Genomic DNA, 121,896 nt, shown 5'->3' with positions numbered 1-121,896 from the left:
TACGTACGGTTTTAAGAAAATATTACAGAGGGGGCTGGCCCCGTGGCCAAGTGGTTAAGTTCGTGCGCTCCGCTGCAGCCAGCCCAGTGTTTCGGTGGTTTGAGTCCTGGGCGCGGACATGGCACTGCTCTTCAAACCACGCTGAGGCAGCGTCCCACATGCCACAACTAGAAGGACCCACAACTAAGAAGATACAACTATGTACCGGGGGGCTTTGGGGAGAAAAAGGAAAAAATAAAATCTTTAAAAATAAAATATTACAGAGAAATTTTATTGCCACTTGTAACTTCACATAAAGGGGAAAAAGAGACAGAGCCAACGACATCCCAATACCAATTTCTTTAAAAGTCTGATATGAGAAACCACAGAAAACATTCTTAATTTATAAGCCATGAATTAGATTTTAAATGCATTCTCTTATAAGAGATGGAGAAAAAAGGAACAAAGAAAATTCTCAAGTTTATCATTTGCAAGAGTAGTTTATGCAATTTCAACAATCTCTTATCTAGGCATTCAATAGCATTTTAAGTTCGAAATTCATTTGGGAATTAAGAGAATAAATAATACTCCTTAGAGGGAGTACTAAGTTTACACTAACATTTAAAAAATGATGAGTTACACAGAACATAGTAAAATTAGCCAAAAACAATAAGAAGAAATTTGTTCTTAAAGGGGCAGTGCAATACAGTAAGCAGTAGCTTTCATGATCATATGGGACAATCAAACATAAGCACCTAGAAATATTTCTTGAAGAAACAATACACAAAATTTTCACTTTTTCTTTTTTCCATTTACAATTTCAAAATTTTAGCTTTATCTTATGTCACTTTTTGGTAGGCGCTATTAACATCTGAGGTTGAAGTGACAGTCCTCACAATTAAGAAGCTACTTCTTTGAACATTTCATTTCTTCATTCCTATGAACATAATCACCTTTCAAGTGCATGACTCCTTCAGCCTGATTCTCATTCATATCTCAAAGAAAGTGTTTTCAATAAAGAGACTGCATATTGACTCCACTATTTGTCTTTTCACACCATTGTCAAGTCCGTGAAGGCAATGCTTCCGACTGCTCACACATAATGTACAGACAGCACAGGATCCCCTTACTTTACTTTACTTACAAGGAGTTCATATTTTATGGGTAGCTAGGGTACTAACTTAGTATGTTAGATGACTACTGTGTAGTAAAAACCGGAAACAGCAATGTAACACCTTTATGCCCCTAAAATCTATACATACAACAAAGGCAGAAATATGTTAAAGAAAAAAACATTTTATATAATCTTGGAAACAATAAGATGAAGACACTTCCCTTACCAAAATAAATATAACAAACATACCAGTAACCACAACTAGACAAGCTTCTAACACAAGAACTCCACTAGACATGAGAAACAGACAGTTGAAGCCAGGTTTTGAGACTTACTCTCCACACCCAGCCAGTGAGTTCTACAGAGTTAAGTGCATTTGGGATGGACTGAAATATGGGTCTAGTTTTACAAGAGAACACTGGTTCAGAGGCAGCAATGACCTCTGAACGTGCCCATAGGCTGACAGCAAACAATGGCCTAATTCGGGAACTTTTAAATCTGCTCCATGAAAGACCTTTTTTACCTGCTGGCCTGGGCCTTCTGACAATATTTTCTTTTTCTTTTTCTGGGTCTAATATACCCAATAGGCCCTGGTTTTTGTAATGTGGCTTTCTGTCCTAGCGTACTGACAAGCCCAGGCTGCCAGTGAATGAGAAGCATCAGAGCTACCAGGCAATGAACTTCAGGGAGGGCTGGATGGGGTAGTGTTCTTCCCCACCCCAGCGTGCTTGTGAACCAGATGACTGCCCAGCAGTGAGCTGCACTACATTCTAACCAAGACTAAAGGGAAATTTAGGAAAGCCTGGAAGAGAGGTACCAAACTACATTACAAATGCAAAATAGAATATTTTACCATTCTTCATAAATATTTATAAAAATATATACACATAATGAACAGACCAGTTTATAATGCTGGTTAAAATCAAGAAGAGTTATTAAATCAGTAGGTGTGTAAATATCCTGGCTTCAAATTAACGTACAGAAATATTTTCACCTAAAGTTCAATAAATAAACCAGAGAGGACTGAATAACAGGACAACAGCAGCTTCAATCGTTCTGTTTCGACCAACAATATCTTCTACTGGTACCGATGAACTTGAAGTAATCAGTAAAGAACAGTCTATGAAGGGTTTTTGTAAAAATGCATTCATTTTCTGATAATAAATAAATCCAGATTCTGTACAGTTAGAAAAACCAGGATGGTTCGCAAATGGCAAAATAGAAAGGTAATACATCTTGGGTTTGAAATCAAATGACTAAATCAAAGAAGAGTGTTAAACATAATTTCAGATTGCCCTCATTGAGGAGTGACGTAATCGGCACCATTCCCTCTCAACGCCTCTCGACCGGGCACTGGAACAACATCAGCTCTAAAGCCTTCTCCTCGAATACTTCCTCTGGTTCAGTTCTTGCTTATTATGAAACAAACTCTTTTCGCATGAGATGAAAAAATAAGTTGAGATTTGTTGGGATGGAATGAGTTTCGCTAGGTCTTTTGGTGTCCTAACAATTCAAGCTGTGTTAAGGGCTTCTTACAGCACTCCTACAAGCTGAAAACGCAGCCCGGTGGCACTGGGAAAGAGGAAACATTATTTCTACCTTCGTAAATATCCAAGAAATTGAAAAATCAACACCTAGAAAAATGCAAGGCATAAATTCATCAGCACCAAGTAGAAACGATCTCTGAAAGGAGCAGGTCTCTTCTCTGTCCTGACATCCTTGTGTTGACGAGCAGGTTCTCATCTCCTCTCTAGGAAAGATTCACTGCCTGAGGTTAACACTTTTAGGCAAAAGAAAAGGCAAAACTCGGCAAATGACTCCATTTTATATTTTGATTCATCCACACATTTTTTAAAAAGGGATTTCAAGATTCTGGCACTACTTTAAACATTTTTTGGAGGAGGTATGGTTTCAGCTTAGAAGGTCTTCCTCCCTACTCCATTATTTCTAAAGTGGGAAGCATCAAATTTAACTTTATTACTAATAATTCTTTAGCTACCATTCCAAAAGTTGCAGTTAATCACAATATAACAGTTTCCATTTAAACAAGACTCTAGTAGTAGCTAAAACTGTTCAAAGGTGGTCATACAAAATCCTGATTGTCTTTTTTGCCTATCAGATATGACTAAACTGTTGGAACTCAAATCACATACAGTCAACCACATTATTGGATCCATGACCTACATCTCGAATTTGGCTAGTTAAACAGGCACACACAGCTACACCTGCTCCAGCTCTGCAGTGAGACACGGATCCAACCAGCTCCCACCTGAAAAGACAGAAGATAACGTTATCTTAACACAAAGCACGATTTACCTTACTTACAATACCAACCAAGACAAAAACTCCCTATTATGAGACTGGTTTTGAAAGACAGCAAGCTTCCTGAGGGAGATAAAGATACGCAAAATGTTTTTTATTTACTACACGTAGCAGCATTTTAGCATTCTGGTGTAACTGGTACTGGAAGAGCCCATTAAAGCACAGAGAAAACATAAAAATTACCTATTCAGCACTGGATCAAACGCTTCTACTGTATTTAAGTAGGCATTGCCATTATGACCGCCAACTGCAAAGATCTTGCCCATCACTGTCGCGATGCCCACTCCACCCCTGGGAGTGGTAAGTGCTGCTACATAATCCCACTTGTTGCTTCGAGGGTCGTATCGCTCAACTGAACTCAGAGGAGAATTATCATCAAAACCACCTACACAAAGAAAGATTTGAGAAACGGCATGACGTTTCGTAGAATTAACTAGTAAATCTCAATGCAATATCTTCTACAACTCAATCTTTTTTTTTTTTTTAAAGATTTTATTTTTTTCCTTTTTCTCCCCAAAGCCCCCCGGTACGCAGCTGTATATTCTTCGTTGTGGGCCCTTCTAGCTGTGGCATGTGGGATGCTGCCTCAGCGTGGTTTGATGAGCGGTGCCACGTCCGCGCCCAGGATTCGAACCAACAAAACACTGGGTCGCCTGCAGCAGAGCGCGCGAACTTAACCACTCAGCCACAGCCCCTACAACTCAATCTTTTAAAAACACTTCAGAAAATTGAGAAAATCAGGAAAATTCACCCCAACATCTATCACCACTACCAACTCCTACTAGGCATTTTCTATAATTCAAGATAATTTAAGTTGTATTTTACCTCCATACTAGAATTAAAAATCTCAAAATGGGAAAAACTGGACTCACTGCGTCTAAGCAGATAATTTAGAAGAAAAGAAAAAAACCCAGACAGTCATACAATTTTCCCTCAGCCTCTCAGGGGAAAGCAAGACCACACTGAGACTCCTCTCCGTGTGGACGTGTGTGTTTTATATTGTTAAACAGTAAGCGGGCCTGAGAAGAGAGTAAGTTACACTAAATCTTTTGGCTTATTTAGATACATTAGTTTTCCAACTGTTTCCCTTAATACTATAAATGCCATCATAATTACAGAGATGGTTGGTGGACTATGATTGAATTCTTAATCAATTTTTGCCAAAACTACATCTTTGTGTTACATATTACAGATGATGACACTCTTCTCTACAGATCATTTGAATAATGTTACTTATTATATTCCTGAAGGTTAAAAATAGAGACTGTTATTTTAACAGTGCTCTTTGCTTTAAAAATAAATGTCTCTTTTTAGGTTCCATCTCAGTCTACGTGAGTAATAGCTCTTTCTGGTGACGAAGTCTATTTTCCTGAGGACAGGAAGTGTTGATATTACGATCAGCCTATTTAGAAACAAGGTCGGTAAAAAAAATATCAAGGGTCAACTTCTCTAATGGGTTTAATTTTGTTAAATCAACTTAATTGAGGTAAAATTCACCAATTGTATGTGCATAATTTGATGAATTTTAACAAATGTCTACAGTAGTGTCATCACCACAACCAGGATATAAAACATTTTTTCAGTATAATGAAGGGTTTAGTTTTAATTATTCTTCATGTTAATGGAGAAGATTAAGTTTTTAGTAGTTACATTTTTCATAGCCTTCTTTTTCACTGGCTCCCTATCATTTCCCCAGATAACGCATATAAATTTATAATAAAGAATTCCAAGCAGAGGAACAGAAAAGGCAAGATGCAATTAGCTTGCGAGACTTGTGCATACAGTTACCTTCAAAGTTTTCTTATTCAAATCAATTGTGTCTGTTTTAAATAGGACTTGAACGACCAAGAGGGTTTTTTTTTTAATATTCAACCTGCGTCAGTCTTCTTTTTACTATGTCCGTTCTAACCATAAGAGTCCAGAAGATTTAACAAGTAACAGCAACAATGCCACTCCTATTGACACACAACACACGTAAATCAATGCCTATGCTAGGCAAGGCGCTGTGAGAGGTGGCAGTGGTGTACTGTCAAATTCCAGCTCTGTCACTTGTGTAGGCATGTGATTATGAGTAAACTATTCACTCTCTGGGTCTCTGACTACCTCAGAGAGCCGCTGTGATGATCAGGCAAGATCTAAAGGTAAATTATGTTATTTCTCTTCTTTAACACACAGGAGCACTGGAAGACGCAGCATTACCTCTATTACTTGCAGATAATTAAATGCTAACAATATCTCACTCTCTTCTCAAGAACTGTAAGTTATGTAACAACAAACAATTTACATCAACAAAAGTGTCACATATGCTAGTGACAACCTCTCCGACCTCATTTCCTCCTCTGTACAGGACGAGATTACTAATCACAACACAGCTGCCCATTTACTGGGTAACTACAAAGTACCAGACACAGTTTGAGATGCTCAACATGTATTATCTCTAATTCTTAAAACAATTCTGAAAGACAGGGATTATTCCCATTTCATAGTACTCAGGTGCGCTGAGTGGACCAGGACAGCATCCATGATCACTTGGAAGCTGCTGTAAATACAAAATGTAGATCCCCTCCCTGGCAGTCTAACAATATCTCCATACTATCCATATGCATATAAGAGTGTGAGAAAGCACTGCCCTATTGTCCCTTCCAACTCTGCAATTCAGTAACGCAAAAAGCAATATAAAGATGCTAAGAGCCATTATGCATATGAAATATCTATTGGTTTGCTTAAAGTAGTTAGTATAATTCCCTTGAAATGAAGATGAGAAAAACGTCTTAGATCTTTAAAGATTTACTTTAGCAAAGTACATTCAATTTGTGTCCTTACATTAAAAAAAAATCTTATTTAAATGTAATCCCCTACTACTCCTAGTAAAAATATGGAGGTAAAAGTTTGACACATGAAAGACAAAGATATAAACAAAAAATGCATGAATCTAAACCTTAAGAATTCAAAAGAAAATTTCAGAACCTATTCCACTTGAGCCTAAATGCAATACAATTTGTTATTGTGTTGTTTTATGACACTGTCGTCGTATATACTGTAATAAGATACACTAGAGAAATATCCACTCACCAACAACGTACAAGCAACCATGCAGCTCACTAACTCCATTGCCTGCTCTTCGCTGACCCATTTCTTTAACTTCTATCCACTTATCCAGATGTGGATCATACCTCTCCACACTAGATAAAGAAGCTACTCCATCATTGCCACCTACTGCGTAAACATGGTTCTAAATAAAGAAAAGAGAAAAACACATGACATGAGATTTTGAATTTATTTATATGTTGTCCTAATGGTAGACCAGAATGTGCAAGAAAGCACTATTTATGAAATAATATGGTGTATAATCAATATCTGCATCCTGGACATATGAATATACCAGGTCTTTAAGGATGTGATGCAAGGCAATCCAATGAGCACGATGCCATCTAACTTACTACTAGAGCCACAGAGCCAACTCCTCCCCGGGGAGTGTTCATTGGTGCCACGGTACTCCACTGATCAGATTCTATGTCATATCTCTCCACATCGTTGAAGCAAGTATTGTCATCTAACCCTCCAATTGCATAAATTGGACCTCCTAAGGAGGCCAAAGCAATTCCTCGCCTGCAAAGACAATAAAAACACTTTAGCATCTGGGTTTGTTTCCAGAAAAAAGGCAGCAAAAAAACTGTGCTAACGCAAGTCATTTATCATGTTAAACTTCAAGGTGTTTTTTTCTCATTATTTTTTTTTAAAGCACTTCCTCTTTTTTCCCCCTCCCCAAAGCCCCAGAGCATAGTTGTATACCCTAGTAGTAAGGCCTTCTAGTTCTATGTGGGACGCCACCACGGCATGGCTTGATGAGTGATGTGTAGGTCTGCGCCCAGGATCTGAACCAGCAAACTCCGAGCTGCCCAAGTCTTAACTACTCAGTCACAGGGTTGGCCCCCTCCCATTATTTTTAGATTTATCAAAGCTTCTGAATAAATGGCTACAGGTGTGCCAAACTGTGCAATCCTATGTGAAAAGTACCCTCTGGAGTTTTATATTGCAGAGCCTACACAGGTTGCTTTAAACTCAAATGAAATAATAAAGTAAAACCCAAGAAAATACTATAAATAGAGCCCAAAACATTCAATCAGGAAAACACACAGTTGCATAATTGAGAAGTTGATGAACTGACAGACATAGTTTGCTATGGAAGTCAGAAGTCAGTCTCATTTCTAAATTCACATAACTGCAGAGCACATTTTATTGCAGTTTCACTATGCCACACAAAAGAACATTAACTTTTATATCACAAGCTTTATTATCACCTTGCTTTACTTCTGAAGGGCATGTATTTCTCTTCTGGGAAAGGAAGAGACTTAGCCCATGTTAAAAGCTAATTCACTGTAATGGTGATTGGAAAAAATTATATCAATTTCTTAAAAAACACGTTGCAGCAATCAAAAGTTGAACTACTCTAAACCTATTATCTGTCACTGACTTGGTATGTACTTTCGATAAAGTAGCAGGGTTTTTTTTTTTTTCCTTGTGGTGAGGAAGATTGGCCCTGAGCTAACATCTGTGCCAATCTTCCTCTATTTTGTATGTGGGATGCTGCCATAGCATGGCTTGATGAGTGGTGTGTAGGTCCATGCCTGGGATCTGAATCCATGAACCCCGGGCCACTGAAGTGGAGCATGCAAGCTTAAGCACTATGCAACCGGGGTGGCCCCGAAAGTAGGGTATTTTATAAACCTCCACTGTTGCTTCTTCATCTGCAGTCCAGTTGAGAAAGGAGGAGACACAGCTGATACTAATGAGTTAATACAGGTGAGGCACCAAGAACAGGGACTGGCCCACAGTGCTGTGTATTACCTATTATTACAGGAGGGAGCAGCTGCTCTAGTGAGATTTAATTTAAGTTTACCAAAAGAGTACGCTAGGAAAGAATTCTTAAGGATAATGCTTTTCACTTCCAGTCTCCTTACCCTCTTTTCTCTTGAACATAAAGCAACAACTTACAAAATACTGTGGTTATAAAAGTTTTCAGGCACCTGTGAACACATGTGTGCACTCTAGAACATAAGGGTGTTGTATCACAGCAGAAATGTGTGGCTAATAATTCTGCCTTGTCCTCCACACCCCAAACCACAAGAGCTTCTGATATTATTGGCTATTTCCTAATCCTCAAAACTCTCTTCTCTTGATTTTCATGACATCACATTTGAATTCCACTCCACATCTCTGCCTGGTGCTTTTCAGCTTTCTTCATCAGTGCCTTCTCTACTCCATCATTAAATTAGGAAGTTTTCTAAGGCCTCTATCACCCTATACTGTCTCTCTGTAGGCAATCTCATTCTTTCCGTGGACTTCCGATAATTCTAATATATATTTCCCAGATATATCCAACTTCTACCTCAAATCTGTCCTGCTGGCTCCTCAACCTTAACTGTAATCTGAAATGACGAAACTCACTGTCTACCTCCCTGTTGTAGGCACAATTTTAAGATCCGCCCCCCCACCCCAAGTTATTCACTCTGTAGTTTTACTCCTATGCTTATTCTACATTATATGGCAAAAGAGAGATTACCTGAGCGGGCCTAATCACATCACACAAGCCCTATAAAAAACAGAGGTTTCTCCAGCTGGCAGCAGAAGACAAGTCAGAAACTCAGAGAATGAGGTGCGCTCTGCAGAGCACTGCTCACTCGATGACCGAGGGAACACTTGGAAAGGACCTGAGAGCAGCTGCTAGGAGCTGAGAGTGCCCTCTGATCAACAGCCAGTACAAGTGAGAAACTCAGTGCTACAGGCGCAAGGAGCTGAATTCTACCAATAACCCAGATGACGGTGGAAGCCGTTTCTACCTCAGGGGCTGCAGGTAAGAGCCTAGCCCAGACTAGACCTTGATCTTGGCTTTGTGAGACCCTAACTGGAAAACCCAGTAAACCTGCTGGACTTCTGACCTATGGAACTGTGAGCTAACAAGTGGATTTTGTTTTAAGAGGTTAGGTTTATGGTAACTGGTTACACAGCAAGGGAAAACTAATACATCCATCACAAGACAGACAAAAATTTCAGCCTGTTCACTGTCTTGTCTTCCCTAATGCAGAGAATTGAACCACTATCCATATTCAGTTGCTTAAGCCAGAAACTGAAGGATTATCCTTGCCTCTACCTCATTGTTCTTTCTAACCCCACGTCTAATTATTATAAAACCTTGTTGATTGTACACTTCCGAACTGTCTCTCAAATATGTCCTCTTTTCTCTATCCCAACGTCTACCACTGCAGTCTAATCCACCATTATTTCTTGACTGAAATAGTACAATAACCCTGTTGATCTCCCAGACTGTTTTCACTCTGGTCCTCTGAAAACCCCTTCTCCATTTCATATGCAGAGGATCTTTGAAAAGAGAATCTGATTCTATCATTCCCCTGCTATTAAATATATGTATGTGTGCCTGTGTGTGTGTGTGTGTATATATATATATATACACAGGCACACATACATATTTCAAAGTCTACTAGATAAAATTTAAAAATCTTGGCAAACCTGAAAGGCCCTTTCTTTGCCTACTGTTTCAGCCTTATTTCTGGACAATATTCCCTCTGATCTCTCGGCCATAGTGGACTTCTTTCATCCTCTCTGCTCTCATTCACCTCCAGATTTTCAAAGACTCATCATCTCTTTCCACCCACCACTCTTCCACCCACCACTACTTCGCCACGCTAAATTCTTCCATCCTTTCAGATCTTAGGTGAAATGCGACTTCATTAAGATCTTCTCCACTCTCAAGCACCCTCCCCTTACCCTGTGCTAACATTACTGCCCTTGTAATTATGTCTTTATTTGCATCTTCCCTTCTAGAATGTGAGCTCTGCCGAGGTAGGGACTTTGACTGTCTCACTCATTGCTGCATCTTCAGCACTTTGTATGTCTTGCAATGGGCACTTAACCAGTATTTGTGGAATAAATAAATCAACCCCTAGAGAAGCTCTGTTAGTATGACAGGTTTCAATAAAACCACTGCTTGAATAAATACCAGCATCTGTTTCAGTGCAAAGATGAAAAAGAAGGGGAAAAAATTTTAAAACCAGACATTTTACTTGTGAAAATGATCCTGGAATGTGCACTGAAAAAATGATTTGGGAGAATACAAACTATAAGCAAATAATATAACAAAATAATTGCAGTTCTGCTATTTTTTAAACAGTTGGATAGCTATTTTAAGTGCTCAAAGAATATTCTGAAAGACTAAAAGAAATCAACTGCTATTCTGCTAGGGAAGTTTCACTTAATTCTTGGCTAAAAACCAGCTTAGCATGATAGAGTTAGGCAAGGGCACAAAGATTAAAAATGTACTTTAGGATTTCCTTCCCTGTTTTCATGCATGCATTAGAATTTAAACTATTTATTTGTAGTTACCATGCAGCCTAAATCAAGCTCTGTTGAAGCATTAAAATGTCATCTGTAGATAGGAGGAAGGTAATAGCATATTTTAAGACCAGCTTTCTTTTCCCTAAGGTTCTTTTTCCTCATAAGGGAAAAAAAAGGCTAAAGATGTCTTTTCAGCAGAACTCTCTTCACGTTTCCATCTAATCTTTCATACTTTAGAACACATGAACAAAACCCAGGTAAAAACATTTTGTGTCAAATTAATCAAGAACAGAAAATTTATGGGCCAGCCCTGGTGGCTCAGTGCTTAAGTCTGGCACACTCTGCTTGGGCAGCCCAGGTTCAGCTACCGGGCGCAGACCTACACCACTCGTCTGTCAATGGCCGTGCTGTGGTGGCCACTCACACACAAAAAGAGGAAGATCGGCAATGGATATTGGCTCAGGCGAATCTTCCTCAGTCAAAAACAAACAAAACAAAACACAGAGAAAATTAGATGGCAATGTATCCCCCCCACGTGCAGTTCAATTTAAAATTGTTCATTCTGGTAACAAGAATTTTTAAGTCTTACAGAATGTTGCTACAATTTGCAAACCATGCAAGCCACAATGTGTGAAGTTAGGTTTTATTAGGTTTATTTGTTTTAAATAAAATTCCAATAGAAATGTTGTGATATGTGTTCTCTAGACAAAGCTACTCTGAAGCAGTGTTTTCGCTATTTACTGAGAGAGCCCTCTTTCTCTCTCCTGTTACATTTTCACTCTGAAACAAAGAGGCAGAATTACTCTAGTATCTAGGTTTAGGTAAATTAAGCTCAGTCCTTGAAATCCTCACCCTATTTGCTGAATTTTCAATTTGAAAAAGAAAAAGAATAGGTAATCTAATTTAATCTCCCGTTTGGTGCAAAAATATATGTTATCTTTCTGACATACACATGTATAATTTCAGTCATTGGGAGACATTACAATATGCTCCACTGCTATTATACTGAACTATTAACAAACACATTCCTTCCTTCTAAAGCACTACACATCCCTTAAAATATCTAGACACTCTCTTAAGTCCCCTCATCTCCAAACCAAAACCCTTCAACAATTTTTTATATGGCATGGTTTTCAGATCTCTTTCTAACCTGCTAGTCCTTACTGAGATGCATCCCAGGTTATTACTCTCACATTTTTAACAATTTTTTGTGCACCCTCCCACATACCATGATTATTTTCAAATTATAAACATACTTTACTGTACTAACAGATTATGTTCATTATAAAACACCCACTCAAAACAAATTTAAAAGGATGAAATAAATAGAGAGTCTAATTTTTTATTCCCATACCCCAATCGATGCTGCATTTTCCCCTTTGAGACCACAGCTACAGATAAGGACAGATCAGTATAAAGAACAGTATCACGACTACAATCCCCCTTGATCTAAAAGCTTCACTTCTCTTAATGTACGCAACTACATTATATTTGCTTTTTTCCTTTTCTTTCTTTTTTTTTGTTTTTTGTCTTTTGAGGAAGATTAGCTCTGAGCTAACTGCTGCCAATCTTCCTCTTTTTGCTGAGGAATACTAGCCCTGAGCTAACATCCATGCCCATCTTCCTCTACTTTATATGTGCGACACCTACCACAGCATGGCTTGACAAGCGGTGCCATGTCCACACCCGGGATCCGAACTGGCGGACCCTTGGCCACCAACGCGGAACATGCGAACTTAACCAATGCGCCACCGGACCAGCCCCTCTTTCTTTTTAAGAGCTGTGTTTCATACTGGTTCAGGTACTTTTCCCCACATAATCACAAACCTGACTTCCCACCGTGTTGTACTGGTACAACTGATTTTTTTAAATACCTAAAGCAGGTTTTAGCCTATAACTCTAATTTTAATATTTTTAGGTTTTGCCTATAGAGTCTACTTGGTTTTTAAATCCTGATTTGGTCACATGATGTTAGCTATCCTACTACCTTAGGATATCCGAAAATTTAGTATTCAAGTCCTTAAAAAAATTCTGAACAGGCTAGTCAACATTTACTAAGTTATGTTACTAAAAATCTTCTTCCTCTTTAGATTTATCTATTTATCAACATACATCTCAATTTATCATAGATGAAAATTTTAAACATTAATGCTCATAATGATAAAAAAGAATGAACAGAAATTGAGGGATATTTTCTTAACATATTAAAATACATATGCCTTAGTCCTAAAGCCAGTACCTTATTTAATTGAGAAACACTGGAGACATTTCCATTAAGAACAGGAACAAGACAAAAAGACCTACCATCTCCACTACTATTCACACTGTATTAGATTATTAGCCAATACAATTAGACAAGAAAAACAAATCAGAAGCATAAGAATGTCTGGAAAAACTGGCAAAAGTTGAATAAGGTCTACAGATTAATTAATAGCACTGTATCCATGTAAATTTCCTGGTTTCAATAATTGTACTATGATGGTGTAAGATGTCAATTTTATGGGAGCTGGGTGAAGAGTATACAGCAGGATTTCTCTATCGCAGCACTACTGACATTTAGGGCTGGATAATTCTTTGTTGTGGGGGACTTTCCTGTGCATTATAGGATCTTCAGGAGCATCCTTAGCCTCTCCCAAGTAGACACCAGCAGCAACTCCCACAACCTCCTTGCCCTCAAGTTATAACCACCAAAAATGTCCCCAGTCATTGCCAAGTGTTGCACAGAGGGAGCAAAATCATGTTCAGTTGACAACCACTGGAACTCTACTTTTGCAAAGTTTCTGAATAACTAAAATTATTTCAAAATAAAAAGTTAAAAAAAAATCAATGCTCAGGTGTAAGTGAAAACTATGACAATCATCATCCTCTAAGACACGATTTCTTTCTTTTTTTGGTGAGGAAGACTGGCCCTGAGCTAACATCTACGCTAATCTTACTCTTTTTTCATAAGTGGGACATCACCACAGTATGGCCTGATGAGCAGTGTGCAGATCTGCGCCTGGGATCCAAACCCGTAAACCCTGGGCCACTGAAGCAGAGGTCATGAACTTAACCACTGTGCCACAGGGCCAGCTCCAACATGATTCCATTTTTAATTCTCAAATATATATAACAAAGAATCACACTGGTTACTTTAACAAAGTGTGTTTAACAAAGAATCACACTGGTTACTTTAACAAAGTGTGTTTAAGAAGGTATTCAAATTTTCTAAAAATGTAAAAAGTAAAAGCATTAGCCTTTTCAATTATAGGAAGCTTTCTTTTTTTCCACCAACAAATCAAAATCAATTTCAACACCGACCTACCTCTTTGTGTTCATTGATGCCTTCATCATCCACTTATTGGTGAGAGGATCAAACATCTCCATGCTGCCCAGATGTTCACTCCCATCATGTCCACCCACTGCATACACTTTGCCTGTCGAATGCAGAAGGAGTTACATTTGAGTCCAAATAAACAAACTGACCTTATTTCTATATATAATCAATATATAATGAGAAAAGCATGATAAATTAATTTTCAACAAGTCTTCTTCTGTCCAACACTATGATCAATGCCACTTCAGTAATCAAATGAAAATAAACGTAATCTTCTACTTGACCAAATGCCAGAAGCATGCTGTGCTACATGAAGGTATTTAAATGCTCAGACACCACCATCCCTCCCATAGGCTTCTCAACTTTTTCTTAGATGAAATCACTAATCATGTTTTCAAAAGATGTTAAATAAAATTTAAAAATGCTCATATAAGGAAAATGTAAAACTCTTAATACAGTATGATCAAACTTTTTCTAAATGAAATAAATAAAAATAATACACAGAAAAATTAGAAACATGACATACCAAAATGTTAACTGTGATTATTTCTGGGTATTTGAAGATTTTTATTTTTTATTAAAATATGTTTTCATATTTTCCCAAAAAAAAGCATTTATACTTTTATAATCAGAAAAGTGATTTTTTTAAAAGTCTTCTAACAATTTATCCATGGTTCTGCAATTAATTCATTTTCAGTAACCAGTAAAAAAAAAATCTTGTTTCAATAATCATAATAATTAGAGGGGTATAAAAAAAGGTGATATATATTTATTATTTGGGCTGAAAAAACATTTGTCTTTAGTTGATTCTTTTGCAAATATAACTCAAAATAGCTTACTTTAACCCTTTATTTTAATTCCCTTTTCCCTGATACTCACCTCCTGTCAAGCACCTACATGCAAGAGATTGTACACTGAGCATCTATGGGCACAAAGCAAGTAAATAATCACCACCCAAATATTTTATTGACATACTGAAACATATTTTATAATTCAGCAATTTTCTTACAGAAAGAAATTCTCAAAGTTCAAAAATTGAAAAAGAGCATTATGATCACAGAATGTGATTTAAGACAATAGTGGACCCACCTTCCACAGAGATTACACCCACGTGTCGCCTGCGACTATTCATTTCCGGTCCAAAGAACCAACTGTTTTTGTTGATGGAATAGCATTCAATACTGCGAAACGGGTCACCAGATCCACCTCGACCACCGACACAAAACAGCACACCTAAAGGTAAAGCCACAAATTGGAGGTGAAAAGCACAGTTCCCTAAGTTTTTAAAATTAGTACAGAAAAGCTATTTTGGAAATCAAAATACTAACAGAAAAAAAAGAAGAGTTATTTGCATAGCATTCAATGGCATTATGTTACTAGAAATCTAATTTTCTCTTTTCCCCTCATGTGAATTTCTCAAAGAATAGCACGTATCAGCTATCTGTGCTTGCTGACATCCCCTTACAACACGATTTAGATCCTCACCCACTCTGTAACATCGCTCTTGCTAAGGTCTTAACAAAATCCGATAAACTCTTAAATTAATTTCTTACTGAACACAACTACAACATTTGACATGTTGATCACCCTACTTTTTGGGAAACTCCTTAACTCTCTTGATTTCCGTAATACCAAAGTCTCCTTTTGTCTCTGATCATTTCTCTCTTTCCTATCTCTTCCACATTTCATCCTTAGCCTACTTCTCACATACTTGATGATTACACAGGAAAGACCATTCCTTTATTTTAAATTCCATCTGTATCATAACGCCTTCTAAGCCACATTTCCAAGCCACGTTTCCACGGGCACCTCAAACTCAACGTGTTCAAAAGGACCTCCCCATTCCTCGCCTACCTAAACAAGCTCCTCCTTCCCTAAGGGGTCCTTCCTGCCCCTTGAGATTCCCACTGCACTGCCTTAGTTCAGGCCCTCATCAGCTACTACCCAACTACTGCAAAATCCCATCCTCTCATCACTTAGCAGTCCTTTTGCTTTCACATGGTCAACAGAGTAATCTAATTTATAGGCTTTTTGAACAGCTTTTCATTACCTACATCAGTAGTTCTTAAAAACTTTAATGAATACCACTAACTTGTATACTTAAAAATGGTTAAAATGGCAATTTTTATGTTATAAATATTTTACCACAATTTTTAAAAAAATCAAAACATTACTGCAGTTCAGAATCACCCAGAGGGCATAAACACAGATTGCTGGGCCTGATCCCGAGTTTCCGATTCAGTAGATTTAGGGTAGGTCCAAGAATTTGTATTTCTAACAAGTTCCCAAGTGAGTGCTGCTGCTGCTGGTCCAGGGGCTACCCTTCCTTCACACTACGAGAACCACTGCCCTGCAAAATAAAGGCTCAGCACAGCATGAACGCTTTGCAGTGTCTCACCTCATCTTCTCCCTCTCTTTCTCTTAAATTTCATGCACCTACAACATGCATTGGTGCTTATCCTCAATGTTCCAATAGCAACTTTTGGTAACTATCATTCACTTAATACATAATACTGAAATGATTATGCTGATATCTGTCTTTGGAGCCTAAACTAGGTTAAGACCGTGTGTTAAGCATTTATGCGCTAATAAGGACTAGCACGGTGCCTGGCATGTACTAGGCACTCAATAAATGTACAATGAACTGAATACCCCCTTCCCTAACAGGCACCTAGAAGACCATTCTTTTTTGTTTTAAAGATTGACACCTGAGCTAACATCTGTCACCAATCTTCTTTTTTTTCTTCTTTTTCTCCTCCTCCTCCTCAAAGCCCCCTAGTACACAGTTGTATATTTTTAGTTGTGGGTCCTTCTAGTTGTGCTATGTGGGACGCTGCCTCAGCATGGCCTGATGAGCAGTGCCATGTCCGTGCCCAGGATCTGAAGTGGCGAAACCCCAGGCGGCCAAAGCAGAGCGCGCGAACTTAACCACTTGGCCACAGGCCGGCCCCTAAATATTCATTTTTCACTCAAAACTAAGACTGAGGTTTACTTTCTCTATAAAACCTTTTCTGACCCTTTCAAGGTCAAAATAACCACTCTTTTCGTTGTGCTTCCCACTATACCTTGTGATTATATCAAAGTACCTATAATACATTATTGCATTTATTCACCCACATGTCTATTTTCCCAGATCAGACTGCAAGTTCTCTCAAAATAGGTCTGGCTATATTCTCATTTGCACTTCTAATTCCTAACCCAGAACCTGGCACATGGTAGGCAATTAATAAAGGTTTGCTGAATGATTACACCAATGAATGACCAGAACCGCTTGTGCTATCTTTTCCAACTAATCCAATATTTTAAGTCAGAGAAATCTACAGGTGCAAGAAACTTAAAAGATCACGCAGTCAAAATTGTTTATAAATAAACTGAGGCCTTCGGGGATTAAGAAATTGCCCCCAAACTACAAATGTTTAATGGAACAGCTGGGATTTTAATCCCAGAATGTAATCCCAATCATTGATTAGATTTTCTTTAGATGGAAACTAGTAATTCAGCTATATAGGTCACATAGAAACATGACATGGAAGAGACAAAAACTAAAAATGAAGTAAAAAGATCAGGCTGCAAATCCTTTCTCTGCTATTTCTCCCTGTGGCCTCGGGCACAGTTTCACCCTCTCCAGTTCTTAGTCTCTTCATCCATCAAATGGAATCACACTGTTTATCTCATAACGAGAATCGAATCCTTCACTGAAATCTACTTCATCAAGTTCTTGCAATTGTTTAAGAGACCATGTGTATGAGGGTCTAGACAGTCAAGATGCTGTCTGGTTCCAAATCTGAATCTGAAGAAGAATTTCATTAAATACTTTGACTTCCTGAAACAGAATTCAGAAATGTAAAAAACCGACACTTCAAAAAAATTTAATTCTTGAAATCAACCTATAAAAAAAGGAAAATAAATAAGCAGTCCTTCCCTTGTTACACTAATTATTTATGAGAACTCCTTCTCAACATTCAAACTTTCTTTATATGACCCTAGATTAAAACCCCACTACTGTAATCAAGCATCGTCTTTGCTGCTGTTGGGAGGCTGTTCGGCAGATCCCTTTCTTTGACAACTTTATTAGGTAGCAGCAAACGCAAAGGAAGTCTCTGTCCAGAGAACTGATTGCTGAATTCCTGGACCTCACTTCTTTTCCCTCATTCCTCAAATACATTCTTTATATTTATAAAGAGTAACATAAATAAACATATGTATATTTTCTTGGGAAAATATAAAGTCTGAAAATTCTGGCAAATACTGGCAAAACTGCATGCCTCCTCACATATAAGAGCTTTAGATTCTAAAAGTCCAATATGATCTGTTATACAAATGTTAGATATATTTAGTGCCTTTTTATTTGATAAAATGCAAAAACAAATATTTAAAGAGGTAGTGTGTGTCAAGCTCCATGCTTTGCACTAGAGATACAAACTGAAATAAGATACTTACCTGTCTTTGAAAGGCCCGGAAACATGTCAAATAAACAAATTTCAGTGCAACATAGTAAAATAAAACCAGTACAAACAAAGTGTTCTAAAGGCACAAATGACAGAGAAACTAATTCTGCCTAGGAGAATCAGGAAGACTTCAGAAGAAGAGATATTTCAGCAGGCTCTTCAAAGTATAGAGGATTTGTTATGGCTTTTTAAAGACTTGGCTTGGGGCCAGCCCTGTGGCACAGTGATTAAATTTGGCATGCTCCACTTCAGCAGCCCGGGGTTCATGGGTTCATATCCTGGGCGCATACCTACACCACTCGTCAGCCATGCTGTGATGGCAACCCACATATAAAGTGGAGGAAGAGTGGCAGACATGTTAGCTCAGGGCTAGTCTTCCTCAAGCAAAAAGAGGAAGACTGGCAGAGATGTTAGCTCAGGGCTAATCTTCCTCAGCAAAAAAAAAGAAGCTGACTTATTGGTAAAACTATCTGAATCACGTACAGTAAGATTTCATATATGACCTTATTTGCCAATTATTACTTTAAGACAATCAGATACGAATCATTTTACAATTAAGTTTGAGCATGCATAACCAACTCTCAAATATAACAAAGATCCTTCCGGCAGACTTGATAAAATGAGTAATTTAATTACCAGCAGTATGCTTCCTTGGAGTAGTCCGAATGGAGTATTCAAAGTCAGGTACTACTCTGCTGCTCAAGTGAAGGTGGTAATTTCTTGCTTCATCCAATAAGTCTCTACATTTTAGATTTTGCTTGACAATCTGTTCTTTTGCCACAACACCCATAAGAAAATCAACTGGCAAGAGCGGCAAACGAACCTACGATCATGAATAGTTGGCAGAAAGGAAATTTAAATTGTAATAGGATAGCTCATTCTCTACTTCTACTGCAGTATGTTCCCTGTTTAAAACTCATTTATTTCATAAAGCCTTTCTAACATGTGAATGAAGCTTACTGTGCCAAGTTCTAAAGCGATTTCCAGTACTGGTCTGCACTAATAAAATCAGATTATATGTAAATATATCCTCCTCTTTTAAATATAGATTTAAGTAGACTGGATAAAATAATTTAATTGTCTTTATTCAAGTTACTTATTCACTTCCAAAAGTGGTACTGTCATAATCACAGGCCCCTTACTGCTAAAGAAAAGGCACAATGAAAGCAAAATTGCTGTGTTTTGCTCTTTTCCCTTTTAAAGCTAAGACTGAACATATGGAAATGTGATTTATTTCTTACTTAAACACGCAAACATTCATATCTGAAGCAAACAGGTGCTGTTTTCTTCAAATCAATTATCTTGGAAGGTCATATACTAACTCAGAGATGTAGCCCCTCTTTCTTCTCTTAAAGATGTGTTGATTTTCTAGTGGATTAAAGGGACAATCAAACCAGGTAATATGATTTTGAGCTAAACACACACACATACACAAGTAAGATATAGCTGCAAGATAATGAAACTTTTTGTTCATTTTTGTTCACAAACTTATTTTCAAAGTAATTCTGAGGCTCACTTATTATCTCCGTAACCAAGTAACCCCTATTGACAGTAAAAGTAAACAAATAACTTAAAAAGAGACATATTCCAAAATCCAAACAGGCACTGAAGAAGCGAAACTCTCGCTATTTGCAGATGACAAGATCTTATATATAAAAGAAATCCCAAAGAATCCACTGAGAAACTATTAGAAATAACAGCTACAGCAAAGTTGCAGGGTATAAAATCAACTGACATAAATCAGTAGCATTTCTATACTCTAATAATGAACTAACAGAAAAAGAACTCAAGAACACAATACCATTCACAATTGCAACAAAAAGGATAAAATATCTTGGAATAAACTTAAGCAAGGAAATGACAGACCTATACAACGAAAACTACAAGACTTTCCTGAAAGAAACTGATGACAATATAAAGGATGGAAGAACATTCCATGCACATGGATTGGAAGAATAAACATAGTTAAAATGTCCATACTACCTAAAGCAATCTATAGATTCAACACCATCCCAATCAGAATCCCAATGACATTCTTTACAGAAATAGAACAAAGAATCCTAAAATTCATATGGGGCAACAAAAGACCCCGAATTGCTAAAGCAATCCTGAGAAAAAAGAACAAAACGGGAGGCATCACAATCCCCGACTTCAAAACATACTACAAAGCTACAGTAATCAAAACAGCATGGTACTGGTACAAAAACAGGTGCACAGATCAATGGAACAGAATTGAAAGCCCAGAAATAAAACCACACATCTATGGACGGCTAATCTTCGACAAAGGAGCTGAGGGCATACAATGGAGAAAAGAAAGTCTCTTCAACAAATGGTGCTGGGAAAACTGGAAAGCCACATGTAAAAGAATGAAAATTGACCATTCTTTTTCACCACTCACGAAAATAAACTCAAAATAGGTCAAAGACCTAAAGGTAAGACCTGAAACCGTAAGACTTCTAGAAGAAAATATAGGCAGCACACTCTTTGACATCAGTATCAAAAGGACCTTTTTGGACACCATGTCTTCTCAGACAAGGGAAACAATAGAAAGAATAAACAAATGGGACTTCATCAGACTAAAGAGCTTCTTCAAAGCAAGAGACAACAGGATTGAAACAAAAAAACAACCCACTAACTGGGAAAAAATATTTGCAAGTCATATATCTGACAAAGGGTTAATCTCCATACTATATAAAGAACTCACACAACTGAACAACAGAAAATCGAACAACCCATTCAAAAAATGGGCAGGGGACATGAACAGACATTTTTCCAAAGAAGATATACGGATGGCCAATAGACACATGAAAAGATGCTCATCATCACTGATCATCAGGGAAATGCAAATCAAAACTACACTAAGATATCACCTTACACCTGTTAGAATGGCAAAAATAACCAAAACAGGGGCTGGCCCCGTGGCCGAGTGGTTAAGTTCGCGCGCTCCGCTGCAGGCGGCCCAGTGTTTCGTTGGTTCGAATCCTGGGTGCGGACATGACACTGCTCGTCAGACCACGCTGAGGCAGCGTCCCACATGCCACAACCAGAAGGACCCACAACGAAGAACAGACAACTATGTACTGGGGGGCTTTGGGGAGAAAAAGGAAAAAATAAAATCTTTAAAAAAAAAAAAAAATAACCAAAACAAAAAAGTAACAAATGTTGGAGAGGTTGCGGAGAAAAAGGAACCCTCATCCACTGCTGGTGGGAATGCCAACTGGTGCAGCCACTATGGAAAACAGTATGGAGAGCTCTCAAAAAATTAAAAATAGAAATACCACATGACCCAGCCATCCCACTACTGGGTATCTATCCAAAGAACATGAAATCAGCAATTCCAGAAGTCCCACGCACCCCTATGTTCATTGCAGCATTATTTACAACAGCCAAGATGTGGAAGCAACCTAAGTGCCCATCAACTGATGATTGGATAAAGAAGACATGGTAGATATATACAATGGAATACTAATCAGCCATAAACAAGGATAAAATTGTCCCATTCACAACAACATGGATGGACCTTGAGAATATTATGTTAAGTGAAATAAGCCAAATAGAGAAAGACAATCTCTGTACGACTCCACTCATATGTGGAAGTTAAACATGTAGACAGAGAGAACAGATTAGTGGTTACCAGGGGAAAGGAGGTGGAGGTTGGGGGAGGGCACAAAGGCTGAAGTGGTGCACCTACAACATGACTGACAAACAATAATGTACAACTGAAATTTCACAAGGTTGTAAACTATCATAATCTCAAGTAAAAAAAAAAAATCCAGAAAAAAAAAAAAGAGACATATTTCTGAGGTTATAAAGGTAAAACTGTGGTGAGGGAAGAAAATGGAAAGTGATGTCTTACAGTTCTATCCAGAATAAATCTATATGCGTAATAAATGTACTCTCATTAGCAAACTAATTCAGTAAAGTTTAGAAACGTCATTATAAAACAATAGTTAAAAATTAATTTAGAGTTGTTTCCTCAGAACCATTTTCTATTTGTGTAAATAAAATACTCATTATTACTACCTCAAAGGGATATTTTAAACATTCAGGTTAAAAAGCAGAGAATGATATTTGTAATTCAAATGTTAACAAATTCAGACTTACCCTTAAATAGTATAGTGAGTAAACAGGGAATTAAGAATCAAGCCATTTTCACACGGTATTACATCAATGGATAATCTACACTTCTCATGATAAATGAAGCATGCTGATTTGCTTCCATATCATTTCATTTCTACACACAATCTTATTTCAGTCCCTACCTGTGCAAGTGTTTCATCCAACCATTTGGAATGATGCTGAGGATTGGCAAGAAGCCACTTGATGGCTGCACTATAGACCTGCTTTTCATTCTCAATATTTAGATCACTAGACGACAGAAGCTTATGGAGATGCTGGGGTGACACACTTACAAAGTCTTCACACTCCACTACTTCAGTAAAATGCTCACAGGCATACTGATCCGCCATGTCCATTAAGTCTATTCGATTGTGACTTTCTGCAAAAGCTCTTACTGCCAGGCAATTGGAGGGATGAAAATGTAACTTCATATATTCACAACAAGCTCTGGCCACCAGTTCAACCTGTAGAATACAGGCTGCATACAAGAGAGGCTGGACGTTGTCCACAGTCAAAGTGAGCCGTGAAGAATAGACAAACTTTACCAAGTCTTCTATTGCGTCACCATCAAAATCTCTGATTTCAATGAGTGTTTGCTTGGCTTCAGCCATTTCAGAGAGAAACATAGCTCTGAAGTAGGGAATAACACATGCCAACACCAGTTTGTGACAGGAGATTAGCTTTGAGCCAACCTGTTCAGAACAAAGAAAGAGACACTCAGCTTAATATCAAAATCAGTTTTAGATCAGCATCGAGCATGTATTGGAGCAGGGACAAAAATTCCAGACAAATTTGGTGTATTTGTTTCAACAATGTAATCCTTAGGTCACTTATTTTCAATTTAGGGCAATTTCTTAATGTCAAGCAATTTGCTTCTTCCAAATTAGCCACTTATCCTTGATACATTTTTCTATAATGTATAGACAGTAAATCTATGTTTTTTTCTATATTATCTCATATTTCAGAAGCATTTTGTGAATTAATGAGAATAGCAGCAAATATCATCTAAGCACTTACTATGTGTCTTTTACTATTCTTTTGGGTCCATGAGTCCTTTCTTCTGCCTCTTTTTAAAAAATTTTCTTCCGGTTTTATTGATATAATTGACATATATCATTGTATAAGTTTAATGTATATAACATAATAATTTGATATATGTATATATTGTGAAACAATTACCACAATAAGTTTAGTCAATATCCATCACCTCACATAATTACACATTTTTTTTCTTTCCTTGAGATGAGAACTTTTAAGATCTACTCTCTTAGCAACTTCCAAATATAACTACAGTATTGTTAACCACAGTGACCATGTCAGGAACTATTCTAAGTGTTTTTCACATATTAATTCATTTAATGGTCCCACTGCCCCTATGAGTAGGTACTATTATTATCCACAATTTATCAGTGACAAAATTGAAGCAGAGTAAATAAAATCAGTATTTACTAATATTTACTATGAGCTTAACTGAGGTTTTTTCCATTTCCTATTTAAATTATTTTGAAGTGATATATTCTATATGAAAGTAATGAAAAACACTGAAATCTCAAAACCTTAATGGTTGAAAAATTAGATTGAAAAATTAGTTTGCCATTACAAATGACCCAGTAGTAAACTTTGTCGTAACTGAATCATTGTTCACATTCTCTATCATTTCCTACAGATAAATTCTTAAAAATAGACATGTTGCTTCAAAGGATGGCTACAATTTGGATGCAGGCTGCTAAACTGTCCATTTCTGATCTACCTACAATATTTGCGCCATATTCTGAGTGTTAACTTGTTAAGAAATTTGCCAATTTGACGAATGAAGATATTAGCTCACTGTTTTAGTTTATCTTTCTTTTACTAATATGATTTGAACCATTCATAAATTATGGGCTATTTGTATTTCTCCTATGAACTTTTTTCTATGACTTTTTCTTATTTATTTGTAAGAACTCTTCCATATATTTAGAGTATTAGCCATTTGTCATATATATATTTCAACCTTTTCTCTATTTTATACTGTGCTTTTAAATTTTATTCACCCCTTATGGATTTTTATATAATCAAATCAATCCTTTTTTAATGATTTCTACATTAAGTGCTATGCTTGAAATGGGAATTATTTAATATTCCATAAATATTTACTTCAGGTATTTTTTCTAGTACTTTTATGGTTTTATGTTTCACACTTAAATCTTTATTTCCATCTGGAAGTTTTTGATACTGAGTAGACAGATATCTTCTTTTTAACATAGTAGTTAGCCAGTTTTCCCAGCACTTTACATTAAATAATCAATGAGTACAAGTTAAAGGATAGTAGTGTTTTAGCAATTTTCCTGTAGCATTTTGATTATATAATACATTTATAGTCATGTCTCACTATTTGGGAATTATTTTTAACTTAAGAACTTCTAAAGGAAAATGCCTGAAGAGTGTTACAATGTATAAATGGTTCTGCTTATAAATGCACCTCACCCAACTTTTTTCCACTAATATAAACAATATCATTTATTTCAACAAATACAAGATGGTGATTTCTGGTGGTTATACTATATTTAATTTTTCAAAGAATTCACAAGGCAGGACTTAGATTCTGTTGAGACTCAAGTTGTAACCTAAGACTAAAGCAGGAAGCTTGGCATGTTTTCAAATATACTTCAGCCTTAAAATGGGATCTGAAATCTGATATTGAACTTTTTAAAAACAGCCTAAAAATATCCTTTTTTGACTGTCTGTGCATGCATGTTTGGACATGTCTATGCAAATATTTGTAAATCTTGAAAGAAGACATAAACCTGCTCAATTACTTGCCAATACTATTACATAATAGTAATATAAAATAGGGTTCTACAATTTCCAGATAAACATTATTTTAACACTGTCTTCTCATCTAAGCCATAGAAATCAATGGTTTGCAAGTTATTTTCATGTGGTTTGTAAGAAGGCTCTGTCTCTGTATAACGCTATTTTAATTTCTTGATTCAAATAAACCAAAATGTGGATATTTAATAAATATATACACACAATCATACCTCTATGTAGCCTTTTAGAATAAACACCCAATTAACTTTGAGACACATGTATGAAATAGGAACATCAAAAAATTTAGCTTTTGGGGCTGGCCCTGTGGCCGAGTGGTTAAGTTCGCGCGCTCTGCTGCAGGCAGCCCAGTGTTTCGTTGGTTCGAATCCTGGGCGCGGCATGGCACTGCTCATCGAACCACGCTGAGGCAGCGTCCCACATGCCACAACTAGAAGGACCCACAACGAAGAAGATACAACTATGTACCGGGGGGCTTTGGGAAGAAAAAGGAAAAAATAAAATCTTTAAAAAAAAAAAAAATTTAGCTTTTTACGCATTAATTCTCCTTTGATACTATATAGTCTCATATTTATGAAAGTTTATTTCTACATTTTTATTCTCTGGTACGTAAAAATAATTATTACCAAAAACATTTCATCAGAAATTTAGAAATAAAAGAAATCAAAGTCTAAAGACTAGGTGTTTTAAAATTGGGTGAAAAATATACAAACTACAAAATATTAGATATTACTATACAACTGACTACTACATAAACACTAACTATGTTTTTGATAATAGTGAATCTTCTAATTTACATTCCTTTTTATTAGATCTGTGAATATATGAATAAATAAAAATACTCAGAAAAAAACATGCCAAGCTTAAACTGAAGTAGTAAAAAATGCAGAATATCAACATCAATAAAATGATCCCTTATCAAAATACAAAGATTGAAATACAAACCACTTCTCAAAACCTTGAGTAATTTTCCATAGATTAGCCAATAGGGATCAAAATAAAATGAAAGAAAGGCTTTAGACTGGTAAAGCACTTCACTCTCAACACGGGATGTAGGAACAGGAGGGGCACAGAGGGAAGTCACGCATCTTCAACTTTTACTGCTGATGCCACATTTAGGTCCAGCCAGAAAAACTATATGATGAACTAAGTAGAACTCTGAAAACAATAAATGATCTTCTGCTGAATTATGAGGTAAAATGAACTAAAAATGACATAAAAAAATTAACTAAACAAAGAACATTAAAAATTCCATCAACCATCAGTTCTGACTTACAAAATGAACCCATCTATTTCTTCCATTAAAGACCACTTACTTTCCGAGTTTTCTTTTTTCCTCCTGACTGAAATACATAGTCAGTGTGTAAAACCAAGAAAGCACAGAAAAATAAAAGGGAAAAAACCTTACTCACAATTCAGCAAATGCTGTCAATCTATTGGTATATTTCCTTCTAACTTTTTTTCTGTGCATTTTGAAACATAACTGAGATTGTCCTAAACCTCACCATCTCTTCCTAAGTTTCTGAACGCTTTTGTAACTTTCATGCTTATTGGCTGTATGCTCTTCTGCACAGCGGATGGAACGCACAGTTTATTCAACCACTGTGATATCAGCTTTAGATAACTTTTCCATATTTTAAATACAAACAGTATCTTAGAGCAGAAAGTTTTTCAGCATTCCAGAATATTTCCTTGAGATAAAATATGAAAAGCAGAATTAGTGAAATCAAAAAAAGCATTTTATAGCTCTGGACACACACTGTCAAACTGGCCCTGAAAAACAGTGAGCCCATTTCTATCCACCAGTAGTATTTGAGAACACTCTTCATCAAAATTCCAAAAGCAATAAATACGTTTTAAATATTCAATATGTTAATAAGTGAACAATTTTTTAATTCATTTAATTTTTACTTCTTAGCTATTTTTAATACTTTTTAAAAATCTGGCTAAAAAAATTGGCTACTCTGTGAACTCTTATGAACTAGTTGTTCTTACATAGGTTCACTTCATTTCTAAGTATTAACTGTATAATCCAATAACAGAAATTATTTAAAAATCATTTACAAACACAGCTGAAAAAATTTTTAAATCATTAAAAACTAAAGTATATTAGATTGAAATGTTTATAATTATGCCACTTAGTAACTCAAGCTAAGTGTTTGAGAACTATACTGAAATAAAAGTGCAGAAGACACACAATGGAACAGAAATAAAGACTGGAGGGGAAAAACGCATATACACAAGTTTCCGTTTATGTACATTTATAAACTGTATTCTAATTTCTCAGTTTAATCCCTTGTAATTTTGCCCTTTTAACTCAGTAAGCTACTCTTTTCAATAATCTACCAATTTTAATCAGTTTGTGAGGACAAAAAGTGTTTTACTGCCAAGGTCAAGAAGGGGTTAAATGTATAAGACTCAAGATAATGTCTTGGCTTGTAGTGAATTACCACATCACAATGTCTAGCCAGATTCACTGTTATACAATCTTAACTAATCATACATTTGTTTTAAAAACCCTGCACAATGGAAACAATAACTTAGCATTTTGGGGGGCAAATAAACAAGGATCTAGGGATAAAATATTTAAATACCCCCTCTTCTGAGCAACATTAAAAAAATCAAAATATTGACTTACTAGTTGAATGGAAGAAAATAAAGGTGATCATTTTCTTAGATTTCTTAACATAGAATGCTTAAGTGTTAAATACAGGACCACTTTGTCCTTTATCATTTCTCTTTTATTAGATTATGTCTGCTTTCCAGTGAGGAGTTAACTGTTACATTTTATAAGGATAATAATTTTATCATTTCTACCTCTGGGAAGTATAATATTATAATGTAGTTCACATATTTCGTTCCCCTGCAATCTTTCAGAGCACTTACTTTCACCTGGTCAGCTGGAAGTTTTGACAGCAAATAATTATAACACTTAGAGTCTCGAAAATATTTATTAGATTCCTATAAATATTTGTTTTTAAAAAAAATCACAGGAACATGCACTTCCAAAAAAAAAGAGCCAAATAATATGAATAAACTTATTCAGTGGCGGCATTGACAGGTGATGTAAGGGGTGTGCACCTCTAATAACCTCTATTAACTTCTTCAAGTAAAATTAACTATGATCTTTAATAAAGACAGTGACATCTGCTGAAACTGCATAAAGCATGAATAACAGCATCTTTGTAAACGCTACTCTTGCTGCTCTATAACGTATAATCTAAGCATTATTAGTGGTATGCAACACCCCTTCAAGACAATTCCCCCCTGCCCTTTCCCCAACCAAATTGTTGCCCTTAAGCAGCTTCTCGCACATATAATTTTAGAGCTGCTACTGGATATAGTCTAAAAATATTTTCACTAATGAATAAACATTATAGTACACAGACAAGTTTTACCACTCCCTGAAATGATCTCAACATAATACAGTCATGCGTCACTTAACAACGGGGATACGTTCTGAAAAATGTGTCGTTAGGCAATTTTGTTGTGTGACTATCATAGTGCACTTACACAAACTTAGATGGTACAGCCTACTACACACATAGGATATATGGGACCACCACCGTATATGTGGTCTGTCGTTGACTGAAATGCTGTTGTGCAGCACATGGCTGTACATAATCTGCCATGTGAAACCAATCGCCTTTCCAATAACCTCTCAGACATAATCAACAGATCCTCTCCTTTGCTTCCATAAACATTCACAAAAAAGGCAATCATTAAATTATATTATAGTTAGCTGTGTATGTGCTTATCTCTGGCTAAACTTTAAATTCCCTCAAGGCAAGTACAGTATATTATGCAAATTTATTTATACTCTCCATGTACTAGAGGTAAACCTTAGTAAATATTTGCTAAATGAATTAATTTGCTGTTTCTAATATAGGTGCTCACTTTGGAATTTAAAAATGGGGTCGTGGTCTTATACATGAAAAATGAAACAAATTTTGATAATTACCTTTCTAAAATCTTTGTGCTAAAAGCAATAATGATCAAAGGAAACACACCAAGAAAAGGAGATGAATTTATATCAAAGAATCATCCTCAAGGTTATATGAATATAAAAAGTGAAGTTTATATTGATTAGAATGTTATAAATTATCCATAATCCTATTTGGTTTAGTTGTGCTGTGACAGCTAAATTCTGAAAGTTGAAGAAACGCTCAATTAAAATTGAGAAACAAATCCAATAGCAGACATGCTGAAAGATTAAGATGTAATTCTTCCTAACGAATAGGAACACAATATACCATAGCAGAATTATCTGATACCATTGGAACGACAATCATAGTATACATAATGATCCTAATAAGTGATATTTATTGATTATTTATTATGTACCAAGACTGTCATAGGACTTCACATGCATCAATTCACTTATTGCTCACAAAAACATAATTTACCCTTGTACTTTTATAGTTGAGGAAATAAAACTGCAAGTCCCTTCAAACTAGTGTGATTTCTCGTTCCTAAATGACCTGTATCCCTGTTTCAAACACAGTATTTTTAGTCTTCCACCAGATTCCTCTAAAGCTTTCATTTCAACCTATTGCTGAAGCTACTCAATAAACAAAGGAAACTTACAAGTTTAGTTATCACTTGCCCTGAGACGGCTGTATCCTTATTTTTCACTTAAGAAAGTTTACATGCAGCAGCTTGTAAAAATTATTCTAAAATCAAATTATAAAATTTATAAAAATCAATAATATTCTATTCCTTTTCCATGCAGACACTGATAGGCTGAATTGGTAATTGATTAAGTTCAAACAATCTATTTTGCATTTTTTAGTTTTGCCACAGCCAGTGTGGGTCACTGAATTTCACACTAGGGCTGAAAATTAGAATAATGGCATGAGAGTAAATATAGCATACCATACAGATCAAAGAGTTTAAGTGTTCCTTCATTAAAATATATACACGGCTAAATTTCACACAGAGCTGGTAGAATTATCTAATGGTTTTCTTCTTAATATCTTAGGACCTAGAAATATGTAAGGACACCAAGAGTATAAGTAAAGAGAATATAGGTCATTTATTTACAGTGTAACACTATACTCCTGGACATTCCAGGCCTGAAACTCAAAGTTTATGCTTTCAGTTTCTGGACTTTTACTGAGTGTCCCTGATCTGAATCTCCACGTATGCCCTCATTCTCCATGACTGTGAGCTCTAAGAACCTGTCTGATTAGGAGCATAAAGCAAAATCTAAGAGATCCAAAAGTGGCAAATCTCATGTGGAAAATACTGCATGGATGCATATGAATCACCAAAAATTTTAACATTACACTGAGAGATAAGAATAAGAAGAAAGTACTCTAAACAAGTAATGAAAAACAACTAGAACACAGGCTCTTCCATACTACTTTATCACTTTTCCAATTTTATTAAAATTGTCTTTTGTAGCAGAACAGCATGGTCTTACAGACCACAGACTTACGAAAGACTTTTCACCCAAGTCTAAACAGACTCTACTTCACTATCAGGTATAGATCAACAATTTCACTTAACAGGTGGCACTCTTGAAGTGGAGATTAAATTACCAGAACAGGAGCAGACAGTGAAACACCAGTGCAGCCAGGGAAGCAACCAGGAATTCCTGACTTCTCACCAATGCAAGAGTAAGAGAATCCATCACGGCTTTTAAATCCACAAGTTAAAAGCTTATCTGCCAACAGCAATTTATTAATTTCGCTAATAATAACTACTTGGTTTTAGGGTTCCAAATTCTCAGAAGTTAAATTAACTAAGAAACAATGAGTATCAATATTTAATTAGCATAACAGTTTAATCTTATACTAATCTCCCTTTATTTACCCTCCCTTGTGCCCCTTCCCTTTCAATAAAAGAGGACTGAGACTAAAATCATTCTGACTATAACAAATAACTACAGCACCAAAAATTGCCTTATGTGGTTACAGAAACCCTCATTTTCACAACACACTGATGAGGTTGATAAAAGTAAAAAAAGACAGTCTCACCTTTAGTGTGACATCACAGAGTTCTCCATTTTCATAAAACCGCAGAAGTGAACTGTGAAAATCTCTCCAAGCTTCATTTGCTTCAAAGATAAAGGAGTCTTCTCCAGCACCATCACTAACTGAAGATTTGTTCTTCACTTGTTGCTGCTGTTGCTTTTTCCCCTTTGTGAAGTGATTCCTGGCTTGTTTTGCATTCATAGATTCTGAAGCCATTTGCAACACTCTTCTTTTAATACAGCTCTCTTCTCGAACATCCCATTTATTCTTTTGTAAAGGGTGGGGAGAAGGCAGAAGGTGGATGGAGCCCACTAAACTTCAGACATTTTTCAAAACCCACGCAAGTGCCTTTGTCCAGTTTGCTGAAATTAAAAAATCAACAACAAAACACACACAGAAACAAACCAAAAGAAAAAAAAGCTATCATGAGTAATTATAGTTTACCAATATTATATATGTAAAATGACCATATAAATCATTCTTGCACAAAGAACAAGGAACTTTGCAGTTTTTATGCTAAATGTCACATAAGTTACCTCAGCCAATTATTTTATATTGGTGAAGGAACTCCTTTAAAATGTAATCTGAAAACTCTGGGAAGATGGCAGAGCAGGAAGCACCAGGAATCTGTCTCCCTGCCTGGACAACACTTGCACCAGCAGAATCTGTCTGATGTAACCATTTTGGAACTCTGGAATCTGCTGCAGGCTTGAAACTTCCGGGAGAAGACTTGGATGGTAAATTAAGGTTAATTTTGGTCAATTTCAGCTGTTAGGACAGTAGCAGCTGCCCATCCCACACCGCCAGCTATGTGACAAGCAGCTGGGCACATGCTCCTGGCGCAGCTTGCACACAGTTTGCAGGAGCCACGGTGAGCAAAAGGACCCTGTCCTCCAAATATCAGAGATCTCTGCTCTGACTGCCGACTACCGTTTCTGATCACACAGGTGCAAAGAAGTGGGACGCCACTGTTGTTGCACATCTCCCCACTGTTGCAAGTCCCTCCCTCACTTCACTCTCAGCTGAAGTGACTTCCAGAGGATTTAAAAGGCTGGTGCCCTTTACCTCCTTCATTTTTTGCTTTTTCCCCTTTGGAGAGCGAGTCATTAAAGACCAAGACATTAAAAAACAACTGCACATACAAGGAAAATTAAAGTGACTGTGCAAGCCCGGGGAAAGGCTCAGGAAAGACCAGAGAAGACCTTAAGTTTACACCTCAGGCTGATCTTCAGCATAGAAACAGCCTACAACAATCAAATTAAAACAAAAACAATAACAAACAACAGGATACCTTAAGAAGAGGGAGAATCTGATTTCCAGAGTTACCATATTACTAGATTCAAATGTCCAATGTTCAACAAAGAGATCACAAGGCATACAAAGAAACAGAAAAGTATGGCCCATTCAAGGGAAAAAATAAGAGAAACTGTCCCTGAAAAGAACTAATGCAATTTATACTAGATAAAGACTTTAAAACATCTGTCTTAAAGGTGCTCAAAGAACTAAAGGAAGACGTGGAGAAAGTCATCTGCGTGAACAAAATGGAACTATCAATAAAGAAAGAGCAAACCTAAAAAGGAACCAAAAGCAGATCCTTGAACTGAAAAGGACAATAACTGAAATGGAAGAGTCACTAGACGGGTTGCCCGGTGGCGCAGCGGTTAAGTTCACATGTTCTGTTTCTCGGGGGCCCAGGGTTCGCTGGTTCAGATCCTGGGTGTAGACATGGCACCACTTGGCACGCCATGCTGTGGCAGGTGTCCCACATATAAAGTAGAGGAAGATGGGCATAGATGTTAGCTCAGGGCCAGGCTTCCTCAGCAAAAAGAGGAGGATTGGCAGTAGTTAGCTCAGGGCTAATCTTCCTCAAAAAAAAAAAGATTCACTAGAGGCATTCAAAGGCAGATTTAAGCAGGCAGAAGAAAGAGTTGGTAAACTTGAAGACAGGACAATGGAAATTATTGAGGCTGAGGAGCAGAAAGAAAAGACTCAAGAATCACAAACAGAGCCTAAGGAACCTGTGAGACATCACTGAATAGACCAACACATGCATTGTGGGGTATCCTAAAAGGATGAGGCAGAGAGAGCATTTGAAGAAATAATGGCTGAAAACTTCCCAAATATGATGAAAAGACATGAACATAAACATGCAAGAAGCACCAAGAAAGATAAACTCAAAGAGACCCCACATTGAGACATTATAATCAAACTTTCAAAAGCCAAAGATAAAGAGAGAATCATAAACAAAAGCTGAGGGAGTTCGTGACCAGTAGACCTGGCCTGCAGGAAATACTCAATGAAGTCCTACAAGGTGAAATGAAAGAACACTAGACAGTAACTCAAAGCCATATGGAGAAATAAAGATCTCAGTAATAGTAAATACGCAGGTACAAAAGTTAGCATTATTGTACAAAAGCTGGTATGATTGTAACAATGGTTTGTAACTGCACTTTGTTTTCTACATGATTTAAAAGACTAATACATTTAAAGAATAGTTATTAATGTAAAAGATAGTATTTCTGTAACTTTGGTTTGTAACACCAAATCTTGTTTTCTACATAATTTAAAGGAATAATTTAAAATAATAAGTAAAAAATAAAAATTTAAAATAAAAAATTTAAAATAATAATTTAAAGGAATTTTTAGTTTATGTTTTTGGGCACATAATATATAAAGATGTAATTCTGTGACACGAACCACTGAAAGGAGTGAGATGGTGCCATAAAGGACCAGAGTTTTTGTCTGTTATTGATGTTAAGATTAGAATGTTATAACTGTAGGACATTAAATGTAATCCCCATGATAGCCACAAAGAAAATATACACAAAGGGAAATAAGAAAGGAATTTAAGCATTTCACTACAAAAAAACCAACTAATCACAAAAGATGACAACACTGCAGGAAATAAGGGTCAATAAAGCTAAAAGGCATACAGAAAACAAATAGCACAATGACATAAGTAAGTCCTTCCTTATCAGTAATTACTTTCAATGTAAATGGATTAAACTCTCCAATCAAAAGACAGAGATGGGGGCCGGCCCCGTGGCCGAGTGGTTAAGTTTGCACTTTGCTTCGGTGGCCCAGGGTTTTGCCAGTTCGAATCCTGGGCGTGGACATGGCACCACTCATTAAGCCACGCTGAGGTGGCGTCCCACATGCCACAATTAGAAGGAACCACAACTAAAAATACACAACTATGTACTGGGGGGCTTTGGGAGAAAAAGGAAAAATAAAATCTTAAAAAAAAAAAGAGATGGCAGAATGAATAAAAATACATGACCCAACTATATGCTGTCTACAAGAGACTCAACTGAGATCCAAAAAGACAAACAGGTTGAAATGGAAAGAATGGAAAAAAATATAGCATGCAAATAGTAACCAATAGAGAGTAGAAATGGCTATACGAATATCTGACAAAATTAGACTGTAAATTAAAAAATGTCACGAGACAAAGAAGGATATTATATATTAATAAAAGGTCAATAAATCTTTTCCTGGCAGCTCGTCTGCAGAAGGAGCAGTATGTCCACGGAAGGCCCTCAGGGAGCCTCTGAAGAGGAGCAAAAGGAAATGGAAGATAAAGTTACTAGTCCAGAGAAAGCTGAAGAAGCAAAATCAAAAGCAAGGTATTCTCATCTGGGACAAAAGCCTGGAGGTTCAGATTTCTTAGGGAAACGACTGCAGAAAGGGCAAATATAATTCAATTCTGGGGATCACAACACGGCTAAAGCAAAAATGAAGAACAAGCAAGTTCCCACTGCAGCCTGGATGAGACAGAGGTCACTGGTGACCACATTCCCACTCTACAGGGCCTTCCTCAACAGAAATCATCCCATGTTGCTAGCAAGCTGGCTGGCTGATTAAAAGAACTGAGCCACGGGAACGGCCGCGTGGCTGAGTGGTTGAGTTCACATGCTCCGCTTCGGCAGCCCAGGGTTTTACCAGTTCGGATCCTGGGGCAGACATGGTACTGCTCATCAGGCTGTGCTGAGGTGGCGTCCCACATAGCATAACCGGAAGGACTTACACCTAGAATATACAACTATGTACTGGGCGGCTCTGCGGAGAAGAAGAAAAAAACAAAAGAAGATTGGCAACAGATGTTAGCTCAGGTGCCAATCTTTCAAAAAAAAAAAAAAGATCTGAACTTCATGAATTTTCTAATTCCCATTATTTCTCCTTAATATGTTACTTCTCTGCTTTTTATTTCCTTTTATTCACTAAAGTCATTTGAGAGTGACAGCTTTGCAGGTACTGGTAGTGTGGCCGTTATTGTCAGGGAACATACATGTGTAGAATTTTTGATTAGTTTAACAGTGCGCTGATGAAAAGAACATGTTAGAGCAACATAATCTACTTGATAATAAATATATATTATCTAATTCCTAGTGTAGGACTGGTTCGAACAAATAACAAGCAAGTTTTACAATTTTAATGTTTTGGCTCTCTTTAATTCATCTTAATTATAGCTTTGTATGTTACTCTTAATATAACCTCTATTGTATTGATTTCTTCTGTATTTTACTTTTGGATTTTCTAAAACAGAAGTTTAAGACCACAAGTTGGAAGAAAGGTCACATATTTTTTGTGTGTGAGGAAGATTGGCCCTGAGCTAACATTTGTGCCAATCTTCCTCTATTTTGTATGTGGTGTGCCACCACAGCATGGTTTGATGAGCGGTGTGTAGGTCTATGCCTGGGATCTGAACCCGTGAACCCCAGGCTGCCAAAGCAGAGTGCACGAACTTAACCACTATGCCACCGGGCTGGCTGAGTATTATAACGGTTATAACGGCAGGCATCTAGTGATAACTTATTTTTAAATATCTTTAAATAAGTTTAAATAAATATCTTTTAATAAGTTTTAAAACACCTTATTTTTAAACTTTACTAGGTTTAAATACATAAAATAAAAAACTATTGGGGCTGGCCCCGTGGCCGAGTGGTTAAATTCGCGCGCTCCGCTGCAGGCGGCCCAGTGTTTCGTTGGTTCGAATCCTGGGTGCGGACATGGCACTGCTCATCAAGCCACGTTGAGGCAGCGTCCCACATGCCACAACTAGAAGAACCCATAATGAAGAATACACAACTATGTACCGGGGGGGCTTTGGGGAGAAAAAGGAAAAAAAAAAAAAAAAAAGAAAAACATGTCATAGGCAATAGCCATGAAAGAATAAATGGACTTCATCAAAAAAAATTAAAAAAAATAAAAAATAAAAGATAAAAAAATAAAAAACTATCACATACCTTTTTCCCTTATTCAATCTACTCTAGCTTCTGTCTGGTAAAAGACTATTTATTATTGTTGTGACAAACTATTTCTTTTGTCAGAGGATTGCTCTATGAAAAGGATATTAATAAATATTCATTTTTATACTTGTCACCAGATTTGGGCAAGACACAACAGCTCAAAAACTTTCTATACCAAATTCTCTTAAAACAGTCTATTTAAAGAATGCAGTGTCCTCAACTTTTTAAAAAAAATCTAGGGGCCGGCCTGGCGACACAGCAGTTAAGTTCACACGTTCTGCTTTGGTGGCCCGGGGTTTGCCAGTTCAGATCCTGGGTATGGACCTATGTACCACCTGTCAAGCCATGCTGCAGCAGGCATCCCACATATGGAAGATGGGCACAGATGTTGCTCAGGGCCAGTCTTCCTCAGCAAAAAAAAAAAAAAAAAAAAAAAAGAGGATGATTGACAGCTGATGTTAGCTCAGGGCTAATCTCCCCACCACCCCAAATCTACTATATATAATAGAACAGAAAACAGAAGCAGGAAAAGAATATTTACCCTAAGACATTTCACTCTAAGGAAGTTGGCAGCCTTTGGGACTTATACAGACTATATACTAATACCAAGTGAAAGCATAACTCAGCCTAAACTCTAACCCAGAATTTTTAAAAAATGTATCTAAGCTTCTGACTCTTAGGGAGAAAAAAATATGATACTCCTTCCCCAAATATATTAAGAGATTAAAAACACTAGAAAAAAAAAGAAAAATGGTCTATGGAAGTCTGTTTCTATCACACTCTGGTATGTTATGACACTGAAGCAAACAGGAAATTGAGACCATTTTTTTGCTCCTCTAAGCGCCAGTAAAATCATGTCAATCAACAAAATGGGAAGTTCTGAAGAAAAAAGTATATCACACAGAAGCAAATAGGTTTTTCTGGTTCAGGGCAGAGAAAATATAACAAAACTAACGTATTTTTACATGTAAACACAACTTACAAAGAATTACAGAAAACAGGACTTAGAGCAACAGCATAGACTTTTACTACTATGTTGTCAGTTTACTTTATTCTCTTTTTTCAAACTTCTTTGTGCTTATAATCTATATCACATTTCAGCATACACTATCAATATGCAATACTAGTATACAGAATACTGTATGAACTCATGTTATACTGGATTATTCTCATAACTAAGGCCTTTGCCAGCAGAGTGGCTTTAATGCTACAGATTAATGAGAAGAGTAGTAAGTCAAGAGAGGAACTCCAATGGCACTGTGACTGAAAGCACCTCTAAAAACACCACTGCTCTACAGTTACTGCTGCAGTCCCCACTACAGGCAGCAACAGTGCTATCAGACTCATTCTTCTTTACAATCACTTTAGTTTATACTCTTTACGATTTAGTTAGATGAAGATTTTCGATGATACAAAATACTACATTTTTTTTTAAAGATTTTATTTTTCCTTTTTCTCCCCAAAGCCCCCTGGTACATAGTTGTATATTCTTCGCTGTGGGTCCTTCTAGTTGTGGTATGTGGGATGCCGCCTCAGCGTGGCTTGATGAGTGGTGCCACGTCCGCGCCCAGGATTCGAACCAACGAAGCATTGGGCTGCCTGCAGTGGAGCGCATGAACATAACCACTCGGCCACGGGGCCAGCCCTTACTCATCTTTTAAGACTCAGCTCAGGTTCATTTGCTCCAAAGGGTCGTCCCTGAAAATCTCCCTTATTCACAGCCTGGACTGAGTGCACATCCTCTGTGCTTCCATACAATTTGATCACATCTTTTCCACTGCACTTATCATAAGGTTGATTACACCATCCTCAACTTAAAATTTAGTCAAATTTACAACACTTGGAATAACTGCATATTTACCACACAAGCCCCCAATATTTAGGCACCTGCTCCTCACTCCTATCACTCCCAGGTTGAGCACAACACAGAGTAAATAGACGAACTAAAAATGTTTTGAGAACAAATGAACAGATATTTTATGAACACTAGAGATTATTTTTCTACTATTATACAAAGCAACATATACTTAAATTATTTTAATTAAAATAACACTGCATTCTGGATATGTTATTTTAATCACAATCACATGTAAATATTTTAACATAATTTCAATTTTTGAATAATTTTATTTCAAAGGTGTATGTTTCTGGAAGTGTCTTTTTTTTTTTTTAAAGATTTTTTTTATTTTTTCCTTTTTCTCCCCAAAGCCCCCCAGTACATAGTTGTGCATTCTTCGTTGTGGGTTCCTCTAGTTGTGGCATGTGGGACGCTGCCTCAGCGTGGTCTGACGAGCAGTGCCATGTCCGCGCCCAGGATTCGAACCGACGAAACACTGGGCCGCCTGCAGCGGAGCGCGCGAACTTAACCACTCGGCCACGGGGCCAGCCCCTTGAAGTCTCTTTTTTTAATTTTAAGTCAGAAAAAAATGAAGCTGTACTCATCATTTCCTTATTATTTACAAAAACAAATAATAGAGATTTTAAATTTTAAAATTTCAAATAGTCCAAAAGAAAATATATCGGGCCAATAGTTAAAGAAGAATCTGCTGCTTTGACAAACTGGATTACAGCTTCAATAGTTCCTACTCAGTCAAGGTACACACGACTTCCAATGATTTACTACTGTGACTTAAACAAAAAGGTTTTTCTTAGCATTAGCAAGTATTAGATACAATTGTTAACAAAGTCTGCTTGTTAAATATTAATGTCATTTCCAGGGTCTATAAACAACATTTTCACTGCACGGGGAATACTCTCTAAGATGTGTCCACTTGGGGGTCTGTTTTATTAAGAAGGCATTTTATCGCTTCACGACCATAATCATTTCCTTGTCTGAACCGGAGCACTTAATCTATTACGCTCATCATCATCTGAAAGGCTAGTACAAAGTATTAAAAAATAAGGACTTGAATTTTACCTACATATGTGAACGATATGCATGAAATCTCTTAGGAGGGGCCTCTGTTACTAATTATGTTTATTTGACAATGTCACAGAAGTCACAGGGTTGTACTTAAGATAACAAAGGATAATTATTTGAATATAAAGCCTACCAAAAAATAAATTTACCAGTAATTTGTTTCCAAGTGTGAAAACTGAGATATTTCCTACTTCATATGTGAAACAAAACAAAAAACTGAATAATAATTCTTTCTTACTTCAGGGAGCGGGTCAGGCACAGTCCCTCTGAGCAGAGCACACTGATCTTTTATTGGATTCCGGAGAAAGTGTGGAGTTCAAGGGTTGGTGGACTTTCAGTGTCTCGGGAGCACGGTTAGTGGAAGGGCTGCCATTGACTAGTTGGCTTGCAAAATCCTATTGCCTATTCAAGGCAAGTTGCTGATTAATTAGAATGCCTTAAAACCAATTCTAAAGAACTGTCATTTATTGAGCAAGCAGGTTTAAAACTGGTTCTGGTGAACCATGGCTAAACGAGAATTAGTCTTCAAGGAGTTTGGGAACTTCCTTTTATGTTTATAAGGCAAGTACCTAAGCCAACATTCATGCATATGCTAAGGATATATACTAAGCATATGGTTTTATAACCACATTTCAAGAAATTTCAATAAAAATTAGAAATATCATCAGTGTTAAGGGGAAACACCAGTTGCCTTATCTTAATTTAGTCAACCGGTCAATCAGTAATCACATGTTATATTGCAGGTTCTGGAAACTGAAAGACAAATATGAAAAGCAACAACCAAGTGCTTTATAGAAGTGCTATTCAAACTGGGTCTGGTCCACAAAATTTTTTCACAGCTCTGCAATGAGGTAAGTACAAAAATGGAGTGTTTAGAAACTCTTATAGCAAAGTTATATTTGACAGAGTAATTTTATGTTTGTTGAATCTAACAAAAAATAGAGGGTTGTATTTTGTGTGTCCTTTTTTTTCATTTCATTTTCCTAGTAAATCATTTTTATTGTCTTTTACGAAAATACTGGTTCACAGATTAGTCTGTCAGCACAGACAGTCTGAGAAGCACCACTTGGGGACTCAAGAAAGGCAGACATCCACAACAGAAGAGGCCATGTTATGTTTTGCTACTAAGATACAAGCAAAAGGAATGTGTATCACACACCAAGCAAGTAAACACCTGCATCAATATTTGAACGTGGTGTTGGTGGCTTAAGAAAAAATCCCGCAGAAGATGATACAGCACACTTAAGAAACGCTGCATCAGCGATCCTCTAGATGAACCGGGAAATCATACTGCACGGAAAAACAAATGACGAAGATAAAAACTGCTTCACCCTAAACGTGAAGAAATTTAGGAACACCTTAACCAATCTCTCTCTTGCATTTTCCTTTTAAAAAGAATGTGTGCACAAGGGTAATCTAATTTTTTCTACTTATCTAGAATAAGTCCCCCCAAAAAGATGAATAAGACATGACATAATTCCTACCATCAAGGAGCCTGAATCATCTAGATGAGACATAAACAGATAATAAGAATGTGGTAAAGGCAACAGGAGAGAGATGCTAGATATTACGGGAGAACCTAAACTAGCCTGGGGGATCAAGAAGGCTCCCCACTGAATGTGGTAGCTCGCAGGTACTCCAAGTTCCCGTTCCACTCTATTCAACTATAACCAAATTTCACATGTTACTTCCTAAATTTCTCTCATGCTGTTGGCCTTGCTTCTCCTGCCACACACACCACTTTAGTCACAGGCCCCATCATCTCACAGCTATTATTATCACCTCAATGCTTAAAAACTTCCATGGATAATCTACCAGTAAGTAGAAAAAATCAGACGCAAACAGTATGGTCTCTATTTTGTAAAAAGGTGCATGTGGTAGGTTTCCAACTGCAAGATCGGTGCCAACTGCAACTGCTGTTTTGCAGTCAATTAATGAAATGATTCCAAAAGCCTCTATTTATTACAGAGAAATTTGTAGAGGAAAATAAGGAAACATAAGTTGAAAGTGGGCCACAGAACTTTAAGGCATGGGTCATATAAAGCATATTCCCAAAGTGCTTCAAATTCTAAGAAGGAAAGAGAAATGACTAAACATTTACTGTCATGATAGCTAGCATGGCTGTTTTAACTAGGTTAAATATTCTTATATGCTGTAAACATTTTATAATACTTTAAAGTCCCTCATATAATGATTATATGGTACACACTGATTTTACAGGACTTAAAAATAGAGAGCATGGTGCGGCAGAATAACAGTGAGCCTGGTATCAAGAAAATCGGATTTTAACTCACTGCAATACTGGAAAGTTACTGTAGGGGAGGAGGACATTTCCTCCCCCCAAATGGGGGTTCGTCTGGCCGGAGAACGAATTAAATTCACATAAGACAGAACAGCAAGAGAAAATTAAACAAAGCTTTATGAGGAACCATGGCCCGGGGCCTTTCTTCCCGAAGGAAGAAAGGGCACCGAAGAAGTGGGGTGCACATAGTGGTTATATACCCCCAAATAGGGTGTTTCACATGCGATTGAAATGTCCCTCCAACAATAGTCACAAGATTGCCCTGTCGGCACAGCGCTTGATGGACACAGCAGGTAATGGTCTGCTGTCTCAGTGGGCGTAGCAGGAGGCAAGTGGATTGTCTGGAGCTGGGCGGTCACAGGTGAGCGCAGCAATCAGTTCCTAGCCTAAGGAAAGATGCTTAATCCTTAAGGAATGCCAACGTTGGGAGGGGGAGGGAAGTCAGTTACAGGAGGTTACCAGACAAGCACAATAAAATGCAGTTTTAAGTCCTTGCCTTTGGTATTGATTAAGAGTTTCTAGAGAGAAGGTCATCTTCTTTCTTCTTCCTGGTACAGAGAGGGAGGCACCTTTTACAGATAGAGATTTACCTTACAAATGTAAAAGCGTCTTAACAAAGGGCAAGTTCCACTCCTCAGAGCCTTCTTCCCTGTCCCAGTTTATCAAAAGCAATCAGCCTCAAATAATCCTGATGCCAAAGAGACACATCTTGGGGTGGCCAATCCCAGGTCCCCACACGACCTAAATCTCCAAGTCTCAGTTTCTTCATTTATAAAAGGGTTGGCCTAGTCAGAGGTCAGCAATCTTTTTCTGTAAAGGGCCACAGAGCAGACAGTTTATGTTTGTGGGCCATCCAGACTGTCACGACGACTCAACCATGCCACTGTAGTACAAAAGCAGCCAAAGACAATACATAAAAGAACGAGTGTGGTTGTGTTCCAATAACACGTTATTCACAAAGCTGGCAGCAAGCTGAGTTTGGCCTACGCAAGATCCTAGTTGCAGGTAATCACTTGTGTACTTCTAGTTCTAAACGAGGAAAGTACTTTTCTACGTAAAATTACTTAAGCTGCTGCCTTGCTTTTTAGAGAAATCTGTTAGCCATATCTAACACTAGGCACATAAACCAGTGGTTAACAGCAGACTTTAGAGCCAGACAATTTTAGGATTCCCTATTAGCTGTGTAGCCTTGGGCAAGTCACTTAAAATCACTCTGAGCCTCAGATTTCCTGTAAGCTTGTTGTGAGGTTAAAAGTAGTAATATATGTAAATTACTTAGCTCTGTAACTAGTACACAGCAAGCACACAATTAATGGACATTACTACTTTCATAAATTATGTGATCCTGAGTCCTTGGTCAGGAACACAATCTTCCAATCAATGCTTTTCCAGTAAAGAAATAAAATATGCTTTATAATGATCCACATTTGGATGCATTTTTCACTATAGCAAAAGATGAGGACTGGCTATATTACCCTATGTCTTCCTTTTTTTTTTTTATGACAACAGTCAGCATTTGTTGAGTGTTATGTACTTATTAGCTGTACGAGCTTGCATAAGTTATATAACCTTTCATTAGCCTCAGTTTCTTCATCTGTAAAAATGAGGAAAATAACTGTACCAACTTCATAGGATTGCTATAAGGATTAAATAAATTAATAAAATTGTCTGGCATATAAGCTATGTTAAGTAATTGCTATTATTATTTGAGTTAGATACTTCACATTTATTCATTTAAATCCTCAGGACAACCCAAAAAGGTAGCATTCTTATATTTACAGATGTGGATAATGAGGCTCAGAGAAGTTGAGAAACCTAAGCAAAGTCACACCGCTATTAAGTGGCAACAGCCAGGACCCAACATAGGCTTGCCTGACTACAAAGCCAAAACTCCTAACACTTGGCCAAAGACGGCATTAACTATATCTTCATATGGGAGTGTAACTATATCTTTGTACAGTATGTATAAATTACTCTATGAGAACTAAAATACGGGTATTAATATCCTCCCCATACAGAAAACGTTTTTGACTTTTTTTAAAGCTCAAGAGTAAGAGAATACACATTAAATCACTAATCTTCTTAAAATGATAGTGTTCCCACAGGAAAAATTTTTGCTGAAATGATTCCTGTTTTCCATATCCAATTAACTCAAACTTTCATTATTAAACTAAAAAAGGAATCCTCTGCATTAAAATAACTAAAGATGCAGCACAGTGACTTATCTTTCACACGTAAAGTACTATGCAAATGCTGGCATTCATCTTTATTGATCTTTGAGATCTATTTTTATAAACAGAAAATCTAGGGAGCCAAACACAGTTCCGTTACTTTATTCTACAAATCCTCAAGTATTGATTTAGAACCTTGAACTGTGAAAAGCATTCAGATTTCAAACGAAAATACCAAAATCAAAGGGAAAAAGAAAAAAAATTCTCAAAGAATAAGACAAAAAGACATTACTCTGCTGGACAGATTCATTCAGAAGGTGGTACAGCATCACTGATCCACCTCACACCTTTCAGACCTTGTGGCTGCTACTGGTAACTGACCCAGAAACAGAAGCTGGCTTCACACTGTAAAGCCTTATAGCCCAGCAACCTAGCACTAACAAGGAAAATACAGCTTGCTTCCAAACTCTATTACAAGAATGAACTCAAACTTAGAACTCTAACTTAATCCTGAAATTCCCAAAATGCAAATAAGATTAATTTTCAATGTTATAAATTAAAATTACAAATTATAATCGAATCTACATAAATTGATTGTAAATTCCATGTTCCTTCCAAACCAGCAACACTGAAAGTCAAAATGATCATCAATTAAGATTTAACATAACTTTACACTCTGCGCTATACAAGAAGAAATATTACACAACAACAAATATACTACGTAAACATCATCATCTAGTTTGGGAGATAAAATACTTAATTTTCTTTAGCATTTGGTGTTTTGTTGAGAAAACAAAAAATACATCCGAATTTTAGAATAAACAAATCAAACTACATTTCAGCATTTCAAAATAATATTCTAGCATGCTGGATTGCATTAGGGGCCATTCTTTGCCGTGCATCCTATTGCCCATCAAGGTGGGGGGTGGGGGGGGACAGTATCTGCCTAAGGATAATGGACCAATCAGCAGTATTGGAGATGAGAAGCAGGACTGTTATTCGTATGAACATTTTATACCATAAATATCAACCTCTAGTTCTGGCTGAAAGAAAACCAGGTACTCACAGTCTTTTGTAAAAAAAACTAATTTTAAAAATAATCTGCAAAATATCTAGTAAAGAAACCTGCCTAGACAACTGAAGCTAATGGTTCTTAGAACCTTCGGGGGAAAGGTGGTCATGTACGACTTTTGAACATCTGTTGAAAGCTGTGGGTCTTCTCCCCAGAAAAGTACAGATAGACACAAGAGTTCACAGACTCCTGGCAGGCCATTTGTGGGTACCGCCACAGATCCAAGTTAAGAACCAGGGAGATGAAGTAGAAATTTTCCAAAAGTCCCTTTGACCCTCTTCTGTAATTTTACCTCTGACTCACAAGAACTGACTAAATTATTCATAATCAGACAATGAACCCTCTTGTACAGGAAACTCTTTAAAACAAGCGATTGATAGTATTTACATAAGCAGTATTCACCAGAAAATAAATTACACTGGCAGCATTTTAAAATACAGCACGTGACTAGTGATATCGATGAATATTATAGTGCATTATAGTTTACAAAACGATTTCATATATTATAACAATTAAAATTTGTATCCTCTTTTTACAGCTAAGGAAATAGAGTTCAGAAAATAACTTGCCACTGTCACAGAGCCAACATGTCGAGAGCTGGGATTCTAATCCAGGGTTGTCTAGTTCTGGAACTGAGCTCAGTAAATTATAATATCCTGATGCTTCCACAAAGGCCCAGCAGACAGAAAAAAAAGATTACCAAAAAAAAAAAAAAGCCTGATGGGTCACTTTTATTGTAGATACATCTTGACATCAGTAAAGAAAAATTAAGACATTTAAAAATGCCCGATTTCCTCTTGCTTCCCTGGTTAACATAAAACACGTTTTTCAGAAAAGTGAAGAAATGGTCAAGCTAATGAGTTTTAGGACTGAGAAATATGTTTTGTTATTCTATGAAGCATTTCTTCTCTCTCATCTCTTTCTTTTTTTTTTGTCTTTTCTCCCCAAAGCCCCAGTGCATAGTTGTATATCCTGGTTGTAAGTCGTTCTAGCTCTTCTATGTGGGTCGCGGCCATAGCATGGCTTGATGGGCGGTGCTAGGTCCCCACTCAGGATCCAAACCCGCAAACCCTGGACTGGGGAAGCCAAGCACGTGATCTTAACCACTTGGCCACAGGCCGGCCCTTCTTTAATTCTTAATATAAAAAAACAAATGATTATTGGAATATTCAAATATAAGAAACCGAAGTTTAAAAATCCAATTTTTCTCAAAACACAAAAGCTATTTAAAATTAATTTTTAGGAGAAATACTGAGACCCTACTGAGAAGACGACAGTGACAGAAGGTAATGGAAAATTAATACTCTTCATGTGAATAAAGAACTCTTGCCCTATGGGGAAAAAATTATCTTTTAGGATGTTCAAAATATTCCCTTTAATCTTTTTAAAATGGTAATACCCATTTCAGTTCTCTACAACTCTTTAAAGTTCTTGATTTTTTAAATAGGGGTTATTTGTCTAAACCCATAGAATATACAACACCGAGAGTGATCCATAAACTCTGGACTGTGGGTGGCAAGGATGGATCAATGTCGACTGTAACAAATGTACCATTCCTGCGTGGGGATTTTGATCCTGCGGGAGACAGCATATGCGGGGCAAAGCAAGCAGCATATGTGAGAAATCGCTGTACCTTCCACTCCATATTGCCATGAACCTAAAACTGATCTAAATATAAACTCAATTTTGAAAAATGGGGGGGAGGGTCAAAATTTATCTACCACACTTTCTTCCTAACAAATGAGGAAACATTGTTTTTAAAAAATTACCCTCAGTATTATGTTAAGTGAAATAAGCCAGATAGAGAAAGACAGTCTCTGTATGACTCCACTCATATGTGGAAGTTAAACAGGTAGACAAAGAGAACAGATCAATGGTTACCGGGGGAAAGGGAGGGTGGGGCGTGGGGGATGGGCACAAAGGGTGAAGTGGCGCACCTACAACACGACCGACAAACAATGTACAACTGAAATTTCACAAGGTTGTAAACTATCATAATCTCAACAAAAAGTTAAAAAAAAATTACCCTCACTGATTGTGAACTAAATTTCCTGCCAGGATACAGAACGTACAATTATTACAGAATATGTTATATTAAAAACAATAATAGTAATCTTATCGAACGCTAAAAAGAACTGGCAGCCTTAAATGCTAACATGATGAAGCTAAATGCAATCGTTGAGTACCATACCCTGCGATTTACTTTTATACTCATGTTCACACTATTTGGTATCTTAAAGGCAAGACAGACACTGACTAAAAAGTTTGAAGAGGGTCACGGGTTGACTGACAGACTAAAGGGGGTGCCGGTAGGAAGGAGGAGGAAAAGTAGCAGCCAATGAAAAAAGCCGCCGCCAAGCAGAGGTCCCTGCTCACCAAGTCTACCCCCCGGCAGGGTCAAGACGCCCGGGTTTCCTCCCAGAGGGAGGGGGAAGAACACCCAGAGTCGAACCGCGATCGACTAACACAGGAGAAAAACAACGCAAAGGAAGAAAAAGTGCAACCAGCAGACAAAATACTTGTATCAACGCAGGTTCTTTCGAGAACCTTTTGCCCAAGAATCCTCGCAAGGTGGTAACATTAGCATAGGGCAAAGGGCCCAACACAGCTATGCTATGAAAACAGAGTAAAAGGAATACTAATAAAAGTGCAGTTTTCCACGAAAAGTCATCTGATTAAACAATGCCAAGCGGGAAAACATAAACAGCTTTTCAAACCCAAACGCTAGGACTGTGCAAATCCCTTAAAGGACGAGCTAGAAAACGTCCCCTGTGTAGACCAACGGCCCCCGCTGAAGACCCCAGCAGGCGACCTCAGCCCAGGACTGAGCGGCAGGAGGAAAGAGGGGCACCTGCGGCAGGCAGTCCCCTCCACCGACGGCGGCGCGCTCTGGAAGGGGCTGCAGGCGGGCGTCTCCCCCGCCCCGAGGGTACGCCTGGCGCGGGCAGCGCGCTCCGCGGACGGACTCGTGCCGGCGGGCCAGTCCCGGGGGCGAGTAACCCCCGCGACGGGCAGGTCCCGAGCAGGCACCGAGCCCCCGAGCGGGCAGCGCCGCGCGCGCCTGAGCCCCGGGCGGGCCGCGGTCCCCGCGCTGCAGGGCCGGGGGCGCCCTCCGGACCACGCACCGCGCCAGCAGCCGCGCCTGCCCAGTCCCCGACCCGCGGAGCACCTGCCGGCGCCGCTCCTCCAAAGACGGCGAGGAGCGGGCCCCGACGACCCCTCCTCCCGCCGACGGGGGCGACAGAAGCCGTGCAGCGGGAGGACGGGCCCAGCCCTCCGAGCTGTGGAGTTGTGCTTACTGCGCGCCGGGCCGGAGAATCCCCGCGCCAGACCGCGAGCCGGGGCGGCGGGACCATTTGGGGCCGGGGTGAGGGAGGGCTCGGCGCGAGCCAAAGGCGCCGCACAAAGGGAGCGGGGAGGGGGGGCCGAGCGGCCGGCTACCTCGATGCTCGCCTCGTCCCTCCGCTCGCCGCCTCCCGGTCTCGCGAAGGCTGCAGCCGCGCTCCCCGCGCCCGCAGTCCCGAGCGGCGCCGCACCAGCCCGCGCGAGCACCCGACGGACGCGCGCGCCCCTGCGCGGCCCCGCCGAGCCCCGGCGTCGTCTCGCCTCGGCCTCCCGGGAGCGACGGCCTCCGGGCGCTGGGCGAGCAGCGCGCGCCCGGCCTGCGCACAGCACTCTGGGAAGTGTGGTTTTTGGTCGCCTCCTCCGGGTGTCCGCCGCCACCCCGCAGCTCCCTGGTGGGCGGCGGGAGTCTGCTCTGGGCTGGATAGCATTCTCCTCCCTGACGTCCTCAAAGCACGTTTTTAGGTGGAATACAGCGTAAGTGCCTCTGAAGTTATCCATTTCTTCACTTTCGTGGCGGTACAAAATTTAGTTTCCTTTTATATCCAAGCCCCCTCTTGCGCGTTGTGAGTGGTCTTGGGGCCTATATGTCTTAAAAGAAAAAAAAAAGCCTTCTGCTTTTATACCTTTGTTACTTTCTCTACATGCTCTATGAAGAATATACAAAACAGCTTGTATTTATAAATACATACCCATAAACCTAAGGAGGCAGTTGATTGACCTAAGCATTGGTGCTAAAACCATTGCAAATAAAATGATGTTAGAATAAACCAATTTTTCAATAAAGTCGATGGAATGTACGAGGGGGGAGAATAAGAGAGAGCAAAGGAAAAATTTTTAATGGATATTTTCTTAAATGTGTCTTTTGTTAGAGCAATCTCAAGCTTTCACAACCGAGGAATCTATTTCAGAATAAATTCAATCCTAGGTACATTTATGAGTATTAACACATAGGTTTGCATTGACTTTGCCAGAAAGAGCTTTTTAAAAAATAATTAGCATCTTAGGTAAAAACCCCAAAGTGCCTATTTGAATTATTTCATTTCTAGAAAATCACTTTTTTTACATAGCAGAAATAGAAATAAATAATTTTTAATATTTTAAAATATTTCTTTTCAGAGCATTATATTTTGCCAATTTAATGCAAATGCCCTTGGAGAAATAGAGGCAGACCAGTTTTAAAGTGTGCATTAAGAAAAAAGAAATTGTAAAGTTTGTCCGGAAGCATGATGTAATGCAATATATATTTAATAAGACCATATCCTAATAGAAATTTTTTTATAGTCTGAAATTTTCTTCTTAATTGGATCGCTCCTAAAAAACATGCTTATAGAGCAGAACTCTTTTTTTTCTGCTAATTGACATGTACAAAACAGTAGGCAACTTGTAGTTACTAACTGGATCAAAGAAATATACACAACATTTCAATACTGTTATTTATTTAGTCGAGAATATTTATTGAGCACCTACTATATGCCAGACTCTGAGCTAGGAACTGGGAAGTACACAATGAACAAAATCAAATAGCCCCTGCACTTGTAGACACAAGATCTAATGCAGGAGATAGAGGAACCAAATAGAAAATGGGAATGAAAAGGTCTGCATAGGATGGCAAAGGCCGGTGGGGGTGGGGGGGGGGTGGGACGGACACGTAAGGTACGCCAATCTAGGGCTTTTTGTTGGGGAAAGAGAGTCAGGCAGAAATTCTGAAAATTAAATGAAATGCTCAAACCAAATGACAATAAACTGGGGTGGGGGGGTGGGGAATCCTTCCCTAAAAAAAGTGATATATCCACAACAATGCTCTCAAATAATTATTTTCAAAAATATACATCTTACAAAACAAGATATACCTTGATGTGGTTCAGGGCACACTATCCCAAAATATAAGCACCTTGGCATGTTGAATGTCTTTTTTTTTTTTAAGATTTTATTATTCCTTTTTCTCCCAAAGCCCTCTGGTACGTAGTTGTGTATTTTTAGTTGTGGGTCCTTCTAGTTGTGGCATGTGGCATGCTGAATATCTTAAACTGAAGGAATTCGAGAAAATGCAGCTGCACGAGGGTCACTTGGACCCCTCCCACCTTTTCCTGCCCGCCCCCCTTCTTCTCTGAAACACGTCATGAAACTCCGCTGTGACAGGTCCCCTGTCTATGCCAGGAGAAAAGAAGACATTCTTATCACCAGAGATGGAATTTAGGGCCGAGAAGTCTATATAAACAAATTTTAACTAATCCTTATCTTCCTAGTTTCCTCACCATTTACTACCCTTAGCCCAGACTGCTGTGTCATGTCAATTCTTCACAAATTTATTGTTTCTTCCTCTAAAAGGTATAAAAGCTTCCTGCTCTGGTTTCTTCTTTGGGTCTTCGTTCTCTTGGGAAGGCTCTCACGTACATGGGAAAATCCAATAAAATTTGTATGCTTTGATCCTGTTAATCTGTCTTTGTCGGTTTAATTTTCAGACCTAGCCAGAGACCCTAGGAGGCTCAAGGAGAACTTTTTCCGTCCCTACCCGCTCAACTAAAAGAAAAGAACACACGTTTCCTAAATCTGACGGAGTATCTTAGCTTTTACTCATTCCTCCCTAGCTCCCTTGGAGAATAAACAGGACTGGCCCTTGTAAGTAAGGATCTTTTGTTAGTGACTCCTTCCCTTCCGTAAAGTCCCGTAAATTAAAACTGGAAATGATTTGATATCTGTTGGCTCATTTTCTGATTATACTTTGGTCCGAATAAATTGCAATGTTTTAACCTCAATCAACATTTGCATTTTAAGTCTTTATCTCTAGTCCTAGAATAAAAGGCTTTATAACCACCAAAAGAATTTCAGATACAGGCTGCAGAGGGATTTGGAAAAATAATGAAGAGGACAATTATTTCTTCCTTTGCCATGGAGGCAGAGCTTGCAGCCAGAGGGCAGTTCCCTGAAGAGCTGCCAGTCTAAGAACACTTCCTCCTCAGGAACCTGAGCGCCACCAGCAAGACCACCCCTCCCTGTCCAGGTCAGAGCCACTGGCTCGCAGTTACCTTTCTTCCCAGCCCTGGACTCCTCTCTCATCAGCCTCCTCCACAGCCAACCTGTGCTGTGGGGCTTCAGCTTCTCCTAACAGGATCACTTCCTGTCTTCTGCTGCAGGGCACCCTGGGTGGCTGTGCTTTCTGGTCTTGACTCAGTGGCCCATCTTATGCTATTTAGTTTATGACACTTCTTCTATCCATTACCCTTGCTGTCAATCTGACATAGGTATCTCTAAACCTTTGCTGCCCTTTTTTCACTCTCATCTCTGAAATGTTTGAATTTCCCTAATTTCTCTATGGGCCATTGTAATTACTGTGCCTTCTCCCTCTTTGCCTGGCTGACTCCTACCTACCATCCAATATCAACTTAGATACTATTTTCGTCAGGAAGTCTTTCCTGGCTACAATCCTCCCGCCTCTCTATTCTGGGTTAGCGCCTCCCGTATACATTCATGTTGCAACCTGCTTTTGTCCCTAACGTAGCCCTTATCAGTGGGCATTTTCATTATCTACCTCTTTCATTTGTCTGAAAGCTTCTTAAGTAGAAAGGAGGAGCACAGTAATTGATATATAGTAGCTATCTAATAAATACTGGGGCAATAAAGGAATGCATATCAACTTTGTGCAGTCAGGAAGGACTCAGCAAATATTTCCATAAAAGGCCAGATAGTAAATATTTAAGGCTTGTGGACCATAAAGTCTCTGTTGCAACTATTCAACTCTGCTTCCTAAAGCACGATGGCTAGTTCTCACTGGTGGCTCCAGAATATCTATACAAGATAGAATCTGAGTTAAGAATTTGAGTGGAAGGAGTAGGGGGTGCAGCTGTGGGCCAAAGGATGTTACTTGAGGATATATTTACGTAGCAGGTACATTATTCCTGTTTAGAGTGATTATTTATTTGGGGTAGTTCGGGGTAGGTTGGTGGATGGAGCTAAAACAGAAGGCGTCCTCGGGATGGCCACTGCTAGTTCAGTTGATGCACTAAATTATTTCTTTTGAAAATTACTTGTGTTGGTGAGCTTTTAAAATGTATAATTTAAGCCAGGGTTTTTCCTTTTTTCCCCCATTTTTAACATTCCACTTTTGTTATTCCTTCCTGCCCAAGTCCACTTTCCATTTCCCGTGAACCTGCTTGGACGTGCTTGAGCTTCCAGGCTGCCTATGTGGGGAGCTGTGGGTTCTCTCTAGGGCACAATGCAAAGTGACAGGATGAGAGCAAATTGCCTCCATCCCTACCACACTTCAGACGTGTTGTGACTTTAGTTAGAAAAACACATTTAGCAATATCTATGTTTGAAATATGTACAATACACTTCTGAGCAAAATTGTATCCATATGTATGGTAGAAACTGGCACAGTGGAACAAATGTAGTTGTGTTTCAATTCCAACATGTGTTCCAAAGGTAGCTCTCTATGAAAAGTACTTCTTTCATTAACATATAGATCTATGTTACATCAGCTTTCTGATGCCTTCACAGTCTCATAATGGAATCTCTCTCTCAAAAGCTTATTTTTTGAATTATTTTTTTTAATTAAAAGAAAGGCAGCACAGCAGATACTGCCAGCTGCTTAAACAGAATCTTCTTGCCTTCTTCATTAATGTAAGAATCTCAGTTTTTTTTGCAGGGACGATTATGTACCTAGCCAACAGACTATTTTTTCAGCCTCCCTGACAGACTCCGTTCTATCCATGAGCTTTGTCCACGTTTTGCATGGGAGGTTGGGGATGGCCGCTTAAGGGGATTGATTTAGCTGGGAGGTAGCTCTCTTATCCTTTTTTTTTTTTTTTTTTTGAGGAAGATTCACCCTGAGCTAACTGCTGCCAATGCTCCTCTTTTTGCTGAGGAAGACTGGCCCTGAGCTAACATCCATGCCCATCTTCCTCTACTTTATATGTGGGACGCCTACCACAGCATGGCTTGCCAAACAGTGCCATGTCTGCACCCGGGATCCAAACCGGTGAACTCCAGGTCGCTGAAGTGAAACGTGTGCACTTAACCAATGTGCCGCCGGGCCAGCCCCTTATCCTTCTTTCTTCCTGGAAGTCATGGCTTGAGTTTTATCAGTCATCTTGGACTATGAGGTGATCTGAGGGTGGAAGTTGCATATAGGATGGTGGAAGGATGCGAAAAGGAGCCTGAGGCCCTAGTGACCATTCAGCCACCAAAAGAGCCTCACTGCAGGCCTTGAGGAGTTGCAAGTTCCAGCTGCAAAAAGGATTTGTGTCTGATAAACAAAATGTGGCTGCTTCCAAATTCTGGAACTGGCTCAGTGGCTTGCCCAGGCTCGCAGGCTTTCTTTCCTTATTAATTAGCAAGTTAGGACTGCTCTTCCACTGGGCCAATGGACAAAGAAGGTCCAATGGTCAGGAGTCATGAAGAGATCAGCAGATGAAAACCACGGATTGAAAGAGAGAAATGAGGGTTGAGTAATCGGACAGGGTCTGTGAATTTACTTCGCGAGGCCTTGACCATTATGCACAGACACTTTAAGACAACACTTTGAGATTATCATATTGCAACTTCTTGCAGATGATGTAAGTCTTTTCCCGGAATGGTTGCTGGCTGTTACGTAGCCACAACCTAGAACTCATGCACCCCTAATCCTTGCACAGATGGTGCAGAAAGAAGCTCGAATTTTCAGATCCTCTTTGTAAGTTTCAGATCCTCTTTGTAAGTGATTCTCTTTGGGAGTTTATAAGCCAACATTGAAAAAGAGAAATTGTTATAATTGCATTTCTTTTTCAAGGAAGCAGAATCAGAAGAAATACTTTCAGCCAAGTTCCTCAGAGGCAAAAGTGGATTATTAGTGTAGAATGGCCTGTTGTTTAGCTATTTGGAAGGTTTTAGTTGCTACTTTTATCATCAGTTGAGATTTGAATCACAGAAGCCCAGAGGGTAATATGTGCCTACCCGGTGGAGGTACCACAAAAAGACTCTTCCTTTATGCTCACAACTGTTGAGTAGAAAACAGATGAGGCTCAAGAGGGCTCAGGATAGAAGATAGGTGATCACCTTTGCTGCATGCCCATTGGCCAGCAGCCATTCACATGTCAGTCAAGAATTTTTAAGCTTCGCTCAGAATATTGTCTTCAAATCTGGACTACTGGCTTTTTATAGGAAAAGATTAAAGGGGCTGGCCCAGTGGTGTAGTGGCTAAGTTTGCGTGCTCTGCTTTGGCGGCCTGGGGTTCGTGGGTTCGGATTCCAGGCACAGATCTCCACATAGCTCATCAAGCCACACTGTGGAAGCATCCCATATACAAAATAGAGGAAGATTGGAATAGATGTCAGCTCACCAACAATCTGTCTCAAGCAAAAAGAGGAAGATTGGCAATAGAAGTTAGCTCAGGGCCAATCTTCCTCACCACAAAAAAGAAAAGAAAAAAAATTAAAAAGAAATGTCCATCTTATCTGCCTCTACTTCTGACCATGAACTCTTTCCTCAAGCTCTGCCAAGTGTTTCTCTCTTCTGCTCTCTCATGGAGCCCATTCCCTCCCTCTCAGTGAGCCTGCTAGCAGAAAACAGGGTACGTGTAAGGAATGAGCTGAGGAGAATTTCATAAAGGTGTGGTTAGGTTCTAGGAAAAGCTACAAGGAACAGTGCAGTACTCCTGAGCTAGTAAGAGAGCAGTTACCAGAATCTGGAGAGGAGAGAAGGCTGTGAGTGGAGGCTGCTGGCTATAGGACAGCCTTGAGAAAGGAAAGCAGCTAAGGTGTAGTGACCCTGCAAGCAGGGAGCTGGGAGAGGGAGACCCTCATCTCCCTCTCCTGCTCTTTGATCTCAAGGGACAGCCCCTGCCAAGGGCAGCTGCCAGAAGCCAGAGGACAAGGAAGTCTGTTAATTTTGTCCATAAAGGTCAGCTTTTCTGGCACAAAGCAGGATAGAGAAGGGTGAAGAGGGACCTAGACTGACAACTGGAAGATATTCAGCATGCCTGCTATTACATTAAAAAACAATTTTTATCTTTTGAGGAAGATTGGCCCTGAGCTAACATCCCTGCCCATCTTCCTCTACTTTATATGTGGGCCGCTTGCCACAGCATGGCTTACCAAGTGGTGCCACATCGGCACCCAGGATCCCAACCAGTGAACCCCGAGCTGCTGAAGCGGAACATGCAAACTTAACTACTGTGCCACTGGGCCGGCCCCTGGAATGTTTCTTTACCTGACTTAATTTTTTTGTTTTTTTGTGCTGAGGAAGATTAGCCCTTAGCTAACATCTGTGCCAGTCTTCCTCTACTGTGTATGTGGGATGCTGCCACAGCATGGCTGATGAGTGGAGCAGGTCCAAGCCCGGGATCTGAACCCACAAACCTAGGCTGCTGAAATGGAGTGCACCAAACCCAACTGCTACACCACGGGGCCAGCCCCAGACTTAATGCTTTTTTAAAAATTGCTTTACCCCCTCCCCCAACTTACAAATTCATGCTGAATAACTGGCCAGGTCAAAAATATTTATATTTAACAAGTTTTAAAAATGACTGCAGAGTGTTTCCTAGTATGGATTTACTTCTACTGTTCCTTTAATCAAGCTTTAATTTGTAGTTGTTTTGAGTTTTTCAGTTTCAAAAAAAAATTTCTAGGTTGTATAACTTGTAGCTAGATCACTGAGATGTTTCCCAAAAAGTGGAACTCCTACATCAGAAGGCGCATAAATTCAACAGATGTCTGATGTCGATGCAATTTACTACTAACCATTTTATATATAGGAGAGAGAATTTGAGTTTTACTTGAGCCAAACTGAGGATTATAACCTGGGAAGGCAGGTTCCACAAAGGAAGAAAGCGTTCTGGAGAAGCGTGGTTTTGCCTATAGTTTTATATCTTTTTAGAACAAAGAAGATACATTAAACTTACCCAGGATAGATATTTATCAAAGTTTCAAAGAGCTACCCAGTTGTAAATGAGCAGGTCAACATGACCCTGATGCCTGGGAAAGAGAACTTATCTTCAGAGTACTGATGCCCGCACTGTGGGAAGGGAAGTATGCGTCTTATCTTCAAAGACTGCATTCTTCTGCTTTGAGATAATGTTTAATGCGTTCTTTACTTTAATGCTTAAAGCACATGTACAATGTATGTTTAATAGGCCATAAGTCAGGCTTCTTTAGTTCAAGCTGAATTAGTTTTAAACCAGAATAGCTACCCCATGGACCTCAATATGTGAAAATACCTTGCATTGATATCTTACTTAAGTGGCCCCTTGGAAGGTTTATACTCCTAACCAGCAATGTATGAAATTGTTTATTTACTGACAATTCTATCAACTCTATTTTCTTCTTCTTTTTTTTGATGAGGAAGATTGGCCCTGAGCTAACATCTGTGCCAATCTTCCTCTTTTTGCTTGAGAAAGATTGTCGCTGAGCTAACATCTGTGCCAATCTTCCTCTGTTTTGTATGTAGGATGCTGCCGCAGCATGGCTTGACAAACTGTGCGTAGGTCTGCACCCAGGATCTGAACTAGTGAACCCTGGGCCACTGAAGCAGACCATGTGAACTTAACCACTACACCACTGGGCATGCCCTGCAACTCTATTTTCGAAGTCTTTGCCAATTATTAATTTTATTTGATTAATAATAAGAGTGAACTTTTTTTTTAAAATTCCAAACAGTATATTTATGTAATGAACATACAAATACATACTATTTTAGGTATCATTATTACCTTCTCAATTATCTATAATTTTTCTTTTTTTTTTTTGTTTGTTTGTTTGTTTTTTTAAGATTTTTATTTTTTTCCTTTTTCTCCCCAAAGCCCCCCGGTACATAGCTGTATATTCTTTTTTAATTGTTTTTTAATTTTTTTTTATTAAGGTTATAAAAGTTAACATCCTTGTGAAATTACAGTTGTACATTAATGTTTGTCATTTGTGTTGTAGGTGCACCACTTCACCCTTTGTGCTCACCCCGCACCCCACCTTTCCCCTGGTATCCACTAAACTGTTCTTAGTCCATATTTTTAAGTTCCTCATATGAGTGGAGTCATACACAGATTATCCTTCTCTAGTTGGCTTATTTCACTTAACATAATTCCCTCAAGGTCCATCCATGTTATTGCAAATGGAATGATTTTGTTCTGTTTTGCAGCTGAGTAGTATTCCATTGTAGACATGTACCACATCTTCTTTATCCATTTGTCTGTTGATGGGCACTTAGGTTGCTTCCATGTCTTGGCTATTGTAAATAATGCTGCAATGAACATTGGGGTGCGTAGGACTTTTGGGATTGCTGACTTCAAGCTCTTTGGATAAATACCTCGTAGTGGGATGGCTGGATCGTATGGTAGTTCTATTTTTAATTTTTTGAGGAATCTCCATACTGTTTTCCATAGTGGCTGCACCAGTTTGCATTCCCACCAGCAGTGTATGAGGGTTCCTTTTTCTCCACAACCTCTCCAACATTTGTTACTATTAGTTTTAGATATTTTTGTCATTCTAATGGGTGTAAGGTGATATCTTAGTGTAGTTTTGATTTGCATTTCCCTGATCATCAGCGATGATGAACATCTTTTCATGTGCCTATTGGCCATAAGTATATCTTCTTTGGAGAAATGTCTGTTCATGTCTCCAGCCCATTTTTTGATTGGGTTGTTTGATGTTTTGTTGTTGAGTTGTGAGAGTTCTTTATATATTATGGATATTAAGCCTTTGTCCGATATATGACTTGCAAATATTTTTTCCCAGTTAGTGGGTTGTTTTTTTGTTTCAGTCCTGTTTTCATTTGCCTTGAAGAAGCTCTTTAGTCTGATGAAGTCCCATTTGTTTATTCTTTCTATTGTTTCCCTTCTCTGAGAAGGCATGGTGTCCGAAAAGATCCTTTTAATACTGATGTCAAAGAGTGTACTGCCTACGTTTTCTTCCAGAAGCCTTATGGTTTCAGGTCTCACCTTTAGGTCTTTGACCTATTTTGAGTTTATTTTGGTGAATGGTGAAAAAGAATGGTCAATTTTCATTCTTTTACATGTGGCTTTCCAGTTTTCCCAGCACCATTTGTTGAAAAGTCTTTCTTTTCTCCATTGTATGCCCTCAGCTCCTTTGTCAAAGATAAGCTGTCCATAGATGTGTGGTTTTATTTCTGGGCTTTCAATTCTGTTCCATTGATCTGTGCACCTGTTTTTGTACCAGTACCATGCTGTTTTGATTACTGTAGCTTTGTAGTATGTTTTGAAGTCGGGGATTGTGATGCCTCCCGTTTTGTTCTTTTTTCTCAGGATTGCTTTAGCAATTCGGGGTCTTTTGTTGCCCCATATGAATTTTAGCATTCTTTGTTCTAATTCTGTAAAGAATGTCATTGGGATTCTGATTGGGATGGCGTTGAATCTGTAGATTGCTTTAGGTAGAACGGACATTTTAACTATGTTTATTCTTCCAATCCATGTATATGGAATGTCTTTCCATCTCCTTATGTCATCATCCAATTCTCTCAGAAAGACCTTGTAATTTTCATTATATAGGTCCTTCACTTCCTTAGTTAAATTTACCCCAAGGTATTTTATTCTTTTTATTGCGATTGTGAATGGTATTGTGTTCTTCAGTTCTTTTTCTGTTAGTTCGTTATTGGAGTATAGAAATGCTACTGATTTATGCAAATTGATTTTGTACCCTGCAACTTTGCTGTAGTTGCTGATTACTTCTAAGAGTTTTCCAATGGGTTCTTTGGGGTTTTCTATATATAAGATCATGTCGTCTGCAAACAGCGAGAGTTTCACTTCTTCCCTCCCTATTTGGATTCCTTTTATTCCTTTTTCTTGCCTGATTGCTCTGGCCAGGACCTCCAGTACCATGTTAAACAAGAGTGGTGATAGAGGGCATCCTTGTCTCGTTCCTGTTTTCAGGGGGATGGCATTCAGTTTTTGCCCATTGAATATGATGTTGGCTATGGGTTTGTCATATATGGCTTTTATTATGTTGAGGTAGTTTCCTTCTTTGCCCATTTTGTTCAGAGTTTTTATCATAAATGGCTGTTGGATCTTGTCAAATGCCTTCTCTGCATCTATTGAGATGATCATGTGGTTTTTATTGCTCAGTTTGTTGATGTGGTGTATCACGTTGATTGATTTGCGAATGTTGAACCATCACTGTGTCCCTGGTATGAATCCCACCTGATCATGATGTATGATCCTTTTGATGAATTGCTGAATTCTGGTTGCCAAAATTTTGTTTAGAATTTTTGCATCTATGTTCGTCAGTGATACTGGCCTGTAGTTCTCTTTTTTCGTGGTGTCCTTGTCAGGTTTTGGTATCAGTGTGATGTTGGCCTCATAGAATGTGTTAGGAAGTGTTCCATCTTCCCTAATTTTCTGGAATAGCTTGAAAAGGATAGGTATTAAATCCTCTCTGGAAGTTTGGTAGAATTCCCCAGGAAAGCCATCTGGTCCTGGGGTTTTATTCTTTGGGATGTTTTTGATTGCTGTTTCAATCTCTTTCCTTGTGATTGGTCTGTTCAAATTGTCTGCCTCTTCTTGAGTGAGCTTTGGGAGATTGTAGGAGTCCAAGAATTTATCCGTTTCCTCTAGGTTATCCATTCTGTTGGCATATAGTTTTTCATAGTATTCTCTTATAATCCGTTGTATTTCTGCAGAGTCTGTTGTTATTTCTCCTCTTTCATCTCTGATTTTGTTTATTTGAGCTTTCTCCCTTTTTTTCTTTGTAAGTCTGGCTAGTGGTTTGTCAATTTTATTTATCTTCTCAAAAAACCAGCTCTTTGTTTCATTGATCCTTTCTACTGCCTTTTTCATTTCAATAGTATTTATTTCTGCTCTGAAATAATCAGAAGGTCTTAATTAGAATGTAATAGAATTTGTTAATCTTTACCTAATGCGTTGAACTTTTTATATCTTCTTTAACAAACACTTTCCTATTCCTGAGACATAAAGATATTTTCTTCTGAAATTTTTTAGTTTTAGATTTTACAGGTAAATCCTTAGTCTACCTACACTGATTTCTATAAATGAAATTTTTATCACGTTACCATTTCTGCCTACACCATAGCCAGCCTGTAGAAGATACTCAATATTTTTCCACTTCTTTTTTCATTCTTTGATTTATTCTTTTATTTATTAATTTTTTTTAAAGATTGGCGCCTGAGCTAACAACTCTTGCCAATCTTTTTTTTTCTTCTTCTCCCCAAAGTCCCCCAGTACATGCTTGTATATTCTAGTTATGAGCACCTCTGGTCGTGCCATGTGGGATGCCGCCTCAGCATGGCCTGATGAGCAGTGCCATGTCTGCATCCAGGATCCGAACCAGCGAAACCCCAGGCCGCCAAAGCAGAGTGCACGTACTTAACCACTTGGCCACAGGGCTGGCCCCTGATTTATTATTTTAAATAAATACTTTTTAAAATGCTTATTTCAAGCTAAATGTATCTTTTAGGAACATTCCACAATGCATTTTGTCACTGTTTAGACATTGCGTAAATTAACAAAAACACAGGCAAGCCAAAAATTTGCCATAATTAGCATTCAATTCTTGGATGGGTCACTAAATTTAGAGTGGAACGAGTTCTGGGTCCATATTGTAGATAGAGATATTAAGTATTTGACCTGCTAAATGAAGAAAACAAAAATATCCTTGTGTCATCCTTCGAGATGCATTGGATAAGCACCATCTTTGGGGGAGAAAAGGTGTGGTGGTTATTATTTAATCATCATCTATCATGATATCTAATTATAGCAAATCAAACAAAAATTATATGGTATACTTTATATTGTATATTTAAATATGACCTTCTTAATTAAATATGGAGATGTATGATAAAGGACAGAGTCTCTCTCTTCAGGTTTTTCAAATGCTACAGTTCCTAATGTACCCCCAGGGGAAAGCCAGACCCATTGAATGACTTGGCACCAGAATTAGGCCAAAATTTACGTCTTTTAAATAGATGGAGTGGGAGGAAGCGAAGGCGCCATAGTAACAGTTGTTAAACACTGGAGCTCCCTCTGCTGGATGTATTGGTAAAGGAGCCTCGAGGAGGAAGTGCTCTACCTCCAACGTGAACTCCTATCTTGTACCATATACGAAAATTAACTCAAAACAGATCAAAGACCTAAGAGTAAAAGCTAAAATTATAAAACTCTTAGAAGAAAAGCTAGGCATAACTTTTTGTGGCTTTGGGTTAGACAGTGGTTTTTAGATATGACACCAAAAGCACAAGTAATAAAAGACAAAATAAAAAAAAAATCGGGCTTCCTCAACAATAAAAACTTTTGTGCTTCAAAGAACACCATCGAGAAAGTGAAAAGACAACTCACAGAATGGGAGAAAATATTTGCAAATCATATATTTGATTAGGGACTAGTATCCAGATGTATAAGGAATATTTACATCCCCAAAATAACAAGACAAATGGACAAAGGAATTGAATAAGCATTTTTCCAAAGAAAGTATACAAGTGATCAATAAGCAGGTGAAAAGATGCTTAATGTCATTAGTCATTAGCAAAATTGCAAATCAAAACCTCATGAGGTACCACTTTGCGTGCACTAGGATGGTTATAATCAAAAAGACAAGCAGTAACAAGTGTTGACAATGTGGAGAAACTGGAACCCTCATATATTGCTGGTGGGAATAGAAAATAGTGCAGTTTGGTAGTTCCTCAAAATGTTAAAAATAGAGTTATCATGTGATACAGCAGTTCCACTCTTAGGTATTTAAGCAAGAGAACGGAAAACTTACATCCATACAAAACTTGTATATGAATATTCATAGCAGCATTATTTGTAATAGCCATGAAGTGGAAAGAACCCAAATGTCTATCAACGGATGAATGGATAAACAAAATGTAGTATGTCCTTACAAAGAATAGTATTCAGGCATGAAAAGAAGTGAAGTACCAATACAGGGTACAAGATAGATGAAAATGTTATGCTAAGTAAAAGAAGTGAGACGCAGAAGGCTACATTTTCTATGGTTCCATTTATATGCAATGTCCAGAACAGGCAAATCCATAGAGACCAAAAGTAGATTAGTGATTGCCAGGGAGTGGAGAGTGACTGTTAACATGTGTGCATTTCTTCTTGAGGTGAGGAAAATGCTCTGGAATTAGTGGTGATGGTTGCACAACTTTGTGAATATACTAAAACCACTGAATTGTGCACTTAACAAATTAAACTAAAGGAAAAAAAAGAATCATAGCCTCAGCAACATTTTAGAACTACGGAGGTAGCTAATAATACCTAATACTTTATAGCACTAACTGTTGTTAGTGTTCAAAATCCATTATAGATATTAATTCATTTAGTCCTCATTACAGGCCTATGACATAGTCCTATTACTAGCTCTGCTTTTCCTTTTTTTTAACTTTTTATTAAGATTATGATAGTTTACAACCTTGTGAAATTTCAGTTGTACGTTATTGCCAGTTATGTCATAGGTGCACCACTTCACCCTTTGTGCCCTCTGCCCACCCCCACCCCCTTTCCCCTGGTAACCACCAGTCAGTTCTCTTTGTCTATATGTTTAACTTGCACCTGTGAGTGGAGTCATAGAGTTTGTCTTTCTCCATCTGGCTTGTTTCACTTAACATAATACCCTCAAGGTCCATCCGTGTTGTTGTGAATGGGACAATTTTACCCTTTTTTGTGGCTGAGTAGTATTCCATTGTATATATATATATGTATATACATATATATACCATATCTTCTTTATCCAATCATCAGTTGATGGGCACTTAGGTTGCTTCCACGTCTTGCCTATTGTAAATAATGCTGCGATTACTAGCTCTGCTTTTCAGAGGAGGAAACCTGAACTCAGAGAGGTTAAGGAACTTGCCTAAGATTGCACAATTAAGAAAGGGACAGAGCTGACGTGGAAGTCCTTTCAAGTACATTATTTGACTTGTCATTGTGGCTGTGCAACAAAGTTCCAAAGGAACTGGTAAACAGGGAATAACTTTGTGAAAAATAATTCATAGTGACAAAAGTTATTGTGCCTTCTAGAGGATATTGGAAAATTTAACCTTTTTAAACAGAAGAACAAAACAATATTTTATTATTAATGATCCTGGGTTAGGAAAGGCGTTTTCCTGGCGCTTACATTTCACGTTATTGGCAGCATGCAAAACCAAAAGCTTCCATATTAATTCTCTTTGAAAACTGCGTTTTATTGAATCTTTGAGTTCTATTTGCAGCACTCAATAGAATTAGAAATATTCACTTTATTTTGAAGTGGAAGCTGGAAAAAACAGGATGGGGCATTTGGCTCTGACAGTTAACAAGAGCCAAGTTTCTTTTACTGCTGCCAACTCAAGCCGATTCAGTGTGGCTTGTGCTGCAAGCTGCTCTTAACAGTGGGATTCAGTTCATACTGGCGAGTCTGGCCAAGGTCCACTTTGTCCCTGCACAGAGGGGAGCACTTCAGGGCAAGTGAGGGCTTATTTTCTCACATGCTGAGATTAATCTGCTGTAAATTCATTCGTGTCCATTATCAAGGATCTTGAAAAGAAGATTGTCTCTTGTCCCAAAGAGAGCTGTTTGGCAGAAAACGTCTACCTCCAGTGTAGTCTTGGATTATCTTGAAAACGGGAGCATCTTCATGTGGACTCATAACTGAGACACAAGGTGAGGGGCAGTGACTAAGTGCTGGGGATGGCAATGACTCTGCCTGTTTCCACTCTTGCCCCTTATGATCCACTGTCCACACAGTAGCCAGAATGAGAATGAGGCTAGAAAAAAATTGAGATCACAATATTTTATGGTCCTGATGACTTTCCATTGTACTTAAAATCCAAAGTTCTTACAAAGATCTTTAAAGCCCTACAAAATCTAGCCCCTGCGTCCATATCTGAGCCAGTCTCCTACTTCTAGTTTCTTCAACAAATTGCGAAGAAAAAAGGAGTTGGAGGGAGAACTATGACTTTGAAGAAATGTAAGAGACCTGTAAACCACATGCAATGTGTGAATTCTGGTTGGATTCTGAATTGAACAAAACAACTGTAAAAAAATTATGAGACAATTGGAGTAACTTGAATATGGATTGGATACTTGTGTTAAGAATTATTGTTAATTTTTCAGGTATAATAATGGTATTGTGATTATGTTTTTTTTTTAAAGAAGCTTTATCCTTCAGAGATACATACTAAAATCCAGGTGAAATATTATGATAACTGGGATTTGCTTCAAAATAATCTAATAAATAGTGGCAGAGTGTCGAGGCATAAATAAAACAATGAGGAGGTAGTTATTGAAGATGGACGATGAGCATGTGGGAGTTTATTATACTTTCTCTCTACTTTCTGGGGGTCCTTGACTTTTCTGCCCACGTGCCATTTCTATTAGTTATCTCCAAAGCCAGGACGCTATCATTGTTCTCTTTATTAATTCTGAAACGGTATAAAACTCTGTTGATTGGGATTACTGCAAATTTCGACTTGATCACTTTCATGTCCTCTTAAATTATTCGTATATTCTCCACTGTGGTTCTCCAAAACTCACCCAAATTCTCAGGCCCTCAGGACCTGTGACTCCCCTACTCCAGCAGAAGATGTGGTCTTCTACTTTACCTTTGAAGGCTTGAGTCATCCAGCATGAAATCTCTTGCTTCCTCTTTGCCTTCTAAAAACCTTTTTTTCACCATATGCTCTTGAAATTTACCATGTTTAATTCTTGGGTAAATTTTACTTTGGATCTTTTTTATTTTATTGATCTTCTACTATATGTACTACTTGTCCATTTCAAAAATAATTCAGTTAGGATCAAAATCCAAATTCAAGAAAAAGAAGTGTATATCATTTAAAAAATCTTTTTATATACTTATATATGCAAACATGTATCAAACATCATAAAATCTTCTGTTTTTACAGCAGGCATGGAGGATAGTCACAGGACTCTCTCCAAAGAGGAAAACATTTTGGTAATTGCATCTGGAAAAACTCAATGAGAGAACAAAATCAGTTTGCACAACGGGAAAGAATCTTTCAATTTAAGCTTTATTGTTAATTGCTGTCCTTATTGATTTAATTCTCGATTTAGCAATCCTGTGTCAAAGTTGGCATTTTCGAGTTGGTGTTTTAAGATCTCTGTAAGCATCTAAAACAACAGTCCTTTTTGTACTGAAAGGAGAAGAAATTAAGGCTGTAACTTGTCTTATGTTCATCTTTGTATGATCAATGCTCAGCACATAATAGATGATCAAAAAGTATTAGCTGAATTAATTAATATATGACCAACTCTAATGTTTACCACCTTCTTCCTTTATTCATTTAACAAATATTTGTCAACAGCCTACCATGTGCAAATGAAAGATCTTATCACATGACCACCCAGGGAAAGTGTCAGAGCTGGAGGGACATGCACATTTCAAGGTCTGGTGGTGTGAAGAAACTGGGCGTGTTGAGAAACAGAAAAAAGGCAATTTTGGCTGGAATGTAGTGACGGAGTGGGAGAGAAGTAGGAGAGGGGGTCAGGTGTATAGCCAGGGGCCAGATCCTGTCAGGCTTCATAGGCCTTTGTAAGGACTTTGTGTTCTAAGTACAACGGAAAGCAGGAAAGCAAGATATTATGAGCTGATTTTTTTCTGGCCTCATTCTCATTCTCAGTGCCCTGTAGATAATGGATTGCAGTGGGGCAAGAGGTGAGAATGGCTGAGTTCTTGCTGCCTCCAGTATTTAAGCACTGCCCTTAATCTTGTGTCCCTCAGTTATGACTTCACATGGTGATTTTCCAGTTCTAAAGATAAACCTGGGTCATATAACATAGAGGAGTAAAGAATGCTTAACCATATGTAACACACAAGTCAGGGGTGAAAGAAAACCCAGGAGAGGCAAGAAGAGGTAAAATAGAAAGCAAACATTGTATCTCTTTCCATTAGTATTTAAGTTAGCAGAATCTCATTTGAATCAAATTATTTCCTTCTCTAAATCTTATGAACAGTCCCAAATATTATAATTCTGAAGAATTTCCCTGGCCTGTTGGCGGTTGTGATAAAGTTCCACTCCTTACACTGTTAGATTCAAGCTCCCGATTGTACCTAGTATTTCTAAGAAGTTCCATTTGTTTTATTTTCTGGGCCATACTCCCAATTTGTTGAAAAGCTAGCAAGGTCTTTGATAGACTGTTACAGGGGCTGTGAGAAGGAACTGAAAGCTTTAGGTTAAGACAGCGTGCTGAAGTTTATAGGACCAGAGAAAATGAAGCTTCCAGGAGTAGTGAAAAGTCAGAACGTTTTAAGGACTACTGCTCTGAGGATTTAATTTAGTAATAATATTTCAGTTAATATCACTATTGAGAGCATTCTATAGGAAAAAATTGCACAAATGAATGTTTGATAAATATACAAGTAGATTATAAGTGAAATATATTTTGACAGCATCTTATACTTGTAATTATGAATCAATGAACAATAAACATATGATAAAATAATCAGAGAACTGCAAATATTTTTGCAAGAGGCTTTCTGTATAAAAACCAATCATACTGGGGCCACCCCGGTGGCCGAGAGGTTAAGTTCGTGCGCTCCGCTTTGGTGGCCCAGGGTTTTGCCAGTTCGGATCCTGGGTGAGGACGTGGCACCGCTCATCAGGCCATGCTGAGGTAGCGTCCCACTTAGCAGAGCCAGAAGGACCTACAACTAAAGTGTACAACTATGTACTGGGGGGGCTGTGGGGAGTGGAAGAAGAAAAAGAAAAGATTGGGAACAGATGTTAGCTCAGGGCCAATCTTAAAAAGAAAAGAAAAGAAATGACTAGTAAGCAGGAACACTACGGAATAGGACTGGACGGGACTTAACCACTCTGACACAGGCTGCCCCAGGAAGAGCTATTTGATGCTCCTCCATTCCCACAAGGACGTGTTTCGAGGTGAGGTTTTTGCGGTTGCTGTGTCAACAGCTCAGCTAGCCCCTCAAATTGAAAGATCTTTGACAAGTTCAAAATAAAATACTTGGACACGGTAACCATGTCACATAGGTCATTGTATCTGACCACAGTGATAAAACTAATGTATTGGGCTGGCCTGGTGGCGCAGTGGTTAAGTTCGCACATTCTGCTTCTGGGCCCGGGGTTCGCCGGTTCAGATCCCTGGTGCGGACATGGCACTGCTTGGCAAGCCGTGCTGTGGCAGGCGTCCCACGTATAAAGTAGAGGAAGATGGGCACAGATGTTAGCTCAGGGCCAGCCTTCCTCAGCAAAAAGAGCAGGATTGGCAACAGATGTTAGCTCAGGGCTACTCTTTCTCCAAAAAAAATGAAAAAAAGAAAATAGCTCTGCTAGCGAATGTGATGGGGGGCATTTCAGGTTGGATTCTACGTTAATCTGTGTCTCTGAGACTTGGCAGACGCTGGTAGAGGAAAATGCCCCTCAGACTAGTGCAGGGGGGGATCTACCGCCTCTCTTCGGAGGACAGGGACCCCCTTGCCCTACAGCTTGTTCCTCCATGCAGGATACGCCTCGCCCCCCTTTCTGGGCTCATCTGTGGGAGGACAGGGCTCGGAAGCAGGAGGTTGGGACCTGAGCCCCTTGTTGATCCATCCTGCTTGCCTCACCTCTACTGGGCTCCTTCCTCACTCTGGCTCGCCACCCTAAGCTCTCTCCAGGTGTCACCTAAGGTCCTCTTCTTGTCCTTTTATCAAAGCATACCTGTGCTGGTCCCAGTCTATCATGGGGAATGATGGGAGCCCAGCTCAGGCGTGGGTCTATTTTTGGCACCTCTGAGCCCCTGAGCCTGGATCCAGTGGCGTTTCACTCTTGGTAAGGGCTCCTTGTGGACACACAGCTGTGACCCAAAGGGTTGCATTTATTTCTTCCCCTTAAAACAATACATTAGAAAACATTTTAAGGGGCCAGCCCCATGGTTGAGTGGTTAAGTTCGTGCGCTCCACTTCGGTAGCCCAGGGTTTCGTTGGTTCGGATCCCGGGCTCGGGACATGGCACTGCTCATCAGGCCACAGTGAGACAGCATCACACATGCCACAACTAGAAGGACCTGCAACTAAATATACAACTATGTACTGGGGGGATTTGGGAAGAAAAAGCAGAAAAAAAAAAGAAGATTGGCAAAAGTTGTTAGCTCAGGTGCCAATCTTTAAAAAAATAAATAAATAAAATATTTGAAAGTAAAGCATGACTTTTAAAGAAAATTAGAAAATTCAGAAGTAGAAAGAAGAAATAAAAATCATTGGCGGTCCTCTCCACCTATTTTCCCCTCATGCATCATGTTTTTTGAAACAGTTGTATTCTTGTTATACATGCAATTTTATATTTTTCATTTATTATATATTTTTCATAGACGTCACTTTACGTGATTGCATAATGTTGTGTTGAAAAGATATATTAAAGTTTTCTCAACTTTTACCTCATGATTGGACAATTGAGTTGTTTTGAGGGTTTTTTAAAAAAATAATATTAAAAATAATGCCACACTTAAAAAAAAAAAAAGAAGCAGATCCATATGTAATGACATGGAATTATGCCCACAATCTATTTTTGAACTGAAAAAAGCCGTGTCTGGGTGTGTTGTAAAAATGGATGAGTATATATTTGGATTTGCATAGACAGTGGCACTTCTCAGAGAGATGTACCCTGGACTCCCTGTTTAAGATCGCACCCACCCAGCTTTCATTCCTAGCCCCTCTACCCTGCTTTCCTTGTTTTTTCCATAGCGCTTAGCACCTTCTAGTATACCATACATTTAAATATTTATTATTTGTTGCCTTTCTCCCTCTAGAATGTAAAATCTGAGAATCAAGATATTTGTCTGCTTTGTTCATGAATTGTCCAAGAGTCTAGATAGGACACTGGCGCATTGGCACATATGCCTGGCAAATAGCAGGCACTCAGTAAATATTTGTTGAATAATGAATGAACGGAAGGATTCCAGGGGAGGAGGATTAAGGGGAGGAGGCTTCTACTTTATAAATTTTTTATTGCTAGAATTTTTTATGATTATTTTTCTACCTTTGTTACTTAAAATGTTATATAGCAGAATTACAAATTCTGCATTTAGTTTTGAAAAGATATTTACGAAAGTATAGTGTCACTGATCGTTTGAGTTATTAGAACTCTAGTTTTCACTTCCTAGGAAAATGAAGGTTGTGTTCAATCTGGTCACAGGCATCATTAAGAACCTTGCCTGAGGCCAAACATGACCGATTACAGAACCCATGTTTTAGTTGTGTAAAAGAAAAATTAGTTAAATTCTAAATGTCTTTATCCTGTATAAAGGTCCATTGACTTACATCTTTCTTCCTTGTTTGACCACTAGCATCTTGAGTGCAAGGATTGAATCTTACTTAATTTTAGATTCCTCTAGGCATGGCTCAAATCTCACCCCTTTCATGAAATTTTCCTGCCTGTTCTGAAGTAATCTTTTAGTCTTTACACACCTACAGTGAACAGAGAGCACAAATTTTCCTGAATAATCCTGAGTTCAAATTCTTGGACCATTTTTCCTCTCAAAAGATTCTCAAAATGCCCTTCCAGAATTTCAGTATGTAGGCTACATCTCCTAAATAGCTCCGAAGCTCTGAGAAGGGGCAGAAACATACTTGATAAATTTTAAGAATGGGAGACAGCATGACATCTTGGAAAGAGGGTGATCTTTGAAGTAAGACATTTGGAATCTTAAACTCTGTCTTTCGCTAATGACATCACCTTAAGTAACCTTTCTGAGTAGCCGTTTTCTCTTCTGTAAACCTAGGGAATGTAAAACCTAATCTGAAGCAAAGTTGTACGAACTAAGTGAAATCATGTATATAAACCGCCTACTTCAGTATCTAGCATACAGAAACTGCTTAATCAATGGCATCTTTTAGTATATATCAAGAAACAGTAATAGAAGTCTAGCAGTTTACTCCTGTCATGAGTCACTCTGTTCTTATTTCTCTGTGTTATTATTTGACTTTTCCTATCTGTGCATTTTTTCCTTGAGGGCCAGGGCATAAGCTGCTCAGGGAAGCTTAATTTGTTTTTTGGTTTATTGTGCCCAAACAGTGATTGGCATAATAAATGATTGTTGATTGAATAAAGCAAAACAAGATGTTTGGCCTCTGAGTTTGGGCATCAAGAATATTGAATCACTGGGGTTGGCCCCGTGGCTGAGTGGTTAAGTTCTTGCCCTCTGCTTTGGTGGCCCAGGGTTTCACCAGTTTGGATCCTGGGCGCGGACATGGCACCACTCATCAGGCCATGTTGAGGAGGCATCCCACATACCACAACCAGAAGGACCTACAACTAAAAATATACAACTATGTGCTGGGGGGTTTCGGGAGAAGAAGAAGGAAAAAAAACCCGAGATTGGCAACAGTTGTTAGCTCAGCTGCCGATCTTTAATAATAAAAGAAAAGAATATTGAATCACTAACATTAACAATGTCTGTTGAACATCCATAGGTATATGTTTTTTTAGCTAGAGTTCTCAGACACATATTTATTGAGTGTTGAATACGTGTCAAGCTCTGTTCTAGGGACAAGATAGGAGAGAAAGTTGGAAAGAAGAAAAATTTCAAATGCTGGTTAACACTAGGAGATTAATTGTATCCATATTTTCCTCTTACTTTTGTTAACGTCAATAGTAGTACTTTCATCCGTTCGCTGCAGTTCTGTCATGTTTTGTATTAAGACCAATTTACTTGACGTTGTATGTGCTTGGCATTAAAAACAGGATGAGAATTCTCCTTTCAAAAGGGGCATAGCTAACTGGGAGACTCTCTGCCAAAGCAGCTTTCCCTCCTCCCGTCAGCCTCCCACGGAGACAATCGCTTCCATTCTGAGCAGATGCTTGCTCTGAGAGTGGGCAGCGGGCCGTGGGCAGCCCGCTCACTCAATTTTAAGCGAGATCTTTGTGTTTTTTATTATATTAATTAGTGTATTGGCAAGGTCGAATGGGATTTTTAACCCAGCAGGGGTTTTGCTGATCCCTTAATTTGCAGTTTGTGATGGCTCTTTTGTTTTTGTTTTTGTTGAATTCTTCCACTCATTAAACACTTTAATTTAGCATTAGCTGTAACTCCCTGTAATGCTAGAGCTCTGGGAAGTGATGTATGAAGACCGATGGTGGCTGTGGTGAGGAGTGTAAGGTGCGCTTTCCCTTAGGTACTGGGTTGAAAGAGGGTAGCTACCCTTCTTTATGCGCAGAGGCCTTCAACTGTAGGAAAGAGCTCTAGAGAGGTCACACCACGTTGTACATGCTTTTTACTGATGTGTAGAAAAATTCTTCAACATTTTATTCAAGCTTTAGATTATGCAAGTAAAAACCACCTGATTTAGACATCCTGGGCTGACGAAGAGAAGGCTAGAGGAAATGCCTCAGGAAGGGCTGTATTTGTGGATTTGTGTAACTGAGTGTTGAGGGCGAGGTTTCTGTTGCCCTTGAATTAACTACTTCTGTTCTCACCACTGTTTGAGGGCAAAGATCCTCCCTGTGTTACCTCATCTAATCCTCCTCATACCCATTTTAGGGAATAAACTCAGTCCTGTCCAGTTTAATGCTTCATTCTCAAATTCTGTATAACTCTTACTTCTTTCTCCACCCCCAGTGCAGGCTTGACCCGTGGCTTTGAGGGGAAAACTACATGGTCAGCTCTTGTACCCCTCTCTCCAGCACCTATAAAATGGAGGAAATTGTTTATTATTCTGAAAATATTTTGTCTTGAATATTCAAAATTTTTAGAAAATAGGGCCTTGGTGTGGGGCGGAAATGCAAAGGAATTCTTGCCAGGGAAAATTTGAGAATTGAGAAGTGATGAATTAGTGGGTAGATGCCTTATGGTTAATTTGGCAGCATAATAAAACATCCCATTTTATTTTATTTATTTATTTAATTTTTTTTCCAAAGTTGGGTATACCATTTTGCATTCCCACCAGCCAGGTACCACACCCGGTGTGGTCTGTCTTTTTTTTTTTTTTCTGTATATTATTTTTTTTTATTGAGTTAATGATAGGTTACAATCTTGTGAAATTTCAGTTGTACATTAATGTTTGTCAGTCGTGTTGTAGGTGCACCACTTCACCCTTTGTGCCCACCCCCCACCCCACCTTTCCCCTGGTATCCACTAAACTGTTCTTAGTCCATAATTTTAAATTCCTCATATGAGTGGAGTCATACACAGATTATCCTTCTCTCGCTGGCTTATTTCACTTAACATAATTCCCTCAAGGTCCATCCATGTTATTGCAAATGGAATGATTTTGTTCTGTTTTACAGCTGAGTACAATATTCCATTGTATATATATACCACATCTTCTTTATCCATTCATCTGTTGATGTATTAGGTTGCTTCCATGTCTTGGCTATTGTAAATAATGCTGCAATGAACATTGGGGTGCATAGGACTTTTGGGATTGCTGACTTCAAGCTCTTTGGATAAATACCCAGTAGTGGGTAAAACATCCCATTTTAAAACAGGTTTCTTTTATGTTTCCTTAAATATATTTTGATAAAGTCCCAATGGAACAGGTAAAGTTCGTGTAAAATGGTCATAACCAAACAAAGTTCTTTGAAAATGAATGGAGCTTTTATTTTTGAAAAGTTACTACTCTTTTTTTGTTTTGGATTCATTTGTAACTGCTGAGGAGGGAATAAAATGAAATGGCAACTCAGTCCTCCTCCCCCCACCATGAGACCCAGGTAGTTGCTTGGGAACCTCTGGGATAAAAAAAAAAAAAAAATTCTTTAGAAAAAGAAAGCTATGAATATGGAGAGTCATTATTTAAATCACTTACTGTAAAATAGCCAAGTTATAAATAAGCATGTAGAATGGCCCTAAGTTGTAAATTAATTGGTCTTGAAAAAACATCAGACATTGTGTTTAAAATTAATTTAATATACCCTGTTTCTTTTTGCTTTCTCTTTTTATTTCTTTTTCAAGGGAAATGACGCTTGAAAGGGTACATGGCATATTTTCTGAAATGTTCTCTTCCTTCACTGATAATGAGAAATAGGGGGAAACAGATAATGAGAAATGTGTGGTATTGAAAACTGTGACAGGGACTGTTGAACACTTTGAGGGCCGTGTAGGATCTGCAAAGTGCAGTTATTCTGGAAAAGCCAGCAGTGTTGAGTGGTCTGAGGAAGACTCGCGTAAGCCATTTGTAAAGTCTGAATGTGTTTTTGCTGAGACATGGTCTGGGGTAGGTAGGAAATATTAATGACAATTTATACCTTAGAAGGGACGTTTGCTATATTATAGTTTGATTTTAAAACTTCCCTTTAAATTTTACTATGTAGTATTTATTCTGGTTGGACATTCATCAGTGACTTGTTGATTATAAAAGGCTGGTTACTGGGTATTCCTGTGGCTCATCCTCTTACAGAAGAAGAATCTTCTCTGTAAAGCAGCACATGGCTCCTGCTGTTCCCCAAGCTCTTCCTTTGAATATCCTTGTAAGGAAATAACGCATCTTGGAAAGTGAAGTAGAACGGCATAGAATTATGCACAAAGCAATGATCCTCAGAGCCACATCAACTTGGCTTTGAGTTCGGGCTCCAAAACCTACTGGCTGTGCCACTTTGAACAAGTTACTTAACCTCTTTTAACCTTAGATCTCTACTCTATAAAATGGGAATTACAATGGTACTTGCATCTTAGGGTTGTTATGTGGAGCGTAGGCGAATTGCGCAGGAAAGTGCTCAGCACACACACAGCAGCACCAGAAGTGGCAACTCGAATGATTTCTTCAAAGACCAGCACTTCATAAAAACAGGCCTCTGTCTCTTCAAGAAACAAAGACATGTCTCCGCCCCGTGTACAGCGTGATCTCACTGAACGTTCACGACCATTCGACTGAATGAAAATCGTGGATGAGGAGTCAGATCCAAGTTCCTATAAAGAGGATCGTGCTTTCCAAGTTTCAGCAGAACAAATAGAGATCAGTGGGAGGGATCTGAGAAGAAAAACAAAAACACCAAACTATGCTGCTGGGTGGAAAAAATTGACAGCATGGCACAGCATAGTGAAAAGGAGCACCGATTCTGTCGCCACTCTTCCAATTCCAGCTGTACCACTTCCTAGTGATGTGATACTGGGCGAGTGACGTAAGCCCTCTGTGCCTCAGTTTCTTCTAAAATGAGGTAAATACAAATACACAGAAAGAGTTGTTGAGATGGTTCCCTGAGTGAGTAGTCATAAAGCGCTTAGCACAGTATCCGCTGCAGAGTAAAAACTATGTAGATATTTGTTCAATAAATAAACATGAGGGTTTTCTTGTTATCTTAAAACAAGTCCGTATTTAGATTGTTAGGGTAACTTAGCATGAAGAGAGTCTCAGAAGAAATACCTGTAACATATACAAGGCCCACTTATGAGTTGTTGCTGTTTCTCCTATTTTCCTCCTCTTTTTCTCAAAAGGGATATTTATTTTGCTCCATTTTAATTGCAGGAGAAGAGAGCTATGATTTGGTCATGTATCTTTTTAAAAACTTTTTGGTGAGGAGAATTGGCCCTGAGCTAACTAACATCTGTTGCCAGGCTTCCTCTTTTTGCTTGAGGAGGATTGTTGCCAAGCTAACATCTATGTCAATCTTCCTCTATTTTGTATGCCGGACACAGCCACGGCGTGGCCCAAAGGGCAGTGTGATGCCCGAGATCTGAACCCATGAACCCTGGGTCCCTGAAGTGGAGTACGTGAACTTAACCACTACACCACTGTGCCAGCCACTAGTAATCTTTTTATTTTATTTTAATTAATTAATTAGTTAATTAATTAATTAATTTTCCTTTTTCTCCCAAAGCCCCCCCAGGTATATAGTTGTGTATTTTAGTTGTGGGTCCTTCTAGTTGTGGCATGTGGGACGCTGCCTCAGCATGGCTTGATGAGCAGTGCCATGTCTGCGCCCAGGATTTGAACCTGTGAAACCCTGGGCTGCTGAAGCAGAGTGCATGAACTTAACCACTCGGCCATGGGGCTGGCCCTGATCTTTCTATTTTTTTTGTTTTTCATTTTTTTGTGAGGAAGATTGGCCCTGAGCTGCTATCTGTTGCCGAACTCTCTCTTTTTGCTTGAGGAAGATTGTCCCTGAGCTAACATCTGTGCCAATCCTTCTCTATTTTGTATGTGGGACATGGCCACAGCATGGCTTGATGAGTGGTGTGCAAGTCCATGTCCGGGATCTGAACCTGTGAACACTGGGCTGCTGAAGCGGAGTGCGTGAACTTAACCACTATGCCACCAGGCAGGCCCCTAGTCATCTATCTTTTTAAAGGTTTTTTTGGTTGTGAACTTGGTCTGTTAGACACATAATTTACTTGTCAGCCCTAAAGCCTTCACCAGCAATTTTGGACTGGACCATAAGGGCGTAGGAAAGTTATGGAAGAATTAGTCTTTGAGGTCTTTTATTTATTCCTCTAGCTCAGATGACCAGAGGGATCAATACAAACAGGGTATGCGGGTTCTGAGAATGGTAGTAAGCCCCCACCCTTAAAAACACTGGCATGCTTTTAAAATTGGAAGCTTTTCATTTTAGATGAGGCTGTAACCGAGTTTTATTTTGAAGCAGAAAGCTTTTATTCTTGATAAAGATCTGCTTGTTGTTCATTATGCATCATTCTCATTGGCTCTGAAGTCATGTTTAGGGAAAAGCCTATCCCCAGTTGTCCTTCTGGGAGCAGTTTACTAGATCCTAAAGCAGTTTAGTTTAGTTTTTTTTTTAAACCATGGGATTAGTTCTAATTAAAAAATACTTTTACTTATTAAAACCCAATTTGTTTTCCCAGCATCCAGTTTTTCTCTTTGTTTATTAATTACAGAGTTACTACACCCCAAACAATTCCAAACCTAGTAACCATGAAAACCAGTCTCCTTGACTGAGACGGAAGTTTCTTGTGCAGACAGTCCTCACTTTGCACAGCACTGTGGGACCATAAAAATGACCGTGCAGCCGAAACCACGCAGTCTTGATAATCAATGGGAAGAATTACAGTTGTGCTGTGACCTTTTGTCACAACATTAAAAACTGTCTTACTGTTGGTTATGAATGTATAAGGAAATGAAAACATAGTAAAACTAATATTTATTTAGTACACTGTAATTTAAAACAGACACATTGAGAATTAAAATGTTTATTTGTAAACGCCTTATCATGGGTAGTTTGAATAGTGCTTGCTTCTTCTGATTGTCTAGCTTGGGATATGGAGAGAGCATCTTTTCTATGCTCTGGCTAATTCTCATACTGTTTTCTGAGCTGAGGTCAGCTTTCAGCATTTTATCCTTTGTGCTTTCAATGTTGTAAAATATCTCTGAGTTGCTTTAACGTAAAGTTTTTTGCCATTGTCATTTCCCCTGGGACATCTTTATGCTTTCTTGTTACAACTGCTTTCCTCATTTATGTTGATAAATTTGCCCTCCCTAACTTTCTCTGGCTGCATTTGTAACCTCGACAGTCCCATGCTAAGCTATTTCTTTATAACGCCATTTATGTTCCATTTGAATTTTACATCTAGCATTACCACTTTTTGTGTCTTTGCTGTACTTTCATCTTTCTTGGCCAATTCCGTCTTTCAGTGATCCATTTTTGTAAAATGTCACATGGGTTTGTCACTGGGAGACAAGAAAGCACCACAACTACATGCTTTGCTGTCTGTGTGTGAACTGAATTACAGATGCGCAGTGACAAGCCACTGACAGACTTTGAGAGGAGTGATGTGGTTGGTCACTGATCATGATGTGCACTTTTTATTTATATAGTGACTTGTGGACTAAGAGAGTAAGCAGTAAAGTTGACATTTTACATAATCGTTCAGTTATTATTCCACGGTAACAGAGACTGGAACTGTGTTGTTGGGGGATGGTGCCATTTAACTAAACCATGGTAACTGAATTTCGCGCATATCAGAACCTGTGAAGTGAAGACTGTATATAACTTGTGTGTTTTCTGTAGTATAAGTTGAGGGATGTTAAAGCAATGGCTTTCAACATAGTACCAGGGTGATCATTCCAGAAAACTTATTCGATTGCATCCTTCTTCTGCTAAAGATCCTTGAGTGACTTTCTGTACAAGATTGTGAAAATGACCACAATCCTTCACCCCTCCCTGTACGTAGACCCTTTTCAGTGTGACTTTTTAACTTCTCCCATCAAGAGGTGAAGTCTGTTTCCCGACTGCTTGAATCCTCGTTGGCCTTGTGACTTGCTTTGGCCAATAGGATGCAGTGATGGTGTCCCAGTGCTTTGCACACTTCCCCTCACTCTGTTGGGACCCTCCTCTCTGCTGTGAGAAGCCAGCCTGCTTCAGGATGAATGTCCTAGCAGAGGCCTGTTCCCAGCTGGCCCAGCAGTTTACCATACACACATGAATGAACACAACCAAGATCAGGAGATTCAAGTGCCTCTGCAGAATCATGAGCTAAGTAAATAGTTTTGTTTTAAGCCATTAAACTATGGAGTGGTTTGTTATGTAACAATAGCTAACTGATACACTTCCCAGTGCTTGTAGGACCAATTCTGACCAAGAGGCCTTCCAGCCATGGCATGGACAGCCCTAGCAACAGAGAACTCCCACCTTTAATAGTATCCTTCTCTACTTTTGTGTAATATGAGATTCAAAACCAAACCAAACCCAAAAAGGGTAGCTCTGATCATTATGGTTATCAAATCTTTGAATAGCAGTGAGTATTTATTTTTTAAATCATATCACTTCTGTTTGGTGAGGAAGATTGGCCCTGAGCTAACATCTGTTGCCAATCTTCCTCTTCTTTCTTTTTTTTTTCCTCCCTAAAGCCCCCCAGTACCTAGGTGTACATCCTAGTTGTAGGTTCTTCTGGTTCTTCTGTGTGGGACACCGCTTCAGCATGGCCTGATGAGCAATGCTAGGTCTGTGCCCAGGATCCGAACCTGCGAATCCCAGGCCACTGAAGTGGAGCACACGAACTTAACCACTCGGCCACAGGGCTGGCCCAGCACTGAGCAGTTTTGAAAGTTTTTTTTTTCTTTTATAATAACTGAAATCTTTTACCCTGCAGTTTCTATTCGTTGGACCTAGTTTTACTTCTTAGGGATAGATAAAACAATCTAAATCTCTCTTCCACTTGGATGCTCTTCAAATACTTGAAGATGGTGATTGAGTGCCTCATGAGCCCTTGCTTCTTCATGCTAAATACTTCCATTTTTAACTGAGATGGAACTTTCTCCTAAGATTCTTGTTGTTTCTACTTCACCAGCAAATTCTTCCCCGTTGATCTGAGTTTGCCCCAGAGAAGAAATTCCCCTAGTCCCTTCCTCTACATGATAAAACCATCAGGCAAGTCAGGAAATTTTCAGATCCCTGCTTTTCAGCTGATTGCAGTATACCAGTCTTGTAATCTGCATTGTGAAGGCAGCTTCCTTTTATTTTCCCCCTCCATCTGGCCTACCATGGCAGAGACTTTTTGGAAATTATCCTGAAACTATTTCAAGGACAGAAAAAAATCAGAAGAGGCTAGAATTCAAGTAATTACACTTGCCAGGCACAAGTTGGGACTATTCTAGAATCTTTTGTATTCAGTGTTTTTGTTTTAGGTTTATTACTTGGATTTTTATCTTTTCAGATGTTGGAACCTTGGAGAAAGACTCCTTATACCTTGCATATTGCTTACGTTTATTTAATGTTGCTATTTGGGCCTCTAAAGCCGTAAATATTGATTTTCATCCGGATGCCTTTCTCTTTACATCTTGGGTCCCAGAGCAAGGGTGTGGCATCCTCACCTAAGACAATAGGAGCTGCTTCTGCCAGAGACTTGTGCAGAGTAAGCAGTGTCCTGGTACCAGGAGAGTGCCAGGGTAGAGACCAGAAGGAGGGACCAAAATTTGCTGAATATGTGGAAAGAGCCAAGAATCAAATTTGGGAAGATGTGGGATTTCTTCGGCAAATGACTTGTATAGCGAAACACCGCTTATTGGTTAGAGAGGGTATAATGCGTGGATGTGTCCTCAGCCATTAGGACCCAGGGTGAACAAGGGGGACTGAGTTACCTCTGCATCTGCTTCCAAATCTGAGGTAGTAGCCCTTGTCACCGTGGGTGGGGAGAGGGGAGCAGGTCCTTGAACTTGACTTCTTATAATAATTTTTGCTTAAATTGCTATTAGAGCAATGGCCTCCAACTTGTCCTGTTTGTGTTCCCTACCATCTTGTTGCATCTCTCATGGCAAAAGTCCTTTGAATATTTACACATATGTGGAGGTCTTTTCAAATTACTATTTGTGCATAGCCCCAAAATTGGCATATGAGTTGTAGCAGTTTTATTTTGCACTCCGGCAAGCATTTTGTCACCAATGTAAATGCATTGGTGCCTTTGAGTCCACGCCATTTTCCAATGCTGGACCCTGCACATTTTATATTAATTGCCGTCCTTTCTGTACATCAGTGGTATGTTCTACTTCCAATTGCAATTCCTCTTCTCCCATCCGCACTCTCTTCCAAAATGTCTCTAGTTACTGGTGATATGTAGCCTAGACTAGGGCTCCCCATACCTGCCTGATCGCCAGCCCCACAGAAGCCAATCAGTGTTTAGAAAATCTTTTTTAGGTAGGTAAAGTAGGATAGGGGCTGGGGCAAATATCCATGTCCAGCCTGCTAGGTCACTAGGAGTTTCTTGGACTTCTGTGTCCCAGGAAGCTCATATGGCACTGGGTGTATCTGGGTCTCTGCCTGAAACATTCTCTCTTAAATTGCACCTCCCTTAACCCTCACTCCCACCCCAGTCTGTAATCACGATCTCAGTAGTCTCCCCGATTTCCCTGTGACATCGACGTTGAATTCCACAGGCCCTCACACAGCTCATGCCATGTTAGACTCTATTCCCCGTCCTTTACCAGGAGTCTAATGGTTTGTTAGTAACAGTGAGGGTCGTGCCTAGTTCTAAAATGATGATTTCTTCTAAGACCAAACTGGGTTTTCCAGCTCAGTTCAAAACTGCCTGGATAAATTTAAAAACGAAATCTTGAAACAAAAACTTGTTCCCTGTTGTGTCACTTGGGTACCTGGTCGCTCAAAAAGTTGGCTAAACTTGGCTCAGAACCCTAATATCACGGTCTGTGGGGGTCCCTCATCCTCCTGATTCCTAACGCTTCTCTCTCCCGTCACCGTTCTCCTTCCCTTCCGACTCTCTGGTCAGCCCCACGAGATACTGTAGAAGACATCTGCATGTTCACCATTTTCTACTCGCTCACTTTAAGGCTTTCATGACTTTTCCCTGTGGATCTGCATGAAGAATGGTGATGATGGTCTCAAATAGACGGCTAATTGTAGGCTTTTGTTATCCTCCTTCTACCACTCCACTCCCTTCTTTTCTTCCTTTCTCTCTCTCTTCCTCTTCTGAAACTGCCATAGAATCCAGCCCCTTGTCCTACACCTGGCGTTCTACCCACATTCAGACCCTCTCAATTTCTTAGCTTCCAACAGACACAGGTTTGACAAGGCATTTCTTCTGTACAAATACAGCACTCTCCCTGAAGGGAATTTTGGTGAATTCAATTTTTCCACTTCGTTACACTAGAAAAACAGATTTTGAAAGGTCCTGCTGTGGCAGGAGTGATTTAGTGCCATATTTTGGGAGGAGGTAATATTTCATCTTTACTTTGGTAGTCTGTTTCCTTTTTAGTTGATTTTGCCAAATATCTTCGAAAGCACGAGCTAGAATAATTTTTACAGGGCTCCGGAGACAGAGAAATACTTCACCCAAATATTGTTGATCTGGTAATGCTTTCTACTGGCATCTCCTTTCCTTAAGCCTCTTAATTTGATGAAGAATTTCAGCTAATGGAATTAAGTGATTTTTCTTTATTTCAGTGTGAACCAAAGCTGAGACACCCTCTGCCCTCCTCCCTCACCATTTTCCGTATACCTGCTGATCTACTTATCCCTTATTTGAGCAGATTGTTTGCAAAGCAGGAGGAAAGGAGAAGGAGGAAGAAGAAAAAGAGGAGGAAAGAGAAAAGGAAGGAGGTGGGGAAGGGCTGCTTAGTCACTGGCGCTGTCTCCCTTATCTGCTACAAAGGCAGTCTGCAGCCCTGGAGGCCTCCTGTTCCAGGAGAGGACACTGCATATCCTCGGAAAGAAAATTTCCATTTGATACGCATTATTAAGCATGATTTTAGGAAGTGAAAGGGAAGACAAACTATTAATGGGATATATGGCCAAGAATGGATTATAAGAAATGCATAATTTTCGTCTTTATTGTATCATTAAATCATCGAGGGGAGGATAGCAGTTTTCGTCCTTCTGTTTATTCCATTATTTTTCTTTCTTGGAGAATTTCTGTGTTTCACTTATTTTGTCAAAATTTGAATGAAGGAATTTGAAGAATACTTTTTTACTTTAAATGCTTAGGGAATTTACAGTTATGGTCTGGTATTAAATCCATCCCAGATGGGACTTCAAAGAGTCATTTGCCCCAGATTTATATACTAAAATATAGCAAATATTGCCAAGTCATAAAGTTCTGTTTAATGCGCTTACTCTTTCTCTCTCTCTGTTTTTTTTTTTCCAGTTTTATTCTCTGTTTTTAATGCTTTACAAATATTTAACATTGTTTCCTTTCACTTCTTTTGATGCAGCTAATTTTCTACCACATCTTTTAGGAAGGAAGGAGAATATGAGTACAAATCCAGCTGCAAAATGAGTCAGAGTTCCCTTACAAACACGGCTTCCATGAAGATCAGAAATGGTGAACAGAAGGCAGATCAGAACCTTATGCTTATTTAATGATTTACTGTAGACCCCCTGCCTAAATTGCTTTGGGTCTTTCCTGATTTCTTTTTGTTCCAGGGTTGTAAACCAGCACTTATTTTCATGGATGACTTATTCCTTTTCTCCTCCTTCAGATTCAGAGACTGCCTGAACTAGCCAGAACAGTCCACTTTTTTGTTTGTTAAATAAAATAGATTAATTGAACAATTATTTTTATATTTTATTATATACTGTTTGACAGCTGCTCTAAATAGCATCCATTTTTAACCATCTGACTTCTATAATTTAACTTTTTATCAGAGAAATATGTATGGTACTCAGATTTTAACAAGACTTGTCATGAAAAACAGCATCCTCTGCCACGCTCATCCCCACCGTCATTCTTCTCACCAGAAAAAACATTTACTTGTTTCAACTAGCTCTTCAAGAATTTATTTCCAAGTTTCTAAACATCGTGTTTATACTACTATTTTTTCTCCAATTTTACATATTCCTAATTACTTTCTACAACAACTTTCTAACAGCTCCTCTCTATACGTGCAGTCTTCTACCCCCATCCTCCCAATATAGTTATATGATCCCTTTTAGAGGAAATTGTTCCATAGATAGTTGTAGATTCTGTGTGTCGCGGGAGGAGATGAGTTCGAGATCTTCCTGTATCACCATCTTGGACTGGAACCCTGTGATCCTTTTTAATTAAATAAATATTCAGAGTTTATATTATTATGACTATGTAAGCATTATTCACAAGTAAGCCATATATTCTGCAACGATTTATATTTCCTTTCCTTCACACTTTTCCCCCATGAGTTAATAATTGCCTTTTTTGTTGTTGTTTTTAGCTTATTCTTTTTTTATCCATTCATCCATTATTCATTCATAACTCTTGCTAGCACAGTAAAGCTCCGGTGGTTATGCGTATGTTCAGGTAAGCTATCTGCTGCCCCCACCCGGCCCGCCTTTCTCTTGCTCTCGCTCTCTCTGCACACAGCCACCCCCTGAGCTCCCTGACAGTCTGTTCCGGTTGGGGTTGGTTGCTCTCTAGGTCTGCCATACGGCTCCTCTCCTGGAATTTCCTTTGCCTCCCTTGTGTTGAATTCCCTGTTTCCTGGATCCTACATCTTTTTTAGTTTACTTTCCATTGTGTGGAGAGCCTCTTCAAGTAGCCTCTCAAGAAAGGGTGTATGATAGGTAAAGTTTTTTTTTTAAATGTTTTGTCCTTTTTCTTCCCAAAGCCCCCTGGTACATAGTTGTATATTCTTCGTTGTGGGTCCTTCTAGTTGTGGCATGTGGGATGCTGCCTCAGCGTGGTTTAATGAGCAGTGCCATGTCCGCACCCAGGATTCGAACCAACGAAACACTGGGCCGCCTGCAGCGGAGCGCGCGAACTTAACCACTCGGCCAGGAGGCCAGCCCCTGGTAAAGTTTTGAAAACCTGAAATGTCTGAAAATGACTATATTCTACCCTCGCATTGATTTATAGTTTGGCTGAGAATTTAATTCTAGGTATAAAATAATTTCCCCTGGGACTGTGAAGACGTTCTTCCACTGTCTTCTAGCTTTCAGTGCGAATGTTGAGAAGCCTGTTTTTTCATTCACAACCTTTTGTATGTAAACTGTTTTCTCTGTCTGGAAGATTTTAGGTGCTTTTCATCGTCCCTGGTGTTCTGAAAATTCGTGATGATGTGCCTTACTGTCGACCTTTCTCATTTATTGCACATGATATTCAGTGGGCTCTTTCTCTCTGAAAAGTTATAACCTTTGTTTTGGAGTAAGCTCTATGAGATCAGGAATTTTACTGTTTACTGCTGAATTCTCATCACCTAGCACAGGTTCTGGCACATTGTAGGTACTCACTAAATAGTGAACAAAAGAATTCATGACTAAATGAATGGGGTATTTTTTTGTAGTAGTTCTTTGTTAATTTCCTCCCTCTCTTTTTTCTACGCTCTAGAACTCTTCTGATTCTCTTGTTTGTTTTTTTTTTTTTAAATCTTTCTCTCCTTTTCAATCTCTTTGTCTCTTTGTTTTAATTTTTGTGAAATTTCCTTGGCTTTATCTTCTAAACCTTTTACTGCATTTCTAATATCTGTGATATTGTGTTTAACTTCCAAGATTTCTCCTTTTGTTTTCTAAATGTTCCTTTTATAAAATAGCACATTTTTATTGTTCTAAGGATATCTTATACAATATCTTAAACCTTTGTGGATATCATTTTATTTGTTTGCTTTGTTACTTTAATTTACTCAAAAGTTAGGTGCAAAGAAGGTCAGTTTGTTTCCTTTTTTTTTTCCTGAGGAAGATTAGCCCTGAGCTAACATCCACTGCCAGTCCTCCTCCTTTTGCTGAGGAAAACTAGCACTGAGCTAACATGCGTGCCCATCTGCCTCTATTTTATGTGGGACCCTGCCACAGTATGGCCTGATGAGCAGTGCATAGGTCTGCACCCGGGATCTGACCTGGTGAACCCTGGGCCACCAAAGTGGAATGTGCAAACTTAACTGCTGGGCCACCAGCTGGCCCCTCAGTTTGCTTCTTTTGGTTCACCCCTATAGAGGTGTAGGTTTCAGCTTCCTCTGTTCCAGGTTCCTTACCACTCATCCATCAGCTTTGTGTATTCTCTTCTCTGTTGTAGTCTTTTCTTTTCTTATCTTGTGACTTTATACCTTTTTCTTTTTTTTGAGGAAGATTAGCCCTGAGCTAACATCTGCCATCAATCCTCCTCTTTTTGCTGAGGAAGACTGGCCCTGAGCTAACATGCATGCCCATCTTCCTCTACTTTATATGTGCCACAGCATGGCTTGATAAGTGGTGTGTAAGTCCGCACCCAGGATCCAAACCAGCGAACCCCAGGCTGCTGAATTGGAACGTGTGAACTTAACCACTGCACCACTGGGTTGACCCTGACTTTATACCTTTTAAAGATCCCTTCATTGCCATTTTGGAGGAGTTATGAGAAGTAATGGTGATAAGTTTCAATTTGTCAATTTAACTAGAATTTCCCACTACATTTTTTTTCTTTTTTAAAGATTGGCCCTGAGCTAACATCTGTTGCTAATCTTTTCTTTTTCTTCTTCTCCCCAAAGCCCCCCAGTACATAGTTGCATATTCTAGTTGTGGGTCCTTCTAGTTGTGGCATGTGGGACCCCACCTCAGCGTGGCCTGATGAGCGGTACCATGTCTGCGCCCAGGATCCAAACCGGCAGAACCCTGGGCCCTGAAGTGAGGCGTGTGAACTTACCCACTCGGCCACAGGGCCGGCCCCTCCCACTACATTTTAAGTGAAGAAGTTAAAGGATATAGGATGTGGTAGCTTTTTCATAAAGACTTGAGCACTGCATGGGAAAATACTCTTTAACTATCATGAAGATGGTGAATAGTGGTGTTACTGTTTTTAGATAATAAAATACAAGGTTTCAGTAAAATGTCCTAGCATATAAAACATTTATGTGTGAAAAGTTGCCCTCCTTGATTTTGTTGAAAAGTTCTAGTGAGTTTTTTGAGAATTTATATCACTTTTGATGGCATTTGCAAAAATCCCCAAGGAGAGGTAACACTGAGAGCTTGTCCACCTGAAATGGGGAGGAGAGAAGGGAAAAAATATCACCTCTAAAAATTATTCTTTCATATATACTAAATGCAGAAACAACAACTCAAGGGCATCGTCAATAGTACTTTCCTCCCAGAGTGCACACTTAGAGGGCAGGTCATGTTGCTCCCTCTGGGAGGAGCTGTCCGCAAAGAGTTTAAGGCATCAGCCTGGTACCACTGATAACCAGAAAGAAAATAGGAGTCATTGCTAGAAGGACAGGTGATAAAGTTTAGATAAAACTTTGGTTTTCTTCTATAATCTAAAGCACCCAATGTCTAAGGCAATGGTTTTTCACTTTTTAAACAATTTCCTTAAAAATAGTTAATATATACACATACACTAAAAGTGAAGTAGAACGAAAGACTGTTAAAAATGTGTGCCGCTTCACCACTTTTACTTCTCTGAGCTATTCTGATATTTACATGTGCATTTCAAGGGAAAAAAAGGCATATACAGCCATCTTTGGTGTCATCAATTTTAGATATTATTAACTGGCTTCTGGGTTAGTCCAGATCCTCCAAGAGGCAGACACAAAAGTGAGAAATTTATTAGGGGAAATGCCTGTGAGAAAAAAATGGAGAGGGCGCTGGGGGAAGGCTGGGAATGCTGTCAGGCTGCCTGCAGGACTTACTAAGTCAGGAGCCGGGGAAGGAGGAAGACTGGGCAGAGTCACTTAGGACCACAGAGCAGTTCTAAGGAAAGCTCAGCAAGGCCGCTGGAGAGTCCTTGAGTCACGGGCACCCACTGGAGGAATTCCCTAACCCCCAGGACTAAGCTTACCTTCACATCCTTTTCTCTCTCAGCTATTGCCTGGGAACAGCCATGGGAAGTGCAGCCTCTGCATGAAGGTGGTGGTGGATTTCCAAGAGCAGTAACTGGGCCCATTGGGCAGGCACGCTGCCCGCAACTAGAGATCTGAGAGGGGCCACTCTCGTGGCTGCCGCCGCTTCCCTTGTAACAGGTGAAGATTTTAGCTCCTTTACACAGACCTCTTTCTCTTTTTCCTTCTCTCGAATATAATTATACACCAGTTTTGGTCAAATCCATATTCAGTGCTTTCATTATAATGATTATGTAAAATGTAAAATGATGTGAAAATGATTCTATAAAATATCTGGCCCATCGCTGAGCCAGAGAATGCATTATAATCATCATATATTATTGTATATTTTTTGTTTTTCCTAGAGATAACAATTGCCTCATTTCTCCCCACTTGCTTAGTTTCCTTTGAACTTCTGGCTCACGTTTCCCACAATTCCCAACAGCTTTGTAAGATACTTCTTAATATAAATTTCCATATTGTCAAACTTAGCAGCAAATCTTCTAAGTTCAGGGGGGTGACCTGGTAAATGTTTAACAACCAGCTTTCTTGGGGGAGGGGACTGAACTCTGATTTTTGGCATTTTCCCTTCTCCATTGTGTAAATACTCCCACTATGGCATATTTCAAGCTACCAACATGATGTCACTGAATGCAGGCCTGGGAAGAGAAGCCCACAGTCAGCCCCTGAGAGCCTGTCCCGTTGGCTCTGCCACACAACTGAGATAGCCCTCGGGGAGCCCTGTTCCTCCTGCTCCAGTCTGGACTTGACATTCTCTAGGTCTGCCATAACTTCACCTCTCCTGTATCTCCCTTTTTTCTTCTAATTCTTGTGGCATGTATTGTCGTGATTTACCCCCTCATTTTGATGGAGGATATCCTGGTTACTTCCTGAGAAAGGCTGTATACAAGGTTGGCAAGCTTCCATTTCTGCCTGCACTGACACTGGCAAACTTGCATCTCTGAAACTGTCTTTTTCTACCCTTATAATTCTTTGATAATTTTCTTGGACATAGAACTCTAGTTTTAAAATTATATCTCTCCCAAATTTTGTAGGCATTGTTTCCCTAGTCTTTTTTAGCTTCCCAGAGTTGCTCTTGAGAAGTTTAAGGCTGTTCTACCCTCGAAACTTTAAACGTGACATTTTTTCCTTTCTGTAAGCTTTTAAGATCATCTCTGTCCCTGGTGCTCTTCAATTTCATGATGATGCACTTTGGTATAAATCTTTTCTCCTTTACTGTTAGTGGCGATCTTCCAGTCTGAACACTCATACATAGATATAAGTAGCCCTTTGAATTTGGAAACATTTTGATCAATTCTAGATATCCTTCTTTTGTGGTTTTATTTCCGATTTTCTCCCTTTCTAACTTTTATTTATATATTTATTTTTCTGGCCCTCCTATTAGATAGATATTAGTCATCCTCAACAGTATTTTTCAAAAAAAGTTTCTCTTTCCATTTTTTTCTCTTTTTGTTCCTCTTTCTAGATATTTGCTCAACTTTTTTTTTTTTTAATTTTTTTTTTAAGATTTTATTTTTTCCTTTTTCTTCCCAAAGCCCCCCAGTACATAGTTGTATGTTCTTCATTGTGGGTCCTTCTAGTTGTGGCATGTGGGATGCTGCCTCAGTGTGGTTTGATGAGCAGTGCCATGTCCGCGCCCAGGATTCGAACTGATGAAACACTGGGCCGCCTGCAGCAGAGCGCGCCAACTTAACCACTCGGCCACGGGGCCAGCCCCTATTTGCTCAACTTTAACTGCCAAAGTTTTCAAGAATTTTTTATGCCTGCTATCTAATTTGTAATTATCAAGAACTCTATTTTGTTCTCTGTTGTTCCCTCTTAATAGCATCCTTTTTCTTTCGTGGATGCAGTATCTCTCTGAGGATATCTATTATAGTCTCTTTGAAGTTTTGTTTTCCTCCTTTCATTGTTTATTTTTTAGTTCTTTCTTAAAAACATTGTTTATGATCTCTATCTGCCGTGCGGGAGGCATATTTTTCAAATATCTGATAATCCTGTGTGCCCAGACTCTAAAAAATCGATCGGAAGTTCTGAAGGCATGAGTAGGTCTTGTTGTCAGATGGGCTTCACTGTAGTTTTTTTGGAGGACCACTGAATTTTTCCATTTTGGACCCCCAAATGTCAGAATCTATAGATTTTGTCTCTTGAGTGCTTCAGTTTCTCAGAGAAATAGCTACCGGTCTCTTCCCTAGGGGGTATAAGTCTGACTGCTGGCATTTTGGAGGAGTGCGTGGGAATGTTGCTCTCTCTACATTGTTTTCACCAGTCTTCTTAGAAAATTTCATCTAAACATTAATTGGGGCCTTACTGTCCACAGGCATTGTGGAAGATTCGGGAATCTGAAGAAGGAAGGATAAGGTTTCTGCCTTCAAGGAACTTGATCCAGTGGAGACGCAGGAGAGCAACAGACAGTTGTAATCTGGTGTAGAAGTGTTATAAGAAGGCTGTACAGATTGCTCGGGGAGCCTTGGCAGGGGATGTGTGACTTTGTCCAGAAGAGGTGGTTAAACACACTGTGGGATCTCCAAATCAAGTATGCACAACCCACACACGCATGCACCTCCTGTCCCATCTCCTGTGCTGCTCACTAGATCGAAGTCATGTTCTGTTGTTTTGTTTTTTTCTTTTCTCCACAAATTAGCTTCATATCCCTTTTCTTCTGGTATCCTTTTCTTTTTCTTTTTAAAGATTTTATTTTTTCCTTTTTCTCCCCAAAGCCCCCCGGTACATAGTTGTATATTCTTAGTTGTGGGTCCTTCTAGTTGTGGCATATGGGATGCCGCCTCAGCGTGGTTTGATGAGCAGTACCACGTCCGCGCCCAGGATTCGAACTGACGAAACACTGGGCCGCCTGCAGCAGAGCGCGCGAACTTAACCTCTTGGCCACGGGGCTGGCCCCTGGTATCCTTTTCTTAATTTCTGGGATTAATTATTTGGTTTCTCTCAAAAGAGTATCATCTTTTTATATGCAATATTTAAGGTTAAATTATAATATTATTTGCCTGCGGAGGAAGGCGTGTGTTATAAATAAACAGAGAAACTGATTTTAGAGAGATGGTTCTGAAGAAGGTCATGGAGAAGAGGAGGGCACTATGACATCACTAAGGACACCCAAGAAGAATATCCTGACTACAGGTTTATGGGAAATAAAATATAGCCCTTGTATTTTCTATAAGTATTTATTAAAAATTAATTTTATAATTTTATTTTCCTTTAAATTTACTGTAATTCTGTTATAAATGAATGTATTTTACATAAACAATTTACCTGTAAGTTTTCATCTTTGAACGTTTTGCTGTCATCGGGAGCACCGGGACAAGAGCAGACATGTTAGCACTTCTGTGACTGACTTGATTCACCCATTAATCAATAACATACAGCTTCAAAATAAATTTTGAAAGCAAGTAGCCACGTGACTGAGTTGGAGCCAAAATAAGGTGAGAGGAAGTAATACACGTCACTCATAAGCCTAGCTTACAAAATCTTACACGCATGAACATCCATTCTGTTTTTGCCTTCTGCTGACCAAATGCAGAGGACATCAAAGTCCCCTGGGAGAGCAGACCACAGGAAAGTAGCTTGGTACCCTGAGTGGACTTCATGTGCATGACAAAGTTCCATTCTACTAGCCCCTGCGATTTGGGGATTTATCTGTTACAGTGGTGAATGTTACCTTAATGAATATACCTCTTCACACAACTATTTTGCACATTCATTTATTCAAGAAATATTTAACACCTAATAAATAGTAGGTACCATATCAAGTAATTGGGAGACAGCGGTAAATAAGACTAGTAAGGTGCTTGCTCTCTTGGAGCTTACGTTCTCTTGGAAGGGAGAGAACCACAAAACACATAAGCCAATAAATAGTAAACAAATATCAGATAGTGGGAGGTGCTATGAAGGAAATACAGTAGAGTGAAGAGTGGCAGGACGAAGAGGCTAATTTAGATGGGGTTGTCATGGGAGGCCCTGAGGATGTGACATTTGAGCTGAGGCCTGAATGATGTCTCAGCTATCTTTGCAAATGCTTCTTTTGACAAGAAGCATTTTTTAAAACAAAAATCTCTCTAGTGCCCTTTCAACATAATCCTTCCAAACACTGTGAAGTGCTTCATATTTCTGCTTCCTTCTCTTCCTGGCATGGATTTGGTCTTGCACTGGCTAGGGAAGAGCATTAATAGGTGGAGCCCAGCCATACTTCACAGGCTGCTCCTCTAAGACCTGTGATCTCCAGGTTCCACTTGAATTAAAAAGGGTGAGAGTAATAAGAGATGAGGTCAGAGGGTTAACAGGTAGCTGGATTGTGAAGGGTTTTACTCTAAGGAGACAACAAAGGAAGGCCCTGAACACAATCGGTCTTATGTTTAGGAAGACGACTTTGGCTGCTGGGGAATATGGCAGGACGCCCAAGAAGATGTGGGGATGACGTGGTGGTAGCAGGGTGGTAGCAGGTCCCGTTGGGGTGGTGGTTGACCTGTGGATACGGTTTGAGTGAAGCGTGGACAGGATTTGCTGACCGTTTAGGTATAAAGATGAAAAATGACAGTCAATGATAATTCCAAGGATTTTATTCTGAGAATCAGAAGGATGGAGTTGCTATCCACTGTGATAGGGAAGACTACGAGAAGAACAGGTTTGAGAAAGAATATTGACACTTTGGTTTTGGAAATGTTGAACTTGACGTGTTTTTTACACATTATGTGCATTATCTTCTTAATTGCCAACATAATTGTGAAGGTAGGTATTGTCAATTTTGTTTTACAGAAGGGGAAACCAAAGTTGCGAGAAGTTAAGTAAATTGCCCACACTCACATACTGGTAAATAGCAGAGCCAAATTAGAACCTGAGTCTTTTGGAATCCAAAACCGGGGTTCATCCCACCAGCAAGTTGTGCTTGCTTATTTCTACAGGCTATTTGTGGCCGTATTCTCTATGACCTAGAATTTCTCCAAGTTGCTTTCTCTACAAATTCTTTTTAATACCTCTCCATCTCTGGTACCTGGTTAATACGTATGGTCTGATGATTAATCATGTGACCTTTATGTGATGACCATGCATGGCAGAGATTGCTAATAATCAAGTCTTCCCTGAGTTTCCAGTGCGTACACGGCTGCCTAGCTGGGCACTACATGCTCCGCTCCCCTTACAGCTGGGTGTGACTGTCTGACTAAGTTATGGCTGAGCCACAAGAATGGAAATGGTGTGTGTGACTTCCAGATCACATACATAGAAGGAAGCTGCTTTCCCTCCACTTCCTCTTTCCCGTTTCTTTTGGGCTCACACGAGAATGTGCTGGAGTACAAGGAAGACACATAGGAGAAGGTGGAGCAACAAGGTAGAAGGAGTCTGGGTCCCTAAATTATACTGTCGAGCATAGTTGGCCTCTCCTTCTGGACCACCCAACAGGTTAGATTTTTAAAATGAGAGAGAAATAAACCTTCTCTTTAGTGTAAGCTAGTATTAAAAGCAGCTGAACCACTATCTTAGCCAACTATACCACAAATTAGTCACAATACACCACAGCTTCCTGGAAGGCAGTGTGGTATAGTGGTTAAGAACATGGGCTCTGTGGGACAATGGGTTCAATCCTGGCTGTGCCATTCAGTACCTGTGTGTTCTGGCCTAGTTAAATAATTTCTCTGTATCTCATCCTTTACCTTAAAATAAGGGTAACAAGAGTATCTACCTCAAAGGTTTTACGATGGTTAAATAATATGTGCAGGGCATTTACAGCATGGGCTGGGGTGTGGTAAGTGCTCAAAACATATTAGCTATATAGATAACATTCAAAAAGGTGAGAATAAACTATTAACACTGAAAGCAAATAATCACCCACAACACATTTTATTTGAATAGGGGCGAGTGAGGATCAGGCAGGGGTCATTTTTAAAAAGAATCCTTCAGTGCTTTGTCCCTCTCCCTTTTCAGTGGTGGCAGAAAAGGCTAGATGTCCGCCCAAACTTTGTGCTCCCTCTCACAGTGTGGAGGGGTCTCTGGAAAGCAGCTGCTTAGCCAAAGATTATTTGTTCCCAGACCCTCTTGACTCGTTCTAGGCTGTTTTTTTTTTTTTTTTTAATGGTGGTAAAATATACGTAACAGAAAATTTTCCATTTTAACCATTTTTTTTTTTTAAAGATTTTTATTTTTTCCTTTTTCTCCCCAAAGCCCCCCGGCACATAGTTGTGTAGCCCCCCGGTACATAGTTGTGTATTCTTCGCTGTGGGTTCCTCTAGTTGTGGCATGTGGGACGCTGCCTCAGCGTGGTCTGACGAGCAGTGCCATGTCCGCCCCCAGGATTCGAACCGACAAAACACTGGGCCGCCTGCAGCGGAGCGCGCAAACTTAACCACTCGGCCACGGGGCCAGCCCCCCATTTTAACCATTTTTAAGTGTACAGTTCAGTGGTGTTTCGTACGTTCACATTGTTGTACAATCATCACCACTATCCATCTCTGGAACTTCTTCATCTTCCCAGACTAAAACTATCTACTTTGTAAACAATAATTCCCCATTCTCTCCTCCTCTCAGCCCCTGGTAACCACTGTCCTACTTTCTGTCTGTATGTATTTGAATATTCTAGGTACCTCAGATAACTGGAATTAAAGATTACTTCTCCTTTTCTGTCTGGCTTATTTCACTTAACATGATGTCTCCCAAGTTCACCCATGTTGTAGCATGTGTTAGAATTTCCTTCCTTTTTTTTCTTTTGTGAGGAAGATTAACCCTGAGCTAACATTTGTGAGATGCCTGCACAGCATGGCTGATGAGTGGAGTAGGCCTGCACCCTGGATCTGAACACACAGATTGGGTCTGCTGAAGCAGAGTGTGTGGAACTTTAACCACTTGGCCATGGGGCTGGCCCCCTGAATTTCCTTCCTTTTTAAAGGCTGAATAATATTCCACAGTATGGATATGCTACATTTATTTATCCATTCATTCATTGATGGATGTTTGGATGGGGCTGCAGGTTTTTTAGAAGTGGATGAGGCTTTTCCATTCTCTCTTACACCCTCTGTTTTAGAGAACTCTGAGATCCTAGAAAACAGAAGAACTATAAGAAGGAAGGACTTCACACCCTGGAATGACCATAAAAGCTGCCTTCTGACCAGGCACACCGCCTGGGTCCTTTACATGAGTAAGAAACTCAGTTCTATTGTATTAGTTAGCTCCAGTATCTTGTGTTACCATAACAAGTGTTACCAGGCCACTCACACTCCTTTGTTTACTTGACAGAATACTTTTTGGTCACTGGCTTATGAAAATAATTTTTTTCTTTCTCTCTACTACCATAATTTCTCTGCTTCAAGAAAACCACAGTCCCTTAAAAATCAAGCAAGCAAACAATATTGAAGGGCTTTTTGCCCTCCCTACCCTGCATTAAAAGTAAGAATTATGACTTATTTTCCAGAACCTACTCTAGATTAGCCCGTCTTTCACCTTGACTGAGCTAAGAAGAGATACCTCTCTGTGTGAACTCGGGTCATGTTTCAGTTCAAATAGTGAATTTTCTTTCACTGAAACTGAGCAAAGTTCTTCATCCTAAGTCCTCAGGCCTCCACTTGGCAGGGGCCCTGACGAATCAGGAGCAGCTACTGCCATTTGTGTTGACACCACCCCCAGATGCATTTCATTTGTTCGTGTTTGTTTAAGCTTTGCCAGCCAAGATTTATAATGCTCACCTTTCTCCTGTTTCGTAAGATTCTGACGAAGAGGGCAGCACCTTTGTGAAGAGTATACAGACTCTGATACAGCGCAGTCATCATCAGGTGCCAAGTTACATAAGTGTGAATAGAGCAAATTAATAGTCTCCATTCTGCCGAGAATGACTCCAGAGTCAGGCTGGCCTGCCCAGATTTCCAAGATTCCAGGAGCCTGCAGGTCTCTGGTCTATTTCCTTTCGCTCAGATCTATTTCTGGGTCATCTCAAAGAGAGAAGTTGCTCTCCAAGACATCCTTTAATTGAAAGGTAGATTTTCCTTGGATTCAATCTGGAATGATCAGAAAGCAGGGAATAAAAATTTGAATGTGTTTTGGAAAAGTCAAAGGACAGTAGTTGACTCCATCTCTGCAGGATCTAAAGGACCTCAGAGCGTGGTCACTCGGAGTGCAGAGCTGGCATTAGCTGAAACACTAAGCCTGGGTGTCTCTGGCCACATGGGCTCTTGGGGCACCAGCTCTCAAAGGTCTCACTCTGAATGGGGAATGGGAGTGGGTGAAGGTTGGATAGAAAGGGAAGGGGGGCAGAGGAATGGGAATTTGAAACATTTGGGAGAGGGGAGGCAGAATGAGGGAGGAGGAACTGGTAAGGTGGTGGGCGATTAGGAGGGAAAGAAGTGGAAGGAGAAAAGGAGAATAAAGTGAGGAAGAGGGAAAGGGGAAAGCGAAAATGGGGAGGAAAGAGGGAAAGGGATGGAAATTAACATGCACTGAGTACCTTTTAGATAAATGATGACCTTGGGGTTGGAGTCTTACCTTCCAGCTTAAAGGAACAGAGGTTGAGGCTGGGGTTTAGACACTTAAGGCCGTGATGTCTACAAAGTCTTACCCTGGATGAGGGCTGATGGTACTAGGGATGCCTTCAGCCAGGATCAGATCCATGATCTGCAGGGCCCTGCACAAAATGAAAATGCAGGATTCGTTGTTCCCAAATTATTAAGAATTTCAAAATGGTGACAGCAGAGCATTAAACCAATTGTGGGGTCCTTCAGAGCATAGGGATGTTAAACTCAAAAACAAATGGAGAGGGGCTGGCCCCGTGGCCGAGTGGTTAAGTTCGCGCGCTCTGCTGCAGGCGGCCCAGTGTTTCGTTAGTTCGAATCCTGGGCGCGGACATGGCACTGCTCATCAAACCACGCTGAGGCAGCGTCCCACATGCCACAACTAGAAGAACCCACAACGAAGAATACACAACTATGTACCGGGGGGCTTTGGGGAGAAAAAGGAAAAAATAAAATCTTTAAAAAAAAAAAAAACAAAAAAAACAAATGGAGACCAGCCTTGAAAATTCCCTGAACAGACAAAACCCCCCATTTAGTCATACAAGCAAAGCTTAATTTAGCTTATTTTGAAGACTAACTTGATCTGAGTCATTTCTTGCTTATGCCTCTAAAAACCATAAGCGAAACTTGAACTGTTTCCCAAGGTTAATATGAGGTAACCACTGACCAACTGTCTATCATTTAAGAAAATTGCAATATTATAACCAATCACTGTGAAGAATAAAGTCACTGCCTTCTCACTATATAAGCTGCTTTATAACCATATACCCCTGAGCCTCATTCCGTGTTTTGGTTTGAGTGCTCCCTGTTTACAAACCATTTTTTGGTGTGTGCACAATAAACTTTTTGTGTGTAGTGTCTATATGATATAAAATATCTGGTTTACTGAAACTGGATCTTTGGCATCATTTCAGTAAAATGGTTGTTTGTATTTTTCTCAGGCCAACTATTTACCTTGTGTTATATTGATTTAGTTCGGAGTTTTCTTTCACACCTGGTTCTACTGCCTAGAGCTTTTCTTTAAGATAAAACTTGTGCTTGTTTACTCGATAATAATTACTATGAAATTAACAGATACTGAGTTTTCAGGATCAAGCTGTAAGATGATATAAATCGCCCAATAAAGGGTTAGATGTTAGCTCAAATTTATTGAACACAGGGAGAGCTTGTGATAAACTCATGCAGGCCACAGAAAGAAAGCATGGAGAAGAAATTCATGAAAATGGAATTATGTCCAATTATTAGAAGGCTAAGTTAGTTCATTTAACTTGTATGTTTTCCTTTATGCTAATAGTAATAAATAATTATAAATAAATAAATAAAAGTGACCCCCAAGCCCCCTTTCTCCTGTATTTTACGTGGCTCCAAGTTTCATATTTAGTTTGTATTTTTGCAGATAAAAATTCTGTTCTTATGAAAAAAGTCAAAGATTAAGAAGTTGGTGGGTATCTCTGCTTAGTTGTTGGCACCAGGCCCTCTTTTACAATTCAGAGAGGTAGCTGGGTCTCTGGGGAGGAAGCTCCCAGCGTGCCCTGGTGCTTGCCCAGATGCAGGATGACCAACATTATCACCCTTTCATTTTGACCTTCCCACAGTATGTGCATTTCTCAATCTCTAACCCATTAAACTTGGGATTTTAAAAGGGCAAAGCAAAACTGAGTTTGACTCAGAAGATGCCAATTTTATATATAGAAACTAGCACTCAAAACGTTTTTCATTTTGGGGCCAGCCCTGTGGCTGAATAGTTAAGTTTGCATGCTCCACTTCGGTGGCCCAGGGTTTCACCAGTTTGGATCCTGGGCGCAGACATGGCACCACTCATCAAGCCATGCTGAGGCAGCGTCCCACATAGCAGAGCCAGAAGGACCTACCACTAGAATATACAACTATGTACTGGGAGGCTTTGAGAAGACGAAGAAGGAAAAAAAAAAATTAAGAAGATTGGCAACAGATGTTAACTCAGGTGACAATATTAAAAAAAAAACTTTCATTTTTAAATAATTTCAGATTTTCATAACTGTGGCAAAAATAGTACAAGTATAACCTTCAACCTATTTCTCCAAATGTCAATATCTTACATAAACAATAGTACAATTATTAAAGCTGGGAAATTAACATTATTATGTTTCTATAATCTATAGATCTTATTCAAATTTTGCCAGTTATCTCACTGATTTTAAAATGTTTGAACTGATTTTGTACTAAGATGTAGCTGATAACATGTAGTTTTCTGATTTAAGAATTTTTCCCTGAAATACATATTTTTTTTGGTGAGGAATATTGGCCTTGAGCTAACATCTGTGCCAATCTTCCTTTGTTTTGTATGTGGGATGCTGCCACAGCATGGTTTGATGAGTGGCATATAGATCCACACCCAGGATCTGAACCCGTGAACTCCGGGCTGCCAAAGTGGAGTGTGTGAACCTAAGAACTATACCACCAGGCCAGCACCCCTAAAATATTTTTACAATCTAAATTGTCTGTAGTCTTCAAGCAAACACTGATGCTTGTGAAAATCTGAAGTTGTCACATTATGGCAATCTCTATAAATTATCCAGTGTTAGTGCTTGAATGGGGGAGTTTCTTTCCTCTTAACCCTGGAAAGATGAATTGGTGAGCTTCAATAACAGTGCAACAAATCCCTAGATTAAAAAAAATTGAACATTTTATCCATTGATGAGCTCTTTCTCTTCTTTGATTATGCCTTCTCCCCCATTATATATCATGTAACATAATGATTACCCGGCTGCATATAATATTGTCTTAGGGGCTGCACTAACTTAATATGAAGTGGCCTAACTTGGATTAGATTAATATGAAATAAGGAATATTTCCAATAACACGATATGTAGGATTTGCTTAAAAATAACGGAAGAAAGAGGTGGAAGCAGTCCAATGTCCATTGACAGATGACTAGATAAAGAAAATGTGGTATATACACACAATGGATTATTGTGTGGCATTGAAAAAGAAGGAAATCCTGTCACATGCTACCATGTAGATGAACCTTGAGGACATCATGCTCAGTGAAATGAGCCAGTTGTGAAAGGACAAATACGGTGTGATTCCATTCATGTGAAATATTAAAGTAGTCAAAATCATAGAAACAAAAAGTAGAAAGGTGGTGGCCAAGGGTGGGGGGCAGAAGAGGAGGGGGAGTTCATGTGTAATGGGTATAGAGTTTCAGTTTTGCAAGATAAAAGGTTCTAGAGACCTGGTGCACAACAATGTGAATATGCTAACACTACTGAACTGTGCACTTAAAAATGGTTAATATGGAAAATTGAATGTTGTGTGGTTTTTTAAAATCACAATTTAAAAAAATGATAGAAAATGTGGAAGTGGGTAGAAATAGATCAAACCGGTTGACCAAGAGCTGGCAATTGGAGTGGCTGCATGACGGGTATGAGATTCATTATTTTATTTTTATAATAGTATAAAGTAGAATAATCGTATAAAATATATAATATTTTATAAATCTATATAATAAAATGCCCCCAAAATATAAAGGTTTCTGACTCCTGGATAATATTTTCTTCACATCATTTATAATCACACAGCATTCTTTATCCAAAGTGAAAATAGCTTTTCTCTTCTGAAAATTTTATATTCTAAATGTTAACTGTCAAAATAAAACAAAAAAATTAACCTGAACAGATAAATAAATTAAAAAAGAAAAAAAAAACTGGAAAAACCTGACAACAAAGATGACTGTAGAAAAAAATTAAAAATTATCTCAAATCCTACCACCCACTAAAAATATTTTGGTGTATATCCTTCCAGGATTTTTAAATGAAAAAATTTATATGTGTGTGTGTATATATATATATATATATATATATATATATATATATATATTTGGTGAGGAAGGTTGGCCAACATTTGCTGCCAATTCTCCTCCCTCTGCCTGAGGAAGATTGTCCCTGAGCCAACAGCTGTGCCAGTCTTCCTCCATTTTTGTATATGGGATGCCACCACAGCATGGTCTGATGAGCAGTATGTAGGTCTGTGCCCAGGAGACAAACCCAGGAAGCCTGGGCTGCCGAAGTGGAGCACTTGAACCCAACCACTACACCACCGGACTGGCCCCTGAAAAATATTTTTTAAATGTCAGTTTGTTACTGTCAGATAAAAAGAAGCTACACTTAGACCATGTGGAAAATGACTCCTTCCTTGTTTATCAAGAAAGTCTTTCAAAATAGATGTACGAGTTAGCAGTTACACATTGTATATGCAAAATTATGTGTTTATATATAGGTTTTTTTTGGGAGGGAAGCCAAAGCTTTCATCAGGGTTTCAAAAGATGCTGTGACTTAAATGGGTTGAGAACCACTGTTTTATATTCTATTTAAATAACTCTTTGCAGCTACTTTTATCTTCATTAAGGAAAAATTGTAATTCAACTTTGAAATGAATAATAGACATCTTCACCAAGAGAATAAATCTAATGCCAGATTTTGTTTATTTTAATCATTTAATCATTCACAATATCAAAGAAGGCAAAACAGGTGAGGAAAATTTTATTAGTAGCTAAAGCTTTGCTTCAAACCCCAATGTGGAAATGCCAACAGGTGAAGACTCCATGGGAAGTCTTCTTTTCCAGAGCTAATAAAATCTAGAGATCCTCAAATCAAAACAATTCAAATGGACTACCCTGTCCATTTTTCTGAAATCCACTGCTTTAATGGCCCTCAAGGTCAACTGCCAGCACCCGAAGAAAAGGAACCAGAGAATTAGCTCCCAGGGCTTAGGAGTGCTAAGTGGAGGGCTCGGGACAGGGCAGGGAGGGAGCTACCTTTTGGCTCTTCCCTACAAATCACAAGGAATGTCAAAAATGTACCTCGCTGCTGACATTCAGCAAAGGTTACCTTGACCTTGAGGCTCCTCCAGTGTAATGGCCAGAATGTTGTGTGGAACTCATCTAACTCAGTCAGAGCCAGAAGTCTGCCTCCTTTAGGGTGAGTTAAGTTGTTGGACACAAAGATGACTTAGATTTAGGAAGCGGAGTTCAATGAACTTGGTGAGGAAGAATAGACCCCTTTAGATTAATCTCTAAGGTTATTGACATAGAAACAAGTGACTCTCAAAATAAACATTTTTTATACTTTTTTTAATATATATATTTTTTTAAAGATTTAATTTTTTTCCTTTTTTTCCCCAAAGCCCCCCCGGTACATAGTTGTATATTCTTTGTTGTGGGTCCTTCTAGTTGTGGCATGTGGGACGCTGCCTCAGTCTGGTTTGATGAGCACTGCCATGTCCCCACCCAGGATTCGAACCAACGAAACACTGGGCCACCTGCAGCAGAGCGTGCAAACTTAACCACTCGGCCACGGGGCCAGCCCCCAAAATAAACATTTTTTTTTCCTTTTTCTCCCCAAAGCCCCCCGGTACATAGTTGTGTATTTTTAGTTGTGGGTCCTTCTAGTTGTGGCATGTGGGATGCCGCCTCAGCCTGGCTTGATGAGTGGTGCCATGTCCGTGCCCAGGATTCGAACTGACGAACTACTGGGCGGCCTGCAGCAGCGTGTGCGAACTTAACCACTCGGCCACAGGGCCAGCCCCCAAAATCAACATTTTTAAGTGAGTGCACTTCTACTTTTTATTTTACTCCCAGCAAAAGTATACCCATCAAGCCCTCAAGAGAGGGGAGGGAACAGAATGCAAAATCAATAAGCTCAGCAGTGGGGAGACATCTATTTCAACAAGGCCAGAGATGGGTCAGCCACTGCCTTTCTCAGATCAGCATCTCTGAGGGACAAGCTGGTGAACAAAAGGCACTGGGGGATGTGCTGCCTGATTTATCTGTCCAAGCTCCACCTGCTCTTTCCTGCCTGCAAAGAAAGGAGGCTCTGTACAATTTTATAGAACTAGCTGAGTCAAGTGAAAAACAAAACAAAAATATACCTCTGGTCCCCTGGAATCTTATCTTTCAGATTGCAGCCTCTTCAGGATCAATTAATATGTCATAAGTATGCAGGCTCGGTGAGTAGAGGAGTCGAAAGAAAGATTTCTTGGATTCTCAAGTTTGGCAGTAGTGCTCCTTTATTCAGAGAATAGCATGGAGTAGCATGGGCAGTGAAGAGCTGCAAGACACGGGTTGAGGGCAGGGCTAAATTTATAAATTATAAGTATGTGAGTTCTCTCCTTACAAGACAAAGGAAAGGTTATGTGATAAAGTCGTTAAAATGGCATCAGTGCAGGTGGGGTCTGGTTATTGGGTGGTCCTATAACTTTAGATAAGAATCAGATCGGATCAGGTCAGGGCGTCCTATGCTTCCCAGAGGATGATACAGATAGGGATGTAGGGCAGGACGCCTTGGGCTTTTCTCCCTGGGGCAGCCTTGATCCTCATCAATAACATTTTCTACTGAGAAAAAAATATCTGGAGATATTAATACTCCCCCTAAAACTTGAAATACTTATAAAAACATTTTCACAGGAAAACGGGAAAAGGAAACATTTACAGAAAGAAAAATTTGATTTTATTTCTTAAATATTTAATACAGTTTGGAAAGAGGCAGTGAAAGTTACATGGTATATATTTGGTCAGCGAAATAGTCTTATTACTGTGACCTCCTGTATCAGTTTTCTATTGCTGTGTAACAAAATGCCGTAAATTTAAAACATCATGGCTTAGAAAACATCATTCATTAGGTCACAGTTCTGTAGGTCAGAAGCACAGGCACAGGTGGCTGGATTCTCTGCTCAGGGTCTCACTGCTCTGAAATCAAGGTGTCAGCAAGGGCTGCCATCTCATCTGGGTTCAGAGTCCTCTTCCAAATTCACTGGGTTTGCTCAGGATTAACTTCCTTGTGATTGTAGGACTGAGATCCCCATTTTCCTGCTGGCTGTTGGCTGGGAACTGTTTTCAGCTCCACCTGGTCACCCTTCTCCGTACCAGTTCACAAAATGAAGGAGTGCTTTCCAGGCCCCCTGAGCGCATTTCTCTGACTTCTCCTCATGAGACCAGACTTAGAAAAATCCTCTGTTCTTAAAAGGCTCTGTGGTTTGGTTAGATTTACCAGGATAATCTCCCTTTCTTAAAATCAACTGTGTCATATAACGTAACCTCGTCACAGAGGAAAATCCACCCCAGTCACAGGTCTGGGGATGACACAGGGCTTGTACACCAAGGACCAGAAGTCTTGGGCTCCATCTTAGAATTCCGCTAGCCATGTGTACTCGCTTTCACTGCAACCCTCACTGGAGGAACAGCAGTGTCCCAGCAGCAAGAGGAAGAAGACGGCCCTGATGAGGAGACTGAGAAAATCAGTCAGAGAAAAATTGGAAGGAACTGAAAAATGCAGTCCCCTCACATGAGAGGCGGGGTAGCATGAGGATTAAGAGCCTGGGCCCTGGAGCTGGACTGAGGGTCCATCATTCACTCACCAGCTGTGTGACCTCAGACAAAGCATTGAATGTTATGATTGCTTATCTGAAATTGTAGCCAATAGTAATGTCTATCTCACAGCATTGTTGTAAAGATTAGACGAATGTAAGGCTGGTAGGAAAATGTCTCAGAGAAAAATAAGCAGAGTATAGGAGTTTGCGAATATTTGAAAGAGTTAAATTGCTTTTATAGCGTACTGCCAAATGGAAAATATGATTTCCATTCTCACTGGAAAGTTTTAGAATTTTTTTGTATTACCAGTTCCCACCTAGCACAGCCCCGGGGACACAGTAGGTGCTTAGTAAAGGTTTATAAAACTAAACTAATTATGTAATCATAAACTGTGCAAGAGATAAATATGATTATTATATGTAGCCATTAAGATTGAGAGTATTTTAGACGCTATAGTTATTTTTAAAATTCTTTTTATTTTAACTTTTATGTTTTACATTGTGGTAAAATATAATAACATACAATTTACCATTTTTAAGTGTATGATTCAGTGGCATTAAATACATTCACAGTGGTGTGTAACTATCACCACTAATCACCTCCAGAAATTCTCGTCATCCCAAACTGAAACTCTATACTCATTAAATAATAGCCTCCTATTCCCTCTCCCCACCTACCCATATAACCTCTATTGTACTTTCTTCATGTCTGACTGTGTTACATACCTCATATAAGTGGAATCATATAGTATTTGCCTTTTTTATGTCTGGCTTGTTTCACTTGGCATAAGGTTTTCAGGGTTTATCTGTGTTGTAGCATTATCACAACTTTATTTCTTTTTAACGCTAAATAATATTCCACATTTTGTTTACCCATTAATCTGTCGATGAACAGTTGGGTTGTTTCCACTTTTTGGCTATTGTGAATAATGTTGCTATAAACATGGGTGTACAAATATCTGTTTGAGGCCCTACTTTCAATTCTTTTGACCACTTCATAACTTTAGATACTCTTGTAAGCACTGGAAATCCTTTCTGGAATAAAGCAAGGTAGGAAGCTACAATATATCAACGTACAAAATAAAAAATAAATTTAAATTAAAAAGCTACAATATATCAACTTCACTCTTTTGATAGTCAATAATAGATTAACTATAAGTTATTGCATGACAAATAAATATACTTACAGCAATTTGAAATTTTTCATGGTTTTCTCTTGTGACTCTATATTGTGAAATTTAATAGCTACGTACATTTGTTTTTATCTACAAAGTGGTTGTTTTATAATCTTTCTCTTTTTCTTCTGTGCTTTATCCTCCACTTCAATGCCAGTTTCATCTTTCTCAAACAGAGTTGACCTTGTTGGTTTTATGTACACCACCTGCTCGTGGCTTGCCTCAGATAAGTCCAAAAGCCTCAACATGTTTTTTCAAGATTCTGCACTATTGGGCCTCAGACATCTTTTCTAAGCTTTTATTCCCCCAAATTCCCAGGCATGTGATCCCTGTTGGCCCTGGCTGTCCCACCATGCTACAAACACACAATTTCTTTAAACCACACATTTGTACCATCGTACACTTTCACTCCTCTGTGCTCTTCTCTCTTTGGAAAGTTCTTGCACCTTCTCCTCTATAATACCTTGAATTACATCTCCTCAGTAAGACTTGCATTCCCATCCAAAATTAATCTTGCTCCCTATTCACAAAGCACTTGGCTAGTAACTTTTCGAGGGCACTAACTCTGTTTTTCTTTGGGTGAGCAGTTATTTACAAGTGTGCTTGGTCCCCTACTCTGTTGTAATCCTCTTTAAGGTGAAGATCATGTCTTAATCTCTGATTTTTCTATAGTCTAGTAATATAAGTTTCCTGTCAAACTTGTTTAATGAAATTCATGCTGAATGAATACCTTTTCTGGTATGAATTATAGAAAAAGCCTTGTTTGGTTTTTAAAAAGTCTATGTGTTGGTATAGTCTGTTTATCTTAGATATTGTCTGTGTTGAATTCATGGAGATGAAAAGGAACACTCAAATTTGCAATATTATTAGAAAACAAGGTAGACTAGAAATACAGTATTGTTTGAAATACTTGAATTATATCCTTCCAAATTGCATTCAACATCGAGTGGTCTTCTTTTACTTTTACATAGGTAGTAGAAGTTAGTTTTGGTGATTAAGAAATAGGGCATGTTTCCAGACCAGATTGAATTGTGGGTAGGAGCTTGGAAGGGGAGGCTGAAAAGAGAATGAGTATAGTGGAGGAGAAGTAGAGAGTTAAATCCACCAAAATAATTGGACAAAGTATGAACTGATGAGTAAAGAGCCATCAGAAGGGAAGAGGTATTGAGAAACCAAAAGAAAAAAATCCTAATTATTAGACCTAGATATCAGAACAGGCAATTTAGAGTTTCTTTTGCTGAGGAAGATTCACCCTGAGCTAAAATCTGTTGCCACTCTTCCTCTTTTTGCTTGAGGAAGATTGGCCCTGAGCTAACATCCATGCCAATCCTCCTCTATTTTGTATGTGGGTCGCCGCCACAGCATGGCTGCTGCTGAGTGATGTAAGTCTGTGCCCGGGAACTGAACACGGGCCACCAAAGTGGAACGCACTGAACTTAAAGCCTAGGCCATGGGGCTGGCCCCAATTTAGGTTTTTAGTTGTCTGGAAATATTTGTCTTAATTTGCACAAGGTAGTCTCATCATTAAAAATAACAAAATCTCTATTGAGATAATGGATCATCATTGGAGTAGGATAGGTAAAGGATTTTGCTTTTCATATGTGTTGGGATGTGAATTTATGACTATTCTCTAACTGCACACTGGTAAAGCTAGTTTGAATGGGAAGTGATTGCATCCTAGGCAAGTCGGAATGTTTGCATGGGCTGTGCCTTCATTTCACGCATATTTCTACCCAAAATTTGCTTTCTCAGAGAGTTCTTCCCTGACTCTTCTATTTAAATACTCTCTCGCATAATATTTATAGTCTGTTTATCATTTGTCCCACCTACTAGAATGTGAGCTCCATAAGCCTTATCCACTGATCTTTCTCCTGGGCCTAGAACTTTGGCTGGCACTCAACGAGTATTTGTTAAGTAATAAATAAATAAATGAACTGAGAAAAATTGGAAGCATCCTAAATGTCTAGCACAAGGGGATGGTTAAATATAATACCATTTAGTACTGTGTGCCTGTGAAAAATGATGAGGTTAAAGTCTACATACTGAAAGAAAAGACATTCATGATTCATTGGTAAGTTAAAAAAGCAAGTTACAGAATATAATATATGCTATGCACCTATTTATGTAACACATACAATAAAATAATGTAATGCATTTGTCATATATATGCTTGTATTTGCATTAGGAAAAGATTGGAAGATTGTGCATTAACAGTCTGACCTCTGGTGAATGGGACTGTGGGCAGTAGGCTTATATTTTTCACTTAACACATTTCTCTTTTGAAGTTTTATAACTACATTTTTAAAATAATTCATTTTAAAGCTTCACTCATAAAGTTCTTGGTTTTTTGTTTTATTTTTAAATTTTTTATTTTATTGAGGTATAATAGTTTATAACATTGTGAAATTTCGGTTGTACATCGTTATTTGTCAGTCACCATATATTAGTGCCCTTTACCCCTATGCCCATCCCAACCTCCTTTCCCTTGGAAATCACTAATCTTTTCTCTTTGTCCATGTGTTTGTTTATCTTTCACATGAGTGAAATCGTGCAGTGTTTGTCTTCTTCTGTCTGGCTTATTTCACTTAACATAACACTCTCAATGTCCGTCCATGTTGTTGCAAATGGGACGGTTTAGTCTTTTTCATGGCTGAGTAGTAGTCCATTGTATATATATACACCATATCTTCTGTATCCATTCATCAGTTTGTGGTCACTTTGGGTTGCTTCCATATCTTGGCTATTGTAAATAATTCTGCAGTGAATGTAGGGTGCATATAACTCTTCAAATTAGTATTTTTATTTTCATTAGATAAATAGCCAGAAATGGAATTGCTGGATCATATGGTAGGTTCTATTTTTAATTTTTGGGGACCCTTTCTACTGTTTTCCACAGTGACTGCACCAATTTACATTCCCACCAATATTGTACAAGGGTCACCTTTTCTCCACATCCTCTCTAACATTTGTTTTTTTGTCTTTCTGGTAATAGCCAGAAGTAGGGTTTTTTATATATAATATTATGTCATCTGCAAAAAGTGACAATTTTACTTCTGCTTTTCCAATTTGGATGCATTTTATTTCTATTCTTTGCCTAATTACTGTGGCTAGGATTTCCAGTACTCTGTTGAATAAAACTGGAGAGAGTGAGCATCCTTGTCTTGTTCTTGATCTTAGTGGAAAAGCTTTCAGCTTTTCACCCTTGAGTATGATATTAGCTCATCATATGTTATGTTAGATGATGTGGATGTTAGATGAGTATTATGTTGAGGTACCTTCCTTCTATACCTACTTTGTTGAGAGTTTTTATTGTAATTGGATGTTGACTTTCGTCAAATGCTTTGCCTGCATCCATTGAGATCATCCTATGGTGTTTATCCCTCATTTGTTAATGTGGCATATCACATTGATTTGTGGATGTTGAACCAGCCTTGCGTCCCTGGAATAAATCCCACTGGATCATGGTGTATGATCCTTTTAATGTATTGTTGAATTCAGTTTGCTAATATTTTGTTAAGAATTTTTGCATGTGTGTTTATCAGAGATATTGGCTTGTAATTTTCTTTTTTTGTGGTGTCTTTGTCTGGTTTTGGTATCAGGGTAATGCTGGCCTCATACAATGAGTTTGAAAGCATTCCTTCCTCTTCAATCTTTTGGAATAAATTGAGAATAGGTAATAACTTTTCTTTAATATTTGGTAGAATTCACCTGTTAAGCCATCTGGTTCTGGACTTTTGTTTTTTGTGAGTTTTTAAATTACTGATTCAGTTCCATTACTTGTAATCAGTCTGTGCAGATTTTCTATTTCTGCATGGTCAGTCTTGGAAGATTATGTGATTCTAGGAATTTATCCATTTCTTCTAGGTTTTCCAATTTGTTGGTGTATAATTGTTCATAGTTGTCTCTTACGATGGTTTGTATTTCTGTGGTGCCAGCTGTAGTTTCTCCCCTTTCATTTCTTGTTTTATTTATTTGGGCCCTCTCTCTTTTTTTCTTAATAAATCTGGCTAAAAGTTTATCAATTTTATTTATCTTTTCAAAGAACCAGCTTTTAGTTTCATTGATCATTTCTATTGTTTTTTAGTCTCTATTTCATTTATTTCCGCTCTGATCTTTATTACTTCCTTCCTTCTACTAACTTTGGGCTTTGTGTGTTCTTTTTTTAGTTCCTTTAAGTGTAAGGTTAGATTATTTATTTGAGATTTTTCTTGTTTCTTGAGGTAGGCCTGTATTGCTATGAATTTCCTTCTTAGAAGTGCTTTTGCCGCATCTCAAAGATTTTGGAAAGTTGTATTTCGATTTTCATTTTTCTCAAGGTTTTTTTTGATTTCCTCACTCACCCATTGGTTGTTTAGTAGTGTGTGGTTTAGTCTCCCTGTGTTTACGTTTTTTCCAGTTTTCTTCTTGTAATTCATTTCTACATTCATACCATTGTGGTTGGAAAAGATGCTTGATATGATTTCAGTCTTCTTAAATTTATTAAGACTTGTTCTGTGGCCTAACATGTGATCTACCCTGGAGAACGGTTCATGTGCACTTGAAAAGAATGTGTATCCTACAGTTTTTGGGTGGAAGTTCTGTATATATCTATTAAGTCCATCTGGCCTAATGTGTCATTTATGTTTCCTTATTGATTTTCTGTCTGGATGACCTATCCATTGATGTCAGTGGAGTTTCACAGTCTCCTACTATTAGTGTATTTACTGTCAATTTCTCCCTTTATGTCTGTTAATATTTGCTTTTTTATTTAGGTGCTCCTATGATGGGTACATAAAAATTTACGAATGATATATCCTCTGCTTGGATTGACCCCTTTATCGTTATGGAATGGCCTTCTTTCTCATTTGTCACTGTCTTTATTTTAAAGTCTATTTTGGCCAAGTAGTGCTACTCCAGCTTTCTTTTTGTTTCCATTTGCATGGAATAGCTTTTTCCATCCCTTCACTTTCAATCTACATGTGTCTTCAGATCTGAAGTGAGTCTCTTGTAGGCAGCACAGACAGGTGGATCATTTTTATCCAGCCAGCCACCCTACGTCTTTTGATTGGAACATTTAGTCCATTTACATTTAAAGTAATTATTGATAGGTATGTACTTATTGCCATTTTGTTAGTTGTTTTTTGGTTGTTTTGTAGTTCTCTGTTCCTTTTTTCTTCTCTTACTCTCTTCCCTTGTGGTTTGATGGTTTTCTTTAGTGTTGTGTTTGGATTACTTTCTCTTTTCCTTTGCTGTAGGTTTTGGCTTGTGGTTACCATGAGGTTCATATGTATCAACCTACCTATATAGCAGTCTATTTTAAGGCGATAATCACTGAAACTTGAACACATTCTAAAAGCACTATATTTTTAATCCCCCTCCACGTTTTATGTATTTGATGTCACTTTTTACACATTTTTATTTTGTGTATCCCTTAACTACTTATTGTACTTCTGGTTAACTTCACTACTTTTGCCTTTTAGCGTTATACTAGTTTTTTGAGTGGTAATCCCTTGCCTTTACTAAATATTTGCCTTTACTGATGAGATTTTTTTTCTTTCACGTATCTTCTTATTTCTAGTTATGGCCTTATAGTTTCCACTTAAAGAAAACTCTTTAACATTTCTTGTAAGGCTTCTTTAGTGGTGATGAACTCCTTTAGTTTTTGATTGGGTGGGAAAATCTTGATCTCTCCTTCAGTTCTGAATTGATAACCTTGCCAGCTAGAGTATTCTTGGCTGTAAGTTTTTTCTTTTCAGCACTTTAAATATATCATGCCACTACCTTCTGGCCTGCAAACTTTCTGCTGAAAATTCAGCTGATAGTCTTATGGGGGTTCCCTTCTATGTGACTTGTTTTTTTCTTGCTTCCTTTAAGATTCTCTCTTTATCTTTAACTTCTGCCATTTTAATTATAAATGTCTTGCAGTGGGTCTCTTTGGGTTCATCTTGTTTGGAACTCTCTGTGCTTCCCAGAGTTGGATGTCTGTTTCTTCCCCCAGTAAGGAAGTTTTCAGCCATTATTTCTTCAAATAAGTTTTCTGTGCCTTTCTCTTTTCCTTCTGGGATGCCTAAATGTTAGTATGCTTGATGTTGCCCCAGAGATCCCTTAAGGTATCCTCATTTAAAAAAATTCTTTTTTTTTTTTTTGCCGTTCTGATTGGGTGATTTCCACTATTTTGTCTTCCAGATCACTGATCCATTCTTCTGTATCATCTAATATGCTGTTGATTCCCTCTACTGTATTTTTCATTCAGTTATTGTATTCATCAGCTGTAATTGGTTATTTCTTATATTTTCTAGCTCTTTGCTGAAGTTCTCTCTGTGTTTCTCCATTCTTCTCTTGAGTTTGGTGAGCATCCTTATGACCATTACTTTGAATCCTGTATCAGGTAAATTACTTATCTCCATTTCTTTTTTTTTTTTTAAGATGCTCATTTTATTTATTTATTTACTTATTGAGGAAGATCAGCCCTGAGCTAATATCTGCTGCCAATTCTCCTGTTTTTGCTGAGGAAGACTGGCCCTAAGCTAACATCTGTGTCCATCTTCCTCTGTTTTATGTGGGACGCCTGCCACAGCATGGCTTGACAACTGGTATGTAGGTCCACACCTGGGATCCAAACCAATGAGCCCCAGGCCACCAAAGCAGAACATGTGAACCTAACTGCTGTACCACCTGTCTGGCCCCAGTTATCTCCATTTCTTTAGAGTTTTTTTTCCCATAGGGTTTTATCTTATTCTTTCATTTGGAACATATTCCTCTGTTTCTTCATTTTGTTTCACTTTCTGTGTTTGTTTCTATGAATTAGGTGAAACAGCTACCTCTCATGATTTGGAGTGGCCTTATGTAGGAGTGTCCCCTATGTAGACTATGTGTGCTGGGTGGCTTTAGTGGGCTGGCTAGGGCTGGAGTGGGTGCAGGCTGGTGAAGTCCCAGGGTACTCTGTGTTTGGGCCACCTTTGTGGACTGGCTGGAGCTGAGGTTGGCACAGGCTGGGGGGACTACAGAGCTGCACTGTGTCTGGGGCACGTTGGTGGGCTGGCTGGAGCTGAGGCAGGTGTGTGCTGGGAGAGTCCTGGGGTATGCAGACTGCAGCTGGGGTGGGCACAAATTGGGAGAGCCCCAGTGCATGCCACATCAAGGGCCCCTTGGCAGGCTGGCTGGAGGTGGTGTGGGCCAGGGGCCCAGAGTACACTGAGGTGGCTTTAGTAGGCCAGTTTGGGCATCTGAGCCGTGCTCCTGCCAGCACTATCAAGGTGGAGGAGGAATGCACAAAATGGCACTCACTGGTGCCCCTGACCCTAGGTAGCATTCCAGCAGTTCCCTGCTCATTTGGCAGACACTCTGGGGTCAGTGAATGGATTTTCTCCCCCTATAGTCCAGGTTCCTTTTAAATGGCTATTTTTTCTCTGTGCCCAAGGGTGGGCAAGCCTGCACGCAGGACCCTCAGTGACATCCTCCCTGCTGCAGGTCACCATATTGGGGGTGGTGTTCCCATTGATACCATGTCTCTGTCCTACCCATATCTATGTGGTCCTTCTGTTGTTTCTTGTGCAGAAGCTGTTCAATCAGCCCTCGGTGCTTCTTCAGGAGGAATTGTTCTACATTTAGGTGTAGATTTGGTGTGTCCGTGGGAGGAAGTGAATTCAGGGGTTTCCTACACTGCCATCTTGGACCTCTGCCTCAAGATTGGTCTTGATGTAGTGGGAGTCAGATTTTTCTATTAAATAAAAAGGCCACTCTTTTTTCCCTTCCCTCTCTGAGATCTATTATCCACTATTAGATAGCCAGCCTAGTGCTTTTTCCTGTGTTAGCTTTTATTTATTCTGAAAAGATGAGCCCCTGAGCCAACATCCACTGCTCATCCTCCTCTTTTTGCTGAGAAAGATTGGCCCTGAGCTAACATCTGTGCCCATCTTCCTCTATTTTATATGTGTGATGCCTACTACAGCATGGCTTGACAAGTGGTACGTAGGTCTGCGCCTGGGATTCGAACTGGTGAACCCTGGGGTGGCGAAGTGGAATGCACGAACTTAACTGCTATGCCTACCAGGCCAGTCCCAGCTTTACTTTTGAAGCTCAAAACTGTCTAAATATCTTTGGTATCAATGATACATGAAAGCCTAAACTACAAAGAAAGAGGTTTTAATGGGGTTAAAATTTCAGATACTCTGAGATTCAAGATAGAGTCATCTTTTGTAATGTCGTAGTTTTTTAGGGATTATGAAAAGGACAGAAAGTACAGAGGGTCCACTGTTGGTAGACGTGAGAGCTATAAAAGGGACAGAATCAGGAAAGAAAGTGCAGAATGCCACTGCATTGTTTGGGGTTGATGAAAAGGGAGAGGCTAGAAAAAGCTTCCAAGTGCTGAATTCCATGGAAGTCACCTGTCTGTCCTTTGGCGTGGAGCTGCCTGCCTAAACTTGGTCTCTAACCACTGGCTCACACTGTGTATTTGTTGACATTCTGCGGCCTAGAATCGTCTTAAACCTTCCCTGTGTAAATGAGTTCTCTTTGTATTTACTCCCAGGGAGGTAGTTTTGTTCACCTTTAAGTGGAAAGAAAAGAAATGAAATATCTTAATCAAAAATGACATTTTAAGTATATTTATGTAAGCACAGAAATTTTTAAGAGGCATGGAATGAAAAATGGATCTACTATTAAAACTACATTAATATTTTTGAGAAATGGAAAGACAGGTAATTAGTTGCTCTTAATGCCAACCCAATGTTTTCAATATTAACAGCATTGAAAAACATGAACTAAAGCTTTGAAGCATTGACTCTAAATTTAGATTCATATTGTTAAGGTGCACACATCTCTGGCTGGAGCTCATTTATTCATTTCATTTTGGTTTTGTGGCCAACCACTGCTTCAAATTGAACATTCTGTATGTGATTTAGAGCCGCCAAGGCACGTTCAGGAAGAAATCTGTACGAAAAAAAAGAGAAAAATTTTCAATTTAAAATCTTTGACACTACAGTTCTTTTTGTTTTCAGTTAAAATACTCTGAGAGTTATCAGGTTTGCATTTAATTTTCCTCTGTTCTTCCTTTCTTCCTCCACACACATCTACCTCTCTTGCTTTTCTGCTGTGTGGCTTTTAATACTCATGGTTCAAATATTATGCAAATACAAAGAAAGCACTGATACATACTGCTCTTCTCATCTTCTCATCTTATATTAGTAAAATATTATATGAGTAAAGATCTAAAACTGAAGGGCTAGGCTTATTGCTGAAACTGTCAGTGAATCCTGATGCCATGAGTTCACAAAGAGGCACCACCAGAGTCCATTCCATTCATCCCTCCATCTCTCCTAAAGTTCAGTCAGGTGCTGCCTAACAACATTTTGGTCGATGATGGACCCCATGTATGATGGAAGTCCCATAAGATTAGTACCATATAGCCTAGGTGTGTAGTAGGCTAGACCATTTATTGTGTAATTACACTTTTTGATGTTCACGCAACAAAATATTACCTAACAATGCATTCCTCAGAACATATCCCTGTTGTTAAGAAACACATGACTATATTTACTGAATATCTATTATTCACTCTACAATAAAGTAGACTAAAGTACTTCAAAAACAACTACTGCCTTTGAGGAGCTTATTGTTTAGCTGAGAGCCAAAGATGCCATGTTAAAACAATTATTGAAAATTATTAGTGATCTCTAATTAAGGGCTATAACTGTGAGGAGGATTAATGTAGGTTGGAATATAGAAGGAAAGCTTCAAAAGGACAATTGGGTGTTCAAGGATAGGAAACATTTGAGTAGGCAGATGAAAAGAAGTGTGTATGAGTGAATATAAGGAGGCAGATGGCACACATTCTGCAAAGAAAGTCCTATTGAAAATTACTTTGGTATTGTTGACTAATGCAAGATTTACTTCCCTGTCTTGGGAACAGAGTGGAAAGGGGAAAAATAAACAAAGGGGCAGGGAAGATCTAGCTGGGAGAAGGATAAGTATAAGAAGAGAACTTATACAGGCCTTTTAACTACCCTCACAACACAACTTTCATGCCAGTAATTCCATCTGCTCACAAAATTGTCTATTTCCGTAAAAGGAATTAAATACAAAGAAGATTGACAATAAGTCCAAGAGTAACAAACTACCATGAGAGCTCCACAATAATACCAAAAATTTTGAGACTTATGTTCATTGCACAGGGATAACTATTCTCCAAATCAGGCAGAACGACTATGTTTATTTGTCATGGTCATATGCAAGTCTGCTATGATTTTAGATTTTTTCAACATTAATATGATCTGTTTTGAGCTGCAAGAGAGCATGAATCCCATGGAACTTATTTCCTACTGTGCTCAGCACCAACAGACTAACTTAGTTAACTCTTGAGATGATGTTGCTTTGTGGTTGAGGTTATGCTAACTTAAGTTATTCTATTTAAGGTAAAATGGAAGATTGAAATTGATCAGCAGTGCAGTTTGTCGCCTGTTCTTGAATTGTTCTATTCCCAGTTTTAGCACAGTTTACATGAATTTGTTTCAAAAAGGCTCAAGGTCTTATGAAGTTAGTATAGCTATCTTCTCACTGCTACAATTTCAAAGTATTATAAACTGTTATTTAGAAGAAAGAAGAAGAAAACTAAGAGACTATCGCCTCTGGGTAAATAATCCTATTTCCTCTTACCATTCTACATAAATTCTGCTTCCTAAGCCTTTAATATCTGACTTCTGTATCTTTTCAATGGCAGGGGCTTCACTTGCATTATGTTATCTTATTCTTATTGCTTACTTACAAAAGAGGCATTATCACTATCCGCATTTTATATATGGGGAATCTGAGTGCACAGAGGTTAAATAACTCGTCCATGGTCAAAGAACTAGTAAGTGGTGGAGTGGTTTTTTCAATCCCAGGAGGAGCCTTTATTCTTAATCACTTTACTATATTGTGTTCCTTCTAAAACGGTCTTTCCTTCAGTTAGAACAGCCTCCAGCAAAGAAGACATGGAGATCACAGAGGTGGTAGAAAGAACATTTAAGTAATGAAAGACAAAAAACTATTAACCTAGAATTCTATACGGTGAAAATATCTTTCCAAAACTAAGGCAAAATAAGGAATTTGTTATACATACAAAAGGTAAAAGAATTCATTAGCAGCAGAACTTCCCTAAGAAAGAATGTCTTTAAAGGATGTCCTTCAGGCAGAAGGGAAATGATACCAGATGGAAATCTGGGTCTATGCAAATGAATGAAGAACATCAGAAACGTTATCTACATGGGTAAACATTTAAAAATGTTCCTTGTTATTTAAACCTCTTTAAAAAGATAATTGGTTGTTTAAACAAAAATAATAACTATATAATGTGGGGGTTATAACATATGTAAAAGTAAAATGTATGACAAAAATAGCATAAAGCCTAGGACGGGAGAGATGGAAGTATACTGTGTAAGGTTCTTGATATATATATGAAGTGGTATTTGAAGCTAGACTGTGACAAGTTAAAGATGCATACTATGAACCCTAAAGCAATAACTAAAATAGCAAAACAAAGAACTATAGCTAATAAGCCAACAAAGGGAATAAAGTGGAAACACAAATTAACCCAAAAGCAGACAGAAAAATAGAAAAAAGGAACAAAGAACAAATGGGACAAATAGCAAGCTTTAAAATTAGCTTTAGGTCTAACTACATCAATAATCACACTAAATGTAAATGGTCTAAATATCCCCAATTAAAAGGCAGAGATTGTCAAATTGGATTAAAACCATGACTTGACTATATGCTGCCTACAGGAAACATATTTCAAACTTAAAAAAACAAATAGGTTAAGAGTAAAAGAACAGAACAAGATATATTATAATAACATTAATCTAAATAAGCTGGAGTGGCTATATTAATATCAGACAAAGTAGATTTCAAAGCAAAGTATGTTACCAGGGATAAACAAAGTCATTTCCAAAATGACAAAGCAGCCAATTCATATAGAGGACATAATAATCCTAAGTGTTTATATACATCATAACAGGGCTTCAAAATATATGAAGCAAAAATGGACAGAACTGCAAAGAAAAATAGACAAATTCACAATTATAGCTAGAGATTTCAAGACTTCTCTCAATAATTGATAAAACAAATAGACAGAAAATCAGTAAAGATATAGAAGACCTAAACAACACTGTCAACCAATCTGACCTGAACTGATATTCATAGAACACTGAACAATACAGAATACTCATTCTTTTTAGGTGCATATGGAATGCTTACGAAGATAAACCATGTTCTGAGCTTATATATGTCTCAATAAGTTTAAAATATTCAAGTCATACAAAGGAATTAAATTAGAAATTAGTATCAAAAAGGTCTCTAGAAAATCTCCAAATATTTAGAAGTAAAAAACACACTTCTAAATAATCCATGATACAAAAGGGAAATTAGAAAGTATTTTGAACAGAATGTAAATGAAAACATAAAATGTCAAAATTTGAAGGACACAACTGAAGCAGTACACAGGGGGAAATTTATAGCACTAAATGTCTATATTAGAAAAAAGTCAATAAACTCAGCTTCCACAAGAACAAACTAGAAAAAGAGGAGAAAATTAAATGGAAGGTAATCAGAATAAAAGAAATAATAAAAATCAGAAAAGAAATTAATGAAATAGAACATACAAAAAATAGATAAAAAATCAATTAATCTAAATGCTAACTTTTTGAAAAGATCAATAAATTGATAAACTTCTAGCTAGACTAATGGGAATAAAAAGAGAGAGAGAAAGCACAAATTGCCAATATCGAGAATGAGCAATTTTAAAGATATTAAAGGTAGAATAAAGGAACATTATAAACAAATTCATGCTAATACAGTTGACAACTTAGATGAAATGGACAAATTTTTTGAAGGATGCACATTGTCAAGAAGAAATGAATAGCCTAAATAGCCCTATAGCTATTAATGAAATTAAATTTCTTCTTAAAAACTTTCCCATAAAGAAAACAACAGGTCCAGATGGCTTCCCTGGTGAATCCTACCAAATGTTTAAGGAAGAAATAATATCAATCCCACACAAGCTATTCCAGGAAAAAGAATAGGAGGGAGTACTTTCCAACTCATCCTATGAGGTCAGTCTTACCCTGATACAAAATCAGACAAAGATGTTACAATGAAGGGTTGGTTTATTCTTTAGTATGAATCAGTGTAATTCACCATATCAACAAACTAAAATAGAAAGACCATATGACCTTCTCAATATATTCAGTAAAATCATTTGACAAAATCCATATCCACTCTTGATAAGAACTCTCATCAAAGTAGTAATATAACAGAACTTCCTCACCCTGATAAAGAGCATCTATGAAGAAAACCTACAGCTAACATCATTCTTAATTGTGAAAGAGCAAACACTTTCCTCTTAAGATCAGGAAGAACACTTGGATGTGTGCTTTCACCAATCCTATCTGACATCACATGAGAGGTTCTAGCCAGTGCAATAAGGCAAGAAAAAAAACCCCATACAGATTGGAACGGAAGAAGTAAAAGTATCTTTATTTGCAGACTATATAATAATCTATGTAAAAAAAACTGTTAGAATCTACAAAAAAACTGCTAGAAGTGAGTTTAGCAAGGTTGCTAAATATAAGATCAAAATGCAAAAATCAAATATATAATAGCAGCACACAATGGGACATAGAATTAAAATGCCATTTGCAATAGCATCAGAAACATGAAATACTTTGGGATAAACTTGACCAAAAATGTGTAAGACTTGTACACTGAAAACTACAAAATATTGTGTAGGGATACTGAAGAAAATGGAAAAAAATAAAGGAAAGATATATTGTGTTCTTTGCATTCTTGGATTGGAAGACTCAATATTGTTAATATGTCACTTCTCCCCCCATTGATCTATAGATTCAATGCAATCTTAATCAAAACTGCAGCAGGCTTTTTTATAGACCTTTGATTTTTAGCTACTTCACTATATTGTATTCTCTTTAAACTGTCTTTCCTTCAGTTGGAATAGTCTTTGGCAAAGATTGAGTGGAGATGGTAGATATGGGAGAGAAAATGAATCACTCTCTTTTTATAGATTGGGTAAGGCAATAACAGGAAACTTCACTGTTCTCCCCAGGCATGGAGAGTTTCTATGGCAACTTTCACAACTGAAAGACTCTCATAATGACAGCTCTGTTGGTGTGTTAGTATTCTAGGTGTTTTGTGCTGTACTTACCTCACCAGTATTAGAGAGATATTGAGATAGGATGGAACGAAAATCATTTTCTTATTGGTAAGTATTCCATCTATCAAGCTTCTTGCAACTTCATCTGTCTCCAATACAGGCCACAGTCTGTGATTAAAAGGATACAAAGTTTGGTTCTTTTTGTTGTTGTTTTTTAATTAATGAAGGCAGGAAAATTAACTTATCTTTTCACCAAATTAGGATTTAAAATGCTCCAGGACTCACTGCACAAATGTCACCTGTCCCCTGGTGCCCCCACATGCCAAGTTGATGTTTTATTATCACAACCTTATATTTTCACATCCAGTAGGTGTGTTTCATGGTTCACTCAGTCAAAATAACAAAATGGTGCAGAGGAATTAGATGGTAGAGGAAAAGAGGAGCCAGGAAAGGAAGAGCAGTGCGTAGACTAATCATGGGACAGAAAAGAAATATCTGACATCTCTCCTCAGGGCTTATGGGACACAGGGAGAGAACTCTATAGCAAAGTGTACTATCTTTCTTGTGCAGGTGTCCCATAAAGGTGGATTATTTTGAGAGCATTTAGTACTTGAGATTGACCTCTGACTTCCTATGCTGCAGTTTAATGACAGTTGGAGATGTGCACAGGGAGTGTTACATTACAACTGGAGGTGTGACCGTGCTTATACTGAAGACTGTGTACGTGGGTTCTTGAGAAGTATCCATAACCACAGGCCCATTGTAGAATGCCCATTAGTGCAAGATGATGACAGGAAATTAAAATGTAAATGGACTGACAGTGTTGCACCAAAGTTAAGTTTTCTAGGCATGAGTTGATGGCCAATGAATAAGAAGGTTGTGCAGAGGAGTTAAGTAAGCAGTAAATGTTATAACTTCCTTCCTGGAGATATTCTGTAGTTTACTGCAGATTATTATGTGATTGAGCTTTCCATGGCATTGAGTGGCAAGCCAGCCGAGAGTAACACACATGGATACTTTTCTAAATTATTGTGTTCTGCTTTTTCCCTCACTGATTTCTCCTACTTAGTTCCACCAACCCAGTCTCTGAGCCAAGCCTGACATTAGTAAATGAACATTTTAGCCTTTGCCAAGGAAATTCAGAAGTCAGCAATCTGGGTAAGACCAATCTCAAATCTTCAGCATTGCCTGTCAGCCCCTAGGGTCGCTTCCAGGCACCACACCAGCCAGGGTCGCATTAGCTTTACTCTTCTCTATTGTGTCTTCACCACCACTCGACCTGGTACTCTTGGCACACACTAAGCCTGAACGCTTACCAAGAGGATTTTTATTCGGCTCAATTTCCTATTAAAAAAAATGGAGCCAGGAGTGCCAGTCCTAGGACAGTATGTACCTACATATTGTGTACTTGTTAGGCGCCTATGGTCTAACACTGTCAAGGACTCTGGTGCCAGGGGGCAACCGCAGCTCCAGAGACAACGCAGCACATTCAGAGTTTTAGAGTCAGTAGCTTCAAATGAGGCTGAGCTTGAAAGGGAATTTATTAGCTTATTATTACATTTATTAGTTTATTTTGAACAAAAAAGTTAGGACTAATTCCCTTCCAGGAATAAATTGGCTTCAGATTAGCAAGCTTAGCCTATTTTGTTAACCTGCAACAGAATATACACTAGAATTGAGGCAAATTTGTGAGGCAAGTGTCTTAATTTTAGGGCCCTTGTCCTCACTTTTCTGCTTTTCCCCTCTCCTTTCAGGACCATGTCTCCTCTGGGGTCTCAAATCCTCCCTCGCCAGAGACAAAGTTCTTGCAGAAATTCCCCTTGACTCAGGGCTCAGGGCCTCAATTTATTGCTGCTCCTAGGAACATTTGCATTTTTAAGGAGAACAAGGTGGTAACGGTGATCAAATGCCTGTGGTTATGTTTAATACATCAAGGTTTTCCAAACCTGTCTCCACACTCAGCTGGTGTGCTTGTAAACAAAACATGAGGAAACAAAACAAAACACCTCCTTCTTGGAGCTCCTCCCAGCGTTGCATCAGAATCTAAGGAAGAGCCTCAGAACATTTCTTTTTTATGTAAGCATAGGTGATGATTCTTAGGATCAGGCAAGTGTGGAAAATGTTGGAGTGATTTATGCTAGCATCGTGGCCTGTGCGATGGAAGATAGAAAAGGGGAATATACAGGTACCTTTCCATACTCTATTTGAGGAGGGTGAACCATGAATAGGAGAGGGGGGACGTTAGGCATCATTCATTTTGGGGTGTGGTTTCCAGGAGAGGACACCCTTGCCATCCCCTCAAGCACACCTCTCCAGCCCGCCACACCGCGCTCTCACTCCTTCTTGGCTCCTGAATGTGTGTTGAACCTTTCATCTGGACACAGATAAATCCCCAATTGCCTAGCTCATTGGCAGCTGATCACTCCTGCTAGTCCCTAATGCATCTTTTCCCTTGTTTATCTAATTTCAAAGGGAAAACTTAAAGGTAATATAATAACATTAATATGAAAAAATATTTTCCTTTTTCTTCTATTTCTCAGTTGATTCACCCAGAAATTTCTCATACAGTTTTCATAGCAATTTCTCATGCCATATTTTTCCATCCTAACTTGATTTTGACCTCACCTTGTGCTTGGGTTTTTGGTGAACCCGGTATTCACAAAAACAGGACAGAGACATGAGGTTTTGATGCCAGTTTTTCCCAAGGCTTCAAGTTCTAACGTCAGAGTTCTGTGGAAGCCAACAGCAGCAAATTTGCTGGAACTGTAAGAGAATTATCCGTCATGGTTAGCTAAGGGAAAGTGAAACATTCCGCAGCTTTCTGTGAGAAGGCAATGCTGATTTGGTTTGGGAATGAATAGAAGCCACATCCCTGAATCTTTCAATTTCATTTACATTTACATTTACATTTTCATTTACTTTTCCTTATATGACCGCACAGAATTCTCCATGCACCAGTTTCTTAATTGCAGCAGTAGCAATAGGACAAATCCTAATAACTTGTGGCCTGGCTTATGACTCACTTTTCCACCCTACATGTAAGATTTTCCACTCAATCTTCAAACTGTTTTCTAATCAGTTTTTATTGCTGTTTTTGTTTTGAAAAATATGAATTAGGAAAAATATATGTAGAACCTATATTTGGTCTCTCAAACTTCTGTGGGACACATTTCTCCTCTCTCTTGATAACTGAGTTGACAGTTTCTCTCTTGACACAGAGGTCACTTTCGCTTCGTAATTTCATTGTGAAGACCTGGAGGAAAGACTTCAAGCGGTGTGTGGGTGTTTCTCTGTGTGACCTTCAGGATATCACTTTATGTTCTTCCTTTGATTTTCTGATCTTTAAGATGCAGATAATAAAATATAGGGCTGTCTTGAGGATTAAAGCAAATAGCCTAGGCATAATAACTTTATTATCTGTAAGGATCTATATAAATGTTAATTGTATTTTTGACTCAGGTGACAATAAGAAGAATAAAGTTAGAAGCTGGTTGCTTTCTTTTTTTCTTTTTTTTGAGGAAGATTAGCCTTGAGCTAACATCTGCTGCCAATCCTCCTCTTTTTGCTGGGGAAGACTGGCCCTGAGCTAACATCGGTGTGCATCTTCCTCTACGTTATATGTGGGGCACCTGCCACAGCATGGCTTGCCAAGCAGTGCCATGTCCACACCCAGGATCTGAACTGGCGAATCCTGGGCCACCAAAGCGGAACATTGGCACTTAACCGCTATGCCACCGGTTGGCCCCTGGCTGCTTTCTTAAAGGAGAAGAAAAAAGGAAAACTATTATTACATTGAGTTTCCACATTTCCAAACATTAAAACAATAGCAAATGTTCAATCTGCAAAATTCTTATTTATGTTTTATGTTGGTAGAAGCAGCTTGAAACAACCACATGTATGTACGATAACACCTTAACCTACACTGAAATTTAACTATATCCGTGACTACATGCAGTGTCAGAAATAATTTGGCTCATGACTAAATTTAACCTTGACCATGGATGTATCAGTAAACAATAAATCAACTAACTACCCACCCCCACAATCACCCACTGATAATCATGTGTTGGCAGTTACAAAAAGAACTGGCCAAAATGTTAACAAGTTAAATTTTTCTGTGAGGTTGATGTAAAGCAAAAGGAAATGAGATGCTATTAGAGTTTACAAGGAAAAGATATTTTTCAAGTAGTATATCCTTAGGGCCTCCCATCTT

The 121,896-nt window shown here is 38.8% G+C and overlaps 2 protein-coding genes and 1 pseudogene across 2 annotated transcripts in view; 1 reads left to right on the top strand and 2 right to left on the bottom strand.

Annotated features, from left to right (window-relative positions):
• Positions 1 to 440: 440 nt before the first annotated feature.
• On the bottom strand, positions 441 to 48,809 carry KLHL8 (kelch like family member 8). Its single transcript, XM_044766296.2, has 10 exons — positions 48,596 to 48,809; positions 31,444 to 31,802; positions 22,795 to 23,343; positions 19,169 to 19,355; positions 15,174 to 15,317; positions 14,073 to 14,184; positions 6,856 to 7,024; positions 6,488 to 6,647; positions 3,599 to 3,800; positions 441 to 3,362 (listed from the first exon to the last, which is right to left on the bottom strand). The coding sequence occupies exons 2-10, from the start codon at positions 31,654 to 31,656 to the stop codon at positions 3,239 to 3,241; spliced, it is 1,860 nt and encodes a 619-aa protein (XP_044622231.1). The 5' UTR covers positions 31,657 to 31,802; positions 48,596 to 48,809; the 3' UTR covers positions 441 to 3,238.
• Positions 34,832 to 35,432, top strand: LOC106828879 (cAMP-regulated phosphoprotein 19 pseudogene; annotated as a pseudogene).
• A 63,321-nt stretch (positions 48,810 to 112,130) lies between the features above and the next one.
• HSD17B13 (hydroxysteroid 17-beta dehydrogenase 13) overlaps positions 112,131 to 121,896 on the bottom strand; it is a 15,749-nt gene continuing 5,983 nt past the window's right edge. The window contains exons 5-7 of the mRNA XM_070505385.1: positions 120,309 to 120,446; positions 117,735 to 117,851; positions 112,131 to 112,471 (exon numbers count right to left, since the gene is read on the bottom strand). Coding sequence (XP_070361486.1) covers positions 112,381 to 112,471; positions 117,735 to 117,851; positions 120,309 to 120,446 — 346 coding nt within the window. The 3' untranslated portion in view covers positions 112,131 to 112,380. The remainder of the gene's footprint in view (positions 112,472 to 117,734; positions 117,852 to 120,308; positions 120,447 to 121,896) is intronic.

The sequence above is a fragment of the Equus asinus genome, chromosome 3 (assembly GCF_041296235.1).
Source record: "Equus asinus isolate D_3611 breed Donkey chromosome 3, EquAss-T2T_v2, whole genome shotgun sequence".
NCBI lineage: Eukaryota > Metazoa > Chordata > Mammalia > Perissodactyla > Equidae > Equus > Equus asinus.
Note: the sequence above shows the minus strand (reverse complement) of the source record. Positions and strands in the feature narration are given on the sequence as shown.

Coding starts and splice junctions, on each gene's coding strand:
- KLHL8 (XM_044766296.2), bottom strand. CDS start 31,656: ATGGCTTCAGAATCTATGAATGCAAAACAAGCCAGGAATCACTTCACA. Junction 15,318..19,168: donor TCCAAGGAAGCATACTGCTG/GTAATTAAATTA, acceptor CTTTACCTTTAG/GTGTGCTGTTTTGTGTCGGT. Junction 3,363..3,598: donor TTTGATCCAGTGCTGAATAG/GTAATTTTTATG, acceptor CTGTCTTTTCAG/GTGGGAGCTGGTTGGATCCG.